Source organism: Strix uralensis, chromosome 1 (genome assembly GCF_047716275.1).
Source record: "Strix uralensis isolate ZFMK-TIS-50842 chromosome 1, bStrUra1, whole genome shotgun sequence".
NCBI lineage: Eukaryota > Metazoa > Chordata > Aves > Strigiformes > Strigidae > Strix > Strix uralensis.
Genome location: NC_133972.1, coordinates 92,233,300 through 92,368,740, shown reverse-complemented (window position 1 = coordinate 92,368,740; position 135,441 = coordinate 92,233,300). Strand labels below are relative to the sequence as shown.

The following is a 135,441-nucleotide window of genomic DNA, read 5'->3' as shown; positions in this document are numbered from 1 at the left end:
AGCAAAGTAATACCTGAAGGGGTTGCCAGGGAGGCTAAACAGAATTTGAGACAGAATTAATCAGATAGATTAATTCTAAGGAAAGAAGGGACAACCACAAACAATGAAAAAACAAGAAATGTCAGAACAAACAGATGAGTCCAATATACTGGGTAGAAGGGAACTAAAGCAGAACCAGAAGGAAAAGGCAGTGGAACTAATCTAGTGAAGTGAAAAATGAATGCTAAAAAGTTACTCATCTGCATCAGAGGAATACGGCATGCCCTTGCCATTTGCTATATGTGGGGGTTTATGCCATTTTTCTTTCTCATCCTTTTGTTTGTCAGCAGAAATTCAATAAATAACACTGCTTTTGGTAAGGACATAAAGAGGAGATAAAAATGTCAACACAGAAATGGAATGACTTCTTAATGACAGGAAAAGAAAGAAAGATGTGACTATAGGGAATAATAGAGTGTGTTAAGAAGGTCAATCTTTTCTACTTAATCTTGATCAAAATAAATGTATAGCATGACTCTTAAAAGGGAACACATCTAATATGAATTAGAAGAATGTTTCTTTCACATATATGTAATGAATTTGGAGAGCTGATTGCGAGCGGGTATTCCACAGATGTGAGTTTGTTAATACATCACCTGTTTGCACATCTACCAACAGCTACTGGCACACTAGCTAAAATAAAATCGCAGAGGCTCTCGATCCCGGCGTTTCAGAGTCCATGAGAGTTGTTCGGCGTGCTGGGGGCGGGAGGAGGTGCCGACAAAAGAGCAGAAGGGGTGGAGAGCATTATGTAACACAGCCTCCAACCCAAGTAGCGTTCAGCCTTCTGCTGAGCGAGAGAGGGGGACGGGAGCCAAAAACAAAGATCGAAACAGAAAGAAGAAAAATTTAAAGCAGGAAAGGATATTCTGCTTCGTAACAGCAGTAGTGTAGGTGGTTGGGAGAAAGGAAAAAAAGAGAAGCTGAAAACATGAAGAATTAATTTGTGATTAAGACAGTGAACTGGAGCTCAAGAAATTTGTGTTCAAGCACAGCTTTGCTATGTGCTTCTTGAACAACCTTGAGCAAGTGACCTCAGGTGGGTTGAACATAGGCATCGGTCACCTAAACACAGGCAGCTGGCTAGTGGTACTCCCAGCCGGCTGTCCAGTGGCCTCCGGAGGACTGTGGCTGTCACATCTGCCATCTCTTTTGGGAACAGTGGGGCTTTAGAGCTGGCACGAGACTCCCAGATGCAGGCACATCTCCCTTAGTCTCTCTCTGTCTTCTTCTCTACAAAAAACTGAAACAATAATGTTTGCTTTCTCTGTTCCTTATTCCTGCCTCTTCCACTAGCATTTGCAGTATTTTACTGGCAGATTCAGGCCATATTTGTAGAGTCTTGATCTTGGCTGAGGTATCTAGGCATTATAACAAGACAAATAATAAGGAACAGTGATACAGATAAAAATAACACCGAGGTAATAAGACTGTGGGACAGTGAAATAAATTGCATTCAGCAGGCGATGGGAAAGGCAGGAGAAGTACAACCCCTGAGGGAATGGAAATTGTCTTTCCTCTATTTTCCTTCAGTTCTGCTCCAGGTACATTCTTTTTCCCACTGTGCCAGCTCAGCACTGTGCAATTTTTTCCTCCAAATAAACTAATGGAAACTCAAACCCCGTTTTCTACCTGAGGACGATCAGCTGTAGGTAGAACATCCAGGAATTAAAAACAGAGAAAAACATTTGAACGGAGGGGAAATGTTCACGGAATGGACAGAACAGGGTTTTTTAAAAATTAATATCCATGAAGATAAACCCTGTAAGTTTTATGTACGGAAGAGATTCCGCAGGAATAATGTATGCAGGTAACAACCTATTGGGGGATACTATACAAATGGAAGCACTGTGTTACCGAACATTTAAAAAGCAACCGCTGCTCTTCTTTTTTCACAAAAAGTTTCCATAATGCATTAGCATGTACCATAAATACAGTAATAGAACAGCCCAGGGATGGGTTTGTTCCATTTTGCTGCTTCCAGTATCTCTGAGGAAAACAAGATTATATAGTTTTAAAATATTAATAAAGGAGTAAAGAGAGCAATTGCCAGTGTATTACATTCAAAACAAAATACTAATGAGGTAGTAGAAAGTGAAACCTACTTAAATAATAATACAGACATATTATTATTATTTTTAATGAATATCGTGTCTATGTCCCTTTCAGAATGAAACTCAGGTTAGTGGAGATTACCTGTAAACAAAAATAAGGCATTTTGGCTGTAAGCAAATGCTTCAGTTTAATTTGAAATGTGCTTTACATGTTTAATGCAACATAAAATGTGCTTCTGAGTAATAACCCCATCTGTTAAATTTCCGTGTTCAACTTTATTACATTAAAAGATCTGCGCAGATGGTTAATAGCCGTGCTAGTGACTGTGTATTATTTGCTGGTTCACTGAACGTGCCTGATTTTAGTTATGAACACACACTCATCCTACAGTCGAGGCTTTTACAGTTATGTCAGCCAATTAAAATCTCACTCAGACAGAAACCTATTGTCTAATGAAAATCTTTATTTTCACATTGCTCTCTTGCTTTTTTGGAAAAGTGTACCTAGATTCCTATCCAACCCGGTATTGCTCAACACTGACACATCTCTGCATAGCAAAAGTGTCTCGTCTTAGTAGATACTGGCATTTCTTCCTCAAACCTTCACAGGGATTTCCCATCCATGTTGGGGCCTTGAGCTCATCCCCCCTCCTGGACGGTCAGCTCCCAGGGCTCAGGGCTGGCTCGGGGACAGAGCAGCTGCAGGCTTTCCCCTCCCTCCCTCCCTCCCTCCCTCCCTCCCTCCCTCCCTCCCTCCCTCCCTCCCTCCCTCCCTCCCTCCCTCCCTTCCTTCCTTCCTTCCTTCCTTCCTTCCTTCCTTCCTTCCTTCCTTCCTTCCTTCCTTCCTTCCTTCCTTCCTTCCTTCCTTCCTTCCTTCCTTCCTTCCTTCCTTCCTTCCTTCCTTCCTTCCTTCCTTCCTTCCTTCCTTCCTTCCTTCCTTCCTTCCTTCCTTCCTTCCTTCCTTCCTTCCTTCCTTCCTTCCTTCCTTCCTTCCTTCCTTCCTTCCTTCCGTGACTGGGGATGACAGGGAAGCCACAGCCAGGGCCAACCCCTGTCCATGGGAGCTGCTTTTAAGCTGTACCTCTGCCACGTAGCCCCTGCCTGAGCTACATCTCCTGCCACGTCTAGGCCATGCCTGGCCGTGGCCACACCAATCTGAGCCCGCCTCGACCTCATCCCCATCCCCAGGGAGGTACCCGATGCCTGGGGCTGTCCCAGTGTCGCCTGGCTGGCCTGGCAGCCAGGCCCTGCCATCACCCACCCAGGGAGCCCCCCACACTCCTGACACAGGATCCCACAGTGCCCTGACAGTTCTCTGTAGCACCTTTTCTTCTGTAGTGTCCAAGAAATTGTGACTGGCATCCTTTTTCTTTTACAGGAGACTTGCGAAGCATGCATCCACTAATTATTTGAATGTGCGTTCAGATGCTTATGTGGCTGATGATATAAAAGTTTCAAATTTTTATTTTAATATCATTTTCTTCTTGGAATATTATCATACTATTAATAATTACTATGTCTTACTGGATTTCTGTCTTATTTGACAGTATGCTGTGTTTCTTCAGAGCTTCTAATTTATTTTTAAAATGTTTGAAACTAACTATAATTAATTTTTCTCCACTGAAATATAGTTTCCTGTGAAATATAGTCTCCCTTTTGATCTCTAACTGTTTGGAAGTATTTTTTAAGCATTTTTCCTCATACCAGTTGTTGAGGGGGAAAAAAAGGCTTAGCATGGCTTCCAGAATGAGGTAATCTTTGTTTGCAAATAAATTTAGTTCCTTGGTTTATTTTGGAAATAGATCAGCTGTCACGGATTCTAGAGGGTGGCATCACTGAGTTCAGTTTATTGAAACAGAAATGACAGAAAGTCAATTAGCTTTTCCATTACATTTTATATGAACAAAAGCTACTATGCAAGGCCAAAGTGAATTTATTTTAGTATCAGCTGTTCAGATCCCTTTTTATCTGTTTACAAGGAAAAGAAAAATAAAGTCTTTTTTTTTTAAGAAGCATTTTCCTTGGATTTCCTTGTCTATAAGCATCAGAATGACTGTAATAGGCAGTACAGCCAACCTCAAACCTTGAAAAGTAGTGGTGAGACATCAAAAATAATGTAACAGCTTCCCAAATCCTTACCCATTGGCTTTCAGTCCATTCTGTACGCCCCCAGGGTATGTCTGACAACTTAAAAAGCTGCAAACCGTCCAATGTTTGTAGCAAGGCAGTGACATGCAGCTTCTACTACTGACACACCTTCTGGAGGATACCACCATGACCTGAACCCTGCTGTGGTCAGGACTTCAGGACACACAAAGCAGGAGAGAGAACTTCCCCTAAGTAGTTGCAGGCAAGAAGGAAACACAACAGTGAGTTTGTGATGGTGGGAACTGAAGCTTGTCATACTTACATCATAGTGCCAAAACTCACATCAGTTACCCTTTAAATGAGAATGGATGTTTTTCTTGACAAACCAAACCACAAAGGGCAACAAAATATGTATTTTGCTGAAATATTTTACTGCAGTTTATGTGGTGAAAGGAAAAGGGCATGCATCCAGATCTGAGATGTTCGTTCCTGGCTGAGGAAGCATTGGTCTGGTTGTTTCTCACACCATAGGCAGTTCTTTACTGTTTTGTCTCCAAGGGCTCAATCTCATTCTGGAAGTAAAAATACGAGCCCCTGTTATTTGAACTAAAGACCAGATCTTCCACCCTTGATGCAGCAGCAGTTGTAAACCTCTCTGTGTTGTCTAAGCCATAGAAGGTGTCACAGCTATGATGAATCACTGTAACTTACAGAATTACCTAATCTAGTAAGTGTTTTCTGAGAAACTGTGGCAAAACTGTGTCAGGTTTGCCTCTGGTTGGACTGAGTTTTGTAGTTCTACCAGAAGTGACCTGTGGCAGTTATCAGTTTTCTGTTATATAGCTGCTAAAAAGAAGACTAACTCCTGCAGATATGAAACTCTGCTTCCTGAGGGGTTCCAAAACATTAATGTGAGTTGACAGAAGAGCTGGAGATAGAATTTATAATTTCAAGGTTGCAGTTTGAGTGTGCTTTTCTGTGAAAAGATATCTTGCTCTCTTTATCTTGCTACCCACCAGCCCTCTCAAAATAAAAAAAAAAAAAAGAGAGATTGCCCATGTGTATCAGGAGCCAAAATTCTGCTTCTTGTGATAAATTTATAAGAAAATATATAATAGTCACCACAGTCCACACTGGATTAGATTAGGAAGGTGTTACATCACTGAAGAGGGTTTTCTAGTTCTTACAAAATCCACTGTATTTGCCAGTTAAATAATCTTGTTTCAGAAAGACAGTTATATAAACCAGAAGAAGTGACATCTTTCATGCTTCTTAAGGGGGAATAGTAAATACTCCATTCTCGCTGATCCCACAGTCCTGCCAGATGACTACCTTATCAAACTGAGATGTTAGCTAAATCTGTTATTTTATCTTTTTTGTCTTCATTTTCTTCCTCTGAAGACACTTGCAGAAAATGTGAGGTAATGCAGGATCACATTATCTGGTGTGGGAAAGGAAAAGGAAACTGTTGGTTTTGGTGGAAGCTCATGAGTGTTTAATCAAGGTCTGTGGCCTGAAATCTATAGTAAAGGAAATGTAGAATTTCCTGTGCATTGGTGATCAGTCCTGGAGGTAAGTGTTGAGTAGAGGTTTATGCAGAGAAGTGAAAGATAGTTTTTAGGAAGGATTCTTTATTTATGGCACTGTGATACTTTGCAAGCAAGGTAGGACATGGCACGGACAGGAAAGCGAACCATGGACATGCTTACAGTGCAGTAACCCCCAGAGCTGGCGTGTGGCAAGAGTTACTGTCTTTCACTGGACTTCTTTCATGCACGTACTCCCAACACACCAAGTACACAGAGGGCAGAGCACAAATCCATTGGATACCTGCCTCCTTCACTGCACACTTCTCACTTTCACTGCAGGAAGGTATGCTGGGGACAAGTGTTCTCGCTATCAGGTATAGCTTCACACTCACAGTCTGCAAGGTTACTGAGGGTACTGCAAAGAGAAATTGGACAAAATATGCTAAAGAGCTGCAGAACAGGTGGTTCATTGACTTTGCCTCCCTGGTGAACTGTGCATTGTCCAACCTGAACCTGAACCTGAACACTGAATTGAATAAAATCTCCTGGAGAGATGAAGGCATGTGTTAACTACATATGTGACCCTTTTGAAGCACAGCTGCAGGAAAAGGATAGACTGCAAGCTAGTCCTGCAACCAGTTTGAACATTCCGTGACTGTTAAAACTGCAAAATGAAACATGCCCAAGTGATACTGGACATTGTGGGGGCACTGGGACAGTGCCTTCAGATCCAGTGGCAGACACTTCAGCAAAAACTTTTAAGTGTGCTCATCTGAAATCTGTGTCCTTTGGACACAAGATATCATTGCATTCCTCTGAGACATTCACACAGAGCTTGCAGATGTGCCACAGGACCTATAGGAAACCCATGCCCTTCTGGGGCAGCATCTGGAGGCCTGGAGATCAAGCAGAATACCTAAGGGCATTCAAAATGTCACCAAATACCTATGTGCTTGTAGCTAATGAAAACCTGACTCAATCACCTCTAGAGAAATAGGAGTGGGGCAAACTCAGACTGCACTTAAGTGCATCTCAACTCTCACTCTTTCTCTAGACTCTTGAGAACTAAAGCATTACCACTCCCACTTCTGTTTTGGCACAGTTCCTTTTCTCTGTGTCATTTGGGATGGAGATGGTAGAGAAAGAGATACGTGGGCAATGCTAAACTGGATGAACAGATCCTGGATACAGCTTTAAAATGTTCCTAGATTAAGCCTACTGCTAATCATGAATCTACAATTAGTGAACTTGACCCTTGTTCTCCTGGTAACAAACACTTCTTTCTGGAACAATTGCTTGAAACAGCAAGCAATTACCTTCTTCTGTACATGTGATTACTAATTTCTTACTAGGACAATAAAAAACAAGTCACTTCTCTTCCAGTCCTCATATTATAATTTCATTTCTGCTGCCAAAGTGTGCCTGGCTTCTGCTTTGTATATTTGATGTGCAGCTGTGGTAGGAAGCCACAAATAGCAGCACAGCGTCTTTAAGGGCTGTGCTGCCAAGGGTAAAAGGACCCTGCTGGGCAGCTATTCTGAGGGAACCATCCTGACTGTTTGGAAAGTAGCAAATCATGTTGTGATGAGAAAGGTGCAGAATTAACTAGAAAAGTGGTTTTTTTCCAACTTTTCCCACTGCAGGAAAGAAAGTGGCTTTTGGCCAACATACACAAAGGAAATTGGTACCCTTTCTCACTAGTTTGAAAGGCAGCCATAGGCTGCTCTAGCTGCCTTACATATTTATGGAGGCATGATGCAGTATGGAAGTATTATACCATGTATTGCTGTTTAATTTTTTGCCTGCTGTAATAGATAAGGGATACTTATAAGGCAGTCATCTGTAGGATGCCTTAGGATTAACTAAAAGGGTTTTTTTCATCATTTACAATAAGGATGGACACATTTGTTTAACTGAAGAACCTTATACACTCAAGAGAGGAAGGGAAGCATCCTTAAGCTGTGCGTACAAGAAACTAATTGCTAACCCTTATTGAATTAGAGTACATGAATATGCATGAGCGGCTGTGTCTGTCTTCAGGTTAAATAGGGCAGCCTTTATAAAACTTACCTGACTGGCTGTGAGCTTTTCAAATTCTGCATGTCCCAGAGCCTCCTGTCTCTTTAGCCAAGTGCTTGAAGCGTAGCACTACTTGAAAGGTAAGCCTGGATGTTTAATTAAAATCTGAAAAAAGATGTTTGAATAGGTTACCTTAAATTTCAGCCCGGTATCTATTTTCTTCTCATAGACGCTTCTCCTGACAGCATTGGCTCTTTCAAAATTGGTCTGTCCTTGTTTATTTGTAATAAGCATTCCCAACTCTCTCTTGATAATACTGCAATGAATCATTCAGAGAATGGAGTGAGTTGGATGATTTGGTCCAGAGTAAATTGTAATACCCTGTGAGTTTTATCTTTTTCTGTCTGGGTCATGTTCACCTGAATCACAGGGAAAATGAGTTTTAGCATCTTTATTAAAAAACGTTCACTTGGGAGGTATACCTAATTTGCAATGATTGTCAGTTACAACAGCTGATACAGATATGAGGAGTTACCAGCTAACCTTAATTAGCACTTTAAAGCTGTAGATCCTGAGAACAAAGTTTAGTAGTACAAGTAACTGATCTTTCTGCCTGTTTATGTACTTTATCTTCTCATGCCCATACACATTCACTAGTAACTTTGGTATCAAACAAAAAACATTGTGCATACATTCTTATCCAATTGCATGCTATTATTGACTTTTTGACAGATTTGATATTGCATTCTGAATAAACATGAAACTGAACCATAAAAATCTCTAAGGGATTCTAGGGCAAGCAAATGAACAGAAGCCTGTAGTAACTTCAAATATTCATAGGAACGTAGGTTTCAACAAGCCAGAAAAGATCAAGAGTCTAAATGCTGAAGTGTCCTGCCTCTGGCAATAGTCTTTAATTTTTCAAAGAAAGTTTACATGGCTTATTTCCACACTGGGTGAAGCCTGTCTGGGTAAAAATAATGTTCAAAATGCTAGTCATATGGGTGATCTGCTTGTGCCCTAAAGCACTATGTTTGCTTTTGCAGATCACTCTAATCTGAGTTTGCTTTTCTGATTGCTCTCAACCACCTTCCTTTAATCTCATCCTTGATACTTAGGAGAAAAGTTGATCCAAAAATTTAAACTCCTTTAGCTAAGGTTTCCACATTATTTCCCTCTATTTATTTATTTATTTTTCATTAATACACTGGCTTCATTATAGGACCTGAAAAATTCTAGTGACATAGATTTTAATTACTGTACTTTTTCTCAAGGGATCTTCATTGTAATCTGTATCACTACTATTACTGCCTTAACTAATAACTAAAAGAGGTCATGTTCTAGGTTAATAGCCTGCAGCTGCAGTGTAGAGAAATCTGCAGTACTAAATGCTGCTATCTAAATAAACTAGATATAGCTAATAGTGCTACCCAATGATGGTGAATATCTGCACACAGATGTTGACATTAATCTCAAGTGCCAGTTCTTTTCACTGTACTTGAGTTTATTGCATTTGCACCTACATTGAAAAACAAATCAGGTCTGGAAACAGCATGTTGGTCAAATAATTCTTTCAAGATGAGGAATTTCTGAAGGTGTCCAGCTGGAGAGAAAGGTGTCCAAACCAATGAATTACAGGTGGTCTCAGCCATCTTGACAGTCTTCACTTTAGATACTTTTACACTCACTGTCAAAATAGACTTTATGAAGACTTCTGTCTGTCCAAGGGAATATAAATCACAAATCCCACTTTGACTTCAATAATACTTTCAAATTTTTAACAGGGACACTGACAGTGTCCAAAATTATGCTATACTCAGAACTTGTAGAATTTAGCATAGTCAGCCTGCATTTCCTTTCCTGTCAAACCTAATAGCCAAATATCTGTGTATATCTACCCAGCTATCATGAGGGGGCTTATAGCAGTCAAAGCAGTTTTCAGAGTCTCTTGCTTGTGCCTTCACAATTCATTATTATACAAACAAATGGAGTCTTTGTTGCATAAACTTTACACCATGGCCACACTAATATAGATGATAAAGCTACTAATATCTCTCACATTTGCATTTCATACATGAGAAACTGATGTAGGAAAGTGTAAGAAACTGACTGGAAATTTCAAAAAAAATCTCTATGGCCATTAGAGTTATCCATTAAGGTGGTTTGGGTTTTGTTTTATTTATTTAGCTAAAAGAGTTACAGGATTTTTGGTTTGCATATTTGTACGTTTTAATGTCTTCTGAGGAAGAACTGCCACCATTCCTTTGTTTATACAGGTATTTTGCAATCCACAATTCCAGCCATTCTACCTAGTGGTGCATCCAGAAACTGTTGCTGAAAACATAAGACTGTTGGAAAGGTTCCCAAGAATGGCACTGAATTAAGAAAGAATGAGATAAGAATGTAAAGAATGGGAGCTATGTTGGCTATGGAGAGAGAGGGGGATATTCTTCACTCTTACTAACAACGATCCTAAATGAGTCCTGACACTCAGATGTCCCACGATTCTGGATGTCAGCTTTGATGATGATCCCTGTGCAAGAATGAGAGCTTTGTTACTACAAGCCTCACTGCAAGTGTCTAGCTGAGATGAACAAACTTTGCAGCTCACTGCTTCCCCACACCCCTGCTCAGCTACTACATGTGTAGCCTGGTCAGAGTCTACCTCTAGCTCTGTAGGAGAGACAACTCCACGAGCACCTAGCTAGTGGGCAGGCATAGACCTTACCCACTGCACAGTTCCCACTTCACAGCAGGAGAAACAAGTATAAAATGCAAAGAAGAAGGGCACTGCACCACTGATTTTCCTTGTTGTCTGTTTTTGATATGTTTTACAGGTTGCATTTTGTTATGTAAAAAGCACAACTCATTACTGTTTGCAGCCAGGTGACTTGTCTGCCTGATCTTTTCCTTTCCTTCCAGAAATCATTCAAGGCACACAAAACTATGATTGTCTTCCACCAACAATTATACCAAAAAATCCCCCCAAAATTATTAAATTGGCATAACCTTCTTTGGCAAATACTGTCAAAGAGTAAATACTACAAGAACTGGTCTTGTGGCATGCTACATAATCAAGCAAGCAAACATGGAGACTAACATAATATATCAGATTTTATTCAAGTAAAGATTAGCGTTCTCATTGTCTGAGAAGTTCAGAAATGCAGCAGAGAGAATAAGATATCAAGAGTGTCATTTTTCCAGGCAAAGCACATACAATTGCAGTGGATTATTCATTAAAATCATTGTACCTGGCACAGAAATGGACACATATGGCATTGCAAATTTCCCTTGCCCCCAGATCCTAGTGTAATATTATTTATATGAGTACTTTCTGGTTGTACAAATTAGTCTGTCGATTTCCAGAACTTTCACCATATGGAAAGAGTCACTTATAACTTTACAGATGTTGCACAGAGCACAGATGGCCACACACACAACAATGGTGTTTGTAACATTTATATCCCAGGTACTTTGGAAACACCACCATCTTGCCTTTAACCTTCAAAATGTGCACTTTACTACCACTGTGAAGCTACTAAGAGTGTAATTAAATTTTATGCATGTCTTACACTGCTACAATAAGATTTTGAAATCAGTGATAGCAGAAAATAGGAACACAGTGCAATGTTTTATTTCATAGCTTTTATCCCACAAAATAGTTACGATACTTACTTACATCATGTTGCAAGAAGGTGAGATGGAAAACATCACAGTTTATCCAAGCACGTATGTGCGTCATTTATTCATCCTCTTGCTGGCATTCTCTTTACCAGTGAACCTTATATGAGAACTGATGAACCTGTCCCTACAAGGTCTCAGCAGTGTATTCTCAGTCCCATTCAAGGGCTCAGACAAAGGGCGTGAATGTCCTGTCATGTTCCCAGCAGAGTTTGAAAACCCTGTTCTCTCAATGGCAGCTGTTATCAGCATGTTTGATGGGCCGCAGTCTGTGAGTAAATGAACCTCATTGTAGCTCCAGAGACCTCCACCAACATCAGACAGCTGATTGACTTACTACTGCTAATTAGTTTTGTTAGCTGAGTGGTCTGTGTCAAGGCAAGTATAGCACCTTTGTGTCCTAGGAGGCATACTGAGCTGGATGACAGAATTTCAGCACTTAAAAACTACCTTTGACAATTTATAGAGAATGGGTGGCATTTCAGATAACGGAAAGAGTAAACATGTTGTGAGCCTTAAAAAGAAAGGAAGAAAATGCGGCCGGTCAGCAAAGCTTCTCTTTCTGGAAACAGAAGTACTGGAATAAGTAACTAGACAGACTTCTTGGAGGATGACAAGGAGAGAATAAAAACAATGTCACTTTTTTGTGAGAACAGATTATATCAGAATAATCCACTTTCTTTCTATGATGGGTAACAGACACTGCAGACAAAGGAAAAGCAATTGCTTTACTTGAGAAAGGCTTTTGATGCTGTTTTTATGACTTTCTCTGTAGTAAATTAGAAAACATGATATAGATGAGTCTAGAAGAGAACAGACACAACCCACATTGAAAAAGCCATCTCAGAGACAGAGAGGCTACTGAGGGGCACAGTCAATGTGGAAGTTTGTGTTTGAATGGGTTCCATGAGGGTCAAGTGATATTCTGCAGCAAGATACTGCAAATTAGTCCCTTGGGAAATGTTTCCTGGTAAGGGTAAGGATAAAGATACTAAATGCCTCTCAAGACAGTGGCATTCCGATTAACAGAGCTTTTACATAACAAACTAGAAAAAAAGTATGTTGAAAAAAACACAGGTAAGCAGCTAACTATCGTAACCTCTCTTAACATCCATTTTAACTGGTTGTTTCGGTACTCAGGGACCTGGGCAAATACATGTCAGACCCTCTTAAAGGTTCACTTAGCTTAAGGCTCTGACTAATCATAAGAAACAAGGCAAATATAAACTAATTCAGAGTCTCTGTATACGCCTCTGTTGCAGTTTCTCAATTTCTGTTAGCTGTTTAAGGCCTGTTTAGGAGTTTCTCAGGCTGGAGGTTGCATCTAGAGCTGATAGCTTCTAATGCATTCATGGATTTTCCAAGGCTCTTGTCAACCTGCATGTAGTTTTGACCTGACACCATGCAGAATTATTGAAATCTACAGAGTAGTAATGTGGGAAAAAGTATTTCCTTTTGTTTAATTTTAAACCTGCTGTCTGATACTTTCACTGAAGTAATTTAAACCTTGTCATACACAGGGAGTAATAGAGGCATGACTTACTTCAGGCAGTTACTGGTACTTACCCCAGACTGGCAAAGAGGGAACATCCTTTGTGTTGTCTTTGTTCAAACTTTCAAGGAACATTAGTGCACACCTGATGGCAAATGTCATAGTACCAGCTAAAATTGCCCCTAATTTTTCAACCTCATTTTTTGCATTTCTTGTGTCTCACAAATTGAAGTCTATCCCTATCTTCAGCATAGGTAGTTCACCTGTTGACCAGAGCAGCTCATCTAACTGAGTCACAAGTAGCAAGGAGGATCAATTGTTCATTCTTTTCCATGGTAGAAATTAGGGAATATCAGATGAAAGTAGTGGGGAACAGTTTCAGAGCAAGCAAAAGGCAGTGGTTCTTCACAAGTATTTATAATGGCTGTGAAGATTCTTCCTGCAGGATTTTGTGGTTGCTAAAGCTTTTACACTGGTTTAAGAAAGGATGAGTCTATTTCATGGAATAGAAATCCCTTGAGGATAACTAAATACCCAGGAGCCACATTTGGCTTTAGGAGTCCCTGACTCTCAAATGGTTAGAGGCTGAAAGTAGTACTAAGAAGTATTACATAAGCTTGTCCAGTTCTTATACCCTTCACAAAGCATCTGCATTAGATCATCAGTAGAGAGGCTACTGGGCAAATGGACCTTTGGTCTGACACCTCATGGCTGTTTCTGTTCCTGCAAATTGGTATAAGAGTATCAGGTAGCATGAAAATAAACCTACTGTTGGATTTGTCTAAAGGTAATGTCTAATAATGCATTACGAATTATTTTCTATAACAGCCTTGCTGTTACAGTGATGAGGCATTGAGTCCTGCCCTCATAAGTCCCAGACATGGCCACTGATAGACACAGTGGTTGTTTCTGTGCCTAAGGGGGTAAATGCACACCACAGTGTGCCTCACAGTCTTAGTATAGTGCTTGTTCGGATCGAAGTGTTTGCTGGTGTGTGCTGCATCTGCCTTCCTGACTGCACTCCTGGGTCTTCACAAAGGAAACCAGAGGTGCAGGAGGGGAAGGCTGTCACCCATGGCTCATCCTGATACGGAACCAGGCTACTCCTGAGAAGTTCACCTTGTATATCTGCCCCACATTGTCAGCACCAGGCTTTGCGAGGTGATGTAACCACTGCTTGCCACATGTAACAGCATGGTCTAGCTGGTTAGAAGCCTTCCATCAGCTAGGAAGTCCAGGTATCTTGCAGTGTAGACGTATCCATAGTTTTTGCTTGTCACAAACAGGCTTGCCACACTTACGAGGGTGTTAATATTTCTCTTTGCATTTATTCTATCTTGGCTTCATCGTACATCTAGATTAAACACAATCAATGTGTCACTCAATTGCACAAATACTTCTGTACACCCTCTGGAAGTATGCTGTCTTGCAATGCTAAGTTGGTGTACAAAAGAGTGACTATGCTGCTGCATATTAACACTTCTTGCAAGTAATTTCAGCAGAGCTATACAAGGGACTTTGGGCCAAGCCTTAGCCCAGTATTTTGCTCCTGTGCCAATCTATGTGAGACAGCCATTCACATCAGTAATGCTCTGCCAGAGGCTGATATCAATCAATGCACTTTCATAAACTTTGAATTATGACTATATGTGGCAGATATAGGACTAGTCCTGTTTATGTTTGCCATAGCTTTTAGCTAAAGTACTAACAAAGCACCATCATAATATCAAACTTTTACGTTCCAGAAATTCCTTCCTGCTTGTAAGAATACCGTGTTATAATAACTGCAACAACATTCAATAATGTATGAATAATCTTTATTTCTTTTTGAGAAGCCAAATTCTGCCATTATTTCAATGAGTAGCTCCTTCTCTAAGATTGGTCCTCTTTGGTTTTATTTTCATGCTTTTGTTTGGTAAAAATTTTGATGGAAAAAATACGACTCAACAGACATAGGAATATCAGAACCAGTAGCACTATAATTAGTAAAAAACCTAAGCTTATTAGAAAAAAAATAAATGAAGATTTGATATCGAGATAGAATTTCTCTGAAGCTAATATACACTGAAAATCTAAATGTGACTGACATTAAAGAGAAATTGCAGCTTTCATTGTCCCCACACCTTTAGACACTGTAGTTTTGTGGAAGGGTCCCTTACAGGTAGAAGTGCTTTTCCTGCACACATGTAACATGGCTGCTTGGAGTGCTGTAGATCCTGTGTGGCTGGATGGACACCTAATTCTTAGGCATTACACCACTGAGTTTCATAGCATTATGTATTTCAGCCTAGCGGCCTGAAATCATTAAAAAGACATTACATTAGTTTAATTGTTTTGGATCAGCTCTCCTTGTTAATCATCATCTGACTAAACCAGGACTACCCATGTAAGAGTTTGAAGAATCTGCTTTACACAGCTCCTGCAGTAGTAACCCTTTGAACACTGCTCTTGTCAAATGCTGTTCCCAGACAACATGGAATAATTCAGTGAGAAATGATGGATGAATGTCAAATGACATAAAGTATCAATGATATTTTATTCCAGTCTTTGAACCATGTGTTAATTGCAAAAAGATGTGTAAGATTGGTGAAAATGTGGAAAATGCAGTCTGCTGGGCTATTCTGTAAACTGATAAAATCTATATAGAACTAAGACATGTGTCTTCATTTAATCTTGTAATTGCCAAAGGCAGTTCATAGGCCCTCTCCAGTTCCATTCACTTCTCTCCCAAAATTCATGGGCTGCAAAACTTGGCATGTTTTCTGTTCTGCCAATTAGAGAAAGACTTGGAGAACCTTCATGTTGTGACTAGCAATATCATCTCATGTTACACCAAAGGTACAACATTTATTAATGCTAGAAGAATGCTGTACTGTCAAATTACACCCCAACTGAAATATCGATCTTAGTATGTCAAAGTTCAAGGATATGTTCTTCCCATTTGGCACATTTATATCAAGAGGATTGGATATAAAAGCTACCATTGACTGACAGTGTTTTACACAGGCAGCATGGACTAAAGTAAGCTTGGTCTGTATGCTGCACTCATAACTCTTTCACCAGGGAAGTTCTCTCCCTATTATAGCAATGTTGGAAATGAAAATCAAATGCTTTTACCAGACATCTAAGCCCTGAGTAGAATAAGGTGCAAAGCAGTGAAAATTTGCGGCAAAATTTCTTTACATATTCCTGACAAAATAAAAAACCTTAATTCTTCTCCTCTCATTTTACTTCTCTTAATCATCTCACTGAATCGGGTCGTCTCATGTGTTTGCAGAACCATTTTTACGAAGTCCCTGTATCACTGACCCTTTGAAAATTGGTGTGTTAAATATGGTTTCAGATCAGCATGAAGGGTCTGCCTGTGCAACACTGTTTTTTTTTAATAAAAAGAAAATCTTATATCTCCCTCATCATGTCTTTGAGGTCTACGAGCTGCTGTCACCTTCTCCTTCAAGTACTGCTTCTACAGCATGACCCACAAGTCTTTCCTTTCTCTGGCACTTGCTGCTTCCTTTACTATGCTCCCATAATCAATATAGTGAAGAAATGGCACATATAAAGGCAGTGGGCCCCAGGAGATCACTCAAGCATGAAGATAATGTTGTTTGGGAAGGTGTAGAGGAGGGGTGTCGGATCTCACTGAAGCACCCGCATGAGAAAATACGGTTTAACGATAGGCCTTGTGGGCAGGCTCTACCCATTTCCTTTTACCTGCTCTTTAGAGCTGCTGGCAGTTATTGTGAGCTCTCCTAGGTTCCTACTCTTTTCATTCTCACTCTAAGAGACACTTATTGTCTTGAACCCAGAGACATTCACGCAGTCCTAGATCTCCTCCTACCTCCCATTCTGCCTCCTTCCATGGGCCCTCAAGCAGAAGTCACCTGCTCAAATGAGATGGTAACCAAGGGGCCGTTTCAGCATTGTAGCTAGGTCAGTGCAGCCTGTGATCCTTACAGAATCACTGAATGGCTGAGGTTGGAGAGGACCTCTGGAGGTCATTCGGTCCAACCACCCCTGCTCAAGCAAGGCCTCCTAGAGCTTGTTGCCCAGGATGTATCCAGACAGTTTTTGAATATCTCCAAGGAGACTCTACAACCTCTCTGGGCAACCTGGGCCAGTGCTTGGTCACCCTGACAGTAAGAAAGTGTTTCCTGATGTTCAGGAGGAGCCTCCTGTATTTCAGTATGTGCCCATTGCCTCTGGTCCTGTCAGTGGGAACCACTGAAGGGAGAGCCTGGCTCTGTCCTCTTTGCACTCTCTCTTCATGTACCTATATATATTAATAAAATCTCCTTGAGCCTTCTCTTTTCACAGAATCACAGAATCACAGAATCACCTAGGTTGGAAAGGACCTTGAAGATCATCTAAGTCCAACCGTTAACCTAGCACTGACAGATCCCAACTACACCATATCCCTAAGCGCTATGTCAACCCGCCTGTTGAACACCTCCAGGGATGGGGACTCCACCACCTCCCTGGGCAGCCCATTCCAACGCCTAACAACCCATTCTGTAAAGAAATACTTCCTAATATCTAGTCTAAACCTTCCCTGGTGCAACTTGAGGCCATTACCTCTTGTCCTGTCGCTTATTACTTGGTTAAAGAGACTCATCCCCAGCTCTCTGCAACCTCCTTTCAGGTAGTTGTAGAGGGCGATGAGGTCTCCCCTCAGCCTCCTCTTCTCCAGACTAAACAACCCCAGCTCCCTCAGCCGCTCCTCGTACCACATGTGCTCCAGACCCTTCACCAGCTTCGTTGCCCTTCTCTGGACACGCTCGAGTAATTCAATGTCCTTTTTGTAGTGAGGGGCCCAAAACTGAACACAGTAATCGAGGTGTGGCCTCACCAGTGCTGAGTACAGGGGTAAGATCACTTCCCTGTCCCTGCTGGCCACGCTATTGCTGATACAAGCCAGGATGCCATTGGCCTTCTTGGCTACCTGGGCACACTGCTGGCTCATGTTCAGCCGGCTGTCAATCAACACCCCCAGGTCCCTCTCTGACTGGCAGCTCTCCAGCCACTCCTCCCCAGGCCTGTAGCGCTGCTGGGGGTTGTTGTGGCCCAAGTGCAGCACCCGGCATTTGGCCTTATTGAAGCTCATCCCGTTGGCCTTAGCCCATTGCTCCAGCCTGTCCAGGTCTCTCTGCAGAGCCTCCCTACCCTCCAGGATGAACAGTCCCAGCTCTCTCAGCTGTTCCTCATAGGAGAGATGGTCCAGTCCCTTCATCATATTCATGGCCCTTCATTAGATTCTCTCCAGTATGTTCACATCTCTTGTGTACTGAGGAGCCCAGACCTGGACAAGCACTCCAGGTGTCACCTCATCAGTGCTGAGTAGAGGGGAAGGATCACTTCCCTTGACCTCCTGGCAATGCTTTGTCTAATGCAACTCAGCATACTGTTAGCCACTTTTGTGGCAAGGGCACATTGCTGGCTTGTGTTCAACCTGGTGCCTACCAGCACCCTCAGGTCCTTTTCTGCAAAACTGCTTTCCAGCTGGGTGGCCGCCAACACATATTGGTGTATGGGATTGTTCCTCCCCAGGTGCAGGACTTTGCACTTCTCCTTGTTGAACCTCATGATGTTCCTGTCAGTCCTTTTCTCCAGCCTGTCCAGGTCTCTCTGGATGGCAGCCTGACCCTCTGGTGTGTCAGCCCCCAGTTGTGTGTCATCAGCAAACTGGCTGAGGGTACACTCTGAGAGTATGCTCTCCTGGGTACTCCTCAGCTTATCCAGAGAAGATAAAAGAAGATGAAAGGTATCAGAGTCCTTGAAACTGTGATGATCCCTGGCTTACATGCAATTTTGCAGCTGCTTTGATCAGTAGTTATCCTTCCCCATATTACAGCTCAGTAGAGCCTGACCATGTTCCCTCAAATGGAGAAAGAAATTGGGTCCTTTTTTACTATACTCTTTTTTAATCCAGTTTCTTTAAAATAAGTAAAAAGACTTTTAGTTACAAAAAATATGGACAGTAACATATATATGTAACTGTGTAAATGTGCTGAGACATGCAAGAGTAGCTTCTAAAAGCTTAAGAGACACCATTAAGGCCTCTGCTAAATTTCTGCAGTTTCAGTATGTGTAAGATTACAAGAATAACTAGTGATGGTGAAAATTAGTAAAGCATATAATTATTGCTATGTATTTCCTATATGTGACCCTGCTTAATTCAGTCTAAGAGTAACACGAATACTTCTGCTAAGCCCAGCTATAGGGACAGATGCCTACTATTTTTCTCAGAACAATGCTTTGGAGAGGGGCTGTGTGTTCCAGAAATGAAAATCAGTATTATTAGTTTAAGCTCTGTAACTCTCTCTGCAACCTGGCTTTAAATTGCCACAATTTACCGAGAAAATAAAAGCATATGTCTCTTCCGCAGCTTTTCTTCCAACTTTTCCTCATCCAAAGGGAGAAACACAGTCATCACAATCAGTTTACCCACATCCCCAGACATGGCATCATCCTGCCAGGAAACAAACAATTTCACATGAATTATAACTGATCCCATAGTTCAGATAATAAAATCTCAAGTATTTTAAAGCGACTGCTCCAATAGCAATAGGAAGAAGAAGGAAGCAGTGTCATGAATAACTCTAGCTGAATGTGACTCTGATGGAGCTGTCACTCATAGCCATCCTAAAAGGTAGCTTTTTCATTGTTAGCAGTGGGACAGCTTACAAAGCGAGGTGAAACACCACCATAGGGAAACTAGTTGCTTTAAGGGGCATGAGATAAATTAATCTAGTTTGTATGTTATTCATTACAAATAATTTTCTCAGCTCAAACCATGTTTTTTATTAGTGCCTTTTGTTAAATCTATTAGAATATTGAGATGATGAGTGCAGCACAGAGAGGAAGCAGTATATCTGGTTTTGTTTGTAAAATAAATGCTTTCCAAAGCTCTGTATGTGAGTCTTGGAAAAGAATGGTTTTCATTTTCCCTTGAGAAATGGGCTGAGGCATTTTTGTCAATAGGCATCCTTTTCAGATAGAAACCTAATTCATTCTGGCCCTGCTGAATGGTTTCAGAGCCATGCACCCTGGCAGCAATAATACTGTCAGTTTTACTCTCATATTAAATTAACACTTGAAGAGCTGTAGATGATGAATTTCAGATTTCTCTAACTCTTGATGAAGCTTTCAGTTTTTGAGTAAACTAAAGCAAAAGCTGCTTGCTGAAGGAAGATGATAAAGAGTCTGTCGATAAGGGTCTAAGCCTTGAGGTCATATAGTAAAACATTAAAAAAAAAAAGTATAGGCATTGTATCCATTAATTTATAGGTAGCACAATGGCCTTCCTTTAGGCCAGTTTAAATCAGATATTTTAACCTTTTCTCTTTCTTTCCTTTTAGGTAAGTATATGTACTATTTCAGAAATCGTCAAAGAGTATTTATGTTAGGGTAAATTAAATAAACCAAGGAGACATCTGGTAGTCCAAGTCCAGGACAACTAAGGCATTGAAGTAAACTTCAGTTTTAAACCTAAACTTTAGAAAAACAGCATCTTTCTCCAGTTTGGTATGCACTGACGGGAGGTGGGAAGGAGGCAATTTCTATGCCTTGCATGTTTATGCAATGTCTTGAACATTTAAACAAGAAGAAGTGCTTATTCAGGATGCAAGCTTGATTGCTTTACACAGTGGCCTTGAGCTCTGCGTTTACTTTTATGGAGAGAGCTCAATGGTTAAAGGCTTGTGATCCGAGTAGGAACTGGCATGGGAAGAACAGCATTCAGCTCTGGTGAGGAGTCAGAAGAGCGAGTAAGGGGCAATTCTGGCAAAAAGGGCTCAAGCACAGGTCAGAGACAGAGGTTTTCCAAAGAGGAATTTGTATCCTGTTTGATGTTTTTTTCTTGTGCGTATTGGCATGGCACTACTAGCCTGTATACAGCTTTCCTAGCTCAGCTGGCATAATTACTCTCTCTTGAGTGTAACTAGGTTATGAAAACAGAGGTAAGGTTTTGGGTTTTCCCATTCACCAAGGAAAACAGAAAGAAAAGACACATTAAGAACATATGGTTACCTTAAGGTCCTGCTCAGCAACGTGTTTCTTTTCCCTTCTTGATACAAGCCACAAACTCTCCCAAACTTTTACAATGTCTGTTCAGCTGATCTGTCCATGAGAGATTTCTTCAGAACTGAACATTGCAATTTATTACTGGGGAAAGAACTTCCCAGCCTTGACTCACCATAGGAACGTGGCTGGATCTCAAGCAGCTTCTACTTTCCTCCTTAGGCCTCTTTCTTTCTTTTCCTAGAGCTATGACCTGTTTCTGATTTACTGGACCCAGGATTTAGGCAGAGTACACCTTAAAGTCATTATGGTGAATGGTAAAAAAATGTTGGTAGGTTTCAGATTGCCAATTAAGTCTAAATTAAATAACCTTACAATATTCACTATTTAATATGGCTTGTTCAAGAGAAGATGAAAATAAATATGACAACATCATTGCAGCATGATCATGGAGAGAATTATACAATTTGTTTCAGTTTTAAGGAAATTAGACTCAGTGGGAGAAGAAGAAAATTCCTCAGTCATAAGAACCAGCTGTAGCACTGAAACACAGACAATAAAATTAATTCCCAATCAAAAAATAAAATAATAAGTATGTGGGGAGATGTTTCTTTGTAGTTTAGGGAGGGAGAGATGTAGATCTGTGAAGATTGGTCTTTATTTGCACATCAGAAAGTCCTCTGAAACTATCCCCTTTGAACCTGAAATAAGCAGAGTGGATGCTTTACATCAGCTTCTGGGCATGAATCTTCACATCTTTCTTTTACAGGACTCAGCCCAAGCTGTGATGCTACCTCACAAATCCAGCCACCAAAGACACAGACTCAATGTGTTTCTACTCATTTTAGCCCTAACATCACAGAACCTGGCTCCTCACCAGGGTGTCTGAAATACCTGGAAATACTGTTGGAAGATACACTGTTTAGTTGTATTACACATTTAAAAACTTTGCAATTCACTCAATAGAAAGTACCTAGAGAAGACTTTCCTCAAAGCACCAGATTCAGGTGACCCCAAGCTAAGGCCAAGCACTGAAGAAAGCTGAAGCACACTCAGTTGTCTAAACCTATGTTTTAAACCTGATAGTAGCTTGGTTCTCTATACACTATAGATGTAAAGATTCTGCAGAGACTAAACATCTGCTATTGTACTGCAGGCAACAGGTGAGGGAAGCTCAGAACCAGGCACAAGTGCAAATGCTGCACTTGCCAATCCAATAGAAGTCTTTCCTAGGCCCAATAAGAAAAATGTTGCAAGGGAAAAGAAATCACAAAAGAAACAAACGTAAAAGGTTCTTGCACACTCAGATGGCCCCAAGCAGCACCAAATGTAGGGAAACTTCAGATTAAGTTTCACACTTGAGTGTTCTGGCTTGTCACCAGTATTTGTAGCACTTGGACATCAAAAAACCAAAAGGATTTCCTGGCACTGAAATCATTCAAATTCATGGATATTTGGGGCACTCCTAAAAAGCAATGACATATGGGTATCCTGGGCTAAACTGGTGAAATGCAGTGTTCCAGGATTAACCGTCACCACTGCACAGTAATAACGAACACAAAACGATTGCATTGTAGTTCCTGCTGGGCATTTTACAACACGAACACTCATTCACTCTCCTCAGCCTGACTAGAGACAGAAATGGAGCAGCATCAGGACAATACTAACTCAACCATTGGCTCTTGTTTTGTGCCTTTCTCCCTCTCCACATTTTAGCAGTATGTGGCTGTTTCTATTATTTCCTGATCTGAGTCCTCTCTGTGTGTAGAGATGTTGCTAATGGCTAATTGTATTCATGAAATTCTAGCAGGGAATGCATTTCAGCATGAAATACACTGTATATCCTGAATTTATTCTTAATCAGGAAGCTCAGCTTCTAAGGAAGTGTGCTGATACATCTCCTTTATTTTTACGTCTGGCACCTTACAAAAAAAAAAAAAAAAAAAAAAAAAAAAGATCGGCAAAACCTCAGTCTTTACTAGACTGAGATTTTAACTCCTTCAGAGCCTTGTGTTAAGGAAAGATGAATCAGTTTGCATAAGAAAGGTGTCTTCATCCTTCATGCTGTACATATGCAGAAATCTGGAAGCCCTTTGAGGGTGGAATTTCAGAGCAATGTTATTCCTGATTTCAAACGCAAGCAGGAATTTGAAAATGCAGATATCACCAACCTACTCAAAACTGAAAGGCTGTATCATAAGATTTCTTAATCTGCTAGCTAGACTTCCTGATCACAAGAACTTCAGTTGCAACACCGAGGTTGGTCCATGTCTCTACATTTCTTGTGGTTTATGCATCCCTAGAAATATGTACATGAACTGAGGAAATCTACTTAGCTCCCTTTTCAAGTCAGGCCTTGTAAATCTTTCAAAAGGCACTCAAAGCCCCCAAAAGTCAAAAAGCCACTCAATATTAGCAATTTCACTGGAGCTATGTCATCATATACCAGCTTGGATGTAACTGCTGAGAGAAGCGGTTAACATTGTTTTTTGGACCTCCCGTGGCATGCCACAGCTATTGAGAGATTAGAAAATGTATTTTTCTTAATGAAGAGGGTATCAGGGTAACTTAAAGAATAGGGATCTAATACAGATTCTTCTGAAGTCATGGGGAAATCTGCTATCAACTTCTGTGAACTTCACATCAGACCCTCAGTGAGGCAAGGGTTAACAGAAGCAAAAGTTGAGGTTTTCCTTGGTGTGATGCAATGGTAGATCTGCCACATGCTGTGTACACCCACTTTTTTATTCCTCTTTTTTAATTAAAAGATTAAAATAACTGGTAATTTGCAGAATTTACATTTTAGAGCATAATTTTTCCCACCACAATTCATGTAAGAGTCTGGCAAATTTCTATCTGCAATATTTGCTTGAAGCTTGTTTTGATTTTTTATGGGTACAAGGTGGCAACATTATGATCACCAAGTTGTCATATTTTGACATGGGCATAAACTGGATTTGAGCAACCCTTAGAATGTGTCTTTTAATCCAGTTCATTAATATATATTTGCACAGAAATCTAAAAAGAAAGCTTTATTTAATATGGCAAGTGTTGACGGGCAAGATTTTATACAGCTACTGTTTGAAATGAAAAGGTGGTATCTGATGGGAAAACATGCAAGTCTTCTTCTACCTGGCAATCACTCACAAAAGGATGGATGTCCTGCGTTTCAGTGTTGAAAACCATGAGAATATGTTCCTGCTGTCAGTGTGAGTCTTGCCTGTTGTGGGAAGGAACTGGAGGTAACATGGAAGACAGAGCTGCTATCTCTTTCCAAAAGATTTTCTTAAATAAGCTCAAATAATCACCAGAAGTGTGGAAACAGCCTTTAATAACATGTCATGCCTTCAAATTTTCATTTGTGGCCCTGACAACATGCATGGCAATTTTTAGCACTGAAACTTTGGGTTCAGCTATTTTTCTAAGTGGGAGGTCTTTATCTGTAGGGATTCATGAATAGATGGTGATACGTTTAGTGTATCCGATGGGACCATTCAGCAACTTAAAAAATCAGAAGAACGTTTCAATACCAGTGGAGGTTGGTACAGATGATGACATTGCATGCTGTTGTTACCTAGTAAAGTACCTAAAAGCAAGTGAAAAAATAGCTGGGCGTATAGAAAAATGTACTCTGGATCCAGAGTAAAAATGAACACTTTATCTATACTGATCATGAAGAATGTTTCATCAGCGTGAATTGCTTTAGGCTACTGTATGGCTCAATAGGTAACCAGTCTCCAAAGAGAGGTCAAGAGGTAAAAATGTGCATTAGAATACAGGGTCATAAACATTATGCTCAAAACCTGAAGAGTCGTGTTTATGTTACTCAAACAGAGAGGAAAACTCTTATTCCATGAAAGCGTGTATTATGGCAGCCAGAAGGGTTTCTAGGAAAAGATGCTAATAATATATGCTAATTTTTTAAGACTCTCTTAAAAAAATTTATAGAAAACACTCTTTTCAAAGCTTGTCTATATTAAATTTAAACACCAAGCAAAATGGTTTTGGGAACAGTAGCTTTCTGCAGAATTACGCAGGCAACTCAGGAAATGGCCTAGTTAGGACTGTAGTTCAAACTGTAACTCAGATCTGTAGTGTGTATGTGGATATATATGCAACTCTACGTGTATACACAGCTACATACACTATGCCCTTCAGTGCTGATCCAAAAATGCAAATCGATTGGAAAGCATCTAGGGACTGAGAAGGGGGAGCTGGAACACACAGTGTTACAGTGGTGTCAACTGGGCCACTTGCTCCACTGAGGAAATGCAGGAAGGGAACCAAGACTCATGCTGCCCAGAAAGACCCCACACAACCTACCTTGAGGTCTTCCAGTGTTTAGAAAAAAATAATGGGAGATGTAGGAAGCAGCAGCTACTTCTCTTCCACTTGCTTAGGGCAGCAGCAGATCTGAGCCATTGCCTTTCCATTATCTAATAGTGCTATTTCCACTGGATGATTTGCCAGGCTTCAGTAATGCAGCCACCTCAAATATACATGATGATGTATGGTCATGAGCTCTTCTTAAGGCACAGATTGGGGCGGGGAGAGTATATAGACAGTGCAAGTGCTTGCACACAGTACAGACCTTTATCCTCATAGCTGCTCCTAAAACAAAACCACAGCTCTAGATAATCTATGCTTTGGCTGATAATCTTATTTGTATTTATGGGAATTGCTGTGTAAAGTTACACATGGTGTTCCTTGCCAAAGGATCAATTTAATGTTCTGCCCTGAAGGTGCATCAATTGTCTGAATAGTTTCCTCTTTATAGATTTGGGCAATATGAGACTGCATTTTCGGATATTCCTGGCTGGGATCCAGTCCAAGATTCACAAATACATTGATTCAGAGAAGGAAATGAAGGAGATTGGGAGGAACAGGGGGAAGTACAGACCTGACAGTCTGTGTCAGATAGATTGAATCAGTCTTCTATTACCTGGATTAGAGGGACTATATCAATCAAAGATATGTTTAAGAAATGGTTCTGAATCACTGAGCTCTGTTTCTAAGTAACCAGGAAGCTTATGTTACTCTGATGTTTATTGACCTTTTAAAATTCTTCTTTAGAAATATACTTACGATTGTGTCTACTACTCACCAGATTGGCACCTGTCAAAATGAACCTAGCTTGGGTGTTGAAGCAGGCTTCCTTCTTCTCCCCATCCCATCACCTTCAAGCATCAGTTTCATTCCCTAGTGTTTTGGATCAATTAATCTACTCGGCAACTCTTCTTCAGGACCTGGAGTGCCATTTTTTACAATTTCTCTACCTGAAGTGGAATCGCACTCAAGAATGGTGCCCAGCTTGAGTTTCCCCACTGAAGCTCACTTACCATCTTCGCTTTTCTCCTGCATATCTTTATCTCAGCTAAGGCTGGGAAAGTCCTGATACTCAGTCTGATTTCCCTCATTTGCATAGTGCCCACAGAGCTAAAACAAGAAAAACAAAATTACTGACAAATTAATAAGAGGAGGTTGCTGATGCATGCACGATATTTGCTGGGAGGGGAGACTGTTAAGAGCTTCTAGACCATAAACTAGTTCAGCTAGGTCTGCTCAGAAACAGACATATGTTCATCAGATTTGCTGATTCTTTCAGATACAAATAATTTCTGTAGATTCCACGATTTCACTGGAATTTGTCAAGAATTCTGCTAGAAACCTATCTGCTTTCCCACTGTTCTTCTGACCAGCTCCGGGGTCGCCTCCTTGTTGATGGGCATGGGGAGAATGGCAATGCCTGATTCTCAGCATCCTGAGATCCAGAGTGACTTTTGTGTCCGTGGCTCTAGGGTTTTCTTTCCTTTCATAAAAGGAGAGACATCATTTCATGAAGAGATATTGTTGATGTTCATATCTGCGCAGGACCACCCCAGACTTCACCATTAACCAGCTCCCCATCAGATGCAGAAATTAATTCTCCCAGCTCAGTTCTCCACTGTATCTCATGTCTAGCTCTTCAAAATTGGAAAAAAACCACAATTTGGTGCTTTGCTTAGAAAGATGCCAGTGCACAGTCAACCCACTCAAGAACTTTGTATTAGTAAGGGAGAAAAAAAGAAAAAAACCAAACAAGCCAGCTGTTGCTAAATGGCATATGGAAAAATCAAACCTTTGTGTCGTGCGGGGCAACTGAGCTATCTGTAATATATACCACATGCTGACTGACATGGTGCCAAGGTTTTAAAGAATCCTCTGAAAATTAGAGATGATGCTTTTCTTTTTTTCTAATCCTTCTCTTGCTGATATTCCATAGCGGATCAGGTGAAAAGGGTTTTTGACCATCTTAATGTATGTTAGTGGTAAGGGAGTAACATAATCTGTTGTCCAAACATCTGATGTATTTGGTATTTATACTTGTAAGGGTAAATTTCATGCCAGATATTTTCTTTCTCCACAGGTATTTGCTCCCTTACATCTGTGTTGATGTTGCCTAACTAAAAAAAGATATCTTGCAGATGAACACATGCGTATTTCTCCTCTGACTAACTGTTGTTTCCACCAGAGCTGCATATCCACCCTCTGCTGGAAACTGAACTATTTCCACCTTCTGGAAACTGAACTATCATTAGGTTTAATCTTGTGTCACTTTACCCACACTGTGGCTCCTGAAGGAAAGAAATTGCTGTAGGACAGAAATGGCAGGACAATGATAAATAAAAGTACTTATAAGCTCAAGGTCCGTCTTAAGCCAGATGAGCTCAAAGCAGAAAACAAGTGTTCTTCTTTCAGAAAATACATTACAGCATCCTCTTTTTGGTCACAAAATGGCATGAGCGCTGTTGTTAATGTATCTGCAGTCAACTGGAATTAGCAGAATGGGAAGACCTGCGTAAATTCTGTGTACTGATTGCGCAGCACCCCAGAAACCATTGGAAATGCTGGCATGCAGGGGAAAAAAAAAAAAAGTGTGTGTGGGAGGGCTGGTAAAGGAGAACGATAACTAGAAAAGTTAATTTTGATTACAAAGCCTTCCTATCTGCTGTTTGGGGTTACAATTCTGTCCTATTGTCATTGAATTTCATGAATGTAAATGTGTACATTCATGTGTTGCTGGAAGAGTCTGCCCTGTCTGTCAGTGTAAAGGAACTTGCTCCCCTGATGATGATGGGCAGAGAGTAGCCTCTCATGAAGCCTGTGAATAATTTGTGCTAATTTCTCCATTAAGTAACAAGCTCAGCCCAAGACATTTGAAACCTAAAATTTAGTACTTCACTAAATTGGCCACATTATCAGTGACAGGTCCATCCTCTCAAACATCTGAAAATGTTCTCAGGGTGAACAATCACTTTCAGGTTGCCTTCAACTAGTAGCACTACTGCATGCAGAAATGGTTTCAGGGATGTTTTTCTACTCCCAACCATCTGTTACAATGGCATCCAGGCAGCTCAAAAATCATTGGGTTTGTTTCATTGATGTGTACGTGCCAATATAATAATAATAATAATAGTTTGACATGGGCAGGCTATCATAATCCTGCAAGGGCCACTTCTCCTATTGGAAGTCTCAAGGAAAAGACTGCCAACTGCCTGCCTTATTTCCCTGTAAGGCAGCACTTTGGTACCATGGTGATGAATGCACAGAGAGGATCAAACATTGCTTTGCTATCAGATGAGAAATCAGAATCCTTTCAAGCAAGAAAAAAAAAGGTCCATACCCTTAAAACACTTAAAAAGTGGAAGAACATCTTTTCATTGCATAGTCTGACTGTGCAGCCCATTTACTATTATTTTTTCTTGTTTTATTTGCCCGGATAACTTCCATAAAATCTACAGCTGTGTTTTAAAAAAAAAAAAAAAAAAAAAGAAAAAAAAATTCCTGAAAAGGCTACTCTGCAATGGCAGTATACCAAGAACAATGGTCACAGGAAGAACATTTAATAAAAGATCAGTCAAATGGCACTTTGTATCTACTGTGTCGGTGAAATACAGCCACCTCTGGGATAGACCACATGTGCTGTTGAGCAGTTCATGTTGGGAACACTGAACACTGGAGAGAACCACCATCGTGTATCCATCTGAACACAAAAGCCTATACAGAAGCCATTATTTGAAGAGAGTCAACTTTGTTGACCATGGGTAGTTTGTCAATTGTGGCAACTGGGGCATGGATACGGATGCTCTTTCACTGGTCCCCTGTGCACTTCTGGTCTGGCCAGGCTTTTTAGCAACTTCTCCAGAAAGACAGGCATCCTGGTGGAAAGAAAGATCTAGTGTCTTTGATGAGATTTGCCTTCCAGCTCATATTCGTGTCCTCTTGCACCAAATACAATCCATTGGGAAAGGGGACCTTCAAGGACAGAAAGAAAGTGGTGGTAGTGGGTTTATTACTAGAAACAAACACGTGGGTTTCGTAAGCTGTAGGATAAGGTCTGTTAAGAACAAGACTGAAGTCCAAAACCTCTATCCTGACTTTTTCTGAATACTTCTATCTTGGAAAAGACCCTGGGGGCAGGTAGAAGTCCTGAGTGCCAGCATGTGGATGAGTCTTGGGGCAGAAAGGAGAGATTTATGCCTGTTAAGACAGGAGACAGGAGTAACCTGTAAAGGACAGATGGGCTATACCTTAAGAGAAACAAATCCAGTTTGTTGGTGCAGGAAACCAGGGCTGAGGGAGCTGACAGGCATGGAAAATTCTCTTTTTACAGCTGGTACATTACTCAGCAGTGACGTGGCTAATACTCACTGGGCCTCTGAAAAGGCCAGAAGGGAAATAAATAGCACAATCACAATGAACAGAAAAAATCAAACTGCGTACAATGCCAATACTGAGTGACAGGGCAAGGGCAGTACTCGCAAGTGCATTTACACCAACAGTAGAAGTCTAAAAATGGCATGAGGGAGCCAGAACATTTGACATCAAATGGCAATCCTGATCAAACTGACACCTTGGGGATGCAGTGGGAGGAAGATACTCAGTGGTAGCTCTACCATGCTACCCACTTTACTGGAATGATGGGGTGGGACATAGGGATGGGGGAGTGACGCTGTAAAGGAAGGACTATATGAACTGCAATAGAAGAAATATATCATAGGAAAGAGAATCATTGTAGAATGCTTGTGGGTTGAAATACTGTGATGGTACTAACACCATGATCAGGCTAATGATAACTTTTAGGAAATGTTAACTCAGACCAGAAAACCTGAGAATTTATAGCTGTTGACTGTGGAAGTCTTAAGCTACCTCTGCACAGAGTGAATAAATGCATCATCAGGATGAGAGACAGAGTAAATAGTTTCAGGAAGCATTTTAAGAACTTTTTCCTAGACTCCCCAAGGGGTGTGGGACCTAGTTCATGACATATTAGCTAAAGGGATGCTCTGTAATAGTACCCATAATGCTAGTAGGTTTAACACTACAGAGGGAAAGAACAGGCCAAACACAGCCAAGCCGTAGCTATTCAATTGCAAATAAGAGAGCTGTGTAGAAATGAGGGAATTGATCGAACGTATAAAGACCAATTCAAATGCCTTCCAGGAGCCTGGAGACTGTTCAAAGGTACTATATCAGAAACACAAGTAAACGATATAGCACAAGTGACAAAGAGAGTAATAAAAACACTGGACAGAGTAGAAAATAGGAAATAGAAAATAGAAAAGACTCAATAGAAAAGTCAGGTAGGTTACCATTGGGAGGGGGGAAAGTCAATATTTAAAAATGGAAATGCTCAAATGAGAATGAGAATGGCCATAAAGCAAGTCAGGTCAAATGCAAACAGGAAATTAAGAGGGCTAAAAAAGAACTTTAGGAGCACCTTAGAATAGATGCTTATGCTGACAGCAAAAAAAGTTATGTAAATACTCAAAGGCAGGAAGCACTAGGAATTGTGAGAAGGTTGGATGACCAAGGTGTAAAAAGGACTTCCAGGAATAAAAAAGCCATGGCAGAGAAGCTCAGTTAATTCTTTGTTTTTCTTTTTCCTGATGAAGATGGTGGGGAGACGCCTGCTCCCAGCCCACTCAATGTAGCAGATAGGTCCGAGAAGCTAGTTTGATATAAGGTAAACCAACAGTAAGCATTAGATGAAATGAGTAAGTTAACGTTAACAAGTCACCAGGACTAGTTGATGTTCACCTGGGAATCTACTGGGAATGTGGCTGTGCAACATATCCCATACCTTGGCCAGCAATGCTGCAGTGCTGCATCAGCACTCACGCGCTCTGCCAGGGTAAGTCCCATCCACAAATACAGAGCAGAGGAGGTTCTGGGAAGCGCAGACTCATCAATCTTCCTCCCACCCCTGGTAAGAGGGACTCTGGCTTAGAAAATAGGATCTCAGAGCATGGGATGAACACAACCAGCTGTGAAAGAGCAGCATGGCTTCTGTAATGGAAAACCTCTGCTCCAGCCTGCTGGACCTCCTTGAGAGTGTCAATAAGCACATGGATAAAGGAGATCCAGTTGGCCTCATACACTTGGATTTTCAAAAAGTCTTTTACAAGGCTACACATCAAAGCTGTTTAAAAATGCTGAGCTGTCTTGAAGGAAAGCTCCTTCTGTGGATTTAAAGGATAGAAGCAAAGGCTTAACTTAATGGTGACTTCTTAGGATGGACTACCAAAGGGCTCACCTAAGAACCAGTCCTGAGATCAGGTTTTTTTAATGTCTTCATCAGTTCCCCAGAAAAGGAACACTGAAATCTGAAAAATTGTGGAGGTAATGAAAATCTTTCCAGTAGCAAAATGCCAGCCTGATGGCAAGGACCTTGTAAAACTGTGTGCCTGTGTTGTGGGAGTGGGGACAGATAAGCTTCAGGGTAGATAAATATATGTTACACATCTAGGGGGAAAATAATCTAATCCACATGTACGTGATGCTGAACTTGGAACCTGCAGTTATAATTCGAGAGGAATCTTGGAGTCATCACTGACAATTCCCTGAAACTGGCTTTTGCTGGCTGATGCACATTTAGCCAACAAAATGTGGTGAATCATCATGAAGGAACAAGACTTTTGGCCCTCATAAAGACTTTAGACAACCACAACCATCTTAAGTACTGTGTACAGTCCTGTTCATTGCATCTTAAGACAGGGCATAGTAGAGTTAGAGAAGGTTTAGCAAAAATCAAGGGAATAAGCACCTGCCTTTGTAAGGACACTAACAGAGGCTGGGGCTTCAGTTTGGAGATGGGGGAGGTTATTCACAGGTAACCTCTGAAACTTACCACAGGCAGCTGTTGGAGGCATATAGTATCAGTAGGTTCAAAGTCAAACTCATGGACCATGAAGAGATGCTGAAGGTAGCAAGCAGGAATGGATCTTCAACACTGCTATTAAAAAAGCATGACTGCCGAGGAAATATGAGGAGAATGGATCACTGAAAATGTCCAGGCTCACAGACTCTTACTAAATAGTATCTCCTGTTGCCTTTTCTGGAGAGAGCAATAAATGGCTGGATGGGCCATTTATCTGAGTAGACCTTCCACAACATTACGGCTGCTTCTGGAAACAGGACGCTAGACAGAGTGGACTTTTGATCTGACCCAGTACAGATGTTCTCATGTTCCAAGAGAGCTGGAAAATTGAAAAAAAAAACATGCAAGAGCCCTTGTCCAGGTAAGACAGATCTGAACAAATCGAACTATTTCTTACTGAGGACTACCAGAAAGAAACACTGTGACTTGCTGCTCTGAAGAGATGGGCAATTGGAAGAAAATCTCAGCAGAGGTGAATGTGCACTGTGTTTGTGAGGCTCCAGCCTGACAGCCAACTTTATCAAGTGTGGCCAGGTTAGAGGGCTGAGTCAAAAACAAAGCAGCAGATGAAAACAATTGCTGCAACTTTATGAAGGGGCCTGAGAAGAGTCAACTTCACCACAGTCAGACAAGGGAGGATGTAACACCTGAGTCACCTGCCTGTAAGACAATCATCATTATTCAGCTGCTTCTAAGACAGACATTGGACAGTGATGTAAGGTACTGAGAAGGGGAAGGAAGAACCAGACTTACATTACAAGGTGTGAACTAAAAGACTGTTCTTGCCTTAGTGAGCAGGAGTCTAAAACAGGACACAACAGGGAGCAACACAGGTGTGGAGGAGTATAAGAAAACCGTGGCCTAGCACAAGCAGTTGTCCTTAGAAATCTAGTCTTGGAAACCCTCACAAAATAGGTATGTTTTCATGGTCTTACATCCTTGGAGATGTGAACTGAAAGTGCTTACAGGATACAGCCTAAATTACTGGGCTGGGGCAAGGGAAGTCTGTGGTAAGCAGGTTCAGGGGAACCCACTTTCTTGAAAAGATAACAAGAAAAGTGTATGAAGGAATTACACTTAAGAAAATGAAGCCAAAGATGACTGGAGCCTAGTGATAGTTAAGGCACGCAGGACACTAGGGAAGCAAGGCTAATGAGAATCTTGCAAGGTCAGCATTAGCTGAATACTTCACTTTCAGCCTGAACTGGAAACACCAAAAGGGGAACCAAAAGTTATTTATAGTAAGCTACTTATATTTTAGTACCCATAAATTTTCCCTAATACAGGCATTTGACTATCATCTTCCCATCTTTATGACAGGTATTGACAACATGAATAATAACAATGTGCAACTTGGTATGTTGGGTAGGCTTGGAAGGAGCTAAACTTACTGGCCCACTCACTCAATCAAAAGGGTACCCCCAGGACTTCATCTGCTTACTCTCCAGTTACCAAATAGATGTGGAGGAAGAATTGATGTGAAAGAGAACTGTGCAGCTGTTGCAGAAAAGGAAATGGCCCTAAGTACAACTGCAGCAGTAGAGCAGTTGTGTGAGTTCAGAGGCAGATGAGGAGCCTGGGTGAGATACTAATTTTGGAGTAGGGTAAGAACATGAATAGGAGACCTAGGAGGAAAAGAGAATCAAGGTTATATACAAAGATTGTTTGCTGCTTATACAAACTCCTCCTCAGGCTTTTTTTGGTATCCATGGAGCAGTGTTGCCAAAGTTTAGAGTCTTGAGGCTTTCAAAAGGTTTCCCATTAGTTCTGTTCTCTCCTTCAGTGTCTTGTGGAATCTGGCCTTGCCTTAGAGATGATTGCCATTTCCAGTTATAAACTTGAGGACTGAGGAGGAAAGCTGGCAAAAACAATGTAGTCAGCTGTTAGAGCTTTGGGGGTGTATGGGGGTAGGGAGGAAAGAGTGGAGGCTGCTCCTTAAAGTTGAAGATTCATGGACTGCTTCAGCTCCAGGAGCACCAGTACCTTCACAGAATCATCGAATCACAGAATACCAGGTTGGAAGGGACCTCAAGGATCATCTGGTCCAACCTTTCTTGGCAAAAACACTGTCTAGGCAAGACGCCCCAGCACCCTGTCCGGCTGAATCTTAAACGTGTCCATTGTTGGGGAATCCACCACTTCCCTGGGGCAATTATTCCAGTGGCTGATTGTTCTCATTGTGAAAAATTTTCCTCTTGTGTCCAGTCAGAATCTCTCCAGGAGTAACTTGTACCCATCATCCCTCACCCTTTCCACATGACTCCTTCTAAAAAGGGACTCTCTATCTTCCTTGTAGCCACCCTTTAGATACTGGAACATAGTGATAAGGTCTCCCCTAAGCCTTCTCTTCTCAAGGTTGAACCTCAGCCTTTCCTCATCTGGCAGGCTTCCCAGTCCCTTGATTATCTTTGTGGCCCTCCTCTGGAACCTCTCCAGTCTGTCCACACCTTATTTGCATAGCAGGGACCAAAACCGAACACAGTATTCCAGGTGTAGCCTGACAAGCGCTGAGTAAAGTGAGATAATGACTTCTTCATCTCTGCTGGTGATGTCCTTGTTGATGCAACCCATCATCCTGTTGGGTTTCTTTGCCGCTGCAGCACACTGTTCACTCATATTGAGTTTCTTGTCCATCAGGACCCCCAGGTCCCTTTCCACAGAGCTTCTCCTCATCCAGGTAGATCCCAGCCTGTGCTGCACTCCTGGAATATGTTCTCCCAGGTGCAAGACCTTACATTTGTCCTTGTTGAACTTCATAAGGTTCTTGTGAACCCACTCTTACAGCCTATCCAGGTCTTCCTGCAGGGCGGCTCTCCCTTCCAAAGTGTCCACTTCCCCACTCAGTTTGGTATCATCAACAAACTTCATCAGGGTACACTTGATCCCAGTGTCCAGATCACTTATGAAGAACAGCATTGAGCCCAATATCAATCCCTGGAGGTCCCCACTTGTTACAGGTTGCCAGTTTGGAAAGGAGCTATTTACCAACACCCTCCGGGTGCAGCCTGTCAGACAGTTCTCCCCCCCGCCACCGCACAGACCACTTGTCTAGACCATAAAATATCAGTTTCTCTAGGAGGAGTCTGTGGAGAACTGTATTCAATGCCTTGGAGAAATCCAGGTAGGCAATGTCCACTGCTTGCCCCACATCAACCAAGCAGGTTACCTGGGTAACCTGCAAGTCCAGTGCAGATATGTATTTTAAAGAATATCAAGTTCAACAGCACAGATTAGTCCACTGAGACAAGATCATGGAGTTCTTCCCATTAAAAAGGAAAACAATCAAAATCTGAAGTTTGGATTCATCATTCAAGCTGCAGTACCAATGCACTTTAAAGTAGACTGTAGTAAGAAAATGAGTATCTTCAGGGCAGGAGGGAGAGAAGGACAGTTAATAAAAGCTCTTGCTCCCTTTTTTGCAGAGAGGCTTAAAAATACAATCCATATGCATCCTAGAGGTCCCTACTAGAGGAAGGAGATGAGGGTTGGATTTGCCTCCTTTTGCTGTAGAAGAAAGTTTGGTATTCCAGGCAACGGGAACTGAGATAAGACTCGTGATTCTTGCAAAAATCTGCTTCTGTGACACTGGGGCCTCCTCCGTTCTTCATGGCTTTTTTCAGTGCCATGTAAAAGGAAAGAAGTTCAATCCAACTATGCATGAAAAAATTTTAAAGGGTTCTTGCAACTTTTCTGCCATATTTCCCTTTTCTCTCAATTTAAAAAAAAAAAAAAAAAAAGGGGTGGGGGATTTGGAGAGTGGAGAGGGTGGTACAGAGCTGCTATTGCCAGTGCACACCTAGAACCAACCGCTCGCTGCCAAGACAGGGAACTGCACCAGGTGCATCACTGGTCTGTGCAATGTCGGCTTTTATTAGTCTCTACAGTAATGTGAGAAAGATGAAAGCAATCTTTTGTAGTCTCTTTTCTGAAAGGATTGAACCTCTTCCAGTGATGCAGTTATGTATTTTAAAGAATATAAAGTTCCACGGGACAGATTAGTCTGTTAAGACAAGAGCATGGAGTTCTTCCCATTAAAAAGGAAAACCATCAAAACCTGAAGTTTGGTCTCATTGTTCAAGCCGCAGTACCAATGCACTTTAAAGTAGACTGTAGTAAGAAAATGAATATTCCTCTCCCTTGCCTTGGCACTCCTTCAATTGCATATTAAGCCTGTGGGCTTGTAAAGAACAGACTTTCCACATAAATATACATCACATGTAATTCAGTATGTGAGGCTGATTCTTCTGATTAACATATTAATTTTAGCCCCATTGATCAATGATCATGTCTCTTGCCATTCTGCATTACCTGTCACTCTCCCAGGGATGTTTGCTTGCCAAAAGCAGATATCAGTAAGCAAAATGCTGCTAAAATGCTGCAAAATGTCTCCGGTTATTGTTCTTGACTTCATCCCAGATCTCAGAACAGGAGACTTTTCAGTGGGGCTGAGGGGATTTTTTGTAGATCCTAAGGATAACTAGGCCCTAGGCTGGATGGAGCCCTTTCTCCAGTACTTCCTGGTTTCACCTTCCCAAAAGAGTCCCCATACTGTCTTACACCTCTAGAAACAATGCAGAGGAAAAGTTAAGGTAGTGGACAAAGCTCTACTGCTGAGTATGGAGCCCTCTTATCTGTCCAGATAATGGAAGATGCTGTCAAGGACTGCAAGTACAGTACATACAAAATGGCACTGGCAAAAGGGAACACCTAGGCACTCAGTCCACAATATCGGGTCTCCTGCGATAGGGCATTGAGCACAATTCCCATTCACAAATAATTCATGCTGATCAGCTGGATCAGTGTCACTGTTCTGCATGCTGCTCTTCCTCCGTTCAGTCATTAACTGCTTTAAGCTTGTTTAACCATGCTAATAATATGCAAAAAAGGTTTTGATTTGCAGGGCTATCTTCCCAATATGAACATTTTAAAGTTCATTATCACCTACAGAATGTGGCTCCAAGTGAGATAAAAACTTCAGCTCATGAATATTGTCAATAAAGCTCTGTATGCTGAGATGGGTTTCTGCATTTAGAAACCGAGTAAAAAGCAAGCCTAGGTGATTCAGCATATGCTGTACTACTGAGCCATCTAGATCTCATACAGTGACACTACTAACTCCTATTTAATCATACAAGATGACAGTACTGAAAGGAGATGAAAAAGAAAAAAGGGCATTTGTGAGCGGGCAACAAATCTAAAAGCTGTTGCAGTTCAGCTGGGAGGCTGGGGAAGGCATGCTGGAGAGAGAGGCTATCATTTCCTTTAAGATTACACAGGGTTTATGACTAACTGGATTTGGACCATCAGGTCTAGTTTGTTACTCCTCTGCCCTTGCACACAGCTCTGCTTGGAATGCAAAGGCTAATCCTTGTTTTTTCTCGGCTGAAAATCTGAGGGGCTTGACACTCAGCTAGAGCCTAAATGTGGTTGTGGACAGGCTGCAGGAGCAGAAGTGGAGCAGATGGAGACACTACGCATGAAACCAGGAGTAGAGTGGGGGGAGGCAGCAGCAGAGAGCGCAGCTGCCGGGCTGCAAAGGGTCCCGCAGAGTGGGTGCTGGGGGAGCGCGCGAGCCGCCTCAGGCGCGCTCCTCCGGCTCCCCGCAGGAAGCCTCGACGCTTCCCACCCATATGGTTCCTGAGCTAACATTAGAAGCATTCGGCTTGCGTGAAGTACCAGCTCAGGGAAACGTAACAAGGCTGCTCCTAACAAATGTGAAACTCTTCATCCACTTGCCCCCGCACGCCATCTGCCCGGTTCCTCACCCGTGCGAGGGCAAGCTGGAAGTAGTTCCAGGACGAACAGCTTAGTGAAAGCAGAGAGAGCAGAGGGAAGACTCTGTCCTTAAGAGTCCTGCCAGCATCATTTGCCAGACTGGCATCACGACTGGTGTCCGTGTTTTCTGAAACAGCCACCTTGCTACTACTTACTGAAGGTTGGTTTTCTGTTACTGTGGCAAATAGTTTGGTCTGTCAGTAGAGCACTCCTGTGTCCAGAGCAACATCGACATGCCAGCTGAAATAGGCAGTGTGACTGGCCTGAAGTCCTGGGTGTGCCCTTCTGCTAGGCAGAAATGCAATCACCTTGGATGAATAAAGGGAGGTGGTCTTTACCACAGTGCACAGACTTGATTTTTTCCAGCCACGGGTCTTTCCTTGCATGCTTTGCCTCAATCCCTCTTTTCACCTGCTTACCTCAGGACTCTTGGGGAAAATTTTCCCTTATCAAAACTTTGCTCACAACTCAATGTTGTTTTCAAGCACAGGTTCAGAAACATCAGATCTTTCTGCTTTCAGAACTGAGACCCAAGAGATCCAGTGCCAGGCAGCAGCCTCCACTGGATTCTCCCACTGCCTGTGCAATACACGTGCCTGGGTTGGAAGCAGAGGTGGGATTTCCTGTGCAAGCCCCTTAGCTCTGCGAGGTGCATCAGGTTTTCCCCTGGGCTGCAGGAGAGAGTATTTTCCCTCACACACAGACATGCTGCAGCGTAACGGGATGTGATGGAGGGTGGATTTTGGTGAAGGCTGTCAAGGTGCAACACAAAAGCTCTTACACTCCAAATAGGCTGGACTGAGCCCCTTCCAGTCAGCTGGCTGCAGTCCACTTTGTGGTGGTTGACTTCTGGAGACAATTATCCCTGCCACAGCGATGTTTTTGCTTTTTAATAGCTGTACTACAGACCACTGTATCACAAAAAGTAATAGTCTGCCCTATCCTCTTGTTGCTATTGTGGGCTATATTTGACTTCAAGGCAATTTGTGTGTTTGCTATTGGATGTGGACAGAAGTTGGCATTTTCTGTGAGGCTGGCATGCTATCTGTAAAGTCTTACACCTCTGGTCAAAACTGTAACAGGTTTTTGGATGTAAGAAAGCAAGTTCTGTCTCCAAGTGAGGCACCGAACTCAACTATAGGAAAAGCAAGCAATGATTTGTCCCTTTTGAAGCCATTCTGAATGTACTGGGTCCTTGCAATGGTAAATATCTTCCCTAACTGAGTGGATAGGAGACTTTGGAAGTAAGCTTAGAGATTTCTGCCCAGGAGACTGATCCGACAACTGAATCAGCAGGGTTTCTCTGTATTTAGTCTTTAGATACAGGACTTATGTACACCACAGACAGCAGGAAGAGGAAAGCAATCAGGTGATAGCACGTCCCATGTCAACCAAAGATACTGAGCAATGAAAATCCTGTTTGTAAATAACACAAATTATGTTATGCCACCCTCAAAGATCAGCTGGAGTTGTAGCCCTTCTGAAAAGCTAAGCTTTTGGGGAAAACATCCCCAGTGTTCTGTGGCCCTCCAAGCTGTAGAAGAGACCTTGGTCCCTACTGCAAGATTTACTTTTCCTTCTGTCTAGATACATTTACCTCTTTCTTGCTGTAACCTTGGTCTGTAGCTGTACTCTAGCTAGGGCACGTCAGATAGGAAGATGAATAGATGTGCAAGAATGCTGAGGCTTTTTGCAATATCATCACCTTGGCCAAGGAGGAAGACAGTCTTTCGAAACCTGCTGGATACTCATGCATAAACTGATGCTGTTGTATTAATGAAGGAATCCCAGTTTAATCTTCAATGGCTCCATAAAATAGTTAGTCATAGCACAGTACAGAGAAAAAAAGCAAAAGCTGTGTGTACATGACGACTAAGAAATAAGAGAAACAAAGAAGTCAAAAAGGAAGTAAATCAAATAAATTACATTTACTTGAGAACTAGTCACCAATTCCATAGCTGGAAAATGTTGAAGTGTTCATATTTTTCTGAAGCATTTGGTTAGTTTATAGCAATAGCTCACCTGCTTCTTCAATGGACTTTTAGAACATTAAGCAACTACTCTGTAAATATTATCGTCTAAAGATCCACTGGGACTCTTGCAGGCTGCAAACCTTTACACATTCAGTATGCAGGGGTCTTGGACTACACAAAATCTCCTCCCCTTATCATACTACTTTTTTATTTTTCTCCAAACCTTTTAAACTGTGCTGCAGATTTCATTTTTTCCTTTGATAACTTTGAGAAGTGCTGTTAGGCAAGATAAAGATGCATGTATTGCTGAGAATATTCTCAAGAGATTCCCTTTGAGATAGTAGCCAAAAGGAATGAATACCTTGGTCATGCAGACCTCAGAAGCATCCCAGATGTAACTGGTAAACACTGAAACCCTGAGAAGCAAAGACTTATTAAAGGTGCAAGTTCTTAGCAAGAATGGAATGCTAATGAGGAAGGAAAGCCTGTAAACTGCTCTCGTAATGTTGCTTTTAAACAAAAACAGAGCAGGATCTGATCAAGTATATCAAGGCAACCGTTGCCTTTTAATCTCCTTACAATATTTTTTTTGTGTGAATGCTTGAAAGACCTGTGGAAAAACTGTTCATAAGAGCTACTGACCATGTGGGCAGGTGGGGCACAGTTAAGCTGGATGCTCCTGACACGCGATTTATGCATTTGTATGACCTTCAAGTCCTAGGCTTGGTGATTTCTTGCACTTGCCACTGGACATCAAAACACCTAGCCAGTCTAAACGGGATTATTTCCTCACAATCAATGAACCAGTAAAATGTTATACAGAATAACAGAGGATTTATTTATTCTCTCTACTTGAATGATTTGCTGTTAATAGTTGCAGCTGTCACAGGCATATAAATGGGCTTGAAGTCCAAGAGCCTGCATGCTGGAATGCCTCGCTTAAGCGAACATGCAAGAATGTGAGCTGTGATCTGCTCCTGCTGACACAAAGTGCAGGAAGAAAAACACGTAAAAAAGTTATTTTGCTATTAGTTTTCCTTTGGTTGTTTGCTAGAGCTGTCAAGGGGCTTCTTTTACTTTACTTGGAGTTCAATCTCCTTACACGGCTAATGTCAAGGAACAAAGCACAGATTTGGGGCTACTCTGCTGAGCTCTGGGAGCTACTAGCCAGCTTGAGATGCCCTAGAAACAAGGCAACATGAGCAGCAGAACAAGTGCACAGTGCAAGGGTATCTAACCATCAGTAAGAACAGGTGGATTTTCAAACTATTCAGTGCTTGGCGACCTCCTAAGTCTAGGTGATCTTGACATTGAGACATGATAAATGTTTGAGGTGGGCTGACCGCAGTTTTGAGCACTGATTTTCTGTATACACAACCCTGAGTAATTTAAGTATGCGTGTACAGCTTTAGCTGTAATCCCGCCCAAAGTACCTCAGCTATTCTTAATGGCTGTACTGGGATCTCTTATTGGAGCTATGCCACAGTACAGGAAAAAAATGGATGATTCATGGGGCCAAAAGACCGAGTCATTTAAAATAAAACTTCAAAGGCATCTGGCTGATTTCTATATTTAACAGCCTAGTAACAAAGAATTTGAATAGCCAGCCTATTAATTAAGAAGTAGACACCCTCCTGCAAGCACTTAAACATTCAAATCAGTTCTGTTCAGCTATCTGAAAAGCCACCTGCTCTCAGGAGAGGGCTCTCTGCTTCAGAGTACCACTGAAGATAGGTGCCCAGACCCTGAGGCAAGGTGAGATGCTGCATTAGCTCCCGTTGACCAGTTCTTGGTAGCTCCTTACTAGAGAATTGTGTGGCCACAGCTGAGCCACTTAATCATCTCTGTGTGCTCTGTAAATGGCTACAGGACTAAGCCATGATTGTACTGCTCCTCCCCTCTCTTATAAAATGTTGGGTTTTGGTCAGGAACGGTGTTGCAGAAGAACCATGGTGACTTAGGTGTTGGAAGAGTCAAGGACAAAGTTAAGCATTAAGATGGTCTCTCTCATGCAGCTATGGCAGGCACAGTGGAGCTAAGCAAAACCAGCAAACAAAAATAGAGCGTACAATGAACTACGGGACTTCTACCAACACCGGTCAGCCAATCTCTAAAGCATTCAAGGATGATGGACAGAGCTGTGTACCTTACAGGTCACTCTTCCCTTCTCTGCGCAACCACAAACCTTCTACTGGCAGGAAAGCAGATGCAGCTGGCAAGTGTCTTCTATTACAGATGAAGAAAGACGATGCCATTTACCAGGCACTTGGATGTGGGATCAACTTACCATACACCACTGGAATAATAGTCCAGGTTTATCCTTGGTCTATAGCCAGTTTAAGGTAATTTCAGTTGGTATTACTTACCACTTAGTGGAAAAAAACCTTGAAACAATTCATGTGCTTTATTTTGAAAGCATGCACTTCATCAGTATAGTTTAGTTAAAATACGGCGACTTGAATGGGAGGATTTAAATACCACGATTGCAAGGAAGCTAGGTATGACTGCACCTATGAAAGATGTCAGAAGAAAATCTGGATTTTGGAACACTTGTGAATATTTTATCAAGATCTTCAGTGCATATAATGTAAGCAAACACAGACTTGCCCTATCTGTTAAGGCATTAGTGGCGGTTGGTGCAGCAGAATTGTGTGAGACCAAAGGCAGATCTTGCCCAGGAAAGCCAGATTGCTTTCATGTCTGTAAAGAGTGGAAATTTAAGGGTGGAAAGCTACCCAAGCCAGAAAAAAAAGAAGCCAACATATCCGTAGATGACTGCATAAACCTTGCCAAATCATTAACAGGCATTGGCAGGGATAGGAAATGTGAAATTGTTTTTGCGTGGTGGGATTTGGTTGAGGTGGAGTGATGTAAGGCAAACTGGCCTTGAGGTTTACAAGCATACCCTCTTTTCTAGCTTAAAAGAACCACAAATAACAGAGGAAACCAGAGCAAGGACAGCACACTCGGGCCTCAGCTGGTATTTGGGGCTGCACCTGTGTGTTGCAGAGCCTCACATAAGTGTGCTGCTCCCCTCTGGAGCACTGCAGCCGCTGTGCCACAGGCTGTGTGCTCAGACAGGCTCCTTTTTCCTGCCCAGCTTGCTGGAAAACGTCCCCAGAGCTGAGTGCAAGCCTATCCTGCAGCACTCTTCTCACACATCTAAGGTGCTTGGTTTCCTCATTTGTGGTAGAAATGCAACTTCTATTGCTCTGGTAACTATTTACTGAGTCACTTAGTTTTGTAAGCTTCTAGCTGGATCTTCCAGGCATGCTTTAATTATTAAATTTTAAAAAAAGTTCTCATTGAGCTGGCAGAATAAAGAACGAACTGTTCCAAGGAGAAATGTATCTTGCTACAAATTTCATTTTGTAAATCATTAGGTTATTCTTTGTGGCCTCTACAGCTCATAAGAAATGTAAAGACTTCTTTTCCCCCCATGTCTTTAACCAATAGCATTTGCTGCTGCTAATTCTGTTACTAAGGATATTAGTAACCTTAGTTGTCAGTAATTGCTATCCAAACCTGTTTCCTCAAGATCCTTCAAGAAAGGAATGTTAAGATATGAGATCATCTGATGATGTGAATATACACTTCTTCTGAGTCCTGGTACATGTTCACATGATGCAGGAGGAGCAAACTTCTTACCTCCATACCCAAGGTTATGGAATTTACCACTGTAAATTCTCAGCAAAGATAAAAGCATTGAAAAAATAAATCCAATAAAGTAGTAAGCAAGTAAGACTCCAACACAACAAGTGTAATGAATCATAGAAAATACATCTCGATGTTAGACAACCCTTTTTCTTGCATCAGGGAACCGTACAAAGACATAAATGTTTGTTTGGTAATGTCATTATTTAAAAACCTTTTTAAAGATCCCTTTTAACTTTTGGGAAAAGTCACATAACTTTACGCTGGGAAGCGCTGACTACTTTTAGAGGAGAGTGATTCTGACTCCCTTGGTGGCTCAGCCAGTGTTTATTACTCTGCTTTTAGTCTGGTACCCTAGACACGTACAGAAATCCTTAACACAAAACTGGCTACACATCTCCTGTTACTGCTTCTATTGCTCCAGAAGTGCCTGGCTGCTGCATCTCACACAAACTACTCAAGCGTAGTTTGGGATGTAGTGGGAGAGACAACAGACATTTCCTCTGGGTCAGATACCAGAAAAGAGATGGTTTGGCTTGCTCTGACACAGGAAGTGCCATTAGTCGGTCATCTTAACTATCCAGGCTCTGCCGACCACTAAGGATTCAGGATTTGATGACAGTCTGGTGACTGCTGTTCTCCAGCTGCAGTATGGTGGTCAGTTGGACTAAAGCAATTAACCACTGAGATTCAAAGCTTTTAAGATATATTTTTCATTTTCAGTCAGATGTGTCCTAAAGCTTATCTCTAACTTCTCATCTATTACAGGTCATAATAGTATAAACCCACTTGGGTCTCTGAAGTGCAGTTTTCCACCAGCAGCTTCACGCAGGTAGTGTGGAGGAAGATGACCAAACCCTGAAGCAGACAAAGCCCACTAGCCCAGGATGCCTCAGTTTTAATAGATCAAAAATAACTCTTAAAACTTGTAGCAACGAAGCTCACTCAGATGCCCCTCAAGCATCAGATGTTAGCTGGGCAATGGTCCAACTCCTTCACATTCCAGGCCCTCTACCTTGTGGACACGAGTTAGGGATCAATAATGTACTCTTAAACGGAGTGCTCACTTTAAACAGATCATTACTTGTTGACTTGCAGCTTCAGTGCAATAAGCTGTTAGGATGTTTTACACACCTGTCTCTCCTGTGTCTCTGCCACTCTACATCCCAGATGCTTCTCTCTCTTTCCTAGCCCCTCCCTTCCAGATAATGGTATGGCAGGTGCACCCGCCCAATGAAAGCAGAGCTTCTTGGCTACTGAAGTGCAGCAGCTCCTGGCTGCCTTTGTTCTCAGGGCCTCACAGTAGTTGGGGCCTTGTCCAATGGGAGCCACTATTGACTACAGGTCAGATTTGGCCTGGGTATAACTGGAGTCCCCTGGGGGAGCCATTTTGAGCTCGTCCCCCTGAAGCAGCACGCTGCAGTGGAGGACTCTCCCCTTGGGTCTGGACGCTGCCCTGAGCAGGTCTTCGAGGTTGAGAGCCCTCACTTGTCAGGTGAGTGAGTGTTTCAGGTTGTTGTTAAACCCTAGGGAGCGGTGCTTTGTTCTGTGTTTTGGGTTGCCGTTAAACCCTAGGAAGTTCTTCTGTTCTCCTCTCACAGACATTTGAACCTGTAATTTACGGAGAGCTAGTTAATTGTTAATAAATTTTTAGTTTTTGGTGGTTGGTTGTTTATCTGAGAGCATCCATAACAAATGGGTACATGTTCTTCCTGCTAGTAGCACTTGGGTTGCTTTTAGGTAACTTGACAGTACAAAACAGAAGAACTACTTATAAAGGGGACGGGAGATGTACTCTTACCAGCTTCACCAATTCTTTCATTCTGCAATGCCTGACGCAGCATTGGGATCACTTCAGCATTCCGCTATTACTGGATGGACAGGCAGGCAGAACCCCAATCTTGTCCAAAACAGGATACCTTTCCCATGCTTCTTCCCAGCCTTTCCTGCTATGGATGCACCAGCTTAAAAAGGGATCATTTCCTCCTCTGGGAACAGCACACCCACTGAATTGCAATCATACCAAGAACTTCTTGACCCAGGGTACCCACTATATCCAGAAGCTGTCTCAAGTCTACTGCGTTTTCTCTAGACTTGACTTTACTTCTCATTCTGATTGCAAGAGCCAGAAAACACAAGGTCAGAGCAGGGGAGCATAAGCGCAAGGCTAGGTCATAGCTGAAAACACAGATCCTTGATGGGAGCCATCATCATTTGGAATTCCTTCAGGAAGCAAAAGACTGCCCTCAGCTACCCTTCGTACTGGCTTTAGGATTTAGGCTAGGGAGGGTGAAAGACTATACTGTAACATCGTGAAGCGTGTTTAATAAAAATGCTCTGAGATGCTTTGACACAGCTGGAGATACCTGCAAGCTGTGCAAACTGCAGCACTGTTTGTTGCTCAATACTGCAGACAATCTGCATAACTTGTTCTAGCTACCCTCTGCTAGCAGTGCTCTCCCTGGACCTACAGAAAGACTTTACCAGCAATTAATCTCACAGAAGTCTAGTGCTAATCTTAACTCATGTTAGAGGTGAGCTTTGCCTCCTCACCCTACCAGCATTCCACATGAATGTATTCTTACTAGACTTTATTTATTTTCATAGTAAACCCAATTCTGGGAAAAGCTTTCCTATGCCCTCTGCTGGTTTTCCAAGGCACCCATTTTCAGCTTAGAGTTAAAACTCTTCCTTAAAAATACCAGAAGGTTTCCATACCTCTCCTCCATTTTCATCTGACTAAATTGCAGAAGGCGCATAGGACAGAATCATAGGTGCATACTATACAAATTGCCTCCTTCAGCTTCCCTGGGACTTGCCAAATGACTACCAATTCTCATTTTTGCTTATTTGAGTTTCTGAACTAGACTGTTCAGGAAATTCAGGCGATCCCCATCTTTTCGAAAGCTGCAGGCTTCTTTGAGCAAGTCTGCAGAGAGAACAGGAGTTTCCTTTGGTTGCCCTTCCATGTTGAGGAGAGCCACACACTCCATGCACCTTCAGCCTGAACCTTATAGACCTAAAGTAATTTGTCATTGGACCAATTATCTCCTTGGCTTTCACTGCCAAGACTCCTTTAACACCTACCTCTAAGACTTTAGCAACCATACTAGGTTATGCCCAAGACTCTTCCAGGATAATTGTCCCATCCTTAATGTCAGTTTTGGATATTCTGTGAGTGTTTCCCAAAAGTTTCAGACTGAATACCGCTCTGATACTCGCTGCTGACTTACACTGGCATTCAAAGACAGTTCAGTGGGCTTCAAGTTAAGATTCTAGTTAAGAAGTCTAGCCCTTCTATTTCTACATTTTTGTGGCGTTTCATTTTGCTCAGTGTGTTCAGACAATCTACCTTGTCCCCAAGCATAAGACCCTTTGATCGTAATCTCTAACTTCAAAGAAAAAGATACGAGCAGTTCTCAAGGGCCAGATGCTGAGGTCTGACAAATACAAGTAAGATGCACACTCAGTGCTAGAAAATCCATACTATAATTGCCAAGTTGGGCCAGGTTATGAGTGTAATAAAGGATACGATGTCTTAAGATTTACATAGCTTGAGTCACATAGGTTTCTTGCTTCTAACTTTGAGAGTAAAGCCCCATAACCCAGAGCAAACCCTCTAGAATAAATTCAGATGTGAGCTAGATTCAGCTATGGATACACAATGGTAGTAACTCTGCCTGGCCAGCTTTAGTTTAGGATTTTGGACGTAAACACAGCCTTTCTTTAAAATCCTCTCTGCTTCATTTTTCTGTTCACTTAAATTTATACCTTTTTTAATGTATTAGTCACTTGACTTAGTAAACGCTGTGTCAAATCTATAGCCTGCATTACTGATCAAGTTCTGACTTCTCAGTAAAAGCAGGAATGGCAAAAAACTTAAAGGCAGCAGAACTTACTAAAAAAAGAAAAAAAAAAACAAAGAGCAAAACACCACAGAGAAATCCACAAAACAAAAATACATAGCATGCACCTCCACTGTGAAATGATCACTTTGCTTAGAGTCCCATAAATACACCATCTTTCAGAAGCGCAGATATGCCAACAGTACTACTTCTTCTGAACCTACTTCTTAGTGAGCCTTGAGTGGATTATTTAGAGGTCAAAATACAGCATTAATTGATGAAGTCTCCCCCTACCATTCCCAGTGATATTATGCACACACTGTTTACAGGAAAGGAAGAAAACTTATATTAAAATTGTGCCAGTGAAAGCCACTACTAGGGAATCCAGAGTAAACCTAAAAGGCAGAAATGCAACTTGGCTTGGACCAGCTGCACCCACCTTCACAACGGATGAACAGGCAAACAAACAGCAACTTTCCTGTGGCACAGGAGTCCAGCACACTGCAGCTTGGGGCTTCACGAGCTAGCTTACACCTGTGTGTAAGCGCCCACCTCCTTACATGGAGGTCAGAACAACTGGTAAGGTCATGGAAGCTTTTAACATCTACACCACCAGGACCAACGCTAGTGCTGCTGCCTCAGCTCTTTAACAGAGGGAAACATTAGGTAGGTTTTCTCTATACCTGCTTGTAAGAGTTCACCTGCTTAAGTGGGAGAGCACGCCTCCATTCTAGCCAAGCCACATCTTGGGTCACTTTCCTTCAGCAAGATCATACGAAACACCAGTACTCAATGGGAACAATAAAAGCTGTCATCAATAGTAACTTCAGAGTTATAATGAGGAAATTTTTAACAGATCATCAGAAATTTTGTTTGACATTCATCTAAATGTTACAGTAATTTTGAGCAGTTTTTAAGTAATGAAAATTCATTACATTCAACATAGAACAACTGCACTGTAAATTATTAATCCAGCCCTGAGCTGGAGCATTAAGTACGTACAGCCAACTTCTGAGGAGAATATTAATCCTGGAGTTACGTTTTCCATCAGTGCATTTCTTCAAACAATTATCATTCAAGCTTTCCAGAATAGCTGCTCTCAAATTTTCAACTCAATAGTGCCAGCTAGAAGTCCAAAACACCCACCTAACTTACGTCTGGCACCACAAGTGAAAACCTTCAATGTCATCTCAGGCTCTTAGATCTAGGATCTTCTCTTGGCCTCAACCATTTTGCAGAATTGGAAACTGAAGATATTCGGACAAATGACAATGTCGACTGCCCCACAGAAATGGACTGCACAAAGATGGGCAGCAAGACTACGCATACATATCCATGACTACTTTGCCACATATTTCATTTAAGATATTTTATTTTTTAAGTTAGGCCAACCATCATTTCACTGGAAGAGACAAGCTCCCTACTATTTTTCTCATAGGCAGGGAGACACACCAGCATACACATCCCTGTTTGACAGGTACCAAATCCATTTTAATAACAAAATCCTTGACCCAGAAACTATTAAATTCCCCTTCCCAAAACCAGTTGCATGCAGCTCTCTTGGGAACTCAGAATCTGACTTGGGCCCGGAAATGCATCTGCTTTGTTGCATTGTTACTCATTCCTGTCTTGAGCATCCACTTTGACTTCATCCTCTGCAGGTACTGCATATCACGCTTCTGAGCAAAGACTGCCCCTTCAGGGAGAGAGGAGGAAGAGAAAGAGGGATAAAGGTCTGTAAACTTACTACTTACATGCAAACCAGCTAACCTGTCCATTTACATCAGCAGTTAGCTATATGTTTTCCTTCCCATGCTGGCACACATCTTTTCACTTTTCTCTTGGGAAAGGCCCGTTCCCTCTATGAATACCCGTGACTGCAATTAAGGGAAAAGGTTGTTTTGCATTCCAATGTGTGATTCTTTTATTTCAAAAGCGGATATAGATTTCATCACAGCTCCCCAACTGGAAAAGTATTCTGTCAAAGAATGGTTTACGTTACATTGTTAAATAGCAAGAGTAATGGTTTTGATAGGCAGAAACCAACGAATCTTAGGAAGTCCCCAAATATCACAAACACACATGCTAATGAACTGAAGGGCTTGCACAGAAGCTGCAATGGATTTTAAACACAACTTCCTAGAACTTACTCTGCTTGGATGTCAGGAATGAAAGGGAACTGAGTGGAAGGCAAACTACTGCATAAACCCTCACAAATGTGAAACAAACTCGACCTAAATGGTAGAGTGATGACACCCTAGAACATCCTCCTCTGCAAAAACCTCACATTGTCACTTACCTGTCTGACTTGTCCAGCCCAAAGCTCTGTACTGCTGCAACACCCGACCCACTGCTTTCTTATTTTTTGCAACAGCCACCGTTCTTGACAGACCAAACCGTTGCTTGTAGTATCTCATTAAAGAACGATGACCCACTCTTGCACCTGTTCAGAGGAGGGGATATCTTATTATGCACAATGCAATGGAGCAGTATTCAAGCATATTGTGAAAACTGTGGAAAATCCCTATGCTGAGAAATGTTTTTAAAAGGCCAGGAACTTTAAAAACTTTAGGACTATTAGGAACTCAATGTAGTTACTGTAAGAGCTGCTGTACTGTACTCTACCTTGAAGAAAAAAAACAAAGAGTGCTGCTGTTCAGGAGGGACTTCGCTCAGATAATACACAGGTAGCTTTCAGAAAAGAAAATTTTAATTAGGGGAATGAGCAGAGAGGCAATGCTGTTTCAAGTAACCAGGGAAGTAACTTGCTGACATTCAGGAAATCATCTGTAACTGCATACTTGGCAGCAGTTTTCAGAATGAAAGGGCTGAGGTCCCCTCATATAAAACACACCAAAACAAAAACAACACACACACACAAAAAGCGAGCAACAGTGACAAATGCTATATAAGACAAGAGTGAGGTTGTTTAAACAAATTCATTTTACTGAAGTAGTTACTAAATTAGTTACCAGCTCCCTCTCTGAAAAAAACCTACACTAGATAACCTCTCCAAGTTGCACTAAAACAAGATATGGAAACTCCCGGAGTATACCATGAGTCACATGTTAATGAAGAGGTAAAGTGGGCAAAGGAACCCCCTGCCCCAGTCCACATATACATTAATGCTGAAGAAGCTGAACTACTTGGTAGTGAAAATAATTAATGGAAGGTGAGGACAAAACGCCAAAGACACTTGGGATGTAAAATTACTTTCTCCCTTGCCAAAGGAAAACACTTACAGCAATGACCTATGCTGCAGGTAACAGCTGCAGCTATGAGAAATGGCAGAAAAAATACGTTGTAACACAAATCCTATGCCTACCTGAAGGAAGGATCAGCTCCATGGTGTCATCATCATAATCCAGCTCTCTCTCCGCAGGGCGCTCTCCAGGCACCTCCACATCTTCCCCATCCTTGTGATCAGGGTAACTGCTCCTGTGGAAGAGTGGCACTACATGGTTTATACACGGGCAGCAGTCACAACTATCCAGATCCATTACACAAAGAACTGCCATGCACAGCTACCACAAGCCACAAACACTGTCACATTTCACCTGCCCTGGTTTGGGAGTTCTTCCCTGCAGCACCCTGCCCTGAACAGAGGCTGAAGATAAGGACCACCCTTCCTCCACCTGGTTCTGTAACTCAGCACAGTTCTGCTGCTGCACACTGAACAGTGACTTATGGTGAAAAGCCACCACTGTGCAGCCCACCAGCTCTGCACAGCTACCAAACGAGCGCTCCAAGAAGCTCCACTAAATCCACCTGTCACCATAACTGGAGGTGTTTCTGACCAAAATGAACCCAGCTTAGGATAAGGTACAGGAAATCCAAGAAGAGGTCTCTGAATCACAGTAGTCCCATTTAACTCCAGCTACTTAAAAAAAAGAATAAATCCACAGTCTGTATTAAGCCCACAGTTTGCCTGAAAGGTAATGGAAGAGACAGTTATGCCCTTTTATGGGCTTTGCTGGTGCACTGAAATCTAAACTCAGTAACAGCAAACACACAAAACAGAATTCAAAATATATTTTCATGTAGAACTGGTACTAGTGCTCACAGGAGAGAGCCAAACATGTTGTTACATTTACCTAGAAAAGCAGTGAACCACCTACACAAAACAAGCAGCAGAAATAGGCTAAATTTCAAGAATGAATAATAGTTTCTGATGTAATATTCAGTTGTCCTTTTGTCTGTCCCCATCTGTGCTCTGCTCAAAGTGTCCTCACCTAAAATCATAGAAGTCTGCAAATTCCAGGGCAGCATCTCCATCTGTGAAGAGTTTGCAGTGGCTTTTATCATTCATGTGAGCCTGTACTGCTTCTGTAGAGTAGAAGGATTTCCCTTTTTCGTTGCACCAAATGCAGATTTTCCCAACACCAACTTTCTCTCCTGCAGAAAACATTGACACTTCTATTGGTCTGACCAGAGCCTCCCTGGTCAGTGATGAACATTTCCATGATGCAGCTGGCCCGGCCTGCAGGCAGAGAGACTGAGAAAGAGCCCTGAGCCCTTCATTGCCAGAAAAGCCCTGCTGCTCCTACGCCTTGACCCTATGGCTCCATCAGGGACAAGTCTGGCCATTTAAAGATTTCTTATGACAAGGTATGGATCACTATGTATTCTTAATTACAAATCTCATACTTTCCTATCTGACCCTCCAAAACTATTTTATTCTCATCATTATCTGTAGACTTCAAGGAAGATACTTTTTTTTTTTTTCTTCCTAGTTTTTAGCTCTCTTAGAAGTATTGTAAACTGATGAGGTAAATACTTGCCAACTCATTAGTAGAAACAGTTCATACGCTCACTTTAGCAATAGAGTTTTGGCCTAAAATTCACATTAGCTGAACAACTTTCTCAGTATTAGAAAACTACATGAGATCTACAGGGTACATGACCACAGGTTTGCTCAGTGGGGTTCTCTCTCACTCTCCCTGGAAAGCCTGTGGTCCTGTTCATGATCAAAATACTGAACTAGAGAGCACTCAGATTTTACACAAAACACTCCCAAAACATTGTAAGTCAAATCTAAGTGAAAATAAGCAATAACAGTATATAATTACCCTGGTCAAAAAATCAGAGAACATTTATAGGCATACCCAGGTACTTGATTAATCCTCTGAGATCCACAAGGTACTCTATGTCTGGAATGAAGAAACTGTGAGCTTTTGTCATATGGGCCACATTTTTCGTGAGTGATCTTGAATGGTGGGGACAGAACAAGCAGTCTGTGACTGGTATGGCCCCCACAGCCGGAGTGCTTTCAGCTTCTGCCTGCTCCTCCTCTTCTCCTACACTTTCCATCTCTTCTTCAGAGCCGATGTCTTCATCAGAATCCATATCTTCCCAATCTTTTAAAGGAAGTTTAAAACCCCATTTATTTATATGATTACTTCTCTGAAGCAAAACAAGTCACAATTAGGTTAGAAAAAGTTATCACAGAAAATACTGCATTTTCTATTCTTACAGCTAAGTGCCACAGAGTCACTTCCAGGTGCAAGAATGTACCATTGCCAGTGAAACACATGTCTTTGTAAGATGCCTTTGACAGGCTGAGAGAGTTGGGGTTGTTCAGCCTGGAGAAGAGAAGGCTCTGGGGAGACCTTATAGTGGCCTTCCAGTACCTAATGGGGACTACAGCAAAGATGGGGAGGGACTCTTTATCAGGGAGTGTAGTGATAGGACAAGGGGTAACTGTTTTAAACTGAGAGAGGGCAGATTAGGTATAATGAAGAACTTCTTCATTGTGAGGGTGGTGAGACACTGGAACAGGTTGCCCAGAGAGGTTGTGGCTGCCCCCTTCCTGGAAGTGTTCAAGGCCAGGTTGGACGGGGCTTTGAGCAACATGATCCAGTGGAAGGTGTCCCTGCCCATGGCAGGGGGGTTGCAACTATGTGATCTTTAAGGTTCCTTCCAACCCAAACCATTCTGTGATTCTATGCACAGCAAAGCTCAAATCTGCTCATAAAAAAGCTGACATCCAATATTTTTTTCTCCTCCATTTTCTCAACTATTAACATGTTATTGCTGTTTTGAAGCTTTAAATTTAATTCACCACAGCTCAAGAACACATGCATGGCTCATTAAAAAGAAAACAACTCTGTCAGAATCACGAAAATACTCATTTCCAGCGGCAACTCAGCAGTGAGGGAAAACACACTCCTGTTCACACATACATCTTTAACAACAGAGAAGAACAAAGCCAGCTGTCACAGATATACGTTATGGTATACGTTAGTATATACCAAGATATACTAACTCTTGCAGAGCTCATTAATGGATAGACAGACCAGCAATCTGATTATACTGCTGGAGGGGTCCAGAAATCTTTTTTAAAGTTCCGATCTGGGCAGGGGGCATTTATTTCCCAGTACTTTATTCCTATAGGTCCCGTTCTAACTGCCATGTGCACAGAGCGTTTGAGAACAGGGAACACTGTGCTTCCCAACATTCTAGGCTGCTAATTAGAGATCTTTGCTGTAGGATATAGTTTAATAATTTTAAAAGCCTGACACTGAATTAACAGGACTTGTAGGAAACACTTCTGGAGAAGCACTTAAAAGGAAAATTAACATTCAGAAACCTACTGAGATTCTAGCATTACAATTTATGACTAAGACATTAATACAAAACAGGTGCAAGTTGGCTCCTTCTTTAGACGTTAAGATGCGTGCTCAGAGGTATACATTTCTTCTGCAGAACAGATTCCCTAAACTGCAAATGAAATTTTACCAGCATAAAACTGCCGTAACAGATGTAACAACACAATGGTTTCAGTCATGAAGCTGGCATAGTACAGTTCCACTTCATTCATACCTGTCCCCTTGCTGCAGATTAATCACCCCATTCAACTGCTCCAATAGATGCATTTGAAGCTGCACTGTAAACTACAGCACTGAAAGCATCCAGGTTAAAAATAACCCTTTTCTGGGAATTCTGAAGCCCTGATCTTTTTAATCGCCCACTTTCCAGGCTGACCTCCAACAAAGAGCTGTATCCACACAAGCTGTGAGGGTGAAGCAGCAGGAGCAGGCAGTTGGGGTGGCAACTCTTAAACCAATTTTAATATAGATGCCAATGTGCTGAGAAGCTCTGCCACACAGCGTCAGGCTAAGGAGCAAACTTTCTCCTCGGGTCTGGTTTGGAAAACAAAACTAACCCCACTCCCACCTCCCTTCAACAGATCAGTAAAATGACTGATGACGCAACAGCAAATTATCATGGCTGGGTTTTTGTTCATCTATTTTTCAAAAGTAGTTTTACAGTAACCTTTTGTGTTAGTCTTCCTTAAAGGAAGCTTCCCCTGGACTTTTACGTGGAAAATAGTGCTCCTATTAGTAACTGTTTATGTTCAACCTTAACAGGCATTAGTATCTTGCGCAGCTGGCAGTTCAGACACTAACACGGAGTCCTTGACTGCAAGCATGGGCCACCCTTAACTCCTTTGTTAAGTTGAAAATTTAATCAACAGGAAGACCTTATGTCTTCATACAGAAAATGCTGTACTACTACAGAAACAGAAGGAGGCTTTTACGTAACACCAACAACTACATAGCTTACCCCAAGCTATCTCTTGCCAGTATGTTTACTGTCTTACCTTCTTCCATATCCTCCTCTTCCTCTCCTTGTTGTTTGGCCAGCTTCTTTGCCTGCTGTTCAAACCACTGTAGCCGTGGAGGCTTTTCCAATCGTTCTCTACCCTGTGATAAGCTGGTGCTTCTCGTAGAAACCGGAGAGCTACCTGCATTACTAGGAGGTAAAGGTGTCTTCTTTGGAGATGAAGACGGCTGAGCTCTGATGGCTTGCTGAATAGCTGTGTTCATTTCATCTTTGTCTACACTCTCTGGGGCCAGCCCCTTTTCCAGGTTTTTCTCATTTAATATTTTCACCTTCTTGCTGACAGCTTGAACAGCTTTCTTCTCCAACTCCAGGTGCTTCTTGGACTTCAAGTGATTCTCATAGGCATTGAAGGTGGAGAATCTCTTGCTGCAAACTGTGCAGTAAGTGGCAGTGATTTTATTCTGCTCCTCTGCTACTGCTCTCTGGGCTAGGACTCTCTCCTGGAAGTTCTCAGCAGTGACAGGAGGCATGTCAGCAACCTTACGCTTCAGGTTGTACCTGTGCCAGTCAGTTTTGTAATGGGCACGCTGAATGTCAGCATCCTTGAAAGCCACACGGCAAGTGATACAAGTGTAGGTTGCCATTACTAGAAAGTGGGAGAAAAATAATAACTGTGCTAACAAAGGTAAGTAACAGCCACAAAAATACTCCAAACACAACATCGTGACAGCACGCATGTAAGGCAGCATAAGACATACAGTTCTTGTACAGAATTAAATTTATTAAACACCAGCACTAGCAAACAGCACGTCATGTACTAGAAGGTGCAAAAGATGACAAAATAAAAGACTTCAACGTACTTATCAGAGATTACTTGTACCACAGCAGCATCTGAGCATCCCACTTCTGGACCCAGCACCCACTGTGCCTGTCAGGGCTCGGACACAGAGCGAGAGGGTTTCCAGCCCCGGCAGCAGTGCTTCAAGAGCTCTGCACTTTTTACTGAAGATCAGAAACTAAAGCTCATGTTCTGCCAACTGTAGGCTTTTGAGGAGACTAGTGATTGCTCCAAAATAAGGGTAAAAAGGGAAAACCTGCTTTCATGCCTGTTTTCTGTTTTCCACAGCTTTACCAAATGGAGGAAAAGAAGTTACCACATTTAAAAAAAACCCCAACCCTCTCAGCTCTTTTGGAGCAGCGCATGTACTGTCAACACCACTTTACCCGCAGAACCGTTAGTCTGGAAATGCAGCCAGTCATGCCTAGATCCAGTGCTTGAAGCCACTGCTACCTCTGGTCTTCCTCCACTTCCAACCATCCAGCTGAGCTGCGTTACTGGGGCTGTCACAGGACAACTGGATGGCAGAGACCTGCTGTCCTTTCCAAAGCCAGGCATTTCCCTCCTTTTCAGCACTTAACAATTTTTTTGAATAGTCCAAAAGCAAAGTGCAAAAAAGTGTGTTTTAGCTGGATATCACTAAAGCCACTTTCATCTTTTAACCAATTTAGAAAAACTATGATTTAATCTGGAAAAAAAAGTAGTAATAGGAGGGGGTCTGAAAACAGGTAGAGAAACAGCAGTCCCTCCCAGAAGCTACCAACAGGGCGAAACAGCGGTGAAAGACACAAATATGCAAAGAGTTGAAAGGTACTTTATGAAACACTCACTTCCTGGAAGAACTGGACTTCTAATTTACTGTTTGTGCTATCTGTAATCCTACAGTGACAGAAAATACACTAATAGAAAATAAAGGCCATGCTATTTTATCCGAAATACTGTAAGCATCCATTCAGCGTAACAGATGCTTTTTTTTTTGGAGGAAAATACATCCTCTGCCCATTGAGGGATCCCAATTGCTCTCTGAAGCATTTGCCTCCCACCTGAAGAGCTCCCCACCCCTTTCCTAGCCCAAGAAGGTATTTTACTGCCATAAACTAACTGATACAGAATCACATTTGCTGTTAATCACAAACTTCTTACAGAAACCTCATGGACAGAACAGTTTGATCTGGCCTATTACAGGTGGACAGCAACTATACACTAGATTACCCTAGGGGTGATTACCTCCCCCCCCCCCCCCCCCAAAAAAAAAAAAAAATCAGTAAAAGAGGTACGTAACTGAGAGCATCTAAAACCATAACCCTTCATACCTGAGGATACAAAGGTTATATTTAAGGATATACTAAGTGGAGAAATAACGTTTACAAATCGAGCCACGTAGAGCAGAAAAAGGACCTGCAGACTCCCATGTCGTTAGGCCAGCACTGCCCATTCCCCACGGGCCTTTTCACCTACCATTTTAACTCACAAAACCAAAGCACAGAACCTTCCCCTGCGTGAGGCTCAGGAAAACAAAACTCGAGGCACTCACAAGCCTTCAGCCCTAGGCACAGTCAAGTCCTTCGGCCACAGGGCCTTTATTACAGCTGATTTTAGCTACTTCTATTTGAATTTAAATTGAGCCGGTCTCCATCAGACTGACACGAGACAGAAAGGCCTGACTGACAGGCAGGTGTTTACTATACGGACACCAGAATTGACATCACAACTTAAACCCGGGGGGAAAAAAACAAGAAAATAATTAAAATAATGCACAGGCAGGGGCGCAGGCGGAAGCCGCGAGCCTCCAGGCCGCCTCCAGGCCGCCGCCAGCCGTGACTCAGACAGGCCTCACCGGGAGCCTCCGCCCTCAGGGAGAGCGACCGACACCCCCAGGCCGCGCGGCCCACCCGCCAGCGGCTCGGGGCCGGGCCGGGCCGGGCCTCGCCCCCACTCCCCAGCGGAGCTGCGTCGCCCCGCACCGCCCGCCGCAGGACACTTACCTGCCGGCCGAGAGGCCGCGGGTCCCCCCGCGCCGCCACCGACGGAGGCACCGGCGGCGCCAGGCAGGAAATCCGGGGCCGCTCCCTTCCGGCCAGGAGGGCCCGGCCCGCCCGGCGCCACCGCCTCTCCCGCCCCCTGCCGGCGCGGAGGCCCCGCGGCGCTCGCTGTCCGCCGCGTAGCGCCAGGCGGCCTGAGGGAGGCCGGGCCACCCCGCACCCCCCGGGCGGGGCCTGCGCCGCCGGGGGCGCCCGGGAGCCGGGGCCTCTCGCCTGCCCCCGCCCGCTGTGCCCCCGAAGGCCGCCCCTCCTTCGCGCCGGACAGCCCCGGCTCTGCTCCTGAAAAATAATTTAACGTGGTCAGGTCTGCGGCCGAGAGCCAACATCAGCGTTTATTGGGTGCGAGCCCACGTCGGGCCGCGAACGGGAAGAAACAAGGGAGCGGCAGAAACGCCACTGATGGGCTTTTTGTTGTTGCCGTGGGTTTTTTTTCCTATTTTGGGGAGAAACATACAATTGGATATGATGAAAGATAAAAACTAACACATATTTATTAAATGGTTTTACAAACAATCAATATAATAATTCCATGTTTACAAAATAGTAATTAGGCTAGGTAAAGTGCTGCAAAATATTTTAAATAAAGACATTTTGTAATTTTCCAGTTTCTGGTTACCAGGATAGGTGGTGTCTACAGACCGTTATGCTGCTTGTGTGCTGAGAACAGACATGGAGACTATAGGGAATTTGTTCAGAAGGCTTAAACAGTCTGGAAAAAGTGCAAAACGAACAAAAAACAAGTAGAAACGAGTATTTCTTCAGATCCTATTACTTTGGGTTAAAATCATTTCCCCTCCTCTGCATAGAATTTTTTTTTTTTCACAAACAAACTGAAGAACGGTAAGCAGGTGTGTAGTACATACACATGAGTATCCCTGTGTGCTGACAATAGGTGCTTTTACGCTGGATTTGACACACGTAAGGCCACTGATCAAATGGCGACCACTCTGTTTGTCACTCAGATGTACTAACACAAGGGGAAATTTTCTGATTACGAAGGACTGAACTGCATCCCACAGACCCTGTCCTGGCACACGTCGTTTTTTTTCCAGCAGGGATGCATGGAGAAGCCACTGCAAGGTGAGGGAGGATGAGCACTTTGACCATGCTACTACAAAAACAGCATCTTCAATTTACTACCAGGTAAGAGCACACCAGATAATGCAGACATGGCAAGATCACACCCTGTGTTACCCCATGCCACTTGCTCACACGTCCACACTCTGATCTATGTCCTCTATGCTGCCTGTACTGCCTTTTGACTGGAAATTGCAAGCAAGCAGGCTTCCCACGGAACAAATGCACGTTTCAAAGCTACCTCATACTCGCTTGCCCTCCTTCCTGCCCCTGAATTCAGTTTTGGAAGATGGGAAGGTGATGGCAGTGCTTGGTGGGAAAGACGCTGTGGACCATTGTGACAGGAATTTTTAGATAACTGCTACTTTGTGGCTGCTGCTAGAATACAGCAAAAAGGTTTCTTGAGGGATTTCCAACTGAAGGCTGTGTGGAAGGGATCTCACAAAGAAGAGAAACATGTTCTTTGTGTTTTGCTGTCAAACTGCTGGCGGTGGAATGTATTGTGTCCGAGCAAAGTTTTTCTTATGTGCTGCTGTTTGGGAGGGAAGAGGTAATTTCCTGCAGAAAATTAAGCATCTTGCCACTACCTGAGGAAGAACATTAAATGTTGCAGAATCACCTCCTTCCCATTACACAGTATTTAGGGGCTTGAATGTAACTGAGTACCACGAGAACAGAAAAATGAAATTCTAAAGACACTCAAATAAGCACTTACTCCCCTAAACTTTAATGATTTGCTTGTTCAAGTTTTGCTTTGTTTTTCTTTCTGGAAAAATTGAGACTTGTACTGGAGAAAAATTGATCTATTCTTCTATCTTGAAACCAGAAAATGGATCATTTACAAAAAGTCCAAGAAACTCCTCCAACTGCTTTTCCTTCTTGAACTAATCTATTATTCTAGAAGAGTGCCCCTGCATTACATACCTTTATAGCCACAAGTATCCTTCCTAAAACAACAATAAAGTGCATGCTGTTATAATGCCACCATTGACAGCCAGCTAGTCCGTCCCATCAATCCGCTCCAGAAAAGCCTGTGAAGGATCGCTCCCTCCCTCCAGCCTGTCCCTGTCCCATAGCCCATTTCCCCTCCTGGCACCAGTACTCCTGTACAAGGAAGCACACATTTGTTCGGGTGTCTGTCCTACAAAGTTTCATCAGCAACTTGGAAGTTGTACTCTTCTAACTGTATAGATTGTCCTAAACATGCAGCAAGGAAACAAGGCTTTTAACTCATCTGAGAAATTTAAATGGCCTTTAAATTTACAGATTTCCCAGCAAAAGCTTCTTTTATTTTTGTTGGTTTTTTGTTTTGGGTTTTTTTTTTTCAAATGCAAAGGACAGGCTGGGAGAAGCTAAAGAGGAAACTTAGCAACCAATGCCGTGGAACTGATGTGGCCATGTGTTTTTAATAATTTCCAGAAACTTGCTTTTAATGTTAAAATGTTTAATTTCAAAAGCTGCATCTTGTGGGATCTATATCCAGCATCCACTTACTTTGTAATGGATTTGATAATGAAGGCACAGGCTCACTTTTGTACTGGTGAAGGACAGCAAACACAGTCAATATGCGTTACTGACACAAAAGCACAAGCAACGATAAAGCTAGTGTCAAAAATTCTCAGCATCTTTCTTTTCACTACACTTCTTTTTGGCCATCTGCCTATTTTTTCACCTCAAAAGAAAAAAAAAATTAAATGGAGTTAACTTTAAACACAGGTTTACCTACACATATATGTTAGTGGAAGATTTTTATAATGTGTTGCTGTACTGTCTGAGGGTCCTAGATGACCATATTCACCTCTTCAAATGCCAGCAAATGGAAAATCACTTGAGTAGTAGTAGCAGCTGACATGGTCCCTCAACTTTGCTAATGGTTTACATCACATTAAAAAAACTAGCTTTACTTCTTCCTATGTCTTTGATTACTATTGCTTGGTATTACAGTTCAATTTTGCCACAGGTGAACAAAAAAGCCCTAGAAAAAGTTAAATAAGTTACCTGCTTAAGATCCCATGCCACTCACTCAGCATCTGTGGAGTTGAAACTGGCAAATAATTTAAACAAGTTCTGTTTGTTTGTTTCAAATTATATGCCAAGAAGAAGATTCCGAGTGTCTCCTATAGCAAATGACCTCACTGAATACTTTTACGTATCTTAAAATATTCAGCTTGCAACACAACTTTTGTTGCAAGTAATGGCAGCTGTCCTGGGGAAAAAAACCCCATAGAATCTTGAATTAAGGAAGTGGCACCTAAGAAGCCTTTTCTGGGGTTTGTTTTGTTTTGTTTTGGTTTGGTTTGGTTTTTTAACCTCTAACCTCTATTCCAAACAGTAACTACCCTCACCTGCTCCCCAAAAGGTTGCTTGGTTTAAATGATATTAACTCTTAAATATAAAAATATGTTGGCTGACTTTACATGGGCAATACTGCCAAGGGCCAGACTCTATCAAGGAACACAGCAGGTGGTCAGTCAAATAGCATGCCACTTTACAACTCTACAAGCCTAAAACAGCAAAAAACTTGGAAATGCATCACCATATCCAAAATAATTCAAAGGGTTTAAGTATGAAATCAAGTTCTTTGATAGTGTTGCACACATTTAAACTAGAGTTGTGCTGGTTAATGTGTTTCATATACAGTAGATGCACTACACATAATGCCAACTGAGGGGATTCATACTTTTTGGTGTGACTGAAGGAGGTGAGATTTAGGTAATCTCATTGCAATCCTCTGATAACTCACCCTTGCTGTGTAAATCATTAACTGTAGTACATTGTTGGCAACCAAGCGTAAATAAACTGCTGATGTTGGAAATTTGGCTCAGCACCCCAAAATACATGCTTGGCAAAAAGATTAAAAAAAAAACTTTCCCCCAACTCTTTTGAACAACTGACCTCCAACACTCGTCTGCAACCAGTGGATAGATAATTCATTTCCATGCTATTACATTGAGGTGTAACTACCAGAAACATTAAACTATCAGTATCAGCTGATATTTATCCAGTTAATTCACTCTGCATAAGGGAAATTATTACAAGACATCTAAAGGGATAGTTAAAGCTTACAGCTCAGAATTTTCCTTTTTTTTTTTTTTTTCATTTGATTTTTTTTTCTGTGTGTTTTATGTTTAATTTCTTCTATGTTACCAGCTGCAATTTCCAGGTTAATGACTTCCAAGCAAATTTGAAAGGAAGCCTGAAGATTTTTTCTTTTCCTGGGATTCTGCTTCTTGGCCTTGTGAAAGTCCCAATTCTTTCTCAATCTGCTCAAGCTCAGACTGGTCAAGCAGTTCAAAATCATCAGCTTCCTCTGTGTCTGTCTCCTCACTCAAACTGGGCACTGCATGTGAGGAAGCTTGCTGTGCGCACTGCAACTGGTCTTTGATGGCAGCAGACACTGCAGCTGCGATGACATCCCCAGCAATTCCACTCACTAAATTAAAGGTTTGGTCACTGGTCAAAGGCAAGGAGAGCCCTGCAGTGGATGGTCTCTCTTTACTCTGTCTGGAAGCATGATCCACCTTGAAATATGTTTGTTCTTTTTTTTGTTTTTGCTGGATGGGCATACCGATGCTTGAGTCATCGTCATCATTTGTTCCGGCACCATTTTCTAAAGAAGGAAATTCTGAAAGATCTCTAGCGAAAGCTTCTTCATGATCACTAGGTCGGTCAAAATCTATTGCAGGGTTAACAGAAGGAAAGAGTGTTAGCCAACATGAAAGGCTTCCCAAAAAAGCAGCCAAATGTAAAAATGCAATTAGTAAGTGTTCCTTTGAATACATTTACTAATCCATAGCCTAGTAGTCTTCTGTAGTCTCAGTGCAGAGGAGCTTTGGGTGATGTTTAAAATAAAATGGTTTTGAGGTCGTAAATCCAGTACCACAAATCACCTGGTATCAACCTACCTGGTATCAGAAACTTATTTGAGGAAAATATCGTTCTAAAATGGTATCTAGCTGTATATGAAACAACCCAGGCAAATCTTTAGCGAAGTTAGTTCTAAATACACCGTCCACATAAAATTTATAATGTGCCAACAGGTCTCTCAACTCTTTTTTTCCACAATATATATAAATTACAAATATGTCAGCATGTATGAATGTATTTATTACAAGCTTTTAGTACACTTGAGGAATAAAAAAAAAAGAAGGAATGTTTTGTGTGTTTAAATAAAGGTATAAAACCAATGTAAAGCCTTAATTTATAACTCTTTCCTTTCCTGGTCAATGCTTGTATTAAATAGGAAACAGAAAATGGAAACTCTACAGATGACCAAGATTGTTTCATGTCTTCAAGAGAATAAAAAGCAGAATGTAAACAAAATATTAGATTGTAATGGCTGCATTAATGGCACAATATTTGTTATTAGAAATGTGTAAAACATACTGTACAGTACCTGGCCTGTGAAAGAGGCCTAAATGAGCATCAGGGAATACTTTGATCTAGTATTTGAATAAGAAGGTGAAAAATAATCAGTCTGAACTTACTTTCTATGAAAACAAGCAATAGGAGCATTCATAAGGGCTAAGGAAATGAATCCTAAAAATGTCTCATACATCATTTTCTCCATTTTCTTTAGGAAAAACAGGCTGGGAAGGTGAAGAGGAAGGGTAGTGCTGTATGCAGAGTGTTGGCTCAAATGCACAGAGCTTTGACAGGAGATGAGCTAGTCCTCGGATGCATCCCGTCTGGTCTTGCACTTGTGTGTATGTCCCATTGGCTGAAATGCTCCGTAAGGGAGAAGAGTGGATGTTGTTTAATTTCACTCAGCAAGGCCGTTAACGCAGTGTCCCACATTATCCTTACAGCCAAATTGGTGAGTGAACTGGGTAAGTGAACTGTAAGGTGGGTAGAAAATTAGCCAGACTGCCAGAATCAAAGGGCTGTGATCAGTGATACAAGGTCCAACCGGAGGCCAGTTATTAGTGGTGTCTCTCAAAGGTACTGAAGCCAACACTGTTCAGTGTTTTTATTAATGACCTGGATGACAGGGTGGAGTGCTCTCAGCAAGTTCATGGGCAGAAAGGAACTGCTATGGGGCAGGCGTATTTGATATTCTGGAGGGCAGGTTGCCCTCAGAGGAACCTCAACAGGCTGGAGGAATGAACAGGCTGAAAAGGAACATCATGAAGTTCAACAAAAGCAAACATCAAATCCTGCATCTGGGATGGAATAATCTGTGCAGCAGTACAGGCTGGGGGCAACAAGACAGAAAGCAAATTTCAAGAAAAAGACTTGTGGACACCAAGTCAGTGGTATGGCCTTGCAGCAGGGAAGGCCAAGCCACATACTGAGCTATACTAGCAAAAACTAAGTCAAAATGTCAATGGAAGGGATATTCCCCCACTATTCAGCACCTGAGAGCACACATTTGGAGTGCTTTGTCCAGTTTTGACCTCTCCAGTACAAGACAGACAATGAAAGACTGGAGTGAGTCCCCTGGAGGACCAGCATGACTATTAGGGGGCTGGAGAAGAGGAGCTATGAGGAGATGCTGAGAGAATGGGCTTTGTTCAGCCTTAAGAGAAGGTGGCAGAGAGGGGAATCACATAGTTGTCTTTAACTACCTAATGAGAAGGTATAGAGAAGATAGGGCCTGACTCTTCTTAAAGGTGCACTGTGGAAGGATGAGAAGTAAATGAACACAAGCTGGATCATGGGAAATTTTGACTCACTATAAGAAAAAACTTCTTCATCATGAGGGTGAGGAAATATTGAAAAAGGCTGTGTGGGGAGGTTGCTGAATTTCTGCCACTGGAGATGCTCAAAATTCAAATGGTCGCAGCCCTCAGCAACTTGATAAAGTTGAACATGCTTTGAATAGGAGGCTAGTTGAGATGAACAACAGCGGCTCATTCCAACTTAGGACTCTGTGATCGTACAATGCCGTCTATTTACAACTTGAAATACTAACAAAACAATTTAAATTATTAATTGGGCCTGTATAATGTCATTAAGTAATATCACCCCACTTGTCATTTACAGTGAACTTTTCCTAGAAGAGGAGAAATGCAAGATGACAAGAGCAACAGATCCACAGATAAGATTACACCAAGCTACTGTTGATCTTAATCTTTATTCAGGCAAAGTGCTAACTGAAAGCTTGGTCTGTAAAAAGTACGAACTTAAAGACCTGGTCAAGATCAAGACAAGTGCTTGAGCATCTATTCCTAGTCTTAGTCTTCACATCTAATTTATGCTCATTGCTGGCTGTCTTCATTAGCATTCTAGTAACAAAACCTAATAATACTTCTTTAATTGGCTGTTTAGAAATTCAGAGTATTCACTTTTTCTTCCTCAGCTTTTATTTGTACAGCTTACCCACAAAAACATTGGTACTCACTTAAAAGGTTTACTTGCTTAAAAGGTTTGGCAGAAGAGAGCGCTAAATCTGGCACTTACCTAATGCGTCTGTTTTACCCACCACTACTTATTTGTTTAGACACTTACTGATGTACTGTATTATTTTTAAGATGAGGACAGTTCTTATGCAAGATGTATCCAAAATTATATAAAACACTGGAATTAATTTTAAATTCATTGTAGGGGAAAAAAAACCAACCCAAAAAACTTCTGTCCTCAAATTCTCTGATCATTTTCAGGTAACTTACATGACTGCAGTTCATCGATGAAATAGATGAAGCCATTACATACCATCAGATGTGTCTGTCTGTGGAGAATACCCCTCAGATAAGTTAAAGGTCCCATTATCGGTCCAGGATACTTCCGATACATCTGTGTCAGACACTGACAGCTCTTTGGCAACAACTGCAGGACTAACCTACACATAAAAATGTCCCACACATGGTATTCTTATACTCAAAAAATTCACACTACAGGAAGCCAATGCTTAGATACTGAAAAATAAGCCTCTTGCATGTCATAGCAATATAAATCGCCTCTTATTTAAGCTTTAATTGTAGAAACATTATAGGAGTATATAATACTTAGAAGTGAAGCATCCCTCTTTGTAATAACTGAAAGCTGTATTATACTCAAGAAACATAGCAAATTCCAGTTATTCATTCTGAAAGTAATATCCTACTGTAATGAAAACAGAATGAGCCTGCAAATATAGAATACGCATAAACGTAAAGAAATGCATTAACTTGGATCAAAAAACCAGCCCATTATCTATAAGACAGTCAAAACTTAGCTAAATAAAAAATTATCCTTTACAAATTTATTCAACAATATTCAATTATGTCAACTACAAATGTTTATCCCATGGGATATAAATTATTTTTTTTCAGAATACAAAAACAACTTCAAAGCAATCACTATCAAAGTCAGGCTCTGTACACTACTGATCAAATACTGCATAAGAATTCCTATATATCTGATTTTTTTTTATATCAACCAGTGTTCTTATTATAATGGAAAATCCTTTGCCATACAGTTATTGAGAATATTAAGAGAGAAATGAGATATTAGAGTGTCATCATATCTAGAAAGATATAGATAATACACTGATTTACACTCTCATTGAAAATGACAAGTGATTACAAAAGTACCTGACAAATTATGCAGGTTTTCTACAAACGTTTCCCTTTTATATTTTAATTTGATAAAAATTAACTGCAATTTCATTGCTGCAAATAAAAATAGCTGCCTTTGCTATTCAATTATAGTTTAATCATTCTATAAGCTAATACAGAAGAAACATAGTTTAATAGGCCAAAGAAACCATTACCTTGAAGGCCAGAAGTCACAAATGCTGTTAAGTTAATTAGTATAAGCCTAAAGATGGAGACTATGAATCACTGTTAAAGTGTACTGCTTAGTTCAGTAACACAGCCTCCTGGGCAGGTTAAAGTCTTCCACAGAAGAACAGAGACAGTAATCTAGATACTCTCCATTATTTATATAGATTTTAAAAGCAAGATAGGGCTGACTGAAAAAAGCTACCTTAGGACACAGAGCTGATATGTCTAATTCACTGTCATCTTCTGTGGGCTTCGTTTTTGCTCTTTCTGAAAGAGAAAAAAAAAAATTTATCCTACTCATGACAATGGACTTACAGGTTCAGTGTGTGTTCTCTGTCACACAGCTTGCAGAGTACAGTAAATTTTCACCTGTCCACACAGTGCATCATTTACGTAATATGCTACTAAGGTGAGGGAAACTAAAGCTTATTGAGAGGCTAGATATTTATCAAATATACTGCGCAGCAGCCAAAGTGGGAGAGATAATGTTGCTCTGAAATACATTCCAACAGATTTATTTACCTGTATTGTACTTCCTTCAGAAGTCTCTGTGGCTCACCATAATGTTACCTGCCCTGGCAATATCTATCTCTCTGTCTATCTGTCTGTCTGTCTGTCTATCTATCTATCTATCTATCTATCTATCTATCTATCTATCTATCAATCAAACTACACTGGTGGTACAATGCACAGTTGTAACACATTGTTCGAACAGGCAGCATAGTTAGCCCAGCATATTACTTTTACATGCGAGCATGCAATTTTCTGGATAATTGCATGTAATCTTCATTCACAAAACCCTTGTTCTTTGCACCCAGCTACCCTGCATTCACATTTATATGCAAATATGCATCCAAAGCATCCTCTAAAGTCTGCTAGAATGTTGCTCCTTACAGATGAAGAGAGATGAAGATTTCGCCTCCTCTGTCTGAGAATTGCCTCATGAATATTTTAAACGAATATAAGCTGAAAACCAGTCATATTATCCTTGGTTGCCTATTTTTGCAACTTGGTATTTCCTCTCTTGTGCCAGTACAAGGGTTTTTGAACCCATGTGGTGAACCCAAGTGGTGAAGCAAGGTAGGGAACTAATTGTGTTAAATTAAATTGGCAGGTGAGATGCAGAACGAATGACTCTAACCTGAACCATTTTCCTAGTGCTGGTTTATGAAATTTTTGAAACAATTGTCTGATCTCTCTTTCTGCCAGTTTAACTTAAAAGTAGAACAAGGTAGAATAAGAGATGAAAGAAAATTTTCAATGCATTATTCCGTATTTCCAGTAACTACTGCATTATATGTAAGAGAAGGGGAAAAGACAGATGGTTCCTCACATTGTGTCTAGGAACAGCACACTGTATGATGGTTACAAGAAATGCATGTTTTAAAGCAGATATGAAATCTACTGATGTAACACTAACTAGAAAGGGTAGGCTACCTGCAAGTAATGTGACTACACTACAAAGTTTTAATTACCAAAACTGTAGCATACACAAAAAGCAAGCTAAAGATAACGTTGTTCATATAAATATTTTTCTTGAAATAGCTTTATTACTTACAATCTAAAAGTTTTCAGTGTTATAAAGATTTCAGGTGAGATAGGTGAGATTTTGTTTTAAACTGATTTCTTCCCTTTCTAACTAAAAACTTCAATTAATTTGTAGCTCCTTCCTACTGCAGTTCTTAAATGCTTAACAAATTCTTGTTGCTGTTGGGAGTGAAAACAAGGCAGATTTAGATACTGCAATAGAGTTTACTTTCTTATTGAAAATTCTGTTATGTACTTATTTTGTGTTCTTGAGCTAGTCTCTCTCCTGGATAAGTCTGCCTTATCTAAACAGAGATAAGCATTGCATGCTTACAGTGAGAAGTTTTTTCTGAAAACCTATAAGCAGTACATCTAATCAAGTATGAAGAGAACCATTGGTCTTGCCTTGTTTCCTTCCGTTAAATAATTATTTTTTACTATACCCAGACGTCTGACATACATCACCCCTTACAAAGCTAAGAACAGTAGCCATGTTCAAAGCAAGAAGTACCTTTAAAGTTGGCTTCACAGGACAAACCAAACTGTTTGCAGAGCGAATAAAATTTTCTCTGCATACAGAAATACATTACTTGGGACTATACTTAATTACTCACCAGATCTCTCCTTTTTCTTCTGGTTGATATATTCCACTATTCCAAAATCTAGTTTCATCAGAACAGTCTTAATTTTGTTGCACACTTTCTGTCCAAATTCATTGCACTTAAGGAAGGGACATAAAAAGGCACACAATACTGTGATAAAAATGAAGACAGAAAGAAAAATTGTATTGAAATATTACTTTATAAGAAGTTAGTCAATAACATTTAAATAATGTATTTGCATAAGATAACTACTAATTTTACATAATACAATTAGTTTTACATAAAAACACCCTGTGAAATGCCCATGTCAGACAAACTGTTAATGTCAAATCCAGTTTCCAGGAGCCATTCCTACTCGTCACAGAAAATACCATTGTATTCATATCAATTCACACCTTTTTTACTTCCAGTAAGGCACAATTTATGATCACTGTAACATTTATCATTACCTTGATTTAGTCCAGTTTGATATCTCTACCTGAGAAACATGACTATGCAACATTGTGCTAGAATCAACATGCTGAAAAAACTTGTAAGCTGACTTGCATATGATAAAAAACACTGGTCAGAACCTACAAATGTACGAATATATGTGTATATATATCATAGAATCACAGAAGGGTTTGGGTTGGAAGGGACCTTAAAGATCATCCAGTTCCAACCCCCCTGCCATGGGCAGGGACACCTTCCACTGGATCAGGTTGCTCAAAGCCCCGTCCAACCTGGCCTTGAACACTTCCAGCCACCACTTCTCTGGGGAACCTGTTCCAGTGTCTCACTACCCTCATTGTAAAAAACTTTGTCCTGATATCTAATCTAAATCTACCCTCTTTCAGTTTAAAACCATTACCCCTTGTCCTATCACTAAACTTCATGATAAAGAGTCCCTCCCCATCTTTCCTGTAGGTCCCCTTTAAGTACTGGAAGGCCGCTATAAGGTCTCCCCAGAGCCTTCTCTTCTCCAGGCTGAACAACCCCAACTCTCTCAGCCTGGCCTCATAAGGGAGGTGCTCCAGCCCCCTGGTCATCTTCGTGGCCTCCTCTGGACTCTCTTGAGCAGGTCTGTGTCCTTCTTATGTTGGGGGCCCCAGAGCTGGACACAGTACCCCAGGTGGGGTCTTACAAGAGCAGAGCAGAGGGGAAGAATCACCTCCTGCTGGCCACACTTCTCTTGATGTAGCCCAGGATACAGTTGGCTTTCATGGCTGCAAGCGCACATTGCTGGCTCATGTCCAGCTTTCCATCCACCAGTACCCCTAAATCCTTCTTGTCAGAGCTGCTCTCAATCCCTTCATCCCCCAGCCTGTATTGATACCAGTGGTTGCCCTGACCCATGTGCAGGACCTTGCACTTGGCCTTGTTGAACCTCACTTGAACAGCCCCACTTCTTGAGTTTCTCCAGGTCCCTCTGGATGGCATCCTGTCCCTCAGGCCTGTCAACCGCACCACCTAGCTTGGTGTCATCTGCAAACTTGCATGTGTGTGTAAATAGAAATAAATAAATACTCCCTATACAGAGACCAAATAATGAACAAACCACATACATACGTCATGATTGAAAAAGAGGCTATACTTACACAGGACATAGGAGAGGACAACTCCAGGAATGTAACTTCCCAAGACAGTGAAAAATGTACATATGCTGCAGACTAGTAGGCAAAACTGGCAAAAACATTAAAATTTGCCATTAACACTTCTACTGTTTAAATATTTAGACTGTTTTGCAAAAGAAAAATGTTGCATGCTAAATGAAATCTAGAATGCAGTAGAAAATTGAAGTTTTTTTTAAAATTAGGAAATACTTTAACACTTCTGGTGCAAATAAGCATCAAAGCCCATTTTGGCTAATTAGGATGTACCCCTTCTTCTGTTACAAAAATATACTATTTTGATTCATTTGTCGTAAAGGTTTAACAAACTCACGGTTATCGCTAACATTACTAGTTATTACTTCACATTCATTACACAAAAAAAGCTAAACAGTTGACATGCAGGAAAAAAACCATATCACTAATTGAAATATTACAATGCATACTTGTTGCATGCTTACAAAAGCAAAAAGTCCATCCTGTAAACACAGTTCTCTGCCCTGTTGTGTTGCTCTGTGAAACTTTTCTGTCATGTGCTGGCAAACATTCTCTTGATGCTTTTTGGCTACTCTAGCATCCCCGTTAACAAGACTGATGAATTTTCAGTATAGAACTTGAGATTTGTACTCTGCTGTGACTGAGACATATAGTGCATCTTTCACAACTGCACAATGCTGAGTAGAGAACTGATCTGTTGAAAGTTTACAGAAAGAATCTATTTGCTTTTGGAGTTGAATTGCAATAAAATGGTTAATTTAAAGAAATCTTGCACACAGCATCACTGCCTAATTTGCTTGTAATTATAGCACTAAAATAATGATATGGCTTAAAGAAGGTCAGAAAAAAAAAGGAAAACATGTTGTCTAAATCAACTTTTCTGAATCAGTACTGAATATATCTTAACATACAGTTACTGTGTCATGTACATGACAAAATTATGGGATTGTGTATACTGATACCACATTTCCTTACCTCAATATACACCTAGTTCTTTTAAATATAACTTTATTATCCTAAACATATAACTTCTTTTTGTATAATTTATTAATCTTTGAAATTTATTTCATCCTGTTGCTTGTCTGTATTTTCAGTCTAAACTAATATTTGAGTGTGGTACTACATAATTCCTATTTGCTAATTCTGAAGGGCCTGTTTTCAGGAACAATTTTGTGGCAAAGTTAATTGAGATCAAAAGAGGAGAAAAAGCCTCCTAATCTCCTTTTAAATTGTATTTAGCAAAACAAATATAAAAATAAAATTACTACTGCCATGATATACTTCTACATTATTTATATTTTTCTTCGGAAAAGAAAGATGTTTCACTTTTCATTAGAACTACATAATGATATTCTTCCTACTTGGAAAGAAGAAACCTTCTCTTGCTTGCCTCTTCATGAACTGGGTTCTCCAGCTCAGTCTTTCCAGTAAAAAAACCAAAACCATCAACTATATCTGTATAGAAGAAGAATTATCACAATAAAATACGAGGAATTCTCTTCTATCATGTAATACTTGTGCAGCTATTTCTGAAAACAATAGTTATTTGAAAAAAAAAAAAAAGGTGTATGTTTAGGAACTGTATACTTTTTCTGCTTTTTCAAGTTTTTATTAAATTGTGATGTTTTAAATTTCCTTTCCATGGAATGACTGGTGAGGTTCCAGCAGCTGTAAGGGGAGGGACTGTATAAACTTTAAAGTGAGCAGCTTTGCTTACTGACAACCTACCTGTGTTCTCCACAGCAAAAATTTACCAAAAACTCATGACTGAGTGTATCATAATGTGTATTTTATTTTTCATTTTTTTGCTTGCTTGTTTTTAAAATCTATCTCACCTTTTTATTAAACAATATCAAACTGTTAATATTACTTGGGACTGCTTACCTTGCCAGGGTTTTGTTCCTTGAAGTGGGACATTTCTTGAAGAAATACAAATAAATTCATCAGTGTTTCTGAAATGCACTGATTTATTCTGGGTCTGTAGTCTTGCCTGGAATTGATGATTTTCCAGCTGAGTAAAACAAACAAAAATACCCAACAACTTTGGTTATAGCTCATATGAAAATTGAAACTGGTTGAAAACATCATGTTGTAAAGCTATAGCCTTCAGTGATCCAATGGCTGCTGCTATGCTACAGAAACCTGTGCTTGTTTCAAAATATTTTATATTTAGTTGATTTGATCTTTTTTAATCAAAAAAATTCTGCTCAGTAGTAGCAATTCTCAGTCCATACAAGCAATTATGGAAGAAATTACTGCTTATTAATTCTGGCCTTATGAAAACACCGAGTTCAAGGCACAGTTGTCATCTAAATTAAGCAACCGAACCCCAACCTTGTTTCTTAATATTATTTTTTCTTAAAAAATATACCACAGTACTTTTCATTGCCACAGGATGGCCATAAATATTAATATATTTAATTTCATGCCTATAATCCTTGTGAGGTTTCTTTTCTATTTTTTGTCTTGTTCTGCAAACTATGATGATTCCTAAGAGACTGTTATCCAACTTAGAAAAAAAGAAATTGCTCTTGAAGTCTTGATTTCATTTCCTTACTGAATTTTTTTTCTATTAGATTGAAACGACTGTTTCTAAAGCTTAGCTTATGACTGTTCAGTCCTTTTAATAAAATTTAAAAAACTGTACTAAGGAATTTGCTGAAAAACATGAGAAAGCATATGTATCTACTTTGGGGCTGATCAATTTAGAAATATCAGTTTCAATGATCACATTGTATACCTTTTCGCAGTAGACAAAACATCTACAACAGAGACACTTTATGAAACAACAAATGAAAGGAAAAACATGCAAAGGCCAGTCAACGTCAATCAAACTGGTACAAAGAATGGATGTACCACCATGCAAATACAGAGAGTCCAAAGTAAATTCTGCACCAACTTTAGAAAGTTATCTTCCACATAAGTCACTGCTCAGTACACACAGTTTTGATCACAGTGAATGCAAGTAAGCCATAAACAATCCCACAGTCATTTTACTCAGATACATAATCCATTAAATGTTCATTTCATCACTGCATTCATAGTAAACATTTTGTCATAGGTGGATCAAATTACAGCATAAATCAAAAACTACATTATGAAAAAAATGAATGTACAAGGGTCAGTGTGCAGCAATAAGGACATACACAGAGGCTGTCAGTTCTAACTGCCAACTCGTATTTCCAAATAATTACTCTGCTATTTAGCTACTAAAACACCACAAGGCCCTGTTAACAGTTCTTGTTATTCAGAATGCAAACACCCTCCAATAGTTCCCTGGGACAATTTAAATTTTAGCAAGCATCAGTAAGTGACTGATGAGATTTTTGCTGTTCAAACTTTAACCTGTATGGACTTGGTGTTCAAAAGTAACATTTAAACATGTGTTTTAATATTAGGAGCAACAAGATGTAAATTTTGGGGGTTTTGGTAGTGAACATAAGACTATAAAACCATAAATTATCTATCATCACTTGTAAAAACACCTGTAGTGATTAAAAGCTTCTACACTGTTCAACGACAGATTGCTTAGTCATTTTTATCGCCACATATTGTAAAAATTGAAAGCCATCATGAGCATTCAGACTTTTCTCAGTTGAAAGCTGGTTAGCAGGTTGCTTTTGTCTACCTTCTCTACTGAGGACACATGCATAATCTGCCTTTGCTGTACTGTATTTTATTTTATTAGCTATGATTAGTTCATTCTTACTAATAAGGCACCATTATGTTTTAGGTCTCTCATGTCCTGATACAAGGAAAGCCATGAAGATTTTAAAGTTTTTGAATATATGTTTGCATTTTTGTGAGCTGCTGGCATTACTGATGCACATGTATAACAGCCCTGATATCCACAGGGTATCAAGACTCCTGGTTCAGGTGTTACTTTGGAGTTTTGTTCCTGTAAGTGACAGACATAATGGTGCATATTAAAATTAGAGTATTTCTTTTTCATTTGCTTAATACCTAACATTGTTCAAAACAGATGTGGATCCCTATATAGAAAATTTAACCCTACCAAAATAAGCTTATTTTTCCTCATAAATATTTTTCAGATCCCTTAGAATTAGTTCACAAACTTGCAGGAACACACAAACTAGGGATGTTTTCTTTTTAAAGTGCTTAAAAAAATTTTGCTCCCTGATGCTATTTTTACTTTTACAGTCTATAAAGCAAAACCGTACAATAATGTTTTTATATGGGCACAAGTTCATACCCCACTTGCACCAAGAACTGCAATGCAGATCTTTCTAGCAAGAGCAACTGGTTTACTTATACAGCCCAAGGAGATAATGGTTGAAAGACAAAGGGAAATTCTGGAATGATTTACTTGAATTCTGGAAATGATTTACTTGAAAGTTACACGTATAATTGCACTGGACTACAAAAGATACATTGATTTTTCCTAAAAAGATAAACTTCTGATTTGCTTCTCTTTGTAGGACTGTGGCTATATGCTGATACTGCACTGAAGGGAAGTGATCTCTCACATGGCAGCAAGCAAGATACACCAACACAGCACTGAAGGGATGGTTATTAAAAGGTTCAAGTGGCCAAAATTAGATAGAAGCTTTGATCAATGAATCATGATAGCAAGTAAAATAAGGTAGTCCACACTCTTTATTACATTATAACATCAAACAAAAAGAAAAGTTTGGAATTATATTATTACCCCAGATTTCTGATCACAGATTAATAACAAAACTAGGCAAACAATAAGTAACTATAGAAATAAATGTCTATTTCACTTTATTTTCCAACTAAAAAAAATCCTCTGCAAATCTTCAGTTGTATAACCCAAAAGATACGTCACTTCTATTTTACAAACTCTGATAAAAGGAGAAAGTGAAATCTGAATTTCAAATCCAATGTCTCAGCAAAAAGAACACCAAACTTAAGTTCCTAAAATCTTTAACTAACATTTCAACCAAACCACAGACAACATGTCTGACATCCAATTCAGCAAGGTCTAAAGCCACTTTTTTTACAACTATAAATTCTTGCTCTCATTTCTCCTAAATACACAGGGTAAGAGGATTTGGGGCTTATGTTGAATTGTACACTTTGCTCCAACTGCTGCCCAAATTGAAATCTGTTAATTTTTACATACTTACATCTAAGCCAGGAATAAGTCTTCTTCTCCCACACACATGATACCCATTTTTATTCTACATGGGAATGTTACATACCTTCTTTTCTGTTGCACTGCAGACATATTGATTACTTGGAAGCACCTTTCCTAACATAATGGAGGTTAACCACCTTCTCCTGTTTTCAGATAGTCTCCGGAGCTTAATTTTTGTAAAAAGTCAGGAATAATTTACCTCAAAAATGTCTGGTTAAACATGCATGGAGAAACTTCATCTTTCTCTAAGCCTCTATTTAACGACTGTACAGCAACTTCACCACGAGGTGGTGACACTGCAACATCGTTATTAGAGCAAGGTTTGGGAGCCATTTCATACAGAACATAAATAGCATATATGGGGGAACCATGTTCAAACGATCATATGCATACTAGAGCGCAGAACATGACTTAAGACTAGTATTTCAACCACAGTGTAAAACTGATTAAAGTTCAAAACCCAAATTGTTGCCCTATTCCTGACTTTATTATAGTATAGTACTTCTAGTATTGCAGTAGTGTGATTTCCTCTTACATTACAAAATATTCAGGGTGAGGGGTTTTCTTTCCCCTTCAAGAAAAAAACATAAAGAATTTAAAATGGCATACCTGGAATTCATAGGATGAGAGTATCATGTCTTGGACTAGGTGACTTTTGTAAGACAGAAAATGCAACGTATTTTCCAGCCATGCACGGTACTGCATGCACATATTTGCTTCTAACAGAGAATGTAAATAAAACCATTAAATAACTCATGAAGAACACTGCAGGAACCCAGTGGGAGGGATTAGCAATGTTACACAGAACTTTCTGTCCGCCTCCTATCCACAATAGTGATTTCAATTTCCACCCTCTCTGGTAATTAGCAGCTTGAGAATAGTATACAAGGGTTTTGTCTTACGAGAACTGCAATTTTTATGGATAGGCTACTCTCCTTAAAGAAACATTGCTTCCAGCTTTTATGGATGTACAATGGTCAGTGTGCAGCATTAATAATATGTATGTTAAGAGTTGCCTGTTTATTCTAGTGTTGAAAATTACTATTATGACAGTATTCTGAATTACAAAACCTTTTACAGACTTTACTCCTATCCTTTATTTAAAATTGTTGACAATCAAAGAGAATCTTAGTGGAAGCACAAAGAGAGAGAACGGATAGGCCTGATGACTACTATCAGAACAGAGCTTTGAAATACATAGGACAGTTGTAGATAGTTGGCTTACTAACATTAAGTTAATAGCAAAAACAGGGGGGGGAGATGAAAACATAAACTAAAATAATAATGCAAGCTATTTTCATATATGCTAACCACCATTATAAAGACAATATAACAAGGAAGAGATACAACAAGGTACACTGGGATAACTAATAACAATTCAAAACAAACATGCAAATTATGTAAAAAAATGGCACTTTTGCAGGGAAAGAGTCACTTCTCTTGGTTGTTAATGCTTTCTTTTGCCAATTTGAAAAGATGTTGGAAGTGTGAGCTGCAGTGCAGATAAAATACACTGCTAGATGCTTTGGTCCCGTGGCCTGCATGCAGTGCATTGACAAAGAAGCAGCCAAGCAAGAAGAGTGGATGGTAGAGGTGAAGTTTGGTTCAAAACATTACGAACCCACTATTAAGCTTGCTCTGCAAAAGAGTACTTGGCAGTTCCTTGTAGGACACAAGAAGTCATGAGACACCTTTGTCAGTTTTGCTATAGCCACACTTTTCTATTTTACAAAGAACACCAAGGACTATTATGAAGCCTTATTCTGATCTTGGGCAACTAGAGGTGTAAGAAGGTCAGCTTGCTGATCTTCAGTGTGACAATCAGATGCACGTTGCCTTTTCTTGTTCACACCTCCCAACAACTGCCAGCCCCGGTAACGTCTGTCCCTCCTGCCCCTTTTCCCCAGAGTCCCCCTGAGTGGCAGTGTTACCCACAGGCCCGAGGGCTGAAACAAGGGAGCAGCAACAGAGATCCCGGTGAAGGGGGAGCGAGAGAGAAAGGAGGCACAACATATAGTTGTATGTACACAAAAATAGAGAGATTATGCCATGCCCTTGTAGAAACAGAGATAAGCATTACACCTGCATTAGATCAAAAGCTGACAGACACATAACGATAAATACTCCAGACAAATTCATTTTTCAATGATCACATTTAAAGACAAAAAGGAAAGAAAAGAAGATATGTGAAGTGACGTGGATGGAGTTCATGATCAGTCAACCAAGAACATAAAAAACTACTTCAGCATAATATTAGTGGAGTTACAGTACCTTAACAAATGACTTAAATGCGAACCCTATACTTCTTGCCAAAACACCTTTTGGGACTCCTGTCCAGGTGCTCTTTGGGGATAAAAGTAGTCAATCCTCTCTGAACACCTTCAAAGATTTTTGTGCACAATTTAGAGAGAATAAATCTTTACACTCCCATCACTTATCCTGAGTTTGATACTGCACTTGTACTCTGTAACTAGTCAATAACATTGAAGGCATTCAGGGAGAAAATTAATTACTCATATGCTTCTGACTACCTACTGCATCATTTCTAAAACTGAGCAAATACATAAACTGTTACCTAGTGGCTGCAAAAAAAACCTCTCAAAACACCCTCCCGCCCCAGATGCTTCAACCCATCACAGTCACTAACTCTGGCCAGAAGAGCCAGTGGCATTACATTCTCTAAAAATGACTGATGGTGTCATGCGCTCATTTTGTATCTAGACATCTGTTCAAGCAAAGCCCCGTCACATTTCTCTCAGAAAGGTCAGCAGCTCTCATGTTACTGGTTTAAAGATCTTTTCGTGATGTGCTGGATTTTTTTTTAATTATGTGTACACAGTTTTATATGTATCTTCACATAGATACACTAGTCAGAACTGCAGCAGTGACAAAGTACACCATGATGTGGTGAATCTGAAGGATTGCACCTACATAAACAGAGTTAGTAATTATAGAGCTTCTAAACCCTCTTGATTTCCCAACTGTAACCACACACGCTTGAAACCTGTGCAGACTCTGTAATTTTAAGTGTAACTTAGAATGTACTAGTCAAGGTGGAAGAGCTGAAAGTTACATTCCTGAAGATATGTAAATCAAAATGTAGGTAATATGGCTATTTTGTAGTCTTTTTTTAAAAAGTAGTATCTAGTGCTTATATAGAACACCACAGCTGTAAAGGATGTGGGTATCTAAGGACAAACCTCACAGGCAACCAGGAGTTAAGTACAAAACTTGACCAAATGAAACCAAGTGTGTAAACTGTTAGCAAAACCCAATCAAGCAGCTTTACCTTTCCAGAGCTTTCACAGGTCTCTCCTGTGAGGAAAGGAATCACCACAGTGCAGAAGGGAGATTATAATGGTGCAGTTACCCTTCTTTGAAAGAAACATTTTATACCTGAAGACCTATGCCAAAAATATATTTTAAAATTTGTCTTCTAAATTATTCAGATACAGAGATAAAGGATGTAAAATAGTATTTAGATTTTGAAAGTTTGTGAAAAACATATTAAATGTTTTTTTACATCTAAATTTCAGGTGACCACATACTCAAAATGAAAATAACCATCCGTCTCTTCCTCCAAAATATAAAATAGCATAAAAAGCACATTTTACAGTTAAGTGTATTAAAGTACCAATGACAAAACCTCTGAAATCTATTATGAACTGTGTGGTAGAAAACAATAAAATATTGATTAGCCTTATTGTAATACAATGTAACAAATTTGTGAATGTTATGTGCACTATGTGGAAAAACATAATAGCAAGCACCACTGAACTCACAGCATAGCATCTTAATGACCTATGTGGCTAATTTAAAAGGTGATTATGTAGAATTGTGCTTTATCCTGTGCCACTTTTGAATCCTATGCAATCGTTAAGTATACTAAAATAATTATATTTGTGTCATGTGGCTATGACCAAGTCAACAAGACTTGCAATTTAAATGAATCACTGGGGCACCATGTAAAATTCTGCTTGCTTCAAAGATCTCCATGAAAGGATGCTGTACCACTGAAAGAACGAGGAACAGAGGAAGCATCCACAAAGACACTCTGTTCTCAAACTGCAGCAAGAATCTTCATCTACAACCTTTTTGCTACAAACTCTACAAAGCTCTTCTAATAGAAATCTCTCTAGCTCGTAGATATCCATATGCACTTTATTTCTCACTGCTAATCTATAGGTGCTGCACAGGTTTAGGCTTTCACCAATATGTAATACTGTGGCAATCAGTATTACACATCTGACATCCCTTCAATGTTAAGGCTTGGGCACACTTGAAAGCTTTAATATACACAAAGTTAGAAAGATTTTGTTTTTAAATTGAAGCTGAAGAATGTAGTTATCAACCTTAAAGAATAACATTTCCCAATCCAAAAATCTCCTTTAATTATCATCTCTCCTATAGTTCAAATACATAATTTCTAAGAACTAAATGAATTGTTAATACCGTGCAACATTGCTTCTCAAGCTTTTAAAGTGTTTTCTTTCTGACCTCATGTATCTTCATCTGACACTTCAATTTTGTGCTTTTTATTAACAATGAGTCAGTCCAATTTGCTGTTACTTCTTTTTTTTAGGAGCTGTGCAATAAAAAGCTGAAAAAATACCTTATTTCACAGCTTTCAGTAACATGCATGCCCCTTTTATTTCCTGACCAAGAATATTTTTCAGTAATATTACTGTTCAAGAAATATGTTTAAATCATCAGCATTTGATGAGGCTGGATGTGTTTTTCTCAATGGACTGCACAGCAGACTGGCCAGGACATGTGACTGTCACCAAAACTTCACATAAGCAACCTTTCATCCCTGACTCCATAAGCTTCTTGCACGGTGTGTTAAACTACAGCCATAATGGTATTTTCTTCTTTTCCACTGACATGGGAACATTTCACCACTGGTGTGCTGCTAAACAATATCAATCCCATAAATGAAGGTATTTTTTGGCTTATATTACTAGTCAAGAACAAAATTTTCTGAAAATGAAAGCAATCCTATTGTTATAAAAATACACTCGATTGTTCTGAAAAGGGATAGGGGAACTCATCTTGTCCTGTTTACTTTAAAAAAAATAAAAATGACCCATTACTACCAGGATTTTATTTTGGAGGTGATGCGTTCTTCTATTCAAGTATAACATCAGTGTCTTACAAAGTCTTCATAAGGAGTTGTATTGTCTTTCTTTAGCTGATCAGATACAAACTAACTCCAACTTTTTTGAAGGCGATTCTAGTACACAAGTTCCTCAACACAGCAGACTGTACTAAATATCACTTTTTGCTGAATTTCCTGCTAAAATAAACAAAATATACTCCAACTAATTTTGGGGCATTTCATTGTCTAGACGGACTCCTCTAAGCAAACTGATAGGTCAGCTCTCAGGGGAAACCCTCCCTTTGACCCGTACTACTCTTGTCCAGCTCCCATGAGAACACCAGCTACTCCAGTTTGAGGTCATTCAAAACATGAAATGTGATCAGATAGCCAAGTGCTATTAGTCCTAAGTCATGACTTAAGTCAGTAAGCATAGATTTTTTAAACGTCTCTTTGCATGAAAATTGAGTGTTTAAGTGACACAAATACTATTATAGACTTGCTTTCTGTTTAGCAAAGACTATAATTCTATTACTACATGCTTATGCTCTTTACCAAGACACTACAAGGGCTGGGATCTTCCAGGTCAGCTTCCCATGTGTAATAGAAACTGGTGATGCAAAAGAGACATTTTTATTCCACTGTTTTTGTTCAAAAAAGTAAGGAAGTCTTGTTTCTATCAACAGGAGCATAAAGGTCTATTTGCAGAACTTTAACCAGCTCTGCCCAGCTGTTAGAAGCAATTCTTTCACGTTTATTTTTCTCCCGCAAAGACAACTCTTTTAACCCTTTTTCACAAAATCAATTCATTTTCCTCCTTCAGCCTCCACATTCTTCAGCTGGGATACTCCTAGTTCAAGGCATCTCAAAGTCAAACAGCTAGGAAAGATGAGCTGAGCATTCCTTGAGTTGCAGAGCAGCTGCACAAAAAAGGAAAAGTGGATTTTCTAGTGCCAGACAAAGAATACTTTTAACCTGCAAAAACATGAAAACAAATTTTTGTGCAATATTACAATGCAGCTTTTAACTCTTTCTGCGTGGAACTTCATTCTGACTCTTTTCAATGGGTTTTAAAGTATTTTGTGTGAGCAGGTGATCACTTACTTTGATGCATTACTGAGAGTTCCTGGCATGAGCTAACCACTTGTTGCCTACATCTGTGCACTGAATTAAATCATAAAAGGAAATCAGATGCTTTCCACTTTATTAACTAATACTAGCAGAAGAAACAAATATTCTTATATATTTAACATACTTTGAGTAATTAAATAACATGCAGATTTGACTTTAAACTGTATTTCTATTTTTCTAAGTCCAAGCACATACTGGGAAATGTCATGCACTACAAGACTGTACTTCAAAATCAACTGGTTCAAAATAACACAGCTTTCTGTCCCATTTTTACTCAAGTCATAAAAGGTTCCTGGTTAACAGTTTAGTGCACCATCCTTTTCAATAATAGGCAGGTGACAGCGATTAGAACAACACAGACATTGTTCCGATAGAAGTTGTTACACGTCGATACCTCTTTGAAGCACCAACGGCCATGAGCTTCCAACACTTCAGGACTGGTTATTCACAGTACCTGTTATACATTCTTGACTATCATTAGGTTCCTCATGAGTTGTCAATTTTTTATTTTTTCTTTAAATAAATTATACCATCTTACATGACAACTATAGGGGACCTGATCATAAAGAATTACTGAGGAAAAATATCATCCTTATGCTAAACTGCTTTTAATCCTTTACCTTTCACCACGTCTTTCCTCACTGTTCTTGATCTGCTACCGCCCAGGATCGTATGATAAAACAGAAGATATGAGGCGGTACCTAATTCTTCACAACTCTTAGCTTTTTTACTAGCCGTACTAAGAAGTATTTGTGCATATGTTCCTTTACTTATTAGACATTTAAATTCACAGTATGACTAACAGACTATTGACCAATGCCACATCTTTAACTATGATGTTACCCTGTTCATGAAATACACTTGTGGTGCAACACTACATATTTGCTGAAGTAGGACATGAACTCGAGAAGGAAGAGGATGTAAAAGGTATTTGTTTGCATCTGAGAAGGATGAAAGGAGTGCAGTGTGCTGAAACCGATCAGTAAACAAAGCTCATTCTACAGCCTCTACAAGAACACCACTGCCCTCCTTTTTTAAATATATAAAGCAGTAGTTTTGATTCAGTGTGCCGCTCAAAATTACCCTGTTATCTGGGCATTTACATTACTCTCTCTTCTGTGATTCTAAAACAAATTGCTCCAGTACAGTTCCCATATTGCTCCAGTATAGTTCCCATAGCTCCTCCTTTTATTCCCTCTTGTTTAACTTGGACCAAAATATCCTGACCTCCACCAAATCTCATTAGCACTTCTGTAGGAATCTTCTCCAGTTATATCCTATTTGTTACCACCAAGACAAAAAGGGAAATTCATTCCAGAAAAAATTGGAACCTTTTGATCAAACTATTTTCTCAAACCTTTTTGCTCAATAGCAAAGACACAAAAGGATGAGGGAGTAGATCAGGGTCAATAAACGTAATGGTAGTTTCAGAAACGATAAACGGGGAGAGCAGGCTCTATTACGATGCTTTTTCAGGTTGCTGCTTCAGAAATATTTAAAAAAAAAACAAAACCAAAGCCCCCCAAAACCCCAAACAACTCTGATTCATAAAAAAAGAGGTCTTAGAGGTTTAGGCCTAGTATTAATTCTGTTTAACTGTCAAAGCTTGCTACAAACCTTTAAAGGGAAAGAATTGTGAACAAAGGAAGTTAGATATTACAAAGCTTGTATGCTTTGCATACCAGTTCAATCCTTTTACATACTGGTAAACACTGTTGCTTTTTTTTTTTCCCAAATCTGAATTTTGAAATAATTTTTTCTTGAAAAATTTTTTTTTTCTTCTCAGCTGGTAAGATTTTCTCCCATGTTGATTAAAAAAAAAAAAACAAAACCAACATATTTTCAAGGAAGGACATGATGCATATCCTTTATAAAATTGATTTAAAAGAAAAAAAAAAAAAAAAAGATGTTTATGACCAAAACCTTGGTTTCTTGGTTTTTAATGTGTCATGCATACTGCTGTTTTCCTGTATTGAAAAATATACAATTCAACAAACTGGAGATCTGGCTAAACATTTTTTAATGAATAGAAATTAACACTTTGGTGGCTATCAGTAATAAGTCAACATGTCCTTAAAAGAAAAGAAACAAATGCTACCTAGTACTACAACTACTTTTAAGCTATGTCATATATAGGGCACAACTTAGATCCCTGCAAACGGAAATGTGTAGGTGATGCCACCCTTGCAGAGACCCAATTATGCCACTGGGGATCCATTCACCCACACTTCATCCAATTAGGTGGCCATGCCTGAATATACTGATCTACAGACAACCAGAAATGTCTTCTGTATTTCACCTATCTTACAACTCCACATTAACATACCTATTGGAAAAACACCCACATAAATGTTCAAGTTTAAATCTAACTAAAGAAATCAAATCCAAAGCCATAATGAAATGCTCACTTCCGATTCTTGTAATTCCTTGAATTTACCTCTACATTCTGGCATTTTGTTAACTAAGCTCTAAAAAAAAATAGTCTATTTCCACATACAAATATTTTTCAATATCAAATATTTCATTATCACCATTTTAGAGCCAGCATTTTGATTAGCACCAAGACAGTAAAAATTGCAACTATGGAAAGACCATGTGGACTTTAAGAAACCTAGATTATAAACTCTGTCATAGCCAATTATCAGTAATACCTACTTTTAAAATACCTTTTAAAACATCTATTTAGCTAAACTTAATTAGTGCGTTTATTTCATAGGAATGTGCTGGATCATATTTGAAAAAATAGTATATGTTAAATTGTTAATTTTAGATCCAACTACTTTCTTCTTGTCCTGACCGTTGGTTTTATGAGCTAATTATGATAAAAATTAAACTTCAGAAAGACAGGCATACCTCAAAGGGACACAGTGCCCTATCTCATAGTAATGAGTTATGGTTCTGTCAGTTACGTGGCTCTGACTAAACTATTTGTGTCTCTGACATTTTGAGGCTTGTAAGTTGTCCCATGGCTGGGAAAAGTGACTAGGTAGAAATCACCCAGTATTTTCTTCCCTTAAGCTTTTAGCTCAAGAAGTATATAAGAGCTGTACAATTTAACCTCTATGTAGACATTAAGATCTAATACTTCTCTCCTAAGAAGCCTCAGGTTAGCATTAGAGGCAAAACCCTCAAGAATTAGATGATCTGTTACAATGCAGAGAAAACTGATCTTAGGCTGCGAACTCAGGAGTGCACACAGATTAATTACACGAAGCCTCGGTCCGTACGGCGCTGCAGAAGAAGGCCATCAGAATCAATGTACAGTACCTTTCATCTTGTCCCAGATCCTCACTGTCTGGCATTTCAGATGTAAAAAGGAATTATCTCTCTCTCTCTACCAATCTAGATAATCCAGGCAACGATCTTCTAGTCTGTTTTGTGTTTTATAAGCAACAACCCAGGCACTTGTCCTGTTTGCTGCCGAGGAGAGCGCTCCTTGCTCAGAGAGCAAATGTTTACAAGACATCCTAAGTGCCTGCTGGTCTTGAATGAAGTTCAGAGCGTTCGGCTTTGATTGGCCAAGGCTATAAATAAACAAGTCGTGACTCACCTCACACACTATGACAGGGTGTTTAGTAGCAGGCACAGCCAAAAGCAAAACAGTTTTTTTAATTCTTCTGGTCATGTGAGGGAGAATCACTACCCAGTTAGTACATTTTATTTTTCTGCTTCCACTGGAAATCCTCCTCAACGTCTCCCATTTTTCTCAGGTGTAAGTGAGCAGCAACCAAAATGATAGGAAGCTAAGTGACACAAACTTTAACATGATTAAAAATGTAAGAGCAAAGAGCTTACTCTAACTGTAAAATTATCTTTTTTCTTCCCTCCTCACAAAGTGTCAGTCACAAGCTCTAAGAAGATGCAGAATTATTCACCACTGACTAAATTAACAGATGAAAAAAAACAACTTACCAATTCTTTTCAAGTAAGGAATATGAAGACAAGTTTTCAATAAAGATTAATTGCATTGGTTTTAGGTTCTTATTCCAAGCTTGTCTGCCACAAGCAGTCTTAGCTATCATAGCTATACCAGCAAACTGCACTGGAAGAGTCCTCAAAATGAAAGTATGCCGAAAGGAGGAGGTTTTCTGCCAAAATACTTTGAATGCTTCTGTGAACAACTTAAGGTGAACTGACAAATTCACTTTTCTCCTATGGCTTTTTGCTGTGTGCATGACAGGGATTCTGTCACTCCAGCTACACCAGCTACGTCTCTATTAATTTTCAACACCACCGCAACTTTATCTCTGCTGATGAAACTTTGTCACACAGCCCAAGACTCCAAGGATCACATATGTACGTTGCTCAGCGCTGCTCTTTCACGTGGCTTCCTTCCTCCATTAAACAGCTTGACCTATTGTTCTTAATATATTTTGAAATAAATATTACATCCAGAGTTCTTCACATAATCTTTTTTCTAGGAAGGAACCCAGCAAGATTTAGACCTGCCTCTCCTGCATGAGATAGTAGGAATTGTCCTGGGGATGTCACATCTTAAAAATAAATTAAAAAAAAAAAAGCAGCACTGGAACAAAAGGTATCTCAGATTGAAAACCAAACACCCCGTATCTTTGATTAGGTAAGCTGTATTTGGTGCATTGTGGGTAATGCATCATTTGTTAGAAAGCTGCTTAACTTTCAAAACTACAAAGGATTGTACCCTATCTTCTTATTTTAATATAAAATGCTTCAAAATGAATAGTAAGATCTAGATAAAAATTGCAAAAATTCCACAAACCATGTAATCACAGATCTCTTAATTTAAATTGCGTGGTTTATATTTACTATATGAGTATCTGAATTAATAAAATTATCTCAGGAAATGGTGAGAAAACAAAATGAAACAGGAATGCTGCCTATCTGTGAATGACAACTTCCTTAACTCTTCTTCCAACGTTCCAGTTAGTTCCTTCTTCCTTTTCTTAATCTCATGCAATCTTATGTATTCATACCTTTCCTCAGCCTTTCACAAGACATGTTCTTCCTGAAGCAGTTTAATCACAGTGGACTTTTAAAAGAAAGGAGGGAGAAGAAAAACAGGAATAAGCCTATGTCTAAATTATGCAAGGCAATATACAAATATGTATTAATAAGTGTCCTTCCCTACTCAACAGAGATGTTCCATAGTCACCTGTACCTGCATATTCCAATAGCATCCTCTCTTCTTTTTTAATAGAATCATAGATCATAGAATGATTCTATTTTTTCTTTTTTTTTCTACTTTTGATAGTTATAGGTGAAATAATTAGAGCTGAATTTCCTTCAAGCTTACCGTGAAAACAGAGCTGCTAAATTCAAAAGTCTTAATTAATAAAATGTTTTTGTGTAACAGCTTCATTTTCAGATTAAAATTCTGAAGTCCTCTAATTACAAAATAATCAAAAGAAATAGCTGAAATCTGCAAACTCACAAAAGCATCATTCAAAATTTAAATGTAGCATCAAAAATGAAAGCAAGCAAAACTAAACCCCTTGTGCAACTTCGGTTGCTTTTGTTTGTTTATTTGCATTGGAATATAGTCTTACATAGCCACATGCATTTACTATGTAAAACACCTTTTTACAAAATATTCCTTTTAAATGCCTTTGATGATCACACTCAGGAGCTGAAAAGCTTTCAGTATTGTGTCTATCCCTGTATTTCAGCCCTGGTATTCGATGTACTCCAAACTCTTCAAGCAGGACTTTGGCCCATTCATTTCTTTCTCACACTCTGTACACAGTGCTCACTGGTACAGCAGAAAAATGGTTCACTGTTTACTGTTACAATTCCTTAGAACTCTTCCTCAGCACTCAGTGAGGTAAGGAGGATAGTATCACCTTATTTACTTATTGATAAGCAAGTCCTGGAAAGATTAGGTTCAAAAGTGTCTACTAAATGAGTACCTAACTGAAATGTCAAGGACCTCATTAACTTGGAAGTAGAGCATTTATTATAAAACACTTCAATACTCAAAGACTAGTTTCTACTGATATCACTTCTCATAATTTTTGCAAATCAAACTTCAGAACAGCGTAAGCACATAATTAGCCAAACCGCAATCACACTGAAGTATTTCACTTAGTATCACAAAGAAGACTATCTAGAAAATTCATCTCAATTTTTTGATCGTTCTGAATTCTTCCACACCCGAGGTAATTAGAGCTTGTACTGGCCCATGTGGAGGTTTCCAGCAGATCAGGCTCCAGACTACTTCACAGCCGCACAAGACTGTATGACCTCTCCAAGTACACTTGGGTGGAACAGCAGCAGGTGAGCAAAAGTACTGTACTGAATCAGGCCAAAGGGCTTCTGGCATCTCCTGCTGTGTCCAAAAGTGCAGCCTAGGGAAAAATGCATTGCTGCCTTCTCCAAATAGTCTTCCAGACTCCAACTTATGGCTCATGGGTTTCCTGAACTAGCAGTGATGTCTGTATTTTTAGCTCTGAGTGGATTTCCAACCTGTGATAGCATCTATAACATCTTGCAGCAAGGACTTCTGCAGCTTAACTACATACTATTTGAAAACAAAAAACCCAACCAAACCCCACCCAATTTTGTTTGCTCTGATCTAGCCACTTCCACTGATTTCTAAGAAGTCTTATACTGGAACAGGTGGATGACAGTTATCTTTCTTCAGCTTTTCACAGCTATTTGTCATTTTTGCAGACCATTATCATATTCTCTTTGATGGGACTGCAGAATTGAAAGGTGGAGTTGCCTAGAAAAGAGCTCTCCTGGTATTAGAATTGCTAAAAGGGAGCTTTAAACTTTTTCAACATGGAAAACTCAATGTGACTAGAAATGACAGAACTGAAGAAGGAGAAGTTCTTTCACTACCCGTGTTATTTTTCAGGGAGGCTCTTACTTCCTTGCTTAGTTGCAGCTAATGCTACAACTTTCTGAACTGCAGGGGATTTTGGTCAGTCCTCTCCGTCCTTTCCAAGTTTCTTCTTGCCATCTCTGAGGCCTCACCTGACATGACTAATCCCTGTTCCTCTCAGCAACCTCTTTGCTTGAGCTGCTATCTTCCAGCCTTGCTGTATCTCACTTCTCGCACCCAGCATTTTCAGAAATTTTCCCTCCCTTTGGCTCCATTGGTTCCTTCACAGAAGAAATAACCCCTTCCCCCTAGCCCCATTACTTCTGAAAGGAACATGAAAGCACTTCACTTTGTAATCAAAAGGAAAAAGATACTATCTATCATGTTCTGCTCTTGGTCAGCTCATTCAGCTTTAAAAGCCCTATTTTGCTCACTTGTTTCATGCATGTAAGTTGTTACATGCCCTCAAGCATCCTTGCTGTTCTTTTCCAAACTCTATGTTTACTACAGCAAATTCAAGGTGGGAGAGACCAGAAATGTACACCATTATTCCTGGTAAGGGCCCACTATTGATTCACACATTTTGACCCTTTTTGAGTTGTTCCTCATGCTCTGTTGGCCCTCATTACCACATTTTTACACATAGCTTTCTGGAGTACATGGTCTTCTTTATCTTATAACTTTAAGAATCAATCCTTCTTACTTCTGTTCATCTCCATTACCCTGTTCTTCAACTAAACAGACCTCTTCTAGACCTTTCTCAAAACTTCCTTGACAGCTGGTAAGTAACAGCTCTCTTTACCATCAGGTATTAAGATACCCCAAAAGATATGCTGGCACACAGATCAGATGCCAACCTGACATATTGCTTGATAGAGAATCTTACCAGTTTTGCTCTTGCTGAGTACAGATTTGGACTAAACACGTACCATAATTATCAAGTAAACAGCCTTCACACCAAACAGTATAGACATCTATGTGAAATTTTTCTTTTACAGGCAAGCCCCAAAGAGGAAGTCATCAGCAAAAGAATGAAAATAAAAGCTATGTTCCTGTCAGAGACAAAGAAGCAGCCTTACTGAGTAGCTTGAGAGGATCGGAAATAGTGTTGGATGTGCTGTTTTACATACTCAGATACTGAAGTTGTTCAAGGGCTTTAGCAGGTGGGTGAAAGGCAGTGTGCTGTCCATGTGGAGTTCAAGGGGGATGACCTGGCATTGCATGGTAGATGGGGTACCCCACCCAGTCTGCAATCTGTCAAAGATTTAGTCAGCCAGCCTGTGGCACACTTTAGCTGGTCAGCCAGCTCCGTAACTAGTCACAATCACTGCTGCCTTCTATGTCTCTCATCTAAAAGCAGAGTAACAAGGTGCTTTCAACATATAACCCTGTTCTAATTATTCAGCTATGACCAAGTCTCACTTCTAACAACGTGGATGAAAACATAGTGAACACCACACTGTACACTTAAGAGACATCCTAAAAAACCTCAGCTGGTTCATAGCAAAAAAATCACACACCAAAAAGAACATCTAGTTTAGTTCATATTTCCAGAAGGAATGGCAAGTCTAGCATTTTACTTTTTGTAGACGGTTTAGGCTGATATTATTTTCACCAATAGCATGTGTTTAAAAATTACCATCGTTGTCAAAGGCATGTTTAGGATTAAAACTAATTTGAAATGCATGTTCCTGCTACGGAAAAAAATCACATTAATAACATACATGAAGTCCCCCAAAATGGAGTATTTCCCCCCCTTTTTCAAAATAGAAAACTAAATATCCTTTTCACATTTGTGTGTGTGTGCAGGCACACAGACATCTATGTATTTATAAGCACACACACGAAAGTATGTTTTACTGTATTTCATCAATTTGAAGTGCACACGCAATTTTCTGATATTTTCAACACATAAATTTCCTGAATAATACCTGTCCCAATTCTTTCTGACTATGTAAAGCTGACTTCAGATTGAAAATGCTTATTATATTCACTTAACTTCAAGATCTCTTCATACACTATAAAATATACACGGGAAGCTTGTTTTAGAAGCGAGGAAGCCTTTCATACAAGTGTAAATGAAAAATCATCAAGATAGACCTGCTGAACATGCACAGTCCTTTGCCAGAGTATTAGCAGGTTTAATCTCAACCTGGTAAGCAGTGTGCTAAAAAACCTTAAGACACTTATTACACACAAAACATAGTTTTGTATTTATCTGTACCTAAGACTAGGAATGGCAAAAAAAAAAAAAAAATTAAAAAATTATCTTTCAACAGCTGAAGACCAATAAAAGCAAACAAAATAAGTGCTTGGGAAAATTCTTCTCTCTTCACGGAATCCTGCATATTATGCAGGACTCTTCTTTGCACCTGGATGAAATAACTAATTGTTAAAACATTTTTAATTCACAAACTGCATATTCAGAAAAAACAAACAACCAAACAACCAAAAAACCCCAGCATTCAGTTTCGACATAAAAAAAGTAATGCAACATTCAAAAAGCTAAGCAAGATAAACAAGATATTGCATGCAAGAAATATTTACTCAGCAGAAGAAAGCACATGAATATGTATTTGTAAAGAATCATAAAAAATTGAGTATGAAAGCAAACTGACTATCAACAGACACCAAAACCTGATTTGTATCAGCAACAATGAATTGTCATTGTGACATTTTAGTGTTTCATCATAAAGCACACATAATAATGCTCCACGGTGCATGAGAGTATTTCCAAGTTTTTGAATATGAGGAGAAAGAAGAGTTAAAGGAAGTAAGAGACACTTCAACTGCAGTTTAAAAGGCAAATGACTGCATTTTAGTCACATGAAGATAGCAAATATTCCTCTGGTACAAATATAATAGATCATGCTGGATTTGTGTGACAAACAGAGAAGAGCTGGAGACAGGGTGGTAGATGATCTTACCACTAAGGGTGAATATCTCAACTGCTCTGGGACTTTTTGGCCATGGGATCTTGTTAAACAGCTATAAAAGAAACAGATTTTGGAGGGGAAAGAACAAACACATAATACATCACCTAGCAATTATCTAAGCAATTTCTAACGATAACTGAATATTTTCCCAAATCTTTCAAGAGACTCTTTACACACTATTTCATGAAATTATTTTGTTTACTATACCACATTTCCTACTTACCCTAAGACCTACAAAGGTACTTATGTACTAGTTCATCTATAATCATGATTTGTACAATTCAGTAAAGTCACATTAAAATGCAATTTTTTTTTTTCCTAGGCACGCATGCTACTCAAGATTTTGAAACCTGCCCCTCCACCTCTCTCTTTTGGTTTGCAGCAATCTGAATGTGTTTCTTCTCAGCAACTGGTTTCTTCTCCCACTGAAAAGAGATGAACTATATGAAAGACAGACCAAATAGTAAGATAGCTATACAATGAAAGCAGCTTGCATTGAACAAATTGGTCAAAAGATTATAAATAGTTAGGAATGAATGAAGACTTTAAAATATTTTTCAAAAGTGTTGATACAAAGAGTTAAAGCACAAATCTGAGAAGTTTGTTGTGTTTTCTAATATAAGTATTAAACACAGCACAAATTAATGCAAGAAAAACAGACTGCCAGCAAGCTTCTTGTTTAGAAGACAATTCTACATGTAATTCAATTAAGAACATAAGAAGTCACTTGGCTACATAGAACCTCTAAGGTAATTAGGACACTCAGAGCCACATACTGACAATGCCTACGTCTAGAAGATTTTGCTGGTACGCTCACAGTTTGCTAAGACAACCCACCACTACTTTGATGCTGCTACCATCCTATGAAGAAGAGGATACGAGCCAGTCTTCCACCTAATCATATAATTTATTCTTTAGTGCAACGTAAGAAAATCTCACCAGAGAGTAGTTAGTGCCATTGCAAGCCATAACTAGATTGAAGTCCAGGTCACCAGTCCTGAATTAGACCTTACAAGCTTAAGGATAAATAACCACAAGACTTCAAGTACATTATAATGGAAGCACAGCACACAGTTATATATTATTAATACTTTTCATTGACATCAACCCTATTCTTATGTCCCAGCTCAAAGCCAAAGTTTTTGATTAATGTTCAGAATTGCTAGCCAAACATTTTCATACTTATTATGATTCATCTTGAATCCTTCAGGGCCACAGCCTTTTTCAACGACTATATAATGAAAGTGAGACAGATTACTAAATTATATTGTTTACTTATCAACTTATTAACATCAATTTATTATCTATTTATTGGTTTACTGTGTGACAAGAGATAAAGTCTCTAGTGTTTAATATGCCTGATGGTAAAATTACAATCATATTCTCTCCCTTTAAAAAGAGCTTTTTTCATTAGAATTGTCTTTGTTCAGTCTCACTGTGGTAGTTTATAAAACTGTGCAACTATGACATGAAAAAATACTAGATCATCACTAATGTGACTCAGTTTCAAGGACATATTTTTCTCTGATGGAGCAACTGGTAATCTGTATCTACCTGTCAGTACTTTCCAACTCCAACACATGTAACAGCACATTAGCAAATCTGATCTATTTTAATGAAAAAAATGAAATGTAAATTTATATAAGCAAAGTTTACAGTATTTACAAATGAAAACAGATCAGGGAAAAAAATGTCAGAGTGCATGCCATTTTAGAAGGCACATATTTGTATATGGTGATCAACCAGCTTGTTTAAAAAAAAATTAAAAAAATATAGGAACCCCTCACCACAGTTCATGTTACCATTTAATCTCATATTATAGCTCTACCAGCTGAAAAGAGAAAACTGACATAAACCCTTGTTAAATGCTAACATCAAAACTTAAAGAAAATAGTCACATAATACCACAGGCAACAACATAGAAGGGTAAGGTAGGTAACAGCAGCAAGAAACACATTATGCAAAGCAATGTATGCTTCACTTGATGACAACTCGTGTACGCAACTACAGACTAGATAGGTTGGTTAATTCTGAGATGCACTGATGAAAACAAATCTAACTTTATCCCAGAGTGACTGATGTGCCCAATTTCTTACCAGAGTTTCTCCAAAGTAAATACTTGTCAAACCACAACTATTCTGCTCTTTTAACATCCAGCCCTCCATAAAACAACTGCAAATTTAAAGCTACGGAGGCCAATGAAACACCACACAGCTCTACAGTAAAAGCAAGGGGCATCCAAGCTTGCAAAAGAGAACTCAATCCCCTCCTGCAATCACACCTACCCCCAAAAAAACCTACAAAGTTAAATGGGTTTTGGTCTAATATAAGTCAAGAAAGGTTCAGACCAGGAATGATGATCAGTGAAGACCTGCAGCTTAACCTGTTTGTCATCGAGGGCACAGGCAGGTCTGTGATTTAGAGGAATCCTCTGAACTGGTTGAGCGAGCGCTGCCAGAACACTCAGCACAAAGTGCTGAGCACCCGATAACCTTCGCTCTGCTTCAAGAAGATGATAATACACATGACATTTTGCTGAGAGGCAGACAGCACTGCTGAGAAGGGAAATTAACTTCAGTTATATAGACTTTTGTCTCAAAGTATAGAAGACAAATTTTTATTTCCCTGTTCCTTAACTATTAATTTTTAGTTAAATTCAGGCCATTTCCAAGGTGGTTTATAACACATGTATAGAACATCCTGTTTTCCACAGCACAATGGCAGTTCCTATCACCGTTAAAACTTCATTTTCCCTCATTTTTTATGGACGCCTAAAGATTTCTAAAGAAATCCTTTTGTTAAGCTGTAGGAAATTAATTTCAATAGTACATTTCAACTGCCAGAAGACTGAAAAAATAAGCTTTCAATTTAGAAGTTACTTACTCATACATGCATTTTATCTATATAAATCTGTAAAATGCATAATATTTTATCACAGCTTTTGAAATTTCCTTCAGAATCTTGATCTCTGAGATACGGATGAGAAAGCAACCTTTGCTTTGAAAAGCCTTCTCTGCTAATATACAGATCATAGAATATCTCAGGTCAGAAGGGACCCATAAGGATCACTAAGTCCAACTCCCAGGATGTTCCCATTGATGTTTGTATAGAGAAGGGAAGTAGAAGGGTGAAAAAATAACACTACTCAAACTTTTATTTTAGTCCAGTGAGGTGAGTTTTTCTTATTTTCAGGGAAAAAAAAAAAAAAACAAACAACCCAAACCAAAGAAGAAACCAACTTTATTTGGGAAATACTCAGAGCACTTTAAATACATCATCTTTCAACTACTTTTCAGGTATCCTGCATTTCTCCCCACCTCATTTCTGTGACCGACAAAGAAAGCCCCAGAAGATTGATTTCCATATACTAAAGCTACTCTTTACAATAACAAGCCTCTTTAGTATGATTTTCGTTTGGTTACTGATTGATGAAATAAATATTTTCCAAGGTACATGTGAAAGGGTTTTGAGCAAAGTATTTGAAACTAACAAAAAAATCTGTTTGTGTCCATTTCAGAAACTTCTTTATATTTCTATTTATCATCAGATTAAGGAGTTATCAGCTGAATTCCCACGTTTTGAGACTTTGATTATAATACAAAATAACTAATTCAGCTAACAAGTTAGAACAGAAGTTCCCAAGCTACACATCCTAGGAAAATTTTCTGCTTCTGGTAAACTCACAATGGAAACAGCTTTGTTCCTGTACAGCCCTGACACGAGAAGTTAATTCAATAGTTGTTCAGACACATTTGGAGCCTTTGCTATCAATATGCAAGACAATAGTCTTACATGCTTTTGTCTCAGTTTGTGTTCCAAGAAAACATATACCTGGACTTGGCTAAAAGTTTTAAAAAATGTTTAGAATAGTATTTTTTTAAAGATCAAACATGGAAACCACAGACATTACTGCTCTGACTGATTTTATTACTCTGATCTCATGCCTAAACGCATAAAAGCAAGTTCTTAAGGTACACATTGACCTTTCAACTTCCATGGAATTGGTGGTAGCAACAGACAGTCAGTCTAAAATTGGGCAACAGCTATCTCACGTGCCTGTCTGAGATTTCTCAGACTTTAACATTTATATAAAATTTATTAACATTTACAAATGCAGAACTAAATAGATGTGTTTATTTCAGTCCTACTATGTCACTTAACTGAGTAAAAAGGCAATGTTTGTAATGCTTTTTACAAGAACAGCTATATTGGGTCAGCCAAAGATCCATCTAGCCCTGTGTTCTGTCTTCAACAGTTGCCAAAATTGAATACCTGGGGACAGCTAAGCAACAGAATAAGACCACGGGAAAATGCGTAATGATACTTCCATGAAATACAATACAGAGTCCAACAATCTGTAACTCAGAGACTTTCAAAGCCAGTGGTGGTGATCTTTTATTTCATAGCCCTCAATTAATTTTTTTCAAAGAACTGTCCTGTAATTTATATTTTTAATCCACATATAGTTCTAACACTCACAACAATTCTGTATCAAGGATTTCTAAAGCTTAGTTACGTCTTTTTACTATTCCTCAGCCTGCTGCCTGCTATTTTGATGCCTCCTCATTCCAATAGTGTATGAGAGAAGGCATGTTCCTTATGGTATCTTTGAGACCTCTAACATATTTCTCCTTAATTATTATTCTTCTCTTTTGAAAGACCCTATCTCATTTACTTGTTCTTTATATGGAAATAGTTCTGTTTATTCGTTCTACCTTGTTGCTCTACCCCGGACTTTTTTCTCCTGTATCTTTTTCTGGGAGGTAGCAGATCAGAACCACACACAGTATTCAGGATATGGACATACAACAAAATTATAAGTGTGGCATGTGGCTGTGCTTATTTTTGCCCCGTATGTCTTTTTTACTGATACCTAAGAGTAGATTTAGGCTGTTGATCAATGCTAGTTTTGTGAGACCACATCCTAGTCATGAGTGGTTACAGTCATCTTCAGACTCTTATTTTGTATGTGAATTTAGGACTGGTGTTCCTGCGTAACTTTACAGTTACCTACACTGAATTTCATGTTATTCTACTGTAAAAGAATCCTGTAAGAATCTTTGGTTGGTCCTTGCCTTCATTTCCTTGAATAATTTGGTGTCTCCAGCAGGCCTGGCCATCCCACTATTCACTGCCTCTTCAGGATCACTTATCAGTACATTTATCAGAATGGTTCCCGCACACACTGCTGCAGGATTCATTCTCCAACCTTCCATTAACATGAAAGCTAGCCATTTACTCTTACCGCTGTTCTCTATATTCCATCTGGGTTTTTTATTCATGGGAGGATCTTCTCTCATATTCCAGAGTTACTTATTTACTTTTAGCTAAAGCCTTTTGGAAATTCAACTGGACTACATCAAACTCTACTCAGCATTCTGTTATAGTATTCTCGTCTGGAGAATGTTAATATTTTACTTTTAAAAAAAGTTTAAAAAAATATTTCTATTACTTTCATAGTGGATATTTTTATATTCACCATGAAATTCTCTTAAGCATTACATCACACTATGAACTGACCTACAGTAACGTCAACGGCCACAGCTACGTCAGTGATCTGTTAATTGTACTACCAACCCAAGCATTCAGTAGAAAAAGAATGAACTTTTGAAAGAGTATCATTCTCCTTATATCAAATCTAAGCTAGGAAAAGGAAGTGTGTGTCATATAGTGCTGTGACCATAACATTCATGTGGACTTGAGAGAACTTTTGTAGTTTTGTGCTACAGTAAATATTTCTCCCTGAAAAATTTTATTAAAGTGAATATGGCTGATCATCCATATTCAAGGAGTGGGGAAACTTGCAGAGCATGAAAAACATAATGAGCATATGCTACCCTCTATCTTCCTCAGTGTAGAAAGAAAGGACGGATAGCTTTACAGAGCTGCTTTACAGTATTATTTAGACTCTAAAACATCTTGGAATATTAACAAAAAAAATTATTAGGGCACAAAATATTATTTCAATAGGTAAATATGCAACATCTCTTCTGCCAGTGAGAAAAAAGAAAAAAAAGGAGATTCAGGGAAGGAATATCATAATATTTGTTTCAAAACAGCTGAGCTGTTTTACTCAACTGTTATGTCGAAACACCTGAAAGAATATAATATGTTATTCTGCTGATAGGCTCACATGCTTCAACAAAACTGTGTGCCAGGACATTCCTTACTAAACTAGTGACTAATCAGATGTTGTGCTGGGAAACACACCCTCACGTGTTACAACCACCCAAGCATCTGCAACATTTAAAAAAAAAAAAAAAAAAAGGGACTACAACTATAGGTTCTCATGTCCCCTATAAATAATTTCCATCGCGTGTTTTGTAATCTAATGCTTGTATTTGGCAAACTAGATGCAATTAAAGGTCAAAACCTGACTACTATATAAATTCAACTCTACTTACTCTGATCCTTCTCCTGACTATCACCATTCTAAAGATTCCAAGCAATGACGTCCTCTTCCTTCCATGGCAGCAATTAGTATATATTTCTAAATACCTTGTTTCATTAATCATAATTGTTTCTTGCTTTTTTTATCAAGTTCTCAAATTAACCAAATTTGCTTGTTTCATTTTCCTTCTTATTACCCTCAGATTTCCAATTTTTTAGAATTTGAAAACTTGACAGGAATCTGGAAGAAACCAGATTTTTCTCCTCAAAATAATAAAATAATAAAAGCAGAATGTCTGCCTGCAGGAAACAAGTAATATAGACCAATATCAAAAGGGGAAAAAAGCGATTTGTACTTGCAGGAGAAAAACATCTTTTTCACGTTTTTGTGTTTGGCATAAGCCATACCATTTGCTTTTCATGCAGTCTTTAGTGATAATATGAAAATACAGAATATGGTTAAGCTTACTACCTGTTTTTATGGAGTTTTTTTTATCAAATATGATTTGACTTGTGTTTAAGAACAGCAATTCCAGAATGAAACAGTCCGTTTTTTTTTTCTTAATCGTAAAGGCAGTCTCTATTTAAAGTAACACTGGGGGCTCCCTGAATGCTATAGTTTATAAATACCCTTTAAGATGACAAGTCAAATGACTTCAGGATTGTAAGTTATCTCTCACAGTTGTTCAACTGTTAAAATGGAAAGCGGTAAGAATAGAATAAAAATACCGATGGTGAAAATGTTACATATGCAATGGAATAAACATTGGGAATAGGACACATGACCATTTTAACATTAATCTTTCCACTTAAGTTTACTCTCTACCCTTTAAAAAGGTCAGTTTTGTGAACTTCTCTCCTGATGAGCAATTTGAGGTCTGTCATTCTGTTCAAAGCTTCGCACTGATCAGAAATGCAGTCTTACTCTACTCATGATCTCTCTGGTACCAGCTGCAACGATATTCTTTTGGTTTAGGCATTAATAATAATTCAATGCAACCCACCTAATTGTAGAATAAAGAAAATTTAAAAATATATACAAAATGTGAAAAATATCAACATTACATTTGCAAGCAGAACAAATCTCTGAGACAGGCAAACATACCCAGCAGCTCTGTGGCTGTTCCTGGACTAGGCAGTAGCTAAATTTATTGTATGATATAACCCTACAAAGAGTTACAAAAAGGATGTTTTGACTATATGTCAGTTCTCTGTTCTCTTTAACAGGGCTTGGTACCTTGCTACTCTAAAAAAAGTACTATTGCTTGTTAACCAATTCAAAGATACAACAATGTGCAGCTAAGGTCTACCTGTCTAGATGTTTTAGTAAGTCCGCCTAAGCTCTCTAAAATCTTTTAACTAGAAGATAGCCTTGCTAACTCTGAGAGTTGCCCTAAAAAAGGGTATTCTTTAGAAGGAAGTGACTTCTTCCAGTTTGCGCTGTCTGCAAAGCCATGGAATACAGTACCTCCACTTGAAAATAAGGTATTAAAGATTGCACTCCAACCAGTAACCTAGTGTTAGTTCCAGTCACTGATATGCAGCTACTTCCGCACAATCACAACTACAAATGGCAAGACATTTGACGTGGATTCCCACCATAAATTAGAAAATCCCAGAATACTAAACACTTGTTCAAAAGTCTTTATGGACCATAAATATTCAGGGTGAGGTCTGACAGAGGCAGGGCAGGGAGTGATGAGCTCTTCCGTTCAGAATGATGCAACTGCTTCCAAGTCTTCTCCTTTCCCTGTCTGAGCCAGGTAGGAAGGTTTTTGGTACCCTTCAAGAGGCAATTCATAACTTGAGCTTAAGTTCAACATGTGAGTTGAAGTACGCCTGTCTAAGAATGAACATTACTTTTTGGCTGACATTTTATAAGAGTACGTCCAAAACTTTTGGGTCCTTCAAGTGGAAGGATCTTTATGTAGGATGAGGGGTCTTTCTCACTTTCCCCCACATACACTTTATTCCAAGTTTCACTTTCTTATTGAGGAAATACCTGTCAATCACATCCTTGGACAGGTTTTCTTATAACGCTATTTAGGCCGGCAGCCAAAATATAAGTATACCCTTCTACACCCTGCCTCTGAAGTATGCTATTTATAATAAACACGTCGTAAATATAAACAAGTCAAAAAAAGAAGCAAAGCAAGGGCTTTATACTGAAGTGCAGTAATACTTAGAATTGATAGCAATATATGAAGTGTGCCTGCCAGTCACTGACAACTTCCAAGCAGCTTTGAAAAACACATAGGGAAAGAATAACAGATGCTATAGTTAGCATGAGAAAGCTGATCTGGTCAAAAATGGTCAGAGAACAAGATTTTCTTAGATTCAGGAGGTACCCAAATATCGTCCTTTTTCTTTTAACTCATGTGATACTCTCTGTGGGGACCTTGCACCCCATAACAAGCAAAGATTAACTGCTTGCTTCAGGAGGGGTCCCTAAAGACAGAACAAATGATCTAAGATGGATGGTACCAGCACAACTCCTCTGCAGTTTTTAAGATACAGTTTTTCTATAGAGATGTTCACAGGCTTAAGAAATCAACCCACGAAGATGGGATACGTGAATACTTTAAGAGAAGCTTGTAGCTTTCATCGTACATCCAACGTGTGGCCCACAACTCAACACAGAAGAGTATGTTTTGTCTTCCCTGTAATTAGACTTTTAAAGCTTTATCTCTGCTGCTGAAAAATACTGGCACCAATACTGCTGTATCAGTAAGAAACATGAAAATATTAAGAAGTGAAGGACACCTCCAAACTGCCTTGCTGAAAGCTGGAAAAACTTGGCAAATGGCCCACAAGTGCACTGTACAAATCAGCAAGTTCAACTGCAGCACCTGCTGTACTTGCTCTTGTCTATGATGGAAGAGTAGATCTAAGCACTTGTTATTGAGATAGTGCAAAGTTGAGAAAGGGACAAGTGGCATGGGAGAGCTCCACAATAGCACTAACCGTTTTGGCAAATTTTTTTCTGAATCTCTGGCTTGTTTCTCCACTCATCTCCTCTAGGAAATTTTCTGTATTTCCTTTATCACTCTCAACTCTCATCAGCTTCCCGAAGTTGATTTGTTTTCTTAGTGCTGGAAACAAGCTGAACTAAAAAAAAAACCCCAAAACACCTGCAATTCTATGTATCTTGTACTTAATGTTTAGTTAATACCGTGATCAAAAGAAACATTTTATCATTACAATATACATAACAATAAAAAAAGATGTGAGATAGCCTAGATGATGGTAGGGAGGTTGCATTTTTCCCCCAGTGATGATAATCCGGGTATTACGTGACATGCCAGCGAGCATGACACAGAGCTATCAGAACTGGGTCAGCTCGGAATTAGCAGTTCTTAGGTTGTTCACAACATACAAATCCACCTGGCTGTGCTCACAGACACCTTTAACAGAAGTGCATTTTTGACACAGCAGACCCAGAAGCAAAACTCTCATGAACAATTGCACGGTGACTGCAGCTCCATACTTCAAAAAATTAAACACAGAATAGAGTTGGCTTTACTATATTGTTGGAAATTGCTGAAGAAAAACTGCCTTATGTTTAAATAAAAGATGATGAACAAAGGCTGTATTTCCATCCTCCCATCATTACGGAGCTAGCATTTTTCAACTGAGTGTAACAGTTAATTTTTACCAATGAGTAACATAGGAAAATAATTACTGAGTCACTTTTGCACAGGATGCAGCATACCCTGCAGTTTGCAAAGACTGCACTTACATCGGGTATTAAAGTATTTCAAACCTAGTTTATTTACGTATAGTAAAAATACATGTCTCACTGTGCTGGTGCCCAGATGAACTTTTCTGGCAAAATCATAGAATCATAAAATTATTTAGGTTGGAAAAGACCTTTAAGATTGAGTCCAACTATAATGCTAAGTAGAAGGTTTTTCAGAAGCTTCCACATGAAATCTCCTGAGGTTATTCCATGAAATTACTCCTTCTGACGTATTGAAGGAATAATATTTGTTTAGCTCTGAGAAGATAAAAACAATACTTCAAAACAAAAAAATTCAAACAATACGCTTAGAAATTACTGAAATCTCCTGTCTGTAAGAGATTAGCAAGACCAAAAAACAACTGTCAAATCAGACTATGTGAGGATTTCTCAAAATTTTAAATATTTGTATAAAAACACTTTTGTTATCAGAAGAACAGAAGACAAAAAATTTCCCAGAGGTAAACAACAGTAATCTTCTGAAAGACTCCCTAGTATCTCCGTGGTGAAAACCCAAAATATACAATATGGAAATCTTTCAGAGCTCTCTAAATAGGATAAAAAAAAATAGTTCTTGATAATTTTGACTACAACTAGCCAGTGGGTTAGAGGAAGAGACAGGAGTGTAGGACAAATTAAAAGAGTAATAAATTTCTCAAGGAATTATGGTTTATGAAGTTAAAACTAGAAAAAATAGGGCTATCTAAGCAATTTCAGTTCAACTGCTCTCACTTGGATGCTCAGAGAGATACTGACCAAGTTAGTAACACAGCTGAGAAACTGTTAAAGCTGTCAACAAGGATTATTCAGTATCGAAAGAAGTAAAAAACGCCTATTTCTTAGAGAAGTCCATAGCCTGTCCTAAAAATGGAAGCGTGCATCTCAACTGTTGCAATGTTTTTGAAAATTTCCTGTATGACACTTAAAAGCAAACTGCAAAAATACAGTTTAGATGCAATCCCTATAAGATAACTTCATGTTTAATTGAAAAGCCATACCAAAGGGCAGGTGTTGGAAGTATCTTGTTATATGAGATTGATATGTCCTTAGCATTTTCATTCAGTATTTGCACTAATCTTTCAGATGACTGAGTGGCAATACTCTGGGAGAAGTGGCAGGCACTGTAGAGGACAGAATCAGGGTTCAAAGAGGAGCTCAAACTGGAAAATGGCATGAAACAATCAACCAGCCAAACTCATCAGGGACATATTGTATTTGCAAGACAAATGCATAAATACAAAATGGAAAACAACTTAGTACAGAAGCAGTGCAGTGAAAAAGGAGAATGTTCCCATCAGAATGTAAACTACTTGAGTTATTCACGATAGTCTTAGAAAAAATAAATCTATGCCTGGGGTGCATTTACAAGACATTTATGGTATACGGCACAAGTCATCTCTTTTACCTAACCCTGATAAGGCCTTGGTTTGAGCATCATGCTAGAAGCAATACAGATACTCAAACATGAATGATAAAAGTTTCTGAAAACATAACTCACAACTCAGCAAATATTAAACTAGGTTGATGGAATACATCCTTATAAAAAAAAGTTAAAGAAGCCCCAGTAAAATTCTGTTGGTCCTTTGTTTCTGCTGTTACTTCCTCAGAAGTTACTCTTTTCTTGCAGCCACAATAATGTTTCACCTTTATTTTTAACTAATAGGGACAGAAGGCAAATAAGGCTTACAGAAAGAGGTACGCAATATTTGTTTGGTAGTAGTAAAGAGGCTGGACAATTCCAACATTTTCTCCACATCTCTTCCATGCACCCTCCATAATGAAAGGTGAGTTGAGCTCCTGGAGACGAGAAGGAGAGGAAAATGTCTTGTGATGGCTAAGGCAGAATCACGTTATAACCAGATTACTAGAGAACCACAGATAGTAGGTCTGACTTCAAAAGTCTACAAAGCCACTCTATGTGAGAAGAAATCAGTTATATGCAGCACACATTATTCCTGGCAAATACAGGAAAAAAAAACAAGCCAAACAAGCCAACTACTTCTACCAGTGAGATACATAACACCTACAAAAGCTGTGCCATCTCCTTTGTTTCCCTTCCCCTTAAACAAAAAAGAACCAACCAACCAAAAAACAAGGGTGTGTAGGAAAATGTATCAAACAGTCTTCAAACTTTGTGACAGTTTTGCCACAGTTACAGCCTTTCTATTGAGGTATTATTATTTTCTGTTCCTGTAAGAAAATGAATACACAAGTTTTATAAGAATGATGATTTTATCATTTTCCAAATGTAAAAACAAACCCTGAAGAACACATTACCTGGGAAGTGAGCTAACAACTTGGAAATAACTAGCCAGAAAGCAGCAATAAAGTCACACAACACAAAAAAAAAGGAAAAGAAGTGTCAAGAAGTTTTTGCAATGCAGACAATTCTTTCTGCAATCTGTAGGAAGTTTAAGCATTTATATATAATATGCCTTTATGATTTGAAAAAAACCTCACCATGCATATTTCTAGCAATCTGAGTTGTGACAATGCATCATATAAAACAAAGAATAATTACAATTTGATACTTGAACAGTACAGTGGCTACTGAATAAATAAAATACAGGTTTAAACTGTAAATTCAATTTCCATTTGCTAAGACTACGGTTCCACAAGTATGCATCCACTTTCTGCAAATTTTTTATATTAAGAAAATCTGGGAAAATCATATTTTTAAGGAGAATTTTGAGGTATGTTATTCAGCCATATATATATTCCAGCACAAATTCATACAAATATTTGAGCTGAAATGAACAGAACAGCAAACATGACAAAATACCAGAAGTGACAGTCTTTGAGTACACTAGATGCCTTGAAATTATATTGAAACAACAGAAGAAGGAAATATTTGTACTCTGAAGCCTATTTTTATCTATTTATCTATTAGACTATATTCTGCACTCTGCCCTCCTGTAGATCCACAGGAAGCTTTTTCTTCAGTCTGTTACCAGATTTCATGCAGTTGTGTACAGCCATGTGGAGAATGGATCTCATGTGGATGACCAAAACTAGACTGAGAGACTGCACAACAGGAACTGATACTGATAGTCCTATGTTTCGGTACTGAAACACATGACTGGCCTTGGCTTACATTAGCTTTGTTCCTATCTGTAACACCAAGGAAATGGACTAACAAGCATAAACACTTCCGTTACAGCCTTGATTCTATTTAGATTTCCTAATGGAAAAAGACCTCTTATTTCCTAATCTGCTCATCTGCAAAGAGGTCTCTTCACAACATCCTCAAGGACAGAATATTTTTCTTGAGATATTAAGCAACGCATCCTCAAGGTCTCAAGAGTGATCTGAATATACAATCAAACTGTGCTGGAAATTCATTTCAGAGAAACTGCTTGTACACACAAAGAAACAGGGGCAAATCTAGTCACCATGCTTGTTTGCCGAGCCCTGCAGTTGTTATTGCTGTGAAATGGTATTCCAACACGTTGCTGCAAGAGTCAGCTTCTTATTGTAACCACAAGCACTAGTCAATGGCATCTTTAAGAGAGACAGGCCTTCAGACCAGCAGGGAATAATGACTCAAGGGTTGTAAATGCTCTTACCTGTCTCACCATCCTAAGGTTACTGTACATACATATTCAAGGGAAACAAAAAGTCACCATTAAAGTACAATGAACCTGACCAGTCAACAGACATTTTGTTTAGGACAAAATGAATCATGCTCTATATCTCACGAAGTATTTCAACTCTTTCTCCATTGATCATGTAACAAGACTAGGCAGACAACATTAGAAATCTTTAGGCAAATGACTTGCAGATTGTCTTAAGCAAACTCAGCAGGCAACGTATATGCAAATCAGAGGTATGTAAAGCCTCAGACATAATAAATGAAGAATTGTAATTAGATGAAAGGGGGGATTTTCATATTTATCTTAAGTGATAACATGAAGAGTTCTTTCCATTGTTGTCAGTGACATATTAGGAATAATTTTGCACAAGGGCATTATGGAGTAACGATTAAATTCAAAAGATTTTTTTTCTTCTTCTTGGTAAAAAACAATAACCACACATTGTATGAAGTCTGTCAAGCTCTGAATGGGGCTAATACAGAACACTGTTCTTCAGATTGTGCTGACTATTGCAATGCATATAAATGTCTATGAGCTGTGCTGATGCAAGTGAGGAATTTGTGTAGGTCAAAAGATGAATTCAGGTCTTGGAAAATTACGACCTGAATTTGAAGCTGATCTGTCACAACAGGGATTTAGCACCTGTCGGTGTAATAATGCATGTGGTTCCCTACCAAGCAGTAATGCTCCCCTGGAAGCAGGCAGCAACTTTGATGGCTCTGGGAGTCCCCAGCTATCCCCACAGTTAACTCTCATAAAAGGAATCCATGAAGGACAGACTGGAGGAGGGGGGTGGCACGAAACAGGAATGTCCCGGGCTTGGACAATAACCTCTGTGCATCTGTTTGTAACCTTCTGTCAGTGAATACTATGATCTTAGAAATATCCCAGCTGCCTAACTACTGAGCTTCAAGAGAGCTTCAATATTAACCCATGGTTTTCAACATCAAGTCCTAAATTGCTTCAAGACAGCTGCCAGTTAAAAGCTGCAAAGAAGAAGTGTCTTTTTTTCTTGTAATGTTCCTGTTTCTTCTTACAGAAGTCTACGTCTCGATCACTCTGATCATATTGGCAGTAGTGGATAAGACGTCCAGTTCAGGGTGCTGTGCTTTATTTTTTCCTCCTCTTGGGACCAGAAGAGAGCATGCAAGTCTACCTGGGAGGAAAGCCTCCCTCTGGGAAGAAAAAGTCTTTCTTTCAAACTACAGGGCCAGGAGAACCCTTTCAGGACTTATTTTCATGGTCTAAAGATTTATAATCAAGATGCTCAATGTATAACAATGTAGTAAGTACTACACACCTACTGCAGTCTGTGCGGGTGATGGGGCTATTAGTGCAGTAGTGAGCTTAACACCATCTTTGGTCAGGCAAGTCTCTTCCTAGAAGTCAGTAGCTTTAATTTGTTTAAGAAAATGATAAAGCATAAGGGGACCTGAAAACTAACTATGCAGAGCTGCCAATTTTTGCAGCATTAAATCCTCTGTTTCTGGCTTATTCTCTTCAGTCACACTCTGATGGCCATTTTAAAGAAGTGTTGCTTAGTCTCTTCTCAGGCTGCAACTGATTATTTTTGAGGCTTGCTATAAAAGGATAATTTTGAATTAATATTAATTTGACCTCCTTAAGTTTGACCACTCAAGAAATGAAGGTGTGCCAGAATTCCTGAGCATATTCTAATATATCTACCAGCACTGACTAGAGAAGCGTCAGGTTTCAAAGAAATCTTGCTAGGATAGAAAGAAATAAACCACTTTATAAAGAAAAAGAGAAATTTAACAAGTGACCTTCTACAGTGCTCCTTTAACAGTTGTTACCCATTTTTTAAAAAGGCAAGATATCAGTGGAGAAGTTCCTCAGAAACAGAAGCAGATTCAGAAACAGAATGTGCTACAAGAGCCTGCTTCACTGAGAAAGGTTCAGGATGAGATCTCACCTTGCTTCAGTCCGAAAATTTTTAACTTAGAATAGTATTAAATGACTCCATTAGAAATAAAAGCACAGGTCATCTCACATAGACACATTCTACATGGGAGACAACTAGCATTCTCCATTTGAATTATGGCAATGAAAAAGAAGTGAGGCTATGCTTGCTTTAACTAGTCAGCAGTGCTCAACAAAGCTGAAGGAGGACCAAAAGCAAGCGCAACAAATTAACAATATCTTTGCTGAAGGACTCCAATCTCTTTGATGCCTGGATTGTATGTGCTGCAGAAGGGATGCACAATGCACATGAATGTTGAAAAAAATGCAAGTTCCAGAACAGTGATAATCAAACATTCACACTCCAACTACCAACTACCAAGCTTCACCTGCAAAAATAATAGTACAAACCATGTCATTTCACTATTAAAATCATCATAAAGCTGTGCCACCATTTATGAAATATCATAGTGCAATAGTGACTGATTGATATTAATTTTCAAAAACTGAATTATATTAACACAAAAGTAAAGCAGGAAGCAAGTCTGTTCAGATCATTTGTTACTTTCTGACCGTATCAATTTTGATAAACTAAACTGTGTGTGGCAATGCTGACAGGCACCAGAATTGGTCATTTATGCAGTGAAACCATTAAAAATAGCTCTTGGCACAGTTTTGGCACATGCTAACTAGCGCTTTCCTAAACAACCCAAGGTAGTTTCAAAGTTGGCACAGACCAGGAATCCTCTCCAGCCTGCACAGGGCCATTCTGCATGGACCGTAAGGCAGTGAAGTGCTACGGACACAGCTGTTTTGAGCCTGTGGGCCATGATGCCAAAGAATGATCACGAACATGTTTAATTTAATAGAATAGGCATTGCCTCTCATTCAAAGTACCACAGATCTACTGATTTTTTTCTCTGTATGTTATTTAAGAGTGTGTGATTCTCTGCTGGGTAGTGGTTTTTGTAAACAGTATGGGGATATATTTAACACAGCTTGCTTATGTAAGATAACATGAAAACAGTTTTTCATATCCAATCTTGAGTAAAATGAAGAGCAACCATGCACCCAGTCTCAACATCTTACAGCAGTTCTTCCAATTTCAACACAATCAACAAGCATATTTATGTTAGCATTCAGAAAAAAGAGAAAACCAAACACCCATCCACAGTGCAAACAAATGCAAAGTCTTTACATGAACTTACAAAAGTTCTAAATGAAAGCTAGGGTGCAACAGTTGAAATTTCATTTATGTTAAATAACCTCTCTTAAAGCTGCCTTAACGCCAGAGGTCTGTGAAGTGTCTGAAGCAACATCTATTTTTAGAGAAGGTATGCAAGAGCCAGAGAACTGCAAACCAGTAAAGACTCATCTCTGCTCTGTGCAAACTGTCAGGAAATCTAATAAAGGACAGGCATGCCTGTCCTATGGCATGCTGTAAAGGACATCACATCACAAACGTTCTGTGCTTTCAGAGATTCAAACAGCTTGTAGATGAACACTGATATCCAAAAAAATTCACCTGGATTTCTGAGAAGGCTTTCAACAAGGTCTCTCATCAAATGTTCTTATCGAGACTGAGAAGTCATGGTATATGAGGAATTATTCTGGTAAAGATGGAGACCAAATGCAAGGAATTGCAGAACTTTAACTGCAGAGGAATAATGCCTTAAATATAGAGAGTTTTATTCTGAAAATGGATTGTCTATAAACCATTTAGAGACACTGTTTACACTGCAAACAAATTAAATCAATTCTATACTCTATAACAACATGATATAAACATTTGCCTGTGGACTGAGACAGCCCAATGGCAAGTCAACAGACTTCACAATTATTAATTTCTATTCCTATGGACATCAACTAGTATTTATTTGAAATTATAATGATCAATTACTTGTGTTGGCTACTACAGAGGTACAGAGAAATGCCAGCAAGCTTACCTACTTCTAGACAGCACTGGTATAATGATGTTCTAAAAGAAAGTTACCTCATTAACCAACACAGTATTTTTCCCTAATAACCAACTTCAAAGAAAACACCAATTCCCCGAAAACACAAAGCATGATAATCCCACTGTAAGAAAAAGCATTTCTAAACGTTGTGCTGGTTTTGGCTGGGATAGAGTTAATTTTCTTCATAGTAGCTAGCGTGGGGCTAAGTTTTGGATTTGTGCTGGAAACAGTGTTGATAACACAGGGATGTTTTCATTATTGCTGAGCAGTGCTTACAGAGTCGAGGCCTTTTCTGCTTCTCACACCACCCCATTTTGATATGTTACTGCATACTTTAACGTAACTCAAATCAGAAAAAATACACTTCCTACAAAGTTATTAAAAATTAAAACTGGTGAACAAGCAGTATTAAACTTAGAAAAGACACTAAGATCAAAATAATTCAGTTCTATTTTAATTAGAGGGAAAATAGACTTTCTAAAATTCCAGACTAACTGTAAAAAAAAGAGAAATAAAGCAACGTATGTATTTAAAATAATATACCTACTTGCCAACGATGGTCCTCCAAAGCTGCGCACCTGCAATTGTGGGAATGTAAGATGAAACACAATGCATTAAAACAGAAACAATCTTTTTTTTCTTTGTTCATAAAGAATGTTCAAATTTCATAGAATCATAAAATCATTCAGGTTGGAAAAGACCCTTGGCACCATCGAGTCCGACCATCAGCCCTACTCTACAACATTCTCCCCTACACCATATCCCCCAACATCTCATCTAAACGACCCTTAAACACATCCAGGGATGGTGACTCCACCACCTCCCTGGGCAGCCTATTCCACTGTCTGACCACTCTTTCTGTGAAAATTTTTTTCCTAATGTCCAGTCTAAACCTCCCCTGTTGCAGTTTAAAGCTGTTCCCCCTTGTTCTGTCACTAATCACCTGTGAGAAGAGACCAGCACCAACCTCTCTACAATGTCCTTTCAGGTAGAGTGATGAGGTCTCCCCTCAGCCTTCTCTTCCTCAAACTGAACAGTCCCAGCTCCCTCAATCTCTCCTCATAGGATTTGTTCTCCAGGCCCTTTACCAGCTTCGTTGCCCTCCTCTGCACTCGCTCCAGCACCTCGATATCTCTCTCGTATCGAGGTGCCCAAAACTGGACACAATACTCCAGGTGTGGCGTCACCAGTGGAGAGTACAGGGGGACTACCACCTCCCTACTTCTGCTGGTCACACTATTTCTAATACAAGCCAGGATGCCGTTGGCTTTCTTGGGCACCTGGGCACACTGCTGGCTCATGTTCAGTTGCTTGTCAGTTAGAACGCCCAGATCCTTTTCTTCCAGACAGCTCTCCAGCCACACCTCCCCAAGCCTGTAGTGATGCATAGGGTTGTTGTGGCCCAAGTGCAGGATCTGGCACTTGGCCTTGTTGAAGCTCATCCCGTTGACGTTGGCCCACCAATCCAACCTATCCAAGTCCCTCTGTAGAGCCTCCCTATCCTCATGCAGATCGACACTCCTGCTTAACTCGGTGTCATCTGTGAAGTTACTGATGATACACTCTATGTCCTTATCAAGATCATCAATAAAGATGTTGAACAGAAATGGTCCCAACACCGAGCCCTGAGGAAAACCACTTGTGACTGGCTGCCAACTGGATTTAGCTCCATTGACCACCACTCTCTGGGACTGTCCATCCAGCCAGTGCTTGATCCAGCAGACCGTTCGCTCATCCAGGCCATGGGCAGCCAGTTTTTCTATGAGAATCCTATGGGGAACTGTGTCGAATGCTTTTTGAAAATCCAGGTAGATAGTATCGACAGATTTTCCCTTGTCCAATAGTCAGGTCATTTTGTCATAGAAAGAGATCAGGTTTGTCAGGCAGGACCTGCCCTTCATAAACCCATGCTGACTAGGCCTGATCCCCTGGTTGTCCATTATATGACTTTTAATGGCACTGGAGATGACCTGCTCCATGACCTTCCCTGGCACTGAGGTCAGACTGACAGGTCTATAGTTTCCTGGATCATCCCTTCTGCCTTTCTTGTAGATGGGTGTCACATTTGCCACCCTCCAGTCCAATGGGACCTCCTCAGCTAGCCATGATTTCAGGTAAATCATGGAAAGCAGCTTGGCGAGCACATCTGCCAACTCTTTCAGCACCCTTGGGTGTAACCCATCCGGTCTCACAGACTTGTGTGCATCCAAGTGGTGTAGCAGGTCTCTGACCACCTCCTCTTCAACTGTGGTGACCTCAATCTGCTTCCCCTCCCCATCTCACAGCTCAAGAGGCTGGGTGTCCAGGGAACAGCCAGTTCCACTGCTAAAGACTGAGGAAAAGTAGGCGTTGAGCACCTCAGTCTTTTCCTCATCCTTAGTTACCATGTTTCCCTCTGCATCCAGTAAAGGAGGGAGATTTTCCCTAATCCTCCTTTTGCTGTTAACGAATTTATAGAAACATTTTTTATTATCCTTAACAGCTGTAGCCGAGTTGAGCTCCAGCTGCACTTTGGCTCTCCTAATGTTCTCCCTCCATAGCTTCACTACATCTTTATAGTCTTCATGAGAGACCTGCCCCCTCTTCCAAAGGCAATAGATTCTCCTTTTGTTCTTGAGATCCAGCCAAAGGTCCCTGTTTAGCCAGGCTGGTCTCCTTCCCCTCCTGCTTGTTTTTCGGCATACGGTAACAGCCTGCTCCTGTGCCTTTAAGACTTTGCTCTTGAAGTATGTCCAGCCTTCCTGGACTCTCATTTCCTTCAAGGCAGCCTCCCAAGGGATTTTGTTAATCAGTCTTTTGAACAGGTCAAAGTTTGCCCTCTGGAAGTCTAAGGTGGCAGTTTTACTAACCCCTCTGTTTCTCCAAGGATCGAGAACTCAATCATCTCATGATCGCTGCACTCTAGACGGCCTCCAACCTTTACTTCTCCCACAAGCTCTCCCCTGTTCACTAGAAGCAGGTCCAGGAGGGCATCTTCCCTGGTTGGCTCACTCACCAGCTGTGTGAGGAAGTTATCCTCCATACATTCCAGGAACCTCCTGGATTGTTCCCCCTCTGCTGTGCTGTGATCCCAGCAGATACCTGGGAGGTTAAAGTCCCCCACAAGAACAACGGCAAGTGACTGCTAGATTTCTCCCAACTCTTTATAGAAAGCTTCATCCACCTCACTGCTTTGGTTGGGAGGTCTATAGCAGACTCCCACAGCAAGATCTGCTTTATTGGCCCTTAACCTAATCCAAACACTCTCAACCCCGTTATCACTATACTTGATTTCTGAGCTCTCATAGCATTCTCTTACATACAGGGCCACTCCACCACCTCTCCTTCCCTGTCTATCCCTCCTGAAGAGCTTGTAGCCATGGATTGCAGCACTCCAGTCATGTGAGGCATCCCACCATGTTTCTGTTATAGCTACTATGTCATAGCTCTCATGCTGCATTATGGCTTCAAGCTCCCCTGTTTGTTGCTCATACTGCATGCATTGGTATAGATGCACTTGAGATGAGCTGATGAATCCAACACCTTTTTGTGAGTGTGGGCCCCATTCCCTACCAGACCCTTCTCAGGTGCTTCCACGGTTCCTAAACATCTTTCCCTTCTCTCAAATGAAGTGGCAGAGGGAGAGCCCTCACCAGTCCACCATCCTTCAAGTTTTGGCATGCTTCCCTTGAGCTTATTCCTAACAGGCCCAGTTATCACCCCCCCCCCCCCCCCCACCATATCTAGTTTAAAGCCCTGTCAATAAGCCCTGCTAACTCCTGCCCCAGAATCCTTTTCCCCCTCTGGGACAGCTGCATGCCACCTGTCTCATTTGTCGCCAGCAGACCAGGTGCGTTATAAACTTCGCCATGATCAAAGAACCCAAAATTCCGCCGGTGGCACCGGTCACTGGGCCACGTGTTAATCAGGTATGTTTTCCACCCTCTTTCAGTGGTTTTCCCTTCCACTTGAGGGATTGATGAAAACACAATCTGAGCTCCCAAGCCTTCAATTAGCCACCCCAGTGCCTTGAAGTCCTTTTTGAGTGACTTAAGACTTCTCTCTACCACCTCATCGTTACCTGCCTGGATAACCAACAAAGGGTAGTAATCAGAGGGCTGCACCAGAGCAGTAACCCTCCTTTTAATGTCTCTAACCCGAGCCCCAGGGAGGCAGCAGGCCTCTCTATGGTGTGGGTCTGGTCGACATACGGGCCCCTCTGTACACCTCAGAACAGAGTCACCCACAATTACCCTCCTTTCCTTCTTAATTTGGGACAAAATGATTAAGGCAGTGTCTGTAACAGTCAAAACAGAAGGAGTACATTAACTTAAGAGTAACAGTTCTTGAACTGTTTTCTGTATGTTTTCTGTAAACATACTGGTTAAAAATGTAAATGGAAAAAACCAGTATCATATTGCTACATTTTCACATGGAAGATAACCAACATAACTTACACTTTACATCTACAAACTGACAACCACTTCCTACATTCCTTATGAATCTGTAATAGTCTTGCCATCTAGTGGCTGGCGGGAAGTGTGAAGCAGCTACACAGAAGTGTTACACTAGGAAGAATTTTTACTGCTTTTTGGAGTGGCACTTCATTGATTTCAAGTCACTACCACAAGATTTCTACAGTATTACTTCAAGAACCTAATTGTTCTTGACCTCTGTGTACAAAGCCATCAAAGGCAATAGTAAAATAAAAAAGTTATCTATAACAAAATAATAATTCTGTAAGCTGGGGAATGCAGGTCTTCCTAGCCCTGTCTCTTTGATGAATGGTTAAATAATCACATAGAAACAGGCGTGAAACACAAATGAAGATGGGATAGTATTCTTACTTTCTAGGCTTGGTGAATATTGGTACATCTTGGATTTTGTCAATACAAAAATATTTAGTAATTACAGCTAAGAGAGAATTTACGTAAAACACCACCTTCCAACTAGCGACATATTCAATATTAATGGTGATTTATACAATACAGAGCTTTAAAAAACAATTTTTCTAAGCTTTACAAAAGTCATCCTCTGAGCTTGTAATGCTCAGGAAGGAAACAGAATGGTAATGAAGACTCCAGAGAAGGCAATGACAATAAACCATGCTTCAGAAAAGGTTGTGAATAACTGTTGTAACTTAGCAGGGCTTTGCCCGTCAGAAATGACATGGTAGTACATCAAAGAGGAATACCATGCTTCTCTGATACCTATTTCCTGCTTTTGTACTACGTTCAGGTGACTTTTTCAAACACACTGCACGGGGATTCAACATCAAACGAAAGGCAAAATAAGACACTTGGAAAAAAAAAAAAATCTTCCTTACAATGAAAATTACAGACTGATAGCGAACATTTTGCCAAAGAATTTTCAAGACAGTAATGAAGTACAGGACAGGAATTAAAAAAAACCCACCAGCCCAGCCAACAAACTCAAAATCCCTTTCAAACTTGGCTGTATTCACATAAGACTTTGTACACAGTGGAAACTAGACACTACATAAAGTAGAAAAAAATACTGCTCACTTGTATTTCAACTGTGCTAACATAGGTCATTTCTCAATCTATTTACAAAGTTGACCAATTTATACTGGGTATCTCAAACTTTCCAACAATGATTAGAGTAATGTCAGAAGTACGAATGTTTAGGATAACTTCATATTTTAGAAAATAATGCATTTTCAGACCTAGCAGTTAAGAAACAAGAATAATTGTTCACTGATACCAATTAAACTCATGCTAAAACAAATCTCCTAATGCCCTTTCTATAAAATATAGCAAAACTTCATTGAAAATGGTAATAGATCATCATAGATACATTATTTCTCTCTGAAATTAGCTACTACTTTTACAATAATCGTAGTATTGAAGTGGATTTAGTAATGAATTCACATGCTCTGAATTGCAGGTGTTTAAGCAAGGAACTCTATCAGTATATTGCCTTACCTTTTAACCTCGAGAACACCAAATCCTTTATTATCTGAAGAATTAACACTCCAAGTATTATGAGAGAAGTCAGATGATACACTCTCCAAGGGGTCAGCGCAACAAACCTAGAATGTCAAGAAATAAACAAATGTTGAATACTTTTAAACTCACTGGAAGCATATGTAAACTCACAGCTGTTATGAGTACTGAAAATAAAGAGGAAAAAAAATAGACTGATATTACATTAATTGAATTTAGTTTCTCCCCACAACCTTTTCACAGGAAAGAAACATTGAGAGCACAGGATTTTTATACAAATAAAAACACAAGATTTTTCACACAAGATATTTATACAAATCATACTTTCAAATGCAAAGATAAGATTCTTTGAAATGCAAAGATAAAGTAAAACTGTATCATTCATGGCATAATACTCAAACTTGTCTTCATAATGAACTTTTGCGAATCTTGTTTTTCATTACATAAATTTTTAGAACATGCCTGGTCAAGTCAAACAGACCTAGACTCAGAATGTATGATTTATAATCTCATACACTGCTGACTGCTATCTAGGTGTGTTTGGAGATTAGTTCTTCTATCTGTTTTACTGATAAATAACTCACAAAAAAAGGATGTGAAATATAAAAGAATTTAAACTAAATTGTATTTTTTAAAAAAGCTGAAGTATTTTAACGGCTTATTTCAAGTACTGAGATCTGAATACAGATAATGAGCACATTAGTATCTTTTTCAAGGTAAAAGCAAAACCAATTAACTTTAAAAAGTTCAGGATAGCCAAAACCAGTAAGAAGCCACTGTTCATGGCAGTGGATCAAATGAGAATGCCAACAGAAACAAAATCATACAAAGCTGAGAGGTTTCCAAGAAACTTCTTGGATTTGAAACCAGGGCAACTGGCCACCCAACTAGTTGCTGTTGCAGAGTTTTTCTGCAAAAAAGAGGGGGAAGGGAAGTGAAAAGGAGTAGCGAAGATGGCCACTGGAGGAAGCCAAGAGACACCCTTTGAGCACACTTGGAGTTTTAAAAAGAAAATTGACTTCCAGATGTTTCTAATAAGCTCAGGACACACTGCAGTTTTGGAGAACTGCTCCAGTATTCCTTGCAATCCTCAAAAAACAGGACTGCACCAAAGAAAATGTCCATGCCACTGATTTTCACATTTAACACAAACTCACAATGCCCCATCACCCTGAAGCTGACCAGGACATGATTTCCAATATGAACAGATAAGCTCACTCTGAAAGTTTTTTTCTGAATATGAAGGGTTTCTACATTTGTGCAGTTTGAATTGTAAGACCATTCTATCTAAAAAAAAAATAATTATGCAATCAGAATCTGTATAATTTCAGCTAGCTCAAGAAAACCAATAAAAATGTGTAGAGAAAAATCATTACACAGTAAACTCTTTCAAAGCTGCCCAAATCAAAACTCCTAACAGCTTTGCACCATGTTGTCCCACTATTCTTTGTAATAATCCTCAGCATTAAAAATCCTTGATTCTGTTTAAGGGTTAAGTTCAACTGCACTGAAGACTTTGTTTAGCCTACTTATTTAACTTATTGAGAATTAGGGGTGGTGGAAGAGATGTGACACTGTATAGAAAAAGCAAATGAAGAATTTTTCATACAACTTCTAGGCATCAGAAGTTTGTAACAAATGCAGACCTTTAAGTTATGTGGGCTTAATACCATGGCTACTCTATAGGTTCTTCATGGTGCTTGAGCATTAATATTTCATAGAATCAAACAGTATGCCAAAACTTAGTGATTACCATTGGCCAGTCCTCAATGGTTTCAAAGAAAGACATTTACGTATGTGTGCATGCACACGTGTGCATGCATACACACACAATTTACCAGTTCTTAAAGTTAAGACCAGATGTTTACTAAGAAGGTTTAGTCTATCTTTCAAAGAACATACAGAACATGTTTGACCTACTTTATGCTCACAACTAAACCATACTCCTAGTTTCACTGCAATCATAGCTGTCACCTGCTGTTAAAAACAACTGCACTAATGCAGAGGAGGATTAGCAAACAAGGATTAACAAGGTAGCATTCTCTCTGAAAGATGCTTCCAAGTCATGTCATTCTACCTTCTTGAGACTGCAGACCTTCTGCTCCACAGCTTTTTGGGAAAAAACTGTAATCTAGTTGAAGCAGTTAATGCAGTTGCCAAACAAGGGCTCTTCTCTTATTTGGAGAGCTTTGAATTGTTCTGACAGTACTTCCCGTGCCTTAACATTATTAGCTGTCTTACTCCTTCCTCCCCTGCTTCAGTGCCATTTATTTAGACTCTGCTGTTTGCAAGAAAGACAATCTCTTATGAATTCATTCACAGCCAGTGTGTGTCAGCCCTCGGGTGCTCCAGCAATATGGATTAGAAAAACTGTTTGAGAGCTGTATGTCAGAGAGATCGATGCCCTTGAAGACCTTACTGGTCAAAAGCTGGTAAGATCTCCTTGTACTTCTTTTGGCATACGTCTGTCATAAGCTTATCAAAAGGTTAGTCCAACATGCTGGGATCTGAAAACCACTTATTATGCTAACAGTGTTGGGATTCAAAATTCTTATAGGAATTATCAACATGATGCATAGCAACCAGACTAACAAAAAGTTTCAGTAGTTAACTTTTGTTTATTATTAGGAGTTAGGGGTTTTTTTCCCCCTTGCTTCTTTTTTAAGAAAAAGAATAGAGTTTACTTAAATATTTCTAACACACACGCATCTGACAAAACTGAAAGGCTCCAGAATGACATCATCATATACTACACAAAAATATTTCTTTTTAGTAGGAGAATCAATAGCTATACTTACTCAACAAACTTTCATGCTCTCTTTTTAAGCAATAAACAAAACAGACTGAAGTTCAAAATGTTTATTTTCTTCCACAAGTAATGTGGAAGTAAAAACCATTACTAGAAGCATAAACAAGATTTATCCCCCCATGAAATTCCGCAGTATTTTGAGAGATATGGTGTTTCTGGTTTTGGGTTTTTTTTTTTTTTTTTTTTCCAGAAAGCAAAGGTTAGAACAATATAAAGAATTATGCATTTTATATAATAAATGCATGACAAGGGGGCAAGAAACTCTGCTGTAGACAGTGCGGGACTGCACAAAAATGGTCATGAGGTGCCACAGGACTCGGTCCCCAGCACTGGCTGAAATAGGTATCCCCAGCACACAAGAGGCCTTCACTCAGACACAGCTCCAGAGTTAGGATACAGACATCTGGGTTTGGGGCTGCAAGAAATGCCTCTCTCCTGGGCTGATGGCAACAGTGGTCTCACCAGTGAAAGATGTCCTCTGGTTAACCTATAGAGCACTCAAGTGAAATTGCTACTGGAGGTAGTAAGCAGATGGCAGACTACTATGCAGTATGATCTCTAAAAACTTGATTGTGTAAGAACTTGAGCAACTTGGTCTAATTGGACCTAATTTGAGCAGGTCACACCAGCTGACCTCCTGTTGTCCTTCCAACCTACATTTTCTACATAGGAAGAATGCAAGCTCAATGGAGCCAAGACTGCTACTGAGAGACTGAGACTGAGAAACCATGATTATAAAATGAAATAGGAGAGAAATCACCTACTGACTGTTAGGATAATTAAGCAGTGGTTGCCCACAGAGGTGGTGGAATTTCTATCCTTGAAGGCTGTCAAGACAAAACCCTGAGCAATCTGTTCTGAATTAAATACCTTTTCTGAGCTGGAGGTTGGACTAGAGATGTACTGAGGCCCCTACGAACCTGACGATATTTTCATTCTATGACTATTTTAGTCCATTAAAAGTGACTGGCAAACCCTTTTCTGTAAGATGTTGAACTTAAGGCATAACAGTTTCTATTTCTTGGCCTGGTTGTACTGCAGCCAGACTGAAACGACTCTAAACCGCACAGTTAGGAGTCAAAACTTGACAACTTCTGCAATTAAAAGTCAAAATTCTTCAACAGTAAACTCTTTCAATAACAATTTTAAAATAATACATATATACAATACTACCTACAAATGAGATTTACTGAAAAAGAGTACATCATTCTGAAACTCCACTGGGAGCTACCCTACCTGTTCTTCAGCATTTCAGTCACCTTCATATCTTTTTACCTGCAGATAATTACATAGTACAAAATCATTTTCTCAAATTCCATAATGCAACTTTTCTTAGTAAGTAATGCTTCTTTATTTTTGGTGTCACACAAATAAATCTGCATTGCCATTAATCTCTACCGCCTATTCAGAAGTTGCTTAATTCAAAGGTAACCTTTTCAGTATTGTGGCAACTTCCGTATTTTGCTAAAACATTACATTTAAGTTCAAGAACCGTGCTCTGACTAAAAATAAAACAAGATTATCCTTTTGACAAGCTTCCCATAGCCATGAAGGTCAGATGAAAAGAAAAAGATGAGACAACAAATGCAGCTGATCCCAATGGCAAAAGCAAGACTGTACATAGTAGAAGAGCAACACATTAGAACTAATGATTAGGCCTAATCTGGTTAGAGAGCTCCTTTACTTGCTCCTGGAGGTGATATTATCTAATATCAAATCATCTAAAAATAGAAAAGTAGCCTAAGGTACCTTGTCCTTCTTGTCTTTTCTCCAACTCTTTATAGTATGGGATGGCCATATGGTCAATACTGGCAAGACATGTTAACTTACACAACAACTCATCCACTGGGTCCGTTATATCAAGAAGTAGCTACCTCCCAGTGCAGAGCTCCTGGGACATTCAGCTCCACAAACTTGATCCTACAGAGTCATTCAAGTGGCACAAGCCAGCTAAGAAATTTCAGAGGTAAACACTGTCATACAATATTGCAGTCTGCACACATACTGAACTCTATAGAGCATGACAAAAGCCATTTTTAATTGCACTTGAGATACAGGGGAGGCATGGACCTGCTAAATTGCTTTAAAAGTTAAATAAATCAATTTGATGATACAAGCCTCATTTCAGCTGTGAAGGCATTTTTTTACAACACATCTAGAATTATGAATGATTTTTACTTTGTAAACACAACCCGTAAGAAAATATTTCATCAAGAATTATCAGCAGCCAGAGCTAGTTATTTCTGGAAAGCTTTAATAGGTACACTTTTAATAACCATCTATCCTTAGATGAATTAGAGATAATCACATAAATACACGACAGCTGTGAATAACACAGATGTGAACATGGAGCTTTGCTTCCCTGTCAGCTACTACAACACATTTATTGGCTGCATGAGTGATTTGCAGACTTCGGTGCAGTGCTCAACAAACACTTATTTACATCTTAAAACGAGAACCCAAACTCTTCAGAGTATTTTTGTGGAGTTCTAAACGGCACAGGTTGGTATATACTTGTTTGCTTGTTAAACGGTAAGGTGAAAATCCACTAACACCTTCCAGCTATAGTTTTCCATAGAACCGGTCTTCTGTAAGACACGGGTAAACAAGCATGGGCTATGACACAAAACACATAGAGAACGGCTCTCACCTGTACAGATCAAATATTTCTAGTGCATTTTGAGAATGCTCAACTGCCATCAATAGATATTTTGGATTTTTATCTGCCAATTTTAAAGGTATGTTGACTCCTGCTCTCACAGGGCACTGCCCAACACTGTTTCAGACAGACTCCTACAGTGATGGCATGTAGAGAAGGAAAAGATGTGGTCACAGCTGTTTCCTGCTTGGAGCTGAATGCAGACAATTCTTCCACGCTTACTGCTGGAGTGATCAGCAGTCTGATTGCAACAAATTCGGATTCCTACTTCAAGCAAGAGGTCTTAGGAAGGGGATGAGGGTTAGTTTTCTTCTAAATACACCATGAAATGCACTTCCTGAAGAACACTGATGAAATACACCGCAAAGGCAGTATCAGAAAGCTTGTGCTCTTACTGATCACTGGCTCAATCATTTTTTTTTGCCCTCTTGTGAATCAATAAGCAATAATATATATTAAATTCAACTATATTTAATTTAAAGGTAATTTAACATTTGACTCTCCTAATTGAACGTCCCAAAGCAGGTTTGCAAAACCTGCTTTTTTCATCTATTAAACATGAGAATTTACAACTTCTACATGAATTGCTCTTAGATTTAAATGATTTTCATATTAAGCTTCTGTAAGTATCAAAATGCGGTATCTATAAATATTAAAATCTAAATGCTCAAGTATTCAACACATTTGAAATCCAAAACTCAATAATCCAGTATTTTTCCTGTTGTTCCTTTAGTACATCTTGGTCCGAGCCAAAGTATTTAGACAATTATTCAAGAATTACAGTGCAAAAAACCTTTCCCCATCCCTGCACAAAAAGTGTAGATACTCACTTAAGGCAGAACAAGTTATGGATGCTTTTTTGGTAGAACCTATTTATAGAATAGAATTTGGTAGAATCTTATTATATAGTATTTAACTGTAAATCTGCATGTCTGAAAGATAGACAAAAACTGTGGTTCAGCAGATTCCCTGTTGCAGAAAGGGAAACATATTACATGTAACAAAATACATTTGCATATGTGCGGTCAAAAATTTTAGAATGAACAAAGACTTTATAAATTTTGTCTAAAAAACCTCCTCACCCCTACAAAAAGCATAAATTGTTGAATAATTTCAAAAACATTTACTCTACATTTTATGTTAATGCAGATTTAAAATGCACACCACCACTTTGGGTGCCTGGCAGCTTGAACTCAAATAGCTGTATATTTGTTTAGCTGAAAACATGTGAAATACTGTAATAGAATGCTTCTTGTACATTAAAAAAATGTTCAAAATTACTTTTGATTTAATGGTGAAAAGTGTAAGCTCTGTATAGACATAAATTAGGAAGAAACATCTTTTTGACTGAAAAGTTTTTTTCTAAGTAAGAATGCCATCTAAGAACTTAGATTTTTTAATAAAATATTTCAACCAGAACAGAATGAAGAACGGGAAAGCAGTTTATTTGTGACTTATGTGCCAACTAGCAATGAGTTTTCCATTGGATATTGCCCAGAAGACTAAAATTTCTACCATTAAGTACATAAAAATAAACAAACAGAAGAGGCATGTTTATTATTCTAAAACTTGCAGAATTTTCTTTAATTCTTTCTTTGTTTAGACAAAGACAATTTAGTCACCAACTTTTTATTCAGGAAGGTTATTTGTCAGGTTTTATTCAAAAGATTAGGATTGTATTTGTTCGCCAGAAAGCACAGACCAAATCAAAACTGGACAGCTGTTCTTTAGAAAACCTTCTAGAACTTATTAGGAATAAAGATTTTGGAATAATAAATAAATCTCTTGTCATCAGAAACAGACTTCCACAAACTTAAAACTACTCTTACTTTGATGGCCACCGCAGAAGTGGAAGTTTTCTCGGAGGTCTGTGCACAGGTTGCGGGGCAAAAGGCAAAGACTGCTGGGCAATTCTAACTTAAGTTAGTAACACGTAGGACAGGAATTCAAATTGCATATTCTCTCTCCATCAACTACAAGAAATGACATTTTAAACTTATAAATAAGTCTAAAGAAAAATGAAAACAGTACAATTGTCTAAGGAAAAATATTAGAAAAATCTTTTAAATGCTTTGCATTTAATCACCAAAGAGAAATTTGCTTATAAACTGGTAAATTTGGAAGTATACCGGTGGTCTGGGAAACAGGATCAATCCAGTAACAAAATGTCGCATTGCAAAATTATCTCACCCTGTTTGCAAGGAAACCTCTTGGGGAATGCAGCAGTTAGAATCACGTTTCAACATCTGTGGCTTGTAGATCAGATTTACTGCAACCTATTGCATTCAGATAGGCATATAAAATAAAAAAAATTGAGACAGAGGAAGTTTAAATGACCTAAACTACATACCCTCTGAGTCTACCATGACATCAAATGCTACCGTTACATCAGTGAAAACAGGGGATGATATTTCCACGGAAGTTAAAATTATTTAGAAATAAACACATCACATCAAAAAACCTGGCTTCCTTTGTTTCTGCAGAAACATGCCCAGATGACCTTAATTAACCTGTACTCTGGCAAAGTACAGAAGAACTCTTAATCCCATTTTCTCATACAGTAGCAGCAGTTTGATGTTAAACAATCCACCTCTACCACGCTGCCCTAAATCTCCTTTTCTTTAATGCTCTCATTAGTCCTGTAACATCTACCATGGAGCACAGCATATCCCCCTAAAACTTCCATTGTTCTCAAAATTCTACTTACTATTTGAAAGGTCTCATTATTTTGAGTCAATACACTAAGAAATTATCATTTCTCTTAAGACAACTGCTTTAGACACAACATTTTTAAGTTTTAGCATGACACAATAAGCCCAAGCCACGCTGCAATTCACCTATTTTCCTTTGTGTGGGATTTCCATCTGCTGTAAAGTCCTCATCCTGGATTTGGTCCTAAATTGTTCAGTAATGCTCGCTTTCCCTTAGTTCCTCAATTATCCCCTTTGATTTCTTTTCTGATTGATCCTGTTCTCATCTTACTGGTTGAAAAATACTGTAAACTGTCCAGGTTTTTATGTAACACTGTCTGGCTCTTAAACAATGTCAATTTTCATTCCTGTAAACCAATCTCTCAGCCAAAACTATGCAAACTGTCACTAAAAAACTGTTGAGATAATGGCTTTAATTTTTTTGTTAACTAAATTAATTTAACTTTCTGTTCCAGTTTTCTACCTCCAAAGTCTTCAAAAGTTTTAATAGTTTGTATAGGAAAAGTGAACATAAGCCTTAAACTGCCTGAGTGAAAACAAGTAGATCCTAAAATTATACCACAACTTGTGATACCATCGGAATTTTAACTTTACTTGAGAAAGCGTATTTTAGAATATCACCTTCTAGGAAAAAAAACAACAACCAAACCACAAACCTTTTTCTAAGCTTGCAAAACAAACAGCAATTTACTGTACTGTAGCTGGGTATAACAAAATAATCACAATACCAGTAAGTTACAAAACCTTGGTAAAAGGCAGCAAATTAAGTTAAGACTATCAGACTAGAGGAAACAAACTAGCAACCATGTAAGAAACCCATTCACGTGGATGCACAGTGGATTTCAAAACTGTCTATGCCAGGATTTTTTTCTTCTCTTTTCTGATAATGAATGTATTATAGTTACTAACGAAATACATTGATATATAACCTATTCTACTACTCTTATTTAAGGGATAAGAAATAGAAACTCTTATTAGGGTTTGAGGCAGGATTACAATCTGTATTAAACTATTCACTTGTGTGTTATCCTGATACTTTGGATTTTGGGAAAGTAATCCCAAAATGACTAAAAAAATAGCTCTAAGATTTCCTATAACAAAAGTAGCTGAAGACTGAAATTTCCTAAATTCAAAACCACATTAAGCATCTGATTGCTACAAGAAGAAAAATGTTTTATCACAGAAACATATAGATGTGTTCTTCTAACTCTGGAGATATTACAAAATTAAAACAGTGATCTGAAGGCCAACATACTACAAACTGGCCTCAAAATGTCAATACCCCTTCTTACTCCAACTCACTTAATTTTCATGCATTTTCATTTCAAGTTTTGATTTCACAGATTTCTTTTATTCCAATTCTCACTTAATTTAGTTTGGTAATCTCCCTCCTGCCCACTGCCACTGATGAATTTCCCACATATATTCTAAATGAGAGCAAGTATTTTGAATCAAATATTTTCTTCTTATGGATTTAAATTTGGGCAGAATTAATTCTTTCTGTATTATTTTTGCTTGGTATGCTCCCAGATTTCAGTGCAGTTTTGGGAAAACGTATGTCTGTGAGGAAAAAAAAGGATTCTGAACAGCTTAATTACTGTGTACCTGAATTAAAGGGATGAGTAAACCACTTACATATTGCAACTTGTAATTTCAATAACTGGATTCATCAAAAATGTAGAGCTGTTTAAGTCAAATTAAAACCTGAATTTAGATAGCCAATATAATCTACACAGAGTCTCTGTGAATTTCTTACTGATGACATCTGGTGGCATGCTGGTAACAAGGAGTGGTTTGGATGGGATAAAAGCCACATAATCCTTGCACAAGGACTGAGTCACCTTTCACGAAGGGACCACACACACTGCTGGGGAAAAACAACCACCAACCTCACAACCCCCAGGCAGTACCGAAAAACACTAATCACCACGCCAGCCTTCTAGGAATAACATCACTAGCATAAGACAACCACTTAATACAGACAAGACCAAGAAGAAATTAGTATTTCTAAGCAGTGGACTTCCTAAGGTTCAAGTCATTCAAACTTCCAAGTTCACCGAGATGCCCTGTTTGACTGAGCAGTTCCCTGAGGACTACATTTCCAGTGGTACCCACAGCCAATGTTGACAGTAGGCAGAGTCCCCTTTCTCAAACACTGGAAATGGAACATAAGGACAAAGCCCCACAAGCATATACGGAGTTATGAACAGCGATACAAATGTAGCTGCGTCATGTCTAATAGGTCAGTTTCTTTCTTGTAACAATGAATAAAAATCCAGAAGCAAGTATACACTGTGTATGAAGGCTGCTCTCTAAATGTGAGGAAACCTTGCTTTATAGGCAAGCTATCCATCAAGACATACTAGTGGCAGCACTTTCAGTTTGTGTGAGAACACCTGAAAGAAATGCTTAGCCCAGTACTATTTTCTTTCGTCAAAAGAATAAATTAGTGAACAAAAAATACTTTGAGATCTCTCCATCACAAGCATTATCATTGCCAAGCAGAGATTTCAAGTAAGAAACACTTTAATGACAAAAATTAAAGTGAATTGGATACTTATAAAAAACCCCAACAAACCAAACTAAACCAAGCTCTTCAATAACAAATCTTAAAGCAAATTGGATACTTCAAACAAAACACACCAAACCTCTTCTAAACTCTGAATGTGTTTTTGTTACTAACATTTAAATAGCAATGAGATTTTATATCTGGAATAAACTTCCCACCGCAGTCTTTACCTGATGCAATGGACACACCCAGGTCAGATATAAGAAATACTGTTTCTTCTCTTGATTAATTAATTCTCTCATACAATGAAAATATTCATTAGGTCTTAGACCAAACAAAAAAAGAAAAAGTAATCCGAGTATGGATGGTGACAAAAGACACTATTTTTAATAGTAAATTGGGCCAGCGTACCTGTCTAAATTAAGGAACGATACTTGTATTTTACACAGTCAGTTAATTGGTTCATCCAGTACAATAACGTCATACAATGTTGTTAACAACAGACCTGCAGTAACATACAAATTTGCATATCAGAAAGCATATAAAAATCCTCAAAGCAAAATTTGGATTTGGGCTAGCGATGAGAACAGCAAACAGGGTAACACAACAAATTTGTTCCACAAGGAGGCAGAAACAGAGAAAAGATCTATTACGTCTTAGTCTTTCTACTGCCTCTCTCCCCAAGAAATCCTACAGAAATCAGCCATTTGGACAGTTGGTGAATAGATGCAATGGGTGCATCTAAGGATGACCTTGCAGACTTTAATGTGTTATGTATGAAACATATGTTTGAAACAAACATCTCCAGACTACAAAAGGCATGTAACAGCAGAGAATTAGTAAAAAATAAATTTGTGCCTCTGACCTCATAGAAATATTTAAGATGACAGATTGGGAGAACAAAAATGAAAAGCTGCCACCCTCCCTTCTATCCCATATACACACATAAAGTAATCATTAGGCTAGAATACTAGCTTAAAATCTAGAATTGACTGTTAATATTTGTCTAAGATTAAACCCAAGATTGAAAGTTATCAGTCAGCAGCCTAACACTTACAATACCTGGACTAAACTTCTGGCATCAGCACAGAGTTTCTCTGCTCTTCGGCAAATCACTTACTTTTGCAGTACTATGTGTGTAAAACAGGCAAAAAAAAAAATCTTATTTTCCTTATGTGGTATTTTGACTTCAGTTTGTAAACTATCTACAGCAGAAAAGTAGAATCTCTATCACATTTCAGATGATTAGGTGCTAAATAATATATATTTAATCCTTGTTCATTTTAAAGATTTTCAACTGGGGTCACTGGGGTGGGGGGCTTAAAGCTGTTCATGGTCAATAAATAATGGAAGTGATAAGTGACAAATGCTTTTTCAATACCCAGATTTTTTACTTTAACTGACAGCCTTGTTTCATTCATTTTTGAGAAAATTTCATGGAATGTTAGTTCACTAAATATGTCAGTGTATATAAAATCAAAATTGTATTATAATTAATATTTGATACATTTATTCAAAATATTAAAAGTAAAGCATATTGCGTCACCTTCTGCAGGGTCTGAACTTTAGTGCAGCCTTTATGTTAGAAATCCAAGGAAACTGAAAAATGGTACAGCACGGCCTAGTGTAAGAAGGTCCTGAAGTCACGATCAAGAAGTAGATGCTTTAAGCTTTGTTAAAGAGTCCATGATGATTTGTTAGGAATATTCAAAAAATGAAGGAAAACAGAATGAAATTAAACTAGTAAAATTCTTCTGTACCTACAAGAACATTATTTCAGTGGCAAACATTGAAGATGCGTTTATATACAGTACCATGGTTAGAAGATTTTTAATAGGAAAGAGGTTACAATCAAATATAAAAAAAAAAAAAAAAAAAAAAAACCAAAAACAAAACCCAGAGGATTTTGTGACATCAGAGAAATAGTTGACCATCAGCAGCTCCTACTGCAAGTTTACACATGAAGTGTTTTGAATGGCATACATACAAGAACTAAACTGTGAGGGAAAACCCAGTCCTACCAAAATTAAAGGGATGGGAGGAGGAACTATCACTTCTTTTCCAACATTTAGAAAACTAAACTTCACCTCCCCTTCTTCCCTTTTCCACCAACAATATTGCTGATACTGTGAGAGAAGTCTCACATTTAGCAATACACACTTCTCAACTTTAAGAAATACTGAGATTAGAGGCCCTACACACTGGGAGTGAAACTACCTCTGCATGGGGATAGGGATACTTGCAGGCATGCAACGAAGAAAGGCAAGGCACATGAAGTAGTAACTGGGAAATGTTTCTTCAACCTAGGCTCTGGCCAGCACAAAGCCCTGTCAGTAGAGACTTCACAGGCAGCAGGGGTGAACTCCTGTTCCCAGTCCTGAAGCAGCAGCGACTGGCTGAGTCATCACAAACCAGGCTGACCAGCTGGATCTCAAATGAGAAAAGGAGAAGGAGCAAACACACTGTGCTGCAAGCATGATGCCAACACCAAAGCAGGGAAATGTGAAACTAGATTTAAACAACTGTTTCATTTTCAAAGAGTCAGATTTCACAGGTTTGCTAACAAGATCTTTCCTGATGTTCTTCAGCCTCAAACCATAGAAGTTTACTGGCCATCATACCTGCTCCTACATATTCCCCAGTTTGTCTCCACCTCTCAAATCTCCCTGGCACTAGGATAGCGACCTTCCTGGGGGGTACAATACCACCAAAATAAAAGTAATCCTTGACCTGATTTTTGCCACTCTGATTCATCTTGACAGTAAGAAAGTAGAGGGAACTAAATTTTGACAAAGTAACTTCAAATACTGGTCATGTAACAAGTTGCCAGTAAGATCCCCAAAGGAGATTTCCTATAGGCATTACATAACGCATGCAATATATACCTTGCTTATCATCAAAGTTGGACAAAAGAACAGCAAACAGGCTGCCCAGCAGCTACTATTCCTTGAGACACAGAAATGTATTGTTAGACATTGTCCCCGAAAATTTTATCAGAGATATGTTTCAAAGAAACAGAAAGCATTATGACTCTTCCAAATTGCTGAAAGAGCAGATGATCTCTGAAGATGCAGCAAACAAGAGCAAAACCACGTCCCTTTCTTAATGAAAGGATTTATCATATGTACCTAAGAGCAAGACGGGTAAGAAAAGTCAACCTAAATCAGACATCACACATATTGCTCCTGGGATTAAAGATAAAATTATTTTCAAAATATTTGTGCAGGGAGATTTTCTTGTGCAAAGCAAAGCTTCAGAAAGTTCTCTTTCCGTGACCTCGATCTCATATTTAAACATCACACTGCTAGGGTTATAGAGAACTAAGTGGAGTTTGCAATTAATCCACCTCTTTGCTTATTCGCCTCTTCTCTTAGGGGAAAGGTTTACTAGCCTTCTAGTCCTGTTTCTAGCCACAGGAAAGGATGAATAATTCAGTCTTAGAGTCTCAACAGTATTATTACACAGAGCTTGATTTCATAAATCATTCTACGTGACCAAGCAGGCATACAGTAACACTTTAGATCAGAAAATGAAAAACATAGGCACTGACAAAACCTAAGATCAGGGGAAAGTCCTGAAGAAGTTTCACACAGAAAGATAAGCTTTTTCCTACAGAAATGAACAGAAGAGTTGTTACAAACACAACAACAAACACATCCGTATGTTAATTTCAGGGGTTTGTTCAACAAAACTGCATCCAACTAAAAAAGCTTAGTCAAAAAAGAGAACTGGTGCACTGCAGTAACTCTCCCACTGTCCCCACTCCACAAAGCCTCCACTAACTAGGCCACCAATTTGGAAAATCACGCACACCCAAAATGAACTCTGAGGTAACGCACCCCGGCAGCAGCGCTGCGCTAACTACCGTCTCGAGGCCTGATTTCACGAGGTTTCAAAACTCCGCACAGAAACGCAGGCCCACCGCTCATCTCTGCTGCAAGAAACGCAACTTCTCCGCGGGGCGTGCCGCAGCCGCCCAGGGCAGCCGCGATCTGGGGCTGCTCGCCACTGAAAGCGATGGGGGGGGCGCGGGGGGCAGAAAGCAGACCGAGAGGGTGACAGAACCCCATAGAGCAGGTGCACACCGCGTCGGGGCCGCACCCCGCCCCGGAGCGGCCGCCGGGGGCAGGGGAAGAGATGGCGCAGGTGCCGAGAAAAGCAAGACCTTCCCTGTGCAGGCGCGGGGGGAGCGGGTCAGCTCCCCGCAAAGGGCGGCCGGGGACGGGTCGGGGAAGGGGGGCGCAGGGCAGACGCTCCCCCCGGGGGACGAGCGAGGCGTCGGGCGGTAGCGGGCCGGGCAGGGGCTGTCCTCTCCCCGGGAGGGGCGGCCCCGGCCCTGGCCCCCACCCCGGCCAGGCTCGCTCACCAGAAGAGCAGGTTGGCGCCGACGAAGCCGCCCAGGCTGTGGAGGGGCCGCTCCCAACTCAGCGCCGCCGCGATGCAGCAGCCCACCGCCAGCCCCGTCTCCCCCAGCAGCGCCGCCGCCCCGGCCCCGCCCGACACCTCCGTCGGCTCCGCATCCCTGGCCGCCGCCGCGTCCCGCTCTTCGAGGGCCTCCGGCCGCTCCCGCTCCCGCTCCCCGCCCGCCGCCGGCTCCGGCTCGCGGGGCCGCGGGGGCGCCGCGCTCGCCATGGCTCGGTGGCGGCCGCCGGGCTGCCGCGGGGCTGGGCCGGGCCGGGCGGGCGGGAGGCGGGGCAGGGGCAGGGGCGCGGCCCGGCGGGGCAGCGCCAGGGGCGGGGCCTGGAGCGCCGCCGTTACCCGCCGCACCCCCCCACCCACCAGCGCCGGTGACGTCACCGCGAGCCGCGCACCAGTCAGGGGGGCGGGGGGGGGGGGGGACGAGGACACGACAACCGCCCTCCAGACAGGTGACACGAGGGGCTGCGCGTGCGCCTGGCAGGTGCTGGGGGCGGTGCCTCGTGGGTGGAGGAGGGCGGGGGGTGCGCGCGCGCGCGCGGCGGGAGACGTGCTCGGCCGCGTGCCAGCTGCCCGCCAGTGCGCCCGCAGCGGGCGTGGCGCCCCTCCCGCGGCGGCGCGTGCCGGCCGCCCCTGCCCCTGACATGGCGGGCGGTGGGGTGACCCGCCACGGGGAGAGGGTGCCCCGCGCTGCCGTGTCTCCCGGTGAGTGGAGGGGCTGTAGGTGTGCGCCCGGGTTGCAGAAGGGACTAGGTGAAAGTGTTTCAGGTGTTGGTTCCCTGCTGGGCAAGGCTGGAGAGCAAGTTAGTGCCTTCCTGGTGCGAGAAAGGGTGGGGGATGAAACTTTCCAGAAGGTTTCTCCCACCGAGACTCCTTCTCCGTCTCCTTCTCGTGGATCTCCCCCAGCCAAGCAACGGTCTCCAAAATCCCCAAAAATTAAAGTAAATTTTTGTCACAGTGCTGGGAACTTCTGAGACCATGAAGGAGGCTACAGGAGTTTGATGGTTTCCATCTGCATCTTAAGTATCCAGGAAACATACTTGAAAATCTATACCATGTTGTCCTGTCATCTGCACTCCTAAATATCTGGCCAGCCTCAGGCTCGAGATGGAAGATGGACACTATCTTTGAGGCAATGATGTGCAGAATAGCTAACGTGGTTATTGGGGAGCTGAATTCCGGAGAGCGTGCTTGGTCAGAAACATCACTCGAGCATCTGTTGCTGAACAGGAACAGTCAAAAATTGGAATCAACGTGTCACACATTGTAAGCTGGATAAAATTAAATAACTTTTATTGCAAGAGCAAAGTAACAAAAATAGAATAATTTTGGATTAGGAATTAACATCTGTTTCTAGCTTAATTGTGTACCCTGTTAGCTTGATTTTTCTTTTTTTTTTTTTTATGGTAAAAGGAGCCATACTGACTTCAAGGTCCCCATGCCTTTTGTTCTCTGAGGTAAAAGAAGACTAAAATCACAAAATTAATTAAATTGCAACAGTGACTGTGGGTTGCAAATGTGCTGTGTGTTTTGACCAGATGACCTTGGGAAGGAGTTACGTTAGGTCTCTGTTTCCATGTGCTCTGTGTAGTACATGAATTCTACTGGAGAGGAAACATACAGAACATTATTTGACATAAGGTATTAACATTTTTCTAAAGGACATTTTAGTTTTATGCTAGTTTGTTATACTACTATGCTCTTACCTCTAAGAACCTGGAGCCAGGCAGGTCCACCTGAATAATAAACCCAGCTAAAAAGTGATTGATCAAGTCTTGTCTATGAAGGTCTGAGAGACCAGAAGTAAAGAGACAGGCTTCCGTAGTAACTCCAAACATAGGGATGGGAAAGAAAGCTCTGGCCAGTAGTTGCAGCAAGGCTGGAGAAACACTTAGTTGTTTGGCTTCAGTTTTGTGCTGATGGATAAAACTTTGCCCTAAAAAGACTTGGTCAAAACAGGGTGTCCTCCCGATCTGGAAAGCAGCCAGCTGTCTCCTATCTCTGCAAGCAGCTGCTCGTGGTTGCTGAGTGCTCCTCCTGGTGTTGGTTGAGCATCTGACGCCTCTCTAGGGTGTGTGCAGTGGTTGCCTGCAGATGCTGATTCCCTGGTTTTGGGAGTGGGAGGAGAGGAAATTTTATCAGTCCATAGGAGTAAAAATCGGGTCTTCTCACAAGGAAAAAGAGGTAAGGAGAGGAGCACAAATGGAGGAATTTCTCCTATACTTAATACTTTTCTGTTTGTCAGGTCATTGTAGGATCCTGTGTTACCTGTGCCAAGCTGCTGTTCTAGTGAGCGCTGTTCATAACTTGCCAGAACCATCCCCAACTTAGCCAGTGGCATATTGCTTTCCCTTGCTAGCATTCAGTTATTTCAGTAACACGGGCTGTCCTATCTAGCATCTAAGTCTAGCTAACTCCAAACAGTTCCTAGGTAAGCCTGGAAAGAAGTCAAGTGTTCGTTATGCACTTTTAAAGTGACCATGGGATAGTTAATCCCAGAAAGCACACTAGGGTTAAAATGTTTAAATTTGGGTTTAACCAGCAGTAGGATAATGGCAGTATAATCCTATGGTCCTAAAGATTAAAACCACAGCAGGTTTTAGGCAATCCTCCCTTACCAATATTCCACTTTTTTTTCCAACATTTGAGGATGATTGTATGCCCACATCCCCATAATTTATACTCGATGCTGTACTCCTTTCAGTCACAGGAGTTCCAGAATGCCCCCTCTCCTCATAAGAAGGGGCATGGAATCTGGGAGGGGCGGATGAGGTGGGGTTTCATTGGGCAGGGTAGGCTGGCTACAGATACGGGAACTCAAAGATTTTGATTAAACTTGTATCCATTCTAGATTACTGGCCTCTGCTTTCCTGACCTATAGCATGAAGGATACGAATGGAAATTAGTGAAAAGTTCTTCCAGAATAGGTTTTGTAATTTAGCTAACGGAAAAAAACCGCTTCAAGTATTGATGGATGCCAGCTCTCCTTTTTTTCACGGTTGATAGTTACTAGGCTGGGTTTATATGAATGAGCTTACTGAGAGCACTCTGGTGTAAATATCAGTGTGAGAGAAGAGACAGATGATTCATTCCCAGCCACTGAAAGTTTAGATGTCTTTTTCAGGAAAGTAGTAGTAAATATGTTGTCTGGCTTTGATCTTTCTGTATTTTGATGCTTTGCCTGTTAGGGTGTAAAAGGTTTGTGTGCAGTTTGTGAGTTTGTGCTGGGAAAAACTAGGACTAGCACCCAGTGCACAGTTGGATGTGTGAGCTATAATGCACAGAATTAGGTTAGGGACTGCGGTTCTGGTGTCAGGGACTACAATGTAAGTGATGGATGAAAACTGAGGAGAAAGCTTTCTAAATGGTTGTATCAAAGGAGCTTACAATTACCAAAGCATTCTAATGGTTCTGAAATGTATTTGAAAATTCTGATGTCAGCATAGAATAACATTGCTGAATTCAGTTGAGGATTCCAGCTCAAAATGGTATGATTTTCCTTCTGTTTTTTTGAAAAAAACCCTTGTTTTCCATTTACTTCATCACAGGATCACAGAATAAGTTAGTCTGGAAGGAACATCTGGAAGACATTTGATCTGACCTTTCTCCCCACATACACACTCACTCAAAGTGCCTTGGCAGCTGGCTATGTCATGTTGCTCCTTGTCATGTCCAGAGTAATTCTGAACATCTCTGAGGACTGGAGATTCTACAGCATGCTCTGGGCAACGTTTTCCAATGTTTGACCACATTCATTGTGAAGAATATTTTATTATTATCTATTAAAAATGTCTTGTTTTGCCTGTTTTGTCTAATTTGTTTGGTCAGCACCTGGTAGGGGAGGACTCTGGCCCCATCTGCTCTATAACCACACGTTAGGTACTTAGCAAGTAGATTCTCATTAACCCTCTGTCCTCCAGAGTGAGTGAAGCCAGCTCTCTCAGCCTGTCCTACACCATGTGCTGTACACCACTGACCTTCCAGGGGCCCTCTGGACTGGTTCCAGTATGTCAGCGTGTGTCTTGTATTGGGTTGCCCAAAACTGGAAAAAGTGTTCCATATGTGGTCTCACAAATGGTAGAAGCAGGGGAAGAATCACTTCACTCGTCCTACTAATGACCCATAGTTAGTGCATGATTACTGACTCTCTCTCCAGTCATCCCCATGGCACTTCCTAGCTTGTGCCTGCTTTGAGGCTGAAGAAACGTGTCTTAGCCATTCTTCATATGGTAGCAGTTCTGTGACTTTGGTTATCCTTGTTCCCCTTCTCTGAACCATTTCCAGTTCCAAGATAACCTTCTTGTGCAGTTCTAGTTGCATCATCCCTGCGTTCAAAGTGGGAGCAGGTCATGGATTTAAAGAGATTCATAACAATGCTCTGTGGTTTGCTTTATGCCTTTTGTAATAATTTCTAATATCTGATTTCCCTTTTTTTTTTTTTTTTTCCCCCTTTCTAACTGGTGCAAGACACCAAGATGGTATTTTCCCGGAACTATTAAAACTTCTCAATTTTGTCCCTTAGTCCCTCAGTTTGTTGTACAGCTGAATCTGGGATTAGGCTTCCCCCCCAACCACCTCACCTGCCTTACTTTATCTACTTGGAATTCATTCTACCATTTTATTGGACAACTATTCGGTTTCCTAAAGTCATTCAGTTCTTTAGTCTGCCCTTGTCCTCACTTTAGTGATGACATTGTGTTATTCAGGAAACTTTGAGCTTACTGCTTGTTATTTTTCCAGTTCACTATTGAATAGGCTGAAGAGCACAGAGCCCCTGCAGAACTTCAGTGATGATCTCCTTCCTTTGTTGAGAATGGACCATTTGCTCTTATTGTCTGTTCCCTATCTTCTAGCTAATTATTTCTCTACATCAGGACTTCCCTTCTCATGTGGCTACATTGCTTCCTTAAAAGCCTTAGGTGATTAATTTTGCCAAAAGCCTTTTGGAAATCCAGGTGAACCAGATTGCTCTCATTCACAGGTCTGTCAAAGAACTTCAGCAAATTTCTAGGGCAGAGCTTTATTTTACAGAACCTATGCTGCCTCTCCCCAATAGATCATATGTCTCCAGGTGTCCACTAATTATATGCTTTATTATAATATTTACTAATTAACATTAAAATTTTTAGTTGCCTAGATCCCTCAAACTCTTTAAAGACTGGTATCACATATAACATACATACCATCCACCTTTTGTTAATCCTGTTTCTGCCTGAAGCTTCATGCATGCTTTTGTGGACTTTCTCATGGGTCTTTTCACTAAACTCTAGTATCTTTTATAGTTACAATTTAAGTGTAGAATAACTTTCCAATTAATAATTGGCAAACAGTTTTCTCTTTGAGGCACACCCTCTTAGCCTTTCAGCATCTGAAAATTCTCTGTTGTGGAGC

General features: G+C 39.9%; 2 protein-coding genes across 8 annotated transcripts; both read right to left on the bottom strand.

Annotated features, from left to right (window-relative positions):
- Positions 1-48,722: 48,722 nt before the first annotated feature.
- On the bottom strand, positions 48,723-57,882 carry ZNF622 (zinc finger protein 622). Of its 4 annotated transcripts, XM_074873995.1 has the most exons (7): positions 57,758-57,882; positions 54,972-55,580; positions 52,474-52,725; positions 51,601-51,763; positions 50,694-50,806; positions 49,668-49,811; positions 48,723-49,064 (listed from the first exon to the last, which is right to left on the bottom strand). In XM_074873995.1, the coding sequence occupies exons 2-7, from the start codon at positions 55,576-55,578 to the stop codon at positions 48,937-48,939; spliced, it is 1,407 nt and encodes a 468-aa protein (XP_074730096.1). In that variant the 5' UTR covers positions 55,579-55,580; positions 57,758-57,882; the 3' UTR covers positions 48,723-48,936. The 4 variants fall into 4 exon arrangements, 2 of the variants coding, with proteins under 2 accessions (XP_074730096.1, XP_074730088.1); XM_074873987.1 differs by lacking the exon at positions 57,758-57,882 and having other exon boundaries at positions 54,972-56,347; XR_012629566.1 differs by lacking the exon at positions 48,723-49,064 and having other exon boundaries at positions 49,711-49,811; positions 51,601-51,863; positions 54,972-56,347; positions 57,758-57,852.
- A 232-nt stretch (positions 57,883-58,114) lies between these two features.
- Positions 58,115-130,273, bottom strand: RETREG1 (reticulophagy regulator 1). 4 transcript variants are annotated; one of them, XM_074873975.1, is made up of 9 exons: positions 130,001-130,273; positions 114,926-115,032; positions 109,549-109,579; positions 72,197-72,323; positions 70,304-70,388; positions 68,739-68,876; positions 66,800-66,864; positions 65,546-65,672; positions 58,115-62,567 (listed from the first exon to the last, which is right to left on the bottom strand). In XM_074873975.1, exons 1-9 carry the CDS (start codon positions 130,264-130,266, stop codon positions 62,056-62,058), a joined length of 1,458 nt encoding a protein of 485 aa, XP_074730076.1. In that variant the 5' UTR covers positions 130,267-130,273; the 3' UTR covers positions 58,115-62,055. The 4 variants fall into 4 exon arrangements, with proteins under 4 accessions (XP_074730076.1, XP_074730077.1, XP_074730078.1 ...); XM_074873976.1 differs by having other exon boundaries at positions 58,283-62,567; positions 130,138-130,251; XM_074873977.1 differs by lacking the exons at positions 109,549-109,579; positions 114,926-115,032; positions 130,001-130,273 and adding an exon at positions 84,931-85,151 and having other exon boundaries at positions 58,283-62,567.
- Between the last annotated feature and the right edge of the window lie 5,168 nt (positions 130,274-135,441).

What these genes read in the sequence shown, in the direction of transcription:
- ZNF622 (XM_074873987.1), bottom strand. Translation starts at nt 55,683, where the DNA reads ATGCTGCCTTACATGCGTGCTGTCACGATGTTGTGTTTGGAGTATTTT. An exon ending in AGAGGAGGATATGGAAGAAG is followed by an intron (nt 52,726 to 54,971) that starts GTAAGACAGTAA and finishes TTCCTTTAAAAG; the next exon opens with ATTGGGAAGATATGGATTCT. An exon ending in AGGATTAATCAAGTACCTGG is followed by an intron (nt 51,764 to 52,473) that starts GTATGCCTATAA and finishes TGTTTTCTGCAG; the next exon opens with GAGAGAAAGTTGGTGTTGGG.
- RETREG1 (XM_074873975.1), bottom strand. Translation starts at nt 130,266, where the DNA reads ATGGCGAGCGCGGCGCCCCCGCGGCCCCGCGAGCCGGAGCCGGCGGCG. An exon ending in TATCAGCTCTGTGTCCTAAG is followed by an intron (nt 65,673 to 66,799) that starts GTAGCTTTTTTC and finishes TTTTATGTGTAG; the next exon opens with GTTAGTCCTGCAGTTGTTGC. An exon ending in ACAGACAGACACATCTGATG is followed by an intron (nt 62,568 to 65,545) that starts GTATGTAATGGC and finishes ACCCTGCAATAG; the next exon opens with ATTTTGACCGACCTAGTGAT.